Genomic DNA, 143,673 nt, shown 5'->3' on the forward strand with positions numbered 1-143,673 from the left:
CTGGAGGCTTGGGGAACTGAGGGCACTTGGTCACTAGCTGGTGGCAGAGTGGGGACCTGCACCCACTCCTAACTCTACACTGCATATGCGACTCATATCACCTGGCCTCTCCATGTGTTCTGGACCCACCTGCTTCCTGACTGACACATGGGAGAACATTTGCGAGGGGAAGGAGGTGGTGGTGACCCATGCCCAGAATGAATTCTAATTTCTGAATTCATTATCCTTTATGAATTAAAGGTGCCACCTGAGAACGTCGGGAAACACTAAGCCAAGGGGAAAGTCCTGTCATAGAGTGGGAGATGACAAATGCGTCGTTGCTCATTAAGATGCTGTGAGTGCAGCCAGAGGCAGCTCTGTGCGTATGGGGGCTGAAACTGTCACGTGGCCTGGAGCTTGCCAGGCCCCAAGACTCTGCCCACATCATCTCAGCCCCCACTTCCTGGGGCCCTGATTGCATTTCAGACTTGTTTCTGACAGGTGGCAACTGCAGGGGAGAAGGGACCCTGAGGATGTTTCTGAATGTCACTGGACCCATTAATGTCTGTTTCCTGCAAACTGCCCATGTCAATGACCCATCAATGTTGTATGATGGGCCAGGCTGTGCCATGCAAGAGTGTCATGGTCTGTGCCCCTGATTACTCCCCCTCACGGCTCGAAGAGGATAGGAGGAGGGCCGCCGGCCTCATTCCGACAAATCTACAGCACCCAGCACAGCATCTGGCACATGACAGGCTCTCCAGCGTCGCTGAGTGCATAGGTTAATGAAAAGTGTAAAGTGCCTACTAGGCTCCTTCCCCTGCTCTGGTTATTGCATGGGTTCCACCTAGAGGACTTGATTGAAATGTAAAGAATTGCTGAGAAGAAGGAAACTCTAGGTTTAAATCAGATAAAGCTCCATGTACAAACCAGCCAAAAAACAAAATAAAGGCCCTTACAGAGTGTTTTGAGGCTGGGTGAGCAGAATTCATCACAACCCTGCACAGCCCATGACCATCATGTGGACATAAAAACCTCCACAGGATCCCTGCTGTGTGAGCCCAGGAGAGCCCCCCAGAGACGCTCCGAAGCCACGCACGCCCGTGAGCCATCCTTGCGTCCTGAATGTGTATCAATAGGAAGGAACTAACTGGGGAGTGTCGGGGGCTTGTCTGTCTCTGTGCTGCTCCTCAGCAGCTGGAAAAAGGCATAGCCACATGTAGACGTCCCTCAGACACAGCCGCCTGTGAGAAGCCACCAGGACCTGCCTCTGACGTCAACGCTCCCTGGAAAATTCTACCCGCAGGCTTCGGAAGAGTCCAGAGGAACCACGGCCGATTTCCATTTAGAGTTGTGAGGGTCTTTGGCACAAGCCCAGAATGAGGGGAAGTGGAGACCCCAGTGGGCAGGGCGCCTCCATGTAAGAAAACTTCTGGACAAGGGCAGTTCACATGGCCTGCTGCGTGGGCTGCTGCTTGCCATAGTGGAGACTCATCCTGGGTCCTGCCTGCAATGGGCACTCTGTGCCACTCATCCAGGCCAGGGGCCAGTCCACAATCCAGAGAGGGAGAGTGCCCGAGCTCCCCTGTGGCCATCTGTAAAACAGAACTGCAGAGGCACTCCTAGAATCGCAGCATTTTAAGATTCAACAGGGGCTCAGAGGTCTCCTGGAGAAACTTGACACCCATGCTGGAATCCCACCTTGAGTCTTTCCGACAAGTGTCCCAGCTTCTGCTCAAATGCCTCCAGAGACAGGGAGCTCTCTACTTTAAGAGGCAGCGTAGTCCATTACTGACCTCTAGGAACTCTTATTTCTTGAATAAAAGTTATCTCTCTGGCCACAGGTCCACCCTTAAGGCTTACATAAAATAATAAGTACAAAGTGAATATGAATGAAAGGGTGCCTCGGTTTCAATGGCACTGTACACATTTTTCCTAACTTAAAGCTCTTCTCTTCTTGGTAATGAGGAAATTTTTTTTCTAATTTCTGAAAGTAAACAAAACGAGGCATAGCTCAAGCAGTCAGATTTAAGATGTGAGGTTCTCCTCACTCGCATGGCTGTAGGAAGAGCTGGGAAATTGCTTTAACCCAAGAGGTGGAGGTTGCAGTGAGCTGAGATCACGCTACTGCACTCCAGCCTGGGAGACAGAGTGAGACTGTGTCTCAAAGAAAAGGAAGGAAGGAAGGAAGGAAGGAAGGAAGGAAGGAAGGAAGGAAGGAAGGAAGGAAGGAAGGAAGGAAGGAATAAAGGAAGGAAGGAAGGAAAAAGAAAAGAAAAGAAAAGAAAAGAAAAAGAAAGGAAACATATTTTGAGTGACACTTGTATCAGGCTCTAGACTAGGTGTTGGTTTGCTGGGGTTTGCTTTTGTGTTTTGTTTTGTTTTTGTTTTTTTCCTCCCTTTCACAAAAACTGAGTCCTGTCTAGGGCCAGGAGTTAGATTCTAGTTTCTAGGTTTTCATCATTCCACGTTGCGTAAGACAGACAACCAGGGGACCGAGGGATAGATTATTAGCAAGTAAATAAAAGATGACTTAGCTAGAGAAAATGTAGCAGAAAAGGAATCAGGATGAAGGGATTAGGAATGGCAGACAGGGAGCCGGCAGAAAGGGATTTGGGGGTGGGGCTGGGACAAACAGAAAGGAAGTGAAGGAGGGAGCCAGGAAAATCAAGTCACAGAGGTGTGGGAACCAGAAGCCACAGCCTTAGTGGGACCTCAGGAGAGCAGCAAGTTGTGTCTACCTTGGAAAGGTGGAGAGAGGACTGCAGGGAGCTGAGTGGGGAGGAAGGGGGAGATGGCAGGACAGAGGAAGCAGGGGACAGACAGGAGGAAGAGATGGTGCCCTGTGCCAGGTGGTGCAAAGGGGCCCTCAGTTCTTCAGGAGGCTCCAGGCTGTCCTTCAGCTCACCTATAGCTTTGGATAGGCCATTGAAGGCCACAGGGCTGCCAGATGCCCTCTTGACTTTTGAATCCTGTTCATTGACCCTGGCAGCAGCTTGGACACCTGTGTCCTCTGCTGAATGCCTCTGGGCCAGGTGTGTTGGGCACATGACAGCGTCGTCATCTTGCCCAGCTCTCACCCACAGCTGTTGCAAACTACACATGGTCAACCTGTCACAAGGTTTTAAATGTTTTTGAACCTCGGAGCCTTTATTTTCTCCATTCTGAATGCAGGGATATGACATGGACTCTCTCAGGTGTTTTCCGTATGCAATACATTCCCATTGACTCTGGTCAAACTGCTGTGCACTAGATATCAAAACCCCTTCCTCCTTTCCTACTGAGACTGTGGTCTTTTGACCAACAAGCCCCCATTTCTTCCCTCTGCCACCCCTCCACACACTTGCTCCCCAACCCCCGTTCACCATCAATCTACTCGCTACTTCTATGAGGTCAACATTTTTAGATGGAAACTTCAGGGACATCACGTGGAATTTGTCTTTCTGAGGTGATCAGATGCTACGTAGTGTGATTTTGTCATTCCATGGTGCACACATCCATCTAATCCTCACTCTGTATCTCATAAATGAATACAAGCATGATTTGCCAATTGAAATAATATTAAGAAAAACATAATAAATGTAGTAAAATAGAGGAAGTGTAGCTTGACTGCCCTAACCACTTGGTTTTTGTCTTGGCCCAGCTGTCCATTGGGTTCACTAGTGCTGCCTTATCCCTTTGACTTTTTTGTGCTAGTCAGAAACAACATAATTGGAGCATGAAACTGAAGCATCTTTTGCCAATGGCATCCGTGGCTCCTTTTAGTCACAGAGATTGAGGTTACACCATCTGTCTTCTCGAGGGTTCCCTCAGACCAAGTCACCTCTTCTGGGTCTTCCACATGGAGTGAGCCGACTTCCTGGTGGGTTCCCTGAGACAAGGCTCCTTGGGGGTTCCCCCATAGCTGCTGGTGCTCTGTGGAGGGTGAAGCCACAGGCGTATGCTGGGGGGCTTTGCTGGGAATGGCTGGCTTCATCTCCAGGCCAGGTAGGGTGCTGCCCTGACTCCCAAGGATGGTCCTTTTCATGCTTCTGCGATTTAGAAAGTGGGAAAGGTCAGCTGGTTTTGAGTCCTTTTCTGGGTTGGGGAGGGAAGGTTGAATTAACTGTGGCAGATGGGGAAGGACAGGTGGGACTCCCAGGAGGCAGAGATTGTGCTCCGATGTTGGACTCTTTCTCCTCTGCACTTTTCTGAACTCCATGATTAGGTAGGTGGCCATGGGATGATTTTTTATTTTATTTTATTTTTTTAATATTGCTTCCTTGAATCCCATGGCCACTATGAGCTGGGTTGTTGGGGGGCCTGGGAGGTCCAGGAGTGGCTCTCTGTATGGCTAGAACCACGTCTTCTTGTCGCTATTGACCCAGGACTCCCTTAACAGCTGGTCCAGTGGCAGCTGCTCCCTGGGGTTGAGAGTGAAGAATTTTAAAATAATTTTTTCCATTAAAATGAAAAAAAGTAGTAGTACTATTTTAAGTATTTTTTCCTGTATATCCTTACAGTTCTACTCATAAAATGGCAAGGCCCCAGTATATGATGATGCAGATGGAATACTACTCAGCCATAAAATATAGTGAAATAATATATATATATCATCAAATAATATATATATATAATGAACTATATATATATATATCACATTTTCTTTATCCACTTGTTGACTGGGCATTTGGGTTGGTTCCATATTTTTGCAATTGCAAATTGTGCTGCTATGAACATTCATGTGCAAATATCTTTTTCGAATAATGGCTTCTTTTCCTCTGGGTAGATACCCAGGAGTGGATCAAATGGTAGATCTACTTTTAGTTCTTTAAAGAATCTCCACACTGTTTTCCATAGAGGTTGTGCTACTTTACATTCCCACCAACAATGTAAAAGTGTTCCTTGTTCACCGCATCCACGCCAACATCTACTATTTTTTAATTTTTTGATTATGGCCATTCTTACAGGAGTAAGGTGGTATCACATCGTGGTTTTGATTTGCATTTCCTGATCATTACTGATGTTGAGCGTTTTTCCATATGTTTGTTGGCCATTTGTATATCTTCTTTTGAGAATGTTTATTCATGTCCTCAGGCCAGCAAAGTAAACAGACAACCACAGAGTGACAGAAAATCTTCGCAGAGTAAACAGACAACCCACAGAGGGGATAAAATCTTCACAATCTATACTTCTGACAAAGGACCAATATCCAGAATCTACAAGGAACTCAAACAAATCAGCAAGAAAACAAACAATCCCATCAAAAAGTGCCAGCTTAAAAAATAACCAATCTACTAACCACATGTAGCCTAGATGAGGAATGAAAACTGCCTGGGGGACCGATGGCCTAGGCTCACCATGGCGATGGCCCTGGCCTCCTGGCAGGCCACCTTGATGTCATCCGTGGCACTGGTGTTGAGGAAGAAGTAGCCCAAGTCTTTCCTGTCTTGGAGCTCCACCTGCAGGAGGCAGATTAGGGGAGGGCAGGCAGCATGCCAGAGGGTGAGGGGTCCCCCGGTGGGCCTCACCCAGGCAGGAGGTGACAGGGCAAGGGCTAGGTCTGAACGCCAGGGGGGTTGTAGATGGTCACCTCTTCTGGGCTCACTCTCACGTCCTCCACCAGGATGAGCTCTGTAGAGGCTGACACCGGCACCAGAGGGTCGTGCTGAAGGGCAAGGGCAAGGCCATCAGATGTAGGAGGCCACCTGCAGGCCATCTTGGCCACCCAAGAGCCAACATCAGGCCAGCCTGCAGGCTGCCCCTCCAGAAGAGCAGGCCTAAAAGCCCCAGAGCCTGGCCTTGCTCCTAGTCACAAGCCCCAATAAGCCCCTGGTGCTCCTGAGCCCAGTGGAATGGCCACAGCCCCTTTGAGGCCTCCCTTCAGTCCCCAAAGATGGAGCGAGTTGCTGGCTCCTCCACTCCAGACCAACGAGGGGGTTGGCAATAGTCTGTCTTAGACACCACCCCACCCCACCAGTCCCCAGCGGTGTGTGACTCACACGCACGCCCTGCCCTTCAGGGCCTTACAGTAAAGGGCCAGATTCGGAGCGTGTGGCAGACACCACCTCAGGGTGGATGGGAAGGCTGCTGGCCAGTCTGGGCAGTTTGGGGAGGGTACCTTGGAAGAGGGGCCACGGCTGGCTCATGAGAGGACAGGGACAGCCCTCATCGCCTAGGGTGGCACATGACCCACTGAGCTCTGCTTCCCTCCATATGTCACACAAGGGAGCCACCCAGATCTGAGGCATCCAGAGAGTTGTATATTTGAGCACCTCCTTGGGGCCACAGGTGTGCCAGGCACTCAGGGTGCAGCAGCTGACTGTAGGGAGAGGTGACTCCAATGCACGGATGGAAGAGCAAGACTGAGTCAGTGATGGGAAGGTGTGCAGTGTGGGTGACAAGGATAAGGAGGGGGTCTGCAAGGGAGAGCAGCTCTCAGGGGAGCAGAGACCACAAGGGGAGGAAGCTTGAATGCCTCCGCAATCAGGTGGGCGGTGGCGGGGGGTGCGTCAGGGCAGAGGAAGGAAGTACAAAGTTCTAGGGGAACCCGTTGGGGTGTTCAGGCACCAGGCAGGAGGCCATGACGCCCCCCACTCCCAACTAAGGGATTCCTGGTGTCAGCGAGGACTGAGCCATCGGGGACAGGCACAGGTGTGTCCCTTCAGTGCCACCTCCCTCCAGGCCAGCCTCCCTACTGCTGCCCCCATGCAGCCCCAGCCTCTTCCAAAGCTTGCTCCCACGAGGCATTAGGACCTCCTCATCCTGACATTTAGGGACCCTGGGAATCTAATCTCACTTTCCTCTTCCAGCCTGTACCTGCTGCCTCCACCATATTCAAGACTTAAGTTTCCTGGTGGCTGAGTCCACCATGGGGTGGCTGTCATCTAGGCAGGGTTATTCCTGGGGAGCCCTTCCCATCCCCACCTCCAATTCATCCCACCTCCAATGCACCTATACTTTTTTTTTTTTTTTTTTTTTTTGAGACAGAGTCTCACTGTCTTCTAGGCTGGAGTACAATGGGGCGATCTTGGCTCACTGTAACCTCCGCCTCCCGGGTTCAAATGATTCTCCCGCCTCAGACCCCCCAAGTAGCTGGAATTATAGGCACCTGACATCATGCCTGGCTAAGTTTTGTATTTTTGTAGAGACAGGGTTTCACCATGTTGGCCAGGCTGGTATTGAACTCCTGACCTCAGGTGATCTGCCTGCCTTGGCCTCCCAAAGTGCTGGGATTAAAGGCGTGGGCAGTCTAGTGCACCTATACTATTAACAGCAGCGCCTCTGCCTGGGGCCCCTGAGAGAGGCTGGGGTTGGGGAGAGGCAGTCCAGCAGGCAGCTATCCATGTGCCTAGACAGTGGCAAGTGTGTGTGTGAGTACATGTGCGTGTGGGTGTGTGTTCATGTGCATGTGTATGTGTGTATGCATGTGTGTGCGTGCATGTGTGTGTGTGTGGCACGGGGGTAGGGGTTTCTGCATTGTGACAGCAGGAAAGCACAAGCAGTTCTGGGATCTAGGACAGAAGGGGCTCCTCTGTGTCTGGATCTCAGGGATGCTCCCCAGGGTGCTGGATATCTCAGTTGGGACTGGAAGGACAGGTCACCTGGTGCAGGAGAGTAAGGGGCAGATTCCGGGCATAGGGGACTGTGTGCAGGAAATATGGCCAACATGGGCACACTGGGTGGTCTGTAAGGCAGGGCTGTGGGGAGAACAGGCTGCCCAGGTGAGCCCTGGTGGACAAGGAGAAGGGCTTCCCTCCAAAGGTCTCAGGGCCACCGGGTGGGTGGCGGAGGCCAGAGGTGGCTTTCCCTTGGATCCCTCTGGGAGTCAGAATGGAGGGTCATGGGTAGGGGAGGCTGGAGGCAGCAAGGCTGGTGAGGAGGCAAAGTTCAGTTGAGCCCACTCCCAGGTCAGGAGCATAGTCAGGGTTTGAAGGCTGTGGCACAGCAAGGGGGCTCAGAACTATTCCACAGCACCTGCGACCTTCAGAACACAGGCTCAGCTTCTGTCCTGGGACTCGAGCTCTCCCAACCTGGCCCCAGTCACATCTTCAGACTAGCACATCACTCCAGCGAGCCACCCTCAGTCATCCCCGGGCCTTTGCAGAGGCTACCCTCCTGCCCTTGTCCCTAAGTCCCTAAGACCCCTCCTCACACTACAGGGCTCAGCACACTGGCCTGGAGAAAGAGCTGCTTCCTCCCCTACCCAGCGCTGACCTGCAGCCCAGGTCACTCTTCTCCGGCCCCCGCTTCACCTGGTGCTCTTCACCCTGAAGGAGCTTCATGACTGGGGTGTCTCCCTGACTAGGCTATGGGCTTGTGGAGGGTAGGGTGTGTCTGTTTCCTTCCGTGTCCGCAGCATGATCTCAACCACATGAGGAAGGAAAAGACCTACAAGGAAAGGGAAATGTTTCCTCCCTTCTCAATCATGGGGACTAACCGTTCAGAGTTGAAGGAAAAGGAATGGAATATTTTGAGTGTAGACTTTAGGAAATCTTTGAAAACCAAAAGTTATTACAGATTTTCAAACTACAAATGAAAATGCCATTGAAGCATTGTAAAGTTTATATAGCTAAGAAACTAAACATCAATCTCTATAACCCATCTAGACATAAAACACCCTTTACTCAAAAGGGAAAATGTTATTAGGAACAAAAGTGAGAAAACCACTGTGAATGATCCCCAGGCATGGTCCATGTTTAGCTCTGACCTCGCGAACAGCCCCTGTGATGGATTCACATACAGAGACTGTTTTTGGTTTAATTTATCTCTGGAAGCTGCTTTGGTGACTGGAGGACTCTCACTGATTTACTCTGTGTTGTTCTAGTTAGTGTTATTAGTGCAGATATTATAGTATCATTGCTTAGTATTTTAAATGTAGTTAGTATACTCAGTATTGTTGATAGTGTTTTAGTGTAGGCAATTTAGTCAGCATCATGGCTTAGTATTTTAGCACAGTCAGTATAGTCAGTATTGTTACTTAGAATTTTAGTGCAGTTAGTATAGTCAATGTCATTGCTTAGTATTTTAGCACAGTTAGTATAGTTGTATTGTTGCTTAGCATTGTTGGTACAGTCAGTATAGTTAGTAACATTGCTTACTGTTTTAGCACAGTCAGTGTAGTTAGATTAATTGCTTAGTACTTTAGGGTAGTTAGTATAGTCAATATCACTCTTTCGTATTTTGGCATAGTTAATATAGTCAGTATCATTGCTAAGTATTTTCCCACAGTTGGTATAGTCGATATTGTTGCTTAGTATTTTACTGAAGTTAGTATAGTGATTATTATTGCTTAGTATTGTTAATGTAGTTAGTATGCTCAGTATCACTGCTTGGTATTTTAGCATAGTATAGTCAGTATGATTGCTTAGTATTTTAGCATAATCAGTAAAGTCACTCTCATTCCTTAGCATTTTAGCATAGTTAGTATAGTCAGTATCATTGTTTGATATGTTAGCATAGTTAGTAGAATCAACATTGTTGCTTAGAATTTTAGAGTGGGAAATACACTTAGTGTTTTATGGTAGTTAGTATAGTCAGTATGTTTGATCGGGATTTTAGTCCAGTCAGTATAGTCAGTGTGGTTGCATAGCATTTTATCGTACTTAGCATAGTCACTACGGTTCTTTTGTATGTTAGTGTGTTAGCCTAATTAGTCAGTATGGTTTCTTAGTATTTTAGCGTAGTTGGTATAGTCAGTAGAGTTGATTAAAATTTTAGCATAGTCAGCTGAGTCAGTATGATTGCTTAGTATTTTAGCATAGTCTGCATAGTCACTATCGTTGCTTAGTACTTTAGCATAGTATAGTAATATGGCTACTTAGTATTTTAGCATTGTTAATATAGTCAGTATGGTTGCTTAGTATTTTAGCGCAGTAAGTATAGTCAGTAGAGTTGATTAGGATTTTAGTGTAGGCAATAGAGTCGGTATGGTTGCTTAGTATTTTAGCATAGTCTGCATAATCACTATTATTGCCTAGTACTTTAGTGTAGTTAGTATAGTCAGTACAGTTACTTAGTATTTTAGCATCATTAACAGTCAGTATGATTGTTTAGTACTTTAGTGTAGTTAGTATAGTTAGTAGGGTTGCTTAGTGTTTTAGCATAGTCAGTATAGTTAGTATCATTGGTTAGTTTCGTTACAGTAGTCAGTAGAGTCAGTATCATGGTTTAGTGTTTTAGCCTAGTTAGTATAGTCAGTGTGGTTACTTAGCATTTTAGCATAGTCGGTACAGTTAGTATCGGTAGTTAGTATTGTTATGGTAATTAGTATAGCCGGTATTGTGGCTTAGTATGGTTTAGCATAGTTAGTATAGTCAGCATGGTTGCTCAGTATTTTAGGGTAGTTAGTATAGTCTGTATTGTTACTCATTATTTTACCATAATATAGTCAATATTGTTGCTTAGCATATTGGCATAGTCAGCATATTCAGTATCATTGCTTAGTATTTTAGCAGGGTCGGTGTGGTCAGTACTGTTGCTTTTTGTTTTAGTGTAGTTAATACAGTCAGTAGTGTTGCTTAGCATCTTAGCATAAATGTACAGTCAGTATCATTGCTTCGTATTTTAGTATAGTTAGCATGGTCAGTATAGTTGCTTAACCTTTCAGTGTAGTTAATACGGTCAGTATGGTTTCTTAATATTTTAGCATAGTTAGTGTAGGCAGTGTCGATGTTAAGTATTGCTAGCATAGTTGGTGTGGTCAGTATCATGTCTAAGCATGTTAAGAGTTGTTAGTCTAGGCCAGGCACGGTGGCTCATGCCTGTAATCCCAACACTTTGGGAGGCCGAGGTGGGTGGATCACGAGGTCAGGAGATCAAGAGCATCCTGGCTAACACAGTGAAACCCCGTCTCTACTAAAAATACAAAAAATTAGCCAGGCGTGGTGGTGGGCACCTGTAGTCCCAACTACTCGGGAGGCTTAGGCAGGAGAATGGCATGAACCTGGGAGGCGGAGCTTGGAGTGAGCCGAGATTGTGCCACTGCACTCCAGCCTGGGTGAAAGAGCGAGACTCCGTCTCAAAAAAAAAAAAAAAAAGAAAGAAAAAAAAGAGTCTAGTATCATTGCATAATATTTTAGCATAGTCAATACAGTCACTATTATTGCCTTAATAAATTAGCATAGGTGCTATAGTTAATGTACTTCCTTAGTATTATAACATAGTCAGTTTAGTCAGTATTCTAGCACAGATAGTATTCTAGTATAGTAGCAATAGTTACTACGCTAGAACAATAGTATTGTTGCATAGCATCTTTAGTGTAGTCAGTATAGTCACTATCATTGCTTAGTATTCTAGTGTAGTCAGTATCATTATCATCGTTAGTGCAGTCAGTATAGTTAGTATCATTGCTTATTATTTTAGCACAGTCAGTATAGTTAGGATGGTTGGTTATGTATTTCAGTGTAGTCACTATAGTCAGAATCATTGCTTAGTATTCCTGAGTAGTCAGTATAGTCAGTATGGTTGCTTAATATATTAGCAGTGTCAGCATAGTTAGTGTAGTTGCTTAGTATTTCGGCATAGTCAGTATAGTCAGTGTGGTTGCTTATGGCTTTAGCATAGTCAGTACAGGTAGTATTGTTGCTTAGCAGTTCAGTGTGGTTAGCACAGTGAGTATTGTTGCTTATCATCATTAGAGCCATCAATATGGTCAGCATTGTTGTTTAGTATTTTGGTGCAGTCAGTATGGTTGCTTAGTATTTTAGCATAGCCAGTATAGTCGGTGTCATTGCTTAGCATTTTAATGTGGTCAGTACTGCCAGTATAGTTGCTTAGTATTTTAGTGCAGTTAGCAAAGTTATAATCTGTATCAGTTTTTTCTTGCTTTGCTTGAAAGAAAACTCAAGACTGTGTAATTTATAACAAAAAGAGATTTCATTGGTTCATGGTTCCACTGGCTGTACAGGAAGCATGATGCTGTCATTGCCTCAGCTTCTGGGGAGGTCTCAGGAAACTTAAGGCAGAAGGCAAAGGAAAGTCAGCATTTTACACACCTGGAACAGGAGAAAAAGTGGGGGCGGGGAGCCATTACACACTTTTAAACAACTGGATCTCACGACAACTCACTTACTATACAGCACTAAAAGGGAAGAGTCCTAAACTGTTTATGAGAACTCTGCCCCTATGATCCAATCACCTCCAACATTGGGAATTACAATTGGACATGAGATTTGGGTGGGGACAGAGATCTAAATCATGTCTTTCTGTCTTGGGGCCCTCTCAAATCTCATGTCCCTATAACATTTCAAAATACAATCATACCTTCCCCCCAGTCTCCCGAAGTTTTAACTCATTCCAGCATTAACTCAAATGTCCACAGTCCAATGTCTTGTCTGAGACAGGCTAGTCCCTTCTACCTATGAGCTTGTGAAGTGAAAAACAAGTCAGTGATTTCTCAGATACAATGAGGGTACAGGCATTGGGTAAATACTCCCTTACCAAAAGGGAGGAAACTGCCCTAACAAAGGGGCTGCAGGCCCCATGCGATCCTGAAACCCAGCAGGGCAGTCATTAAATCCTAAAGTTCCAAAGTAATCTTCTTTGACTCCATGTCTCACATCCAGGGAACAGTAGTGCAAGGGGTGGGCTCCCAAGGCTTTGGGCAGCTTTGCTTCTAAGGCTTTGCAAGGTACAGCCTCTGTGGCTGCTTTCACAGGCTTGTGTTGAGTGCCTACACCTTTTTCAGGCACAGCGTGCAACTGCCAGTGGATCTATCCTTCTAGGGTCTGGAGGGAAGTGCCCCTCTTTTCACAACTCCATTAGAAAATGATCCAGTGGGGACTCTGTGTGGGGTTCCCACCCCACATTTCCCCTTCCCACTGCCCTAGGAGTTCTCCATGAGGGCTCCACTCCTGCAGCCAGCTTCTGCCTGGACATCTGGGATTTGCATACATCCTTCAGAATCTAGACAGAGGCTCCCAAGCCACCACTTTTGCACTCTATGCCCCTATAAATGATTAATACTACCTGGAAGCCACTAAGCTTGCACCACCTGAAGCAGAGGCATGAGCTGTACCTGGGCCTTTCTTTCCAGCCATGGCTGGAGCTGGAGCAGCTGGAATGCAGGGAACAGTGTCCCAAGGCAACCCAGGGCAGCAGAGCCCTGGGTCTGGCCCACAAAATTATGCTTCATCCCCAGGCTTTTGGGCCTGTGATGGGAGGGGCTGCCACAGAGGTCTCTGAAATGTCTTGGAGGCCTTTCTTCCATTGTCTTGGCTATTAGCCATTGGTTCCTTTTTACTTATGCAAATTTCTGCAGTTTGCTTTAATTCCTCCCCTGAAAATGGGCTTTTCTTTTCTACCATATTGTTGGCCTACAAATTTCTCAAACATTTACACTCTGCTTCCCTTTCAGATATAAAATCCAGTTTTACACCATTCCTTTGCTCATGCATATGAGCATCAGTGGTCATTAGAAGCAACCAGGCCACATCTTGAAACACTCTGCTGCTTAGAAATTTCTTCTGTCAGGTACCTTCAATCATCACTCCCAATTTCAAAGACCAGATCACTAATGCAGGGGCACAATGCCTCCATGGGCTTTGCTAACACATAAAAAAAGTGACCTTTGCTCCAGTTCCCAAAAAGTTCCTCATCTCCAAGACATCATCAGCCTGGACTTTATTGTCCATATCACTATGAGCATTTCAGTCACAACCATTTAACTGGTCTCTAGGAAGTTCCAAACTTTACCTCATCTTCATGTCTTCAGAGCTCTGAACCCCCAACACTCTTCCAACCTCTGTCCATTACCCAGTTCCAAAGTCACTACCACATTTTCAGGTACCTGTAGAGCCATGCCCGACTACTCAGTACCAATTTTCCATATTAGTACATTCTCACATTACCTTATAAGAATGCCTGAGACTGGGTAATTTATAAAGAAAAGGGTTGGGATTGGCTCATGGTTCCACAGGCTGTACAGGAAGCATGTTACTGTCATCTGCTTCCCTTCTACAGGAGATCTCAAGAAACTGACAGTCATGGTGGAAGGTGTTATGGGTGCAGCACTCCCTGGCTTGAGCAAGAGAGGATAGAGAGTGGTGAGTACTTCACCCTGTATAACAAACAGATCTTGTGAGAACTCACATTACCAAGTACTCACTCAGTATATTGCACCAAGGGGAGATGGTACTGAACCATTTATAAGAATTTTGCTCCATGAGTCAATCACTTCCAACCAGACCCCACATCCAACGTTGGGGATTACAATTGGAAATGATATTTGGGTGGAAACATATATCAGTATCATTAATTAGCACTGTTAGTCTAGTGAGTATACTTAGTATAGTTGCTTACTGTTTTAGCACAGTCAATATAGATAGTATAATTTCTTAATATTTAAGCATAGGTAGTATAGTTAGTATCATTGCTTAGCAGTTTAGTGCAGCTAGTACAGTCAATATGGTTAGTTAATATTTTAGTGAAGTTTGTATAGTTAGCATGGTTTCTTTATATTTTAGAATAGTTACTATACTCAGTATTATTTCTTTGTATTACAGCATAGTTATAATAGTCATTATTATTGCCTAGTTTTGTTAGTGTACTTGACATAATCAGCATGGTTGCTTAGTATTTTAGCAAAGTTTTTATGGTTGCTCAATATTTTAGTGTAGTCAGTATCGTTGATATGGTTGCTTAGTATTTTATTGTGATCACTATAGTCTATATTGTTGCTTAGTATTTTGTAGTAGTCAGCACACTCAGTATCATCGTGTAGTACTGTTAGTGTAGTGTAGTCAATATTGTTCCTTAGTTTCTTTGTCTGTAACATCAGCATCTTTGATTATAGTCGGTACAGTAGGTATTGTTACTTAGTCTTTTAGCATAGTCAGTATGGTTTTTAGTATTTTAGCATAGTTTGTATAGTCAATATGGTTGCTTAGTGTTTTAGCATAGTCGGTAAGTCAGTATCATTGCTTAGTATTCTCGTGTAGTGTTTATAGTCCGTTTAGTTGCTTAGTATTTTAGTGTAGTTAGTATATTCAGTATCATTGCTTAGTACTTTAGCACAGTTATTATAGTATTACTAGTGTATTTAGTATAATTAGTGTGGTTTGTTAGTATTGTCAACCTAGGAAGTATAATTAGTGTTTCTCATTAGTTAGAAGAGTTGGTAGAGGTTGATTTGTAGTCAGCATAGTTAGGAGGCACTGTGGAGCTGGGCTTGGCCTCAAACTCACCTGATGAGGAGATCCAAAAGTACAGATTTTTGAGACCATCAGTTGGGGCACATTCAGTGACCTCAAACTGGCCCAGCATATGCTAACTGGGACCCAGGTGGCCATCAAAATCATCTCTAAGAAGCATGGCTGCCCCAGCATCACTCTCCAGAGAGAGAGAAGTATCATGAAGACCCTCAATCACCTGAACATCATTCAACTCTACCAGGTGACTGACACAGCAAACACTGTCCATTTGGCAATGGAGTACACTGGAGGAGGAGAGCTGCACCACCAGATATGCCACCATGGCCACATCGAGGAGGAGGAGGCCTGGACCATGTTCAGGCAGATTCTGTAGGCACTGCAGTACTGCCACCGAAAGAACATCGCACATCGAGAGCTACAGCCGCAAAACATCCTACTGGATGAAGAACACACACAATGTTAATATCACTGACTTTGGCTTCAGCATGACACATAGGGAGGGGGAGAGGCTGAGAACCTTTCATATGACTTACTCTTATGTAGCCCCAGAACTCTTCCTGGGCCATGGGTACCAATGCCCTACCACCAGTATCTGGAGCCTTGGCATCATCCTGTACACTATGTTGGCCAGGGCCCTGCCATTTTACTTGGAGAACTCTAAGGACCTACAGAAAAAAATTACTCAAAGAAAGTGCCACTCACCAACTTTTTTTTACTTCTAATGGAAAGCATCAGAGCATCTAGTGGAAAAACATCAGAGCACAGTCCCTTCCTCCTGTAGGCCCCACCTGAACTTCCCCATCTGCGAAGGTTTCCACCTTCCCTGTGGAGCCAAAGAGGAATCAAAGCCAGCTGGCCTTTCCCATTTTCAGATGCCTGAGGAGGACCAGGAGTCAGGGCAAAAGGCCACTGTTCCTGCCAGTCCCCTACCAGTTCTGCAGATGAAATGAACCATTTCACGCAAAGCACCCCAGCATGGCCCTGTGGCCTTCCTCTTCTCCCAGAGCACCAGCAGCAGTGGGGGAGACCCAGAAGAATCCTTGTCCCAGGGAACATCCCAGGAAGCTAGCTCCCTCCATGCTGGGCAGCCAGATGGTATAACTTCAGCCTCTCTGAATAAAATGAGCCAGGGCTTCCACAGGGCTTCTAGAAGATGTCTCAATTTCATGCTGAAATTGCTTTGTTTCTGCCGAGCCCCAAAACCTCATCTTAATAAGATAGCACTGACAAACCAGGTGGATAGCTATGACCAAGACAAAACCAAGTAGTTTGGGCAGTCAAGCAGCACTGCCTGCATTTGATTATATTTATTATGTTTATAAATACTATTTCAATTGGCAAATCATGTTTATATTCATTCATGGGGTACAGTGTAATGATTAGATAGATGTGTGCACTGGAATGATGAAATCAACCTACTTAGCATATTCATAACCTCAGAAAGACAAATTTCTCATGATGTCATTGAAGTGTTGGTGTAAAAATGTTGATCTCATAGAAGTAGAGAGTAGGTTGATGGTGATCAGAAGCTGGGAGGCAGCAGAGTTAGGGAATGGAGAGTTGTTGGTCAAAGGACCAAAGTCTCAGATGGACAGGAGGAAGAAGTTTTGACATCTAGTACACAGCAGGGTGACCAATGAGAACACATTGCATACTGCAAAAACACCTGAGAGAGTCCACATCAAAGGTCTCCCTGCATTTAGAATGGAGACAATGAAGATTCTTAGGTCCAAGAACATTAAAACCTGACATTGAAACCTCGACAATGTGTGAACAGCTGCAAGTAGGAGCCAGGCAAGATGCCCAGGCTGCCATCTGCCCAGCATGCCTGGCCCAGAGGCCTCATCCAGCAGAGGACAGAAGTGTCCAAACTGCCACAGGGATCTCTCAGGGCCCACCATCAGACACTGATGCCCATTTTACAGATGAGAGAGCCGGCCGCCTGAAGGGCACTCCTAGCCTGTATAATGCCTTTCTGAAAATCCACCCTCCAGATGGATGTAGCCTGGATCAGGGAGCTGGGCCTGGGGTGGGCTGGACTTCAGCCCCCATGTGCTCTCTTGGCTGGGGAGAGGGTGGGAGTGCTGTGGGGCCCCTTGTCTTCCCAGTGTGCTGCTGTCCTTAAAATCCACTTTGGGGGCAAGGATCCCCCAGGTGTCAATACTGAATCTCCCTCCACCCAATGCCATTTTGCCACCCCAGACAGAGGGCCCCTTTGGGTCCCACTTGAGCTCCCCAAGGGTCCCTCAGAGTCTTCCCCACCTTGCTGCCATCCATCCTCTGGAAGTGCCAGCCCCGTGAGAAGAGGCGCCTTCCCCAGATCTGGCCCCCACTTGCATCGGATAAGGCCAGAGTTATTTCTGACCTGTGACCTGTGACCTGTGGTAGAGTTTGACATCTCTTCTCCAGAAGCCAGGGCTCCAGGCTCAGTGAGCTGGGCTTGGTCAAGGGACAATAGGGAAGGGGCTCCAGGAACCTGGGCAAAATCCACAGACGGAAAGCACCCCTAGTGTCCACCCAAGCTGCACCTCGGGATCCATGCAGCCCTCGGTGCGGGCCGGGCTACCTTGTCTTGATCATTTCTTTGCTGCCAGTGGCCTCCATTTGGGGGAACATTCTCGGGAGGAGCTAACAGCCATGGAGCAGGGGAACAGGCCTGAGCAGGGCTGGCTCCCTAGAGGCAACCCAGAGAGCAGGGTCAGGCAGTGCGGGGGGAGGGGAGCTCCAGCTCCACCATCCAGGTGAGGAAACCAAGGCTGTAGAGAGAGCAGGTAGGATCCCCAATAATATCTGGCCAAGAATGGATGGCAAAGCATTGGCTGTTTACCCCATCCCAGGCTGCCCCGTGCCCACCCAGCCACTTCCCAGTACTCTGCTTTGTCCCCCTTCTCAGGTTCTGAAGTTGTCCTGTTTTATGCCCATCACCTGCACTGGAGCAGGGACCTTGACTCCCTCACAGCCGCACAGGCCTCGCACCCAGTATGCCCTCAATCAATATTTGTGGAATCAGTGAGATGGGATTCAAGCCCGAGGTGTGTCTGCAGAGCACTGGAAGTATAGCCCTGCGTCCCCGAAGCCACCTGGCAGAGCAGGCCTGGGGACACACAGGGGCAGTGGATGCCTACTGTGACTTTGGGGAACGTTGGTGGAACTGTCACTCACTAAGCTTATTTGCTCGTCCAATTTGGGGATCCTGAGCTCCCTACTGGGCAAGACTCGTGGGTTCACAGCTGCCCCCAAGTGTTTCCTAGGCAACCTCAAATCAGACTCTGCTCCTTAGTTGCCAGCACCTATTACTAAAGAAGCGGGGTGAAGAATGGGGGCATCAGCCACAGGGGTAAGGAGAAGGCAAAGAGTTTTCCACTTACAGTGATGGTAGCAGTGGCGGCCACCTGGCCCAGGGCATCATCTTTTTTTCCTGTCTGTTCCCTGCTTCCTCTGCCCTGTCACCTCCCCACTACTCCCTGCCCAGCTCACTGCAGTCCTTTCTCCACTTTTCCAAGGTAGACGCAGCTTGCTGCTCTCCTGAGGCCCCACTAAGGCTGTGGCTTCTGGTCCCGCTGACCTCTTGGACTTTACTTCCCTGGCCCCCACACCCACCTCCTTTGTGTTTGTCCCAGCCCCACCCCCAACTCCCTCTCCCCCAGCTCCTCCTTTGCCATTCCTAATCCCCTCATCCTGATTCCTCTTTTAGGTTTTCTCTGGCTAAATTGTCTTTTATATACTTGCTAATATCTGTCTCCTTTCCCCACAGACCTCCTCCTGGGCAACACGGAATGATGAAAATCTAGAACAGGAATCTCACTCCCGGCCCTAGCCAGGACTCAGGTTTTGTGAAGGGGGCTGGTGCAAGGTGAAAAGCAACCCACACCAAACCAACACCTAGTCTGGAGCTTGGGCTAATTGCCACTCAAAACACATTTCCTCCCTTTACTTTCCTATAGCCCAAGAATTCTTTCTGAAAAGGGTGGCCCCTGAGAACCATCTAAAAGCATCACAAGGTGGAGAGGCAAGGGTCCTGAGAGATGCTCTTGCTGTCCTTTGTGCCCAGTTTTCCTGAAGAAGCCAAGCTCCAGAGAAGAGGTGGCTTTTGGGGGGTTTGGATTACATTCCAAATCTAATTCTCAGTCCAGCAATCCTGCTCCCAGAGGCTCCCTTCATCTGTCCACTTGGCCAAGGAAGGGGTGGGTCGGCCCATGCCCCCTTCCTGGCTGTAGACAACCATCGGAAGGCTATCCATGTAGCTGGGGCCCCAGAGCCAAATCCCCATGGAAAGGTCCCAAGGAGCCGGAGCCCTTTAGCCTCAAGAAGAGAGTAGGGGACCCAGCACCCTTCTGAAACCTAAACTGCATTCTAGCCTGAGCTGTTTTGCACTGTCTGTGCCCTAGAAGGTTGTGAAGGCCTCTAAGTGGGTCCTCCTGTTTCCCCATCTTCTGAGGCCCAGGGCTTCCTCAGAGCCTCCATGGGTCCCACAACTGCACCCATCACACAGTGTCTGGGTCCTGCCTGCCTGGCTCACACCCCCACCCCCACCCGCTGCCCTATTTCCATCCCCGGGACAGCCCGCTGGGCACTGCCGTTCCCTCTCTTAGAAGACTTACACAGGCCCTGCCCATCTGTTTTGCCAATCAAGTGAATGTCACCTCCTCAGAGAAGCCCTCCCTGAGCACCCACCTGCAGTAGGGTCACCCCCATCTTCCACCCTCACTTTTCCTGGTGTTTCCTTCCTGGCCCTTGTCCCTATTGGGAATTTTCTGCATTGATAGACTAGTCTGTCTCACCCCTCGGAGGCCAGCGTGCCTGTCTTCTCTGTCCCAGCACACTGCATGATCATTTGTGGGCATGAATTAAACAGGACGGCCCCAAAGTGCTGGGATTGGGAGCCCTTCACCCCAGGGGAGGAAGGAGCCTTGAGGAAGGGGAGAGGACCCGAGTTAGTGCCCTCTCCCCACCTCAAGGGTCAGCTCCGGGCAGGGTGAGCCACTGCGCCTTGGGGCTCCTGTGGCCTGTGCCCTTGACGGGTGGCCTGCAGGGGACGCGGCCGCACTCAGTCAGCTGTGGTCCTGGAGCAGCCGCGTCCGGGCGCGCGGCCCTGAGGAAGTATCAGCTTCACAATCCAGGGCTCCAAAGGACCCATGGGAGGGTCGGGAGGCTTATGGGAGTGACCCCGCTGCTGGGCCAGCGCTTTAAGGTCCCTGGGGACCCAGCGGAGTGGGCCCGGGTGAGGCATCTGGAGGCGCTGAGCGGGGAGTCGCGGGACCCGCAGAGGGCGCCCGTCAGTGTAGGGGCAGCAGCACCTGGAGGCAGGAGGCCCCGGCCGCCGGCAGGGGTCAGCCTCTGCCTGGGGGTCCCTGACTCGGTCTTCCAGGCCAGGCTATGTCTCTTTGCCCAGGCTGGGCGGGGCCGTTGACAGTTGAAAAGCCCCGCCCCAACCCCATCACGGCCGCCTGGCCCCGCCCCCGTCCCCATGGAGACCCGACGCCGCCTGAAGACTTGTCAGCTGCTGTTCCGGAGCCTGGTGCCTGCCTTGTATGCCCTGTGTGCCCCACGCGGGTGGTGCTGCTCAGGCTGGCCCCGACTCGAGACACCGGAATGCCTATCCACCCGTCCACTCCTGGGCCCGTTCCTCGCGGGGCGGGCTGTAGGGCACGGCGGGGTAAGAATCTGTTGTCACCAAGGAAGGGAAATGCCCCCAGGCCCAGAGAGTTTGGAGCCTGGGGTACTATCACCAACAGCCCAGGCCCCTCGCAGCTGGGCCCTGCCCTAGAGTTTTCCTGCAGCAGGGCTCTCCTCCGGAGGGGCTGTGAATGTTTCCCCGGGAGGGGGTTGAAGCCAGAGCCCAGAGGTTTCCTCCCCTGGGGAATCCGTTCCTTTTGCCCCCCTGAGGAATCTGTCAGTCGCCCCCCTCGGGCTGCAGTGAAGGAAGCTCTTAAGGGACAATGGCCAGCTTCTCCCCTGCAAGGATAGGAGCCCCAGGGAAGGCATTCCTGCTCTGGGGACTGCCTCCCTCTCCCACATCAGAGCCAGCGCTTGCAGAAGCTAGGTCAAGCTGGCCACTCTGTCTTTGATCTCTGCCAGGGATCTGAAAGAACATCCAGCCCCACGTGTGTTCCCCTCCTGACTCAGGCTAGATCACATCTAAGCCTGCCAGGGAGGCTGGTCTCAGAAAGCCCCTGCACTGATGTCTAGATGTCCAGAGTCCCAATAGAAGACTGTCTCTTTAAAAATATAAATAAAAATAAAAAGATAAAGGGGACCTCTCTCTTGTTCTCTTTCCTTTCTTCTTCAGTTCTTCCAAACTCTGATTTTTGCTCGGGCTAATAGGAAAGTCATCTTCTTGCTGCCTGAAGTCATTGTCTCATGTTCCTTTTCCTTCCGAGAGATCTTCTAAACAGTGTCAACTAGATCGCAGCCATCTGGCCCCTGCTCACTTCAATGGCATTCATTTCTCCCTCACCTCTGCTCATTTTTGGATCTTTCAGCATTTTCCCCCAATACACCAGCCTTCCCCTGCTTCTGTGGTTCAGCTCGGCTGCCTCCCTCTGATACCCTCTTCCAGTGCTTATTGTCTGGGCCAATGATTCTTCACTTCATCACATCCAGCTCAGGTATTATTCTTCTCTTTAGAACTACTTCCTCATTTGCATTTCTTATTTTTGACATCTCTCCTAGAAGGGCTCTGATCTCCTGAAGACAGGTGCTATCTTCCAAGTGCTTATTCCCTAACACTTAGCACAGACCGAGGTGTTCAGGAAGTGCTTGTGGAGTCAAGGCATGAAATAAGCCATGTGGGCACAGGGCAACAGGAGTGGCATGAGGCAGTCCCTGAACATCATGGTCTGTACTCCACCTCCCAGACTTGTGGCTCCCTGGATGAACAGAGTAGGAAGAAGAGGAATTTGAGATCCCAGCCTGTCATGTGAGGACAAGAGGAGAAGCAAAATATGGTAATATATGTTCTGGTAAGATGTGACATGTATGAATCACTAATTCATTCCTTCAGTAAAACTGTATTCCGTGCCTACTATGAGCCAGGCACTGTGATAAACTCTGGGGCTAGAGTTGTGGGCCAAAGTGATAAGGCCCTTTTCTCACAGAACTCGCATTCCAGTCGAGGTCATGGAGACAGGGCTAGGGCAGACAACAAGCAAGGAAACCAGAAATTATAGGAGGTCGTTGAAAATAATAATAAATGTGTCATGAAGGGACTGGAACATGTGTGAAATGATGGAAATTAGCAGCTACTTCATTTTGGGTACACAGCAAAAGGTTATCTAAGGAGGTAACATTTAAGCCAAGACTTAGTTGGCAATGAGGAGCCAGACTTGCTGGAGCAGGTATTAGTCTGTTGGAGCTGTTAGAACAAAGCACCATAGACGGGGCATCTTATGAACAACAGAATTTTATTTCTTACAGTTCTGGAGCCTGGAAGTCTGAGATGAAGGTGTCAGCACGGTTGCTTCTGATGAGGGCCGACTTGCCCATTCCAGTTGTAAGGTCTCACCGTGTTCTCACATGGTGGAGAGTGAGCTAGCTCTCTGGCCTCTTCTTAGTGATACTAACTACTGGTACTAATCCCACTCTCAAAGATTCCGCCCTCATGACCTAATTACCTCCCAAAGGTCTTAACTTTCAAATATTGTTACATTAGGATGAGAGTTTCAACATATGAAATCTGGGTGATACATTCAGTCCACTGCAGGAGACAACATCCTAGACTGATAAAGCTAAAGGTGCAAAGACCCAAAGGCGAGAATGGTTTTGACGCATCTGAGGCACAGGGAGAAAGCCCGTGTAGCTGAAGCAGAATGAACCGGAGGGACACTGTCAGGGGATGACAGCCTAGAGGTAGGCAGGAACCGGTTCACACCTGCTGGTCCTGCGGTTGATTGTTCTCTTTATTGGGGTTTTATTCACCCATTGTGGTGGAGGGGGCTGTAAGTCATTGCAGGCTAGTTCAGCTCAAAGGTCTTCCATCCACCCCCTGAAATGGACAGAGGATTCCTGTTCTCGCAGTTTCAGAGTTCCTTTGTTAGGGGCGGCTCTGGAATTCTATGTAGAAGGGAACTGACGGGTAGCAACCTACGAAACTCATCTTAAAGTTGCATTGCAATAGCAAACGCAATGTATTTATTTAGCTTGTGTGATCTAAACTTTTAAAAATATCAATCTTTCCAATTCACACTTCTCATAAAAATTGAAGAATGTATATTTTAAGGTGGTTTAAACGGGCTGTTGGGGATTATTAGGAGTAAAAGGCATTGCACAGAGGCCATCTCCAAGCGGCATCGCCAAGATTGGTTGGTCTCGGGACGCGCGCACAGCCTGGAGATAAAGAGGCTCGCGCTTGGTACCCGCCTCTTTGAGAAGGGCAGGTGTACGCCGCGGGCGGGCGGGGGGCCCAGTTCGCATGCGCGGGGCGGTGCTGGGGGTGGGGCGAGCGGCTGCCTGGCGGATTCGCGCGGGTGCTGAGAGTGGCCAGCGAAGGCAGCGTTCGCCGCCCCTCAGCCCGGGTCCCTGCGCCGCCGCCGCCGCCGCCTGCGTTTCGGTTTGTGAGCAGGCCCGGCCCGGCCGGGAGCGAAAGCGAGACCGTGGAGCAGTCGCCGCCACAGTCGCCAGGGCCGGGGAAGGCGGGCGATGCCCCCAACCGCCGCTCGGGCCATGTCCGAGGGGCGCGCGTGTTGTCGCCGCCGGGGCGCCGCGCCCGCCTGTCGTCCCCCGGGCCCAGCAGCTCGTCCGAGGCCCGCGAGGAGCTGCGCCGCCGCCTCCGGGGCCTCATTGAGCGCAGCCGGGTGATGATCTTCAGCAAGAGCTACTGTCCCCACAGTACTCGGGTAGGCGCGGCCCTCGCCGGTTCCACCGCGCGCGACCAGGCCGCCACGCGGACGCCACCCCCGGCAGGGCGGGTCCGGGCTGGGGCGCCCGCCTCACTCCCGGGCTGTGGCAGTGAGGTCAGCCGCCCGTCCTCTCCTCTCCCCGGCCTTCCCCTGAGGTGGGCTTGTGATGGTTTATCAAAACAGAAACACTCCTAATTGCGTGACCTCGACCTGGGTTAGGACCCTGCGCCGAACCTCAGTTTTCCGTCTTGGGAAACGAAGGTACGGGAAGGTTGTGAGGTAATTTCAGCTTCATGCACACTGCCTTAACTTTTCAGCGCAGGCTAGGAATCCGGCATTATTTCTAAGGACAAATGTATTCTGAGTTTAAGAATACTTCACTTAAAAACGAGCCTTTGGGTGATAACCTACGTGTAAGGCAGAGACTTTCAACGTTTAGGAATTTACTTCATTTTACAGAAAGTTGAAAAATGATACGTGGAAGACAGTATGCAAAAGCATAAACTATTAGGTTGAGCTCATGAAATTATAGGCTGTTTTTCAAATATATTTGAAGTTTACATTGATGTGTATAGTTTCTTAAAACATATATTATGCATATACATTTTTAAGAATAATAAAGTGACACTAGTACTGTAGAAGCTTCCTTGGCTGTCTTCTCCCTCCCTCAGGATTAACCACTATGCAAAATTTCTTTTTTTTTTTTTACATTTTTACCAAATATATACATTATTAATCAATATTTGGTTCCTTTTGGCCTGTTTTGGGACTTGATATAAATCGAACCATATATACATCTGCAGTTTTCTTCCTCAACAGTTATGTTTCAGAGATTCATGCATATTAGTATCTGTAGCTGGGGTTCATTAATTTTCATTGCTGACTACTCCCTAGGATGAATCATACCGGAGTTTATCATTTTGCTGTTTCTAGTATTTTGGTCTTAAAAAACAGTACAGCTGTATGCTTATTCTTGCACGTAACTCCCAGCGCACTTACAAGAGACTACTCTAGGATAGATATCATGAAGCTGAGTTGCTGGGTCATAAAGGATGCATGATTTCTACCTTAGCAAGGTAATGCCCAACTGAGTTTCCAAGTAGTTATACCAATTTACTCTCCTCCTAGTTTATAACAATTCATCTTGCTCTACATCCTTGCTAACAGCTGATATTTTTAATTTTTGCCATTCTGGCAATTTTGAAATGGCATTCCATTATGGTTTAATTTTGTATTTCCCAAATGAAGTCCAGTGTATTCATGGGTCACTTGAGCTTCCTCTTCTATGAAATTCTGTAGTGTGCTTTTCATTTTTTTCAGGCCTTTTGCCTATTTTCCTATGCAGCGGATTTTAGTTGTTTGTACTAGACTTGTAGGTGTTCTTTATATATTTAGGATGCTTATCCTTAGGTTATGTATACAGTAAGTGCTCACTCAACATTGGTGATAGGTTCTTGGAAACCAACCTTAAGCGAAATGACATGTAACAAAACCAGTTTTATTGTAGGCTAGAAGTAAGAGTTAAGTTCCTATGGCATATTTCTGACCACAAAAATAAAAAATCACCAAACTTTTAAATAAAGACCCAAAACATGTCTAGTATTAAACATTGAAATAAATGTGAACTATACATACATTTAAGAGAGATTAATGAGAACAAGGAAGAAAAGTATTTACCCAATTTCTGGTGAATCAGGAGAGGTTGGGTTCTAATGGTAGTGGGTGAAATCAAAAAATGTTTGCAAAGCAGGATTTTAAGGAGCACCTTGTGCCACTGGGCAGTTCAAAAACAAAATCAGAAATATGGAGGGTACACTGTTGAGTGCTCTCCTACTGTATTCGTTATTGTTTGCGTCTGTATGATTATTGTCTACTTTATGAAGCTTTATTTGGCAATAATTTATATTTGCTTATTCATTCCTTTTCCAACCCATTTACTCCATTTCAGGATTGCAAGTGCTAGGCGGGATCCAAACCTGGCTGGGACACTGTCCCATTGCAGGTGCACTTGCACACACACCCACACTTTCTGTGACTGGGAAAATGTAGATACACTAATTAGCCTAACATGCACATCTTTGGGATGTGGGAGGAAACTGGAGTACCTGGAGGAAACATGAAGAGAAGGTGCAAACTCCACTTGACAGTGGCTCTGGCTGGGAATAGTTTTTTTAATCACTGTTGTAATGAAATAATGTTATTTGAGGACCTGCTGCTGTAGAAAATCTGTCAGATTTAGCTTCCTTTTTCACTCTTTTTATGGGATTGATATGGTTTGGATCTGTGTCCCCAACCAAATATTGAAATGTAATTCCCAATGCTGGAGGTAAGGCCTGGTGGGAGATGAATGGATCATGGGGGTGAATTTCTCATGAATGGTTTAGTATCATCCCATTGGTACTGTCCTCATGATAGTGAGTTCTCATGAGATCTAGTCATTTAAAAGTGTAGCATCTCCCCACCCAACTCTCTTGCTCCTGCTCTGGCCATGTGAAGTGCTGGCTTTGCCTTTGCCTTTTGCCATCATTGTAAGTTTCCTGAGGCTTCCCAGAAGCCAAGGAGATGCCAGCATCATGCTTCCTGTAGAGTCTACAGAAGCATGAGCCAATTAAACCTCTTTTCTTTATATATAACCCAGTCTCATATTTCTTTATAGCAATGGGAGAACAGACTAATATAAGGATCTTTTCATTAACTGAAGTTTGTAAGTTTAATGTATTTGCTTCTATCATTCTTTTCCTTTTATGGCTTGCTTTTGGTGTCTTATTTAGGAAATCTGTTTCTATTCAGAGATCATAAAGATATTCTGTTTTAGCTCCTGAAAATTGAGTAGTGAGTAGTGTGCTTTTCATACCCACCTTCTTGACATCTACCTGGGATTGATATTGGTAATACGAGTGGGGATCCAATTTGTTTTCTTCTTTGTGACTTACCAGGTGTTCCTGTTTCCTTTTTTTGGAGACCCTATCCTTTCCACACTAGTTTGTATACTCACTCATCATTGATCAGGTTCTCATGTATGTGTTGGACTGTTTCTGGGGTCTGTTTCTATCTATATTTCTTAAGAGTTGTCCTTTGTAGTTTGCATAAATACCAAGAGATCAGAACTGTGTCTGTCTACTGCTGTATTACTGGGGCCTAGACAATAGTGTCAGGCACATAATATAGGGTGAATTATCTTAAATAATTTTAGTCAAACCTTTGCTGATACAGAAAATCTTAGGACAAATGATCTTCTATTCTGTATGTGTTAACATTTTCAGTAATGTGGCCATGATTTTGAGTCCCATTACATATTTGGACAGCTCTGATTATTGGAATTTTTTTAAGTGAAGCGAAGTCTGCCTCTCTGAAATGTTTTTTCATTCTTGGAGGTGAGCATTGCTCCAGTGGGCAGAATTAAGAACTTTGCTTCTGCTTGGAGGGCAGATCTTCCAGTACTTTTGCCAAGTGTTTTTCTTGCTTGACTGAGTAGCCTGCTTTCTTACATGTCTGTCTTTACATGTGGCCACTCACTAACTTGATTGTACAGGTTTTTGTTTTTTTTTTTTTTTTTGCCCATGAACCTCTTAAATGTATCTCCCAAAATTAGACACCATATTCCACATGTGTCCTTATCCTTGCAGAGTCAAGGAGAGAGATTGTTTCTTGATTGGGCTGCTAATGGCATTCAGTAAGCGTCATTGGGTACTTAGTGTTGCAGAGACACAGAAATGAATAAACCTTGGTCTTGCCTTCAGTAAACTCATAGTCTAATTGAGCTGTAATCAACCCGCTTGCATGTGTAGAAAGAAATGCGTAAGACAAACGAGAGTTGTGGGAATAAGAGATAAAACAGTGGCTTCTGTGGAGGATCTGAACAGTCTAAGAAAATGCCACGTAAGTGATCCTTGAGGGATAAGTTAGTCTGTAGGTAAGAAAGAGCATCTAGTTAAGAAACTGGTATCAGCAAAGATAGATAATGATAAAAGGAAAATAGTATGGCTGAGCACAATGTATATGCAAGGGAATCAGGAAGATTCATTGGAAAATGGCTGGAAATTTAGTTTCAAAGGTGATTTAGGGAGGTCTTTGTTTTTTTGAGATGGGGTCTTGCTCTGTTGCCCAGGCTGGAGTGCAGTGGCTTGACTTTGACTCACTGCAACTTCTGCCTCCCAGTCTCAAGTGATCCTCCCACGTAAGCCTTCCAAATAGGTGGGACTGCAGGCGCATGCCACCACACCTGGGTAATTTTTATATTTTTTGTAGAGACAGTGTTTCACCGTGTTGCCCAGGCTGGTCTTGAGCACCTGCACTCAAGTGATGCACCTGCCTGGCCTCCCAAAGAGCTGGGATTACAGGCGTGAGCCATCATGCCTGGCCAAGGAGGTCTTAAAATGCTTGCTAATAAGTGTGAACTTAATGATATGGCAAAGAAAAGTCATCTCACACTTGTGAGCAGCATTTGACCTGTGATTTGAAATCTAGCCATCATATAAAACTAGACTCAGTATAGAGGCAGCTAGACTAGTTGGAAAGTCAATGTTAAAGGACAGATGTAAGATAATAACGCAAACTGAACAGTGAATAAAATGTCCTGACTTTTAGAAGTACTTTCCTCACATTAATTTTAAGCCATGTTTCCCCAGTCCTGTATGAATTCAATACATTTGTGAATTACAAATTTATATTACCACTGCTTCGCTTTTTAAAAAATATTGTGATAAAATACACATAACATAAAACTTACCATTTTAACTATTTTTTAGTGTAGCGTTCAGTGGCACTAAGTACATGCACGTTGTTGTGCAACCATCGCAGCATCCATCCACAGAACTTTTTCATCTTCCCAAACTGAAATTCTATACCCATTAAACACTTACTCTCTTTTCCTCCTTCTCCCAGCCCCTGACAACCACCATCCTACTTTCTGTCTCTATGAATATGACTGCTCTAGGTACCTCATATGAGTTGAGTCATACAGTATTTGTTTTTTTGTGTCTGGTTTATTTCACTTAGAGTAGTGTCCTGAACATTCAACCATGTTGTAGCATGTGTCAGAATTTCCTTTTTTTTTAAAGACTGAATCATATTCCACTGTATGTATATAACACATTTTGTTTATCCATTTATCTGTCAATGGTCACTTGCATTGTTTCCACCTTTTGGCTATTATGAATATTGTTTCTATGAACATGGGTGTACAAATATTTATTTCGGTCTCTGCTTTCAATTCCTTTTGATACATACCTGGAAATGGAATTGCTTGATTATATGCTATTTCTATTTGTAATTTTTAGAGAAACTGTCATTCTGTTTTCCATAGTGGCAACACTATTTTACATTCCCACCAAAGTGCACAAGGTTCCCAGTTTCTCTGCATCCTCACCAACATTTGTTATTTTCTGTGTTTTTAAAAATAATACTTGTCCTAATGCATGTGAAGTGTTATCTCATTGTGGTTTTGATTCACGTTTCACTAAAGATTAGTGATGATGAACAACTTTTCATGTGCTTATTGGCCATTTGTATCTTTTATTTGAAGAAATATCTATTCAACTGCTTTGCCCATTTTTAAGTTGGGGTTTTAACTTTTTGCTCTTGAGTTTTAGGAGTACGCTATATAATCTAGATATTAATCTCTTATCATATATGTGATTTGCAAATATCCTATTCAGTTCCTTGGGTCACCTCCTTACTCAGTTGATAATGTCCTCTTTTCTTTTTAAGAGATGGCATCTTGCTATGTTGCCCAGGCTGGAGTGCCGTGGCTATTCACAGGTGTGATCAAAATGCACTACAGCCCCGAACTCCTGGACTCAATGATCCTCCTACCTCAGCCTCCTGAGTAGATACTGTCCTTTGATGACCAAGAATTTCAGATTTTTGTGAGGTGCTATTTGTCTGTTGTTTCTTTTGTTGCTTGTGCCTTTGAGATCATATCCATAAAATCATTGCCAAAGCCAGTGTCATGACACTTTTGCCTTATGTTTTATTCTAAGAGTTTTATAGTTTTAGCTCTGACTTTTGGGTCTTTGATCCATTTTGAGTTAATTTCTGTACACGGTGTTAGGTAAGGGTCCAGTTTCATTCTTTTGTTAGTGGACAGCCAGTTTTCTCAGCATCATTTGTTGAAAAGACAAATGATGCTTTCCCCATTGAATGTTCTTGGCACCCTTGTTAAAAATCATTTCCCTGTATATGTGAGGCTTTATTTCTGTGCTCCCTGGTCTCTTCCTTGGTCTGTAAGCCTGTCTTTATGCCAGTACGGCACCGTTTTGATTACTGTATCTTTGTAGTAAGATTTGAAGAACTTACTGTATCTGTTGTACAGATTATTTTGTCACCCAGGTGTTAAGCCTAGTACCTATTAGTTATTTTTCCTGATCCTCTCTTTCCTCCCACTCTGCACCCTCAGGTAGGCCCCAGTGTCTGCTGTTCCTATCTATGCATCCATGTGTTCTCATCATTTAGCACCCATTTATAAATGAGAACATGCAGTGTTTGGTTTTTTGTTCCAGAATTAGTCTGTTTAGGATAGTGGCCTCCAGCCCCATCTATGTTCCTGCAAAGGACATGATCTTATTCTTTTCTATGGTTGCATAGTATTCCATGGTATATATGTATAACGTTTTCTTTATCCAGTCTATCATTGATGGGGGTTGGGTTGATTCCATCTCTTTGATATTGTGAAGAATGCTGCAATGAACTTGCACATGCATATGTCTTTATGATAGAATGATTTATATTCCTTTGGGGATATACCCAGTAATGAGATTGTGGGGTTTACCCTTCTATTCAAAATAGTAGTACTGCAGCTGAGAACAGTGGCTCACACCTATAATCCCAGCACTTTGGGAGGCCAAGGCAGGAGGACCGCTTGAGCCCAGGAGTGTGAGACCAGCATTAGCAACTGAGTAAGACCCCATCTCTACAAAAAATAAATAAAAAAAAAATTAGCCAGGCATGATGGCACATGCCTGTAGTCCCACGTACTCTGGAGGCTAAGGTGGGAGGATTGCTGAAGCCAAGGAGTTTGAAGCTGCAGTGAGCCATGATCCACATCACTTCACAACAGCCTGGGTGACACAGCAAGACCCTGTCCCCCTCCAATAAAGTACTATTAGTCCTAGCCAGAGCAATACCACGAGAAAAGGAAATAAAAGGCATCGAAACTGGAAAATAAGTTAAATTATCTCTGTTCACAGACAACATGATCTGATGTGTAGAAAACCTAAAGATTTCACAGATGCACACACACCAAAACCGTTAAAATAAAGAAATTCAGCAAAGTTGCATTGTACAAAATCAACACACAAAAATCAGTTGATTTTCTGTATACCAATAACGAACAATCCAAAATGGAAATTGAGAAAAAATTTTCGTTTATAATAGCAAAAAGAAGAACTAAATACTTAGGAAGAAACTTAACCGAGAAAGCAAAAGACTTGGATGTTGAAAACCACAAATGTTGCTGAAAGGAATTAAATAAGATAGCAACAAATAACAACATCCCATGTTCATGGATTGGAAGATTTTATACTGCAAAGATGTCAGTAGTACTCAAAGCAATCTACAGATTTAATGCAATCCTTATCAAAATCCCAATGATCTTTTTTGCAGAAATAGAAAAATCCATCCTAAAATTCATATGGAATTTCAAAAGACCCTGAATAACCAGAACAGTCTTGTAAAGAAGAACAAAGTGGAAGAACTCATGCTTCCTGAGTTCTTCAAACCTTACTATAAAGATACAGTAATCTTGTATCTTTGAAGCGATCTTGAAGTGATGTGATCATGGCTCACTGCAGCTTCAAACTTCTTGGCTTCAGCAATCCTCCCACCTTAGCCTCCAGAGTACGTGGGACTACAGGCATGTGCCATCATGCCTGGCTAATTTTTTTTTTATTTATTTTTTGTAGAGATGGGGTCTTACTCAGTTGCTAATGCTGGTCTCACACTCCTGGGCTCAAGCGGTCCTCCTGCCTTGGCCTCCCAAAGTGCTGGGATTATAGGTGTGAGCCACTGTTCTCAGCTGCAGTACTACTATTTTGAATAGAAGGGTAAACCCCACAATCTCATTACTGGGTATATCCCCAAAGGAGTATAAATCATTCTATCATAAAGACATATGCATGTGCATGTTCATTGCAGCATTCTTCATAATATCAAAGAGATGGAATCAACCCAACCCCCATCAATGATAGACTGGATAAAGAAAACGTTATACATATATACCATGGAATACTATGCAACCATAGAAAAGAATGAGATCATGTCCTTTGCAGGAACATAGATGGGGCTGGAGGCCACTATCCTAAACAGACTAATTCTGGAACAAAAAACCAAACACTGCATGTTCTCATTTATAAATGGGTGCTAAATGATGAGAACACATGGATGCATAGATAGGAACAGCAGACACTGGGGCCTACCTGAGGGTGCAGAGTGGGAGGAAAGAGAGGATCAGGAAAAATAACTAATAGGTACTAGGCTTAACACCTGGGTGACAAAATAATCTGTACAACAAACCCCTGTGGCATGAGTTTACCTGTATCACAAACCTACACATGTACCCCTGAACTTAAACGTTAAAAAAAAAGAAGAAGTGGTGAAAGCATCACTGTCTTCTTCCTGGTTAGGGCTAGGGAGCCTGGTTTTTTTGGACCACACTCACTTGGAGTGGAGCTCCCATCAGCTGCTCCAGGGCATGGGAGGGAAGGGGTGGATTGGGGTGCAAATGGCATAGCTTCTCCATGTTTTAATTGAGATTTAGTATATTTTCTTGAATAAGTGTTTATTCATTTGCTCAATGCCTATAGGAACTTTCCAGATAGTTTCTAGTGGTTGTTTTAAATAATTTTCCCCAGTTTTCCCCTGTTCACACTTCCATTCTGAAAGTGGAACCTTTAGATCTTACCTTGAGGGCTGAGGACACTGAAGGCTTTTAAGTAAAGTGGTGAAAAGTGGTTTTAAATGACCACTTTGGATGTAATTTTCAGAAGTAGAGAGGACAAAGCTGGTGCAGAAATAACTTGTAGGATATTACTGAGAATTTCCAGTAGTCAATGTTGATGGCTCAGATTAAGATAGCAACTATGGGGAACTAGAAAGATGAACCAGTTCAACAGAGAATTGCTAAAACTTTGTAATGACAGTGAATGGCTGAGGAGTTCATGTGGGATAGGAAGATGTTCCCTGAGAGGGAGGCATAAAAATGATTCCCAGTTAGAGCCCTGCAGTCGTTAAGGTACAGATCCTGCTACAGGTCCTGATTTTGCATGTCTGGTAAGCTCCTGGGGTGATGCTGTCCTTCTGTTCCTCTGCCCTCTGTTTGCATGAGTAGCAAGGCTGTAGTTGCTCTTATTTAATCAACTGGAGACGGTGCTATAAATTGAATTGTCACTTGTCTGTTTCCCCTACTAAAGGGTAGAGATTGTATCTTATTCCTTGTTTTCTTTTGAGTACTTAGAAATGTGGATGAACCATTCAAAGTGTTTGATGTATAAAAATTTGTTGAATGATTTAATGACTGTTGAAAGGAAACACGGGAAGAGGAAAAGGTATGTGGAAGGAAAGGAGTAGTATTGTGGGTATGTTGCCTGTGAAATGCCTGTGGGACACGCAGGTGGAAAATAGATACTACCTATCTTGAGTTCAGAAAAGAGATTTGGGCAAAAGTTGTAGATTTGAAAGTCATAAGAGACAGTAAAAGGAAGGCAAGGGATGGCCTGAGATTATTCTGGGAAAATGTGTAGAGGAAAGGAAAAAAAATCAAAACAAAAACAAAAACCACCCATCAGCTAGAACTGCTATTCCTCCAGAACATTTATTTTTGACATCTCTCATTACTATGTTCATATTTCACAGCTGTTGAATCTTTTGTGAGAGTGAAACTTAGCTAAATTTTTGTTACAGGTGAAAGAACTCTTTTCTTCTTTGGGAGTCGAGTGTAACGTCTTGGAACTTGATCAAGTTGGTAAGTAGACCAGTTACTACACGGTGTTGTTTATAATAAATGCCAACAAGATTGACTGCTTTCCATTTACTTTGTTCGATTCAGATTACTCTTGTCTTCGGGTTGAATGAGGCATTTTTGTCTACATTCAGCCATGCAGAAAATGAACCCTTATGTGGCAGATAAGTTGGTGTAGGTTTTTTATTTATACATTTTCCATATTTGAGGGAAGGGAGTGGGAGGAAGATATATAAGCTGCTCCCTTTGAAGTACTTGAGGCATTTCAGATGTATCTGCCAGCTCTCTAGCAGAATAGATTAAGCTGTAACAAACGAAAAGGATCCGCTCCCATTTCCTGGCTGTGTCATCCACCAGGGAGAGTGCATTAAGTTTTTAGCTTTATACTTTTGAATTCTTGGCATTCATACATCTAATATTAGTTGAGCATTTTACACATAAGGAGCTTTTCAGGGGTGAGGGCATGGTGATGAACTGAACAAGTTTGATTTCTGCCTTCATAGAACCTCACTGACTCATTTTAACCAAGTTGCCTTATTGAGTGAAATGCTCTTGAATCTTGGAGACTTTTCTAAAGGGCATACCAATAAGGTAGTCTTAAGTAGTCATGGACCAGTTTTATTTTTAGGGATGGAAGATAAATATTGGACTATGATCATAAACAGTTTTCAAATGTAATTGTAAGAAGTATTTTCTGAGTTATTGTTACAGCAGATTTTATCTTGATATTTGCTCTTTAAAGAGGCCTCTTGTCTGTTTGTCTTGGCATAGTCACTGAATAATATATCAAAATCTAATTTCGAAGAGTTTATCTTTGTCTTTATTCCTTATCTTTAAAGGAATAAGTAGATCTTTATTTTTTAAGATTTTCTTTAAAAGCATGGATGTTTTCCCCTCGAGTTATCATTTCATAAAGTTATGTAACACACTGACCCGTTATGGGTATGTGCATGTGACCATTTGAGTGTTGTAACACTTTAGTTGAACTCACAAAGATTTGGAACTCTTTTCAGTGTTTTTATGTATAGCTTTTTTCTTCTTTAGATGATGGGGCCAAGGTTCAAGAAGTGCTGTCAGAAATCACTAATCAGAAAACTGTGCCCAATGTTTTTGTGAATAAAGTGCATGTAGGTGGATGTGACCAAACTTTCCAGGTAATAATAGTATTATATGTTCTTCAATGCTGTTTGTTCACATTTTTAAAAAGTATTTAAAGGAGGAGAAAATGGTTTTTAGGAGTCCACTCATCTTTTGGAAGTTATGAAATGAAGCATATAGGATAATTATCAGTCAGATAATATTGATTGCTTTAAGGGAAATTAGCTTTTCTACCAGCCTGAACTTCAGAAGCTAGGATTTTTGTGTGAGGGCACCAGGACAAACCACCCTGGAGACATCCCAGGTCTTTTCCTCCTGATGGGGAGAGATAGCATTACTGTTTGTCCAGTAAAAAGAGGTCAACACTGACATTCTTGTCTAGGGCAATTAGAATTCCTGTTAAGACTGCCAACTTCGTGGTGGTTTCCAAAGGCCTATGGCTTTTGATATTTTGATTCCTAGAATGCTACAAATGAATAGGAGTTGTTAGGTAAGCAGGGATAGATAAAAATTGATGTTTATTAAATAAGGTCCTTATTTTATAATTATTCACTTTTATTAAAATTCTACTCTGTCATATCCTTTATATGTGTATACAATATGAGTAATCAGTGATTGATTAAATAGTTGTATTTGAGGCTTTAATTAAGAATTATATTTTTGTGGAGAAAAACAATTGTCTACGTTGTGTGTTAATCTATGATCAGCATCCTTATGCAGTAACAATCTGCTTTATTAGTCCTAGAATTTATAACCTAGTGCACATAGTGGTTAAGTCCTGTAATTATAGCCACTAAACGCCTTCTGAAGTGCTTGTCTTGCCAATCCTAATTTGGAAAATAATGTCCAAGAATAAATCTATAGATGCAGAGAGAGCAATTCTATTATTTCAAGACAGAAAGATATTTTTTGGATGGTAGATCCTGAGGAGGTGGATTTCCCTAAGGGTACCTAAAAGTAAGGAGGCCAGAGGGGCCCTTTTTAGAATGTCCCCAAAACCTTGTTGGGTACCCATTCTTCATGGGAACACATGGCATCTGGTGAATCCACGTAGTTATGAAGCATCTGTTTAGGAACGGCTAGTTTGATCATGGTGTTTGTCTAAAGCCAAGGTAATGGGAGTGAGCAACTGACGTGGCATAGAGAAAACTGTTGCTAATCACACATCGAACCTCTAACATCATCTAAGCTACTGATCACAAGGAGGGCCAAATGAGCAAGAGGATACGGCCCAGGGCCAGCCTCATGACTGTTGCTGAAAGAAAATGCGAGATGTTGGTGTTGTATAGAAAGCTCACCAGTGTAACTACGAAGGTTAGATCAATTTATGAGAAGCTATGACAAAATTTGCTGATAATGCATAAGAATTGTTCTCAAAATGAAGACTAGCACAAGTGAGCAAGGATCTTAAAAAATGATACTTGGCTATTCCACTGCATTTGACTGTAACATTTTGATAATTAGACCACGGAAAACGACCTCATTTTACATCGATACAGAGCCACAGCCTTCTAGGTTATTTGACACAGGCCTAGCTGTCAGGTGTCAGAAAGGACAAAAACATACGTACTTTGGTATAAGTTTTAACTAGTTGGACCCTATTTTTAAATAGCATCCAGATAAATTTACAGTTCTAACTTAGATTAATTATAGATTGTTCCTAAGATTTTTATAAAAGAAATCCATACTAGTTAAACATAGGGTATACATAAACAGCTGTAAAACTTTAAATTCTGCAGTGTTCTTTCTCCTGTAATTAAACCATAGGCATATCAGAGTGGTTTGTTACAGAAGCTCCTTCAGGAAGATTCAGCATATGATTATGATCTCATCATTGTTGGTGGTGGTTCTGGCGGCCTTTCATGTGCAAAGGTATGAAAGTAGAAGTGAAACTCGTAGACAATCTTCCTGATGATTGCCATAGTCATTTTTTCTGCTACTTAAAAAATTACTGTTACAGTTTAAGCTTTTGTTGTAATAGCTGGTATAATTCAGGTAAAAGATTGTGTGTCACACAAAAACAGTTTTTTAGGGAAGACAAAAATTGAGGGAGTGTCAGGAAAGTGACAAGATCTTTATACGTAATTTTTGTTGTTGTTGTTTGTTTGTAGGAAGCTGCAATTTTGGGAAAGAAAGTTATGGTGCTAGACTTTGTTGTCCCGTCACCTCAGGGCACATCCTGGGGTAAGCTGTTTTTCTCTGTTGTTCCTCTCTGCTCTTTACATATGTTGCTTGCTTTATGTAATCTCATTTAATCCTCACAACAATCTCAAGAGGTATAACTCGCCTGTTTCTTGGATAAGAAAACAGGCAAGTCTAGGCCTGGCCCAGAGTCTCATGCCTGTAATCCCAGCACTTTGAGAGGCCCAGGAGTTCCAGACTAGCCTGGAAATATAGTGAGACTTTGTCTCTATTCAAAAAAATAAAAAATTTTAAAAAAAAATTAAAAAAAAGAAACTGAGTCTTAGTGAGGATATAGTTAACAAGCAGTGATGTTGGAAAGATAGTATAAACATTAATAAGGAAGATTTTACAAAAAGAAAAAAAGATTCCGTGACCCCAGTATTTCAGCACTTCTGCCATAGTATTTTTTTGCATGCATGTCACATAGTTGAGGTCACAGTGTATATACTGTGTCGTGATCACATAAGTTTGCCAGAAACATTTTTCTTTGTTTCTGTGTCGATTTCATAATTGACTATATTAGCTGCACAATAGCTGATGGAGTGAGTGTATATAATAATTACAGTTTAGCTTAACGAGACCAATGACCAGCTCTATGACTGCTGTCTACTGTAGACTAGAGCACTCACCTTTCCATGTTGTTTTTCCACAGTGAAAAGAGCACATAGATTTTGTGCTGGATGTTTTCCATTTATTCTTTAAATGCATTCCCCCTCTGCCTCTGCCCTGCTCTACACCCCATAAGACTGATCTGTTGGCAGCCTTGCCCTCTGGCTTCTGAGGCAGCTTGGCCACTTTGGAGTAATGGAAAGAGGGCAGAGGGAGAGTGGAGTTGGGATTTTACTCCCCTGGCTTCTTCCCTGCTGGGTCCCTGCATCTTCCTGTGGAAGGCCACCCCCTCCATTGGATGGCCGACTCCCTCTGGGTGGTGGCAGTCAGTCTCCTTGCCCCTTCACATGGGGCTGCCAGTGGTACCCTGCTGTCACTAGTTTAGGGAACTATTCTATCCCTTTTTGCTCTTCCTGCTTACACCTTTGTGATAATTTCTCTGTTAATCCTTCAGTTACCCAATTCGAGTGTGTCTTCTCTTTTCTGCTAGAAAAAATTTTCTGGCAGATTTTTTCACATAAAGTGTGAAAATCAATTTTTAAAATTCAAACTTACTCAGAAGGTTATAGCCTAGAATTTTATATACAAAAGCTAATCTACCTTGATTTTTCTCATAATGTTCTTGTGGTGTGTGTACACTTGTTTTTTGTCCCTCAACCTGGCCTCTTTCCTTTATTTCTCCTCCCTTTCTCCCTTTCTTGTCCAGAAATAATCCTACTTACCTGGCATACCAGAAGACACTGTAGTCAGAGAGAATCTGAGACCTGCCCTGCAAAGGGGAACTCCGTTTTGCATAATCCATTTTTTGTTGTTAAGGACTCAGAGTAAATGTGACCAGGAAGCTTGCAGTTGAAGACGTGACTCCAAGGAGTCAGAGTTATGGAGAGTACAGGGCTGGTGTAGTACATATCTGATTAATCTTATATCATTCTGATCTCTGTGGATCAGACTGAAGTGAAAGTTTTGAACTCTGTGCCCAGAAAACTTCTCACGTGCACATCTTTTTTACTCATCCTTGGGTGTCTTCTGTGGATCTGTGGTCGGAAAATTTGGGTTAATCCCTTGTGTCTTATTTTGGGGTAGGGTATCATCCCCCCTACCATTGAGCTTGTCATTTCCACATGTTTTAATATAATATGACTGCAGATGTGTGAAACTAGACACACAAAGAAGCATTAATACTTATTTTCTTTCTCAGGTCTTGGTGGCACTTGTGTAAATGTAGGTTGTATTCCTAAGAAATTGATGCATCAGGCTGCCCTTTTGGGGCAGGCATTGTGTGACTCGAGGAAATTTGGCTGGGAGTATAATCAACAAGGTGAGTAATGGTATATAAAGTATAGATTGAGAGAAAAGAAAAAATGAGTTTTTTAGATAAAGACTTGGTATTCATATTTTTATAGTTGAGTTTGTAATTCATTTAATGAACATTCATTAGGAAGCCACTGTGTCAGCCAGGCATAGAGGATGCAAAAGGGCCTGCTCTTGTGAACCTCACCACCTAGAGAGGGAATTGTCTCAGCTGCAGCAATCCATCCCTCTTAGCAGAATGTAAAAGATTAAATAATCGCCATTTTCAGATTTCTTTGAAGTATAAGAAAAATAGAATAGCAAAGGTTATTGTTTGAATTATATCTGTTATTATAACATTTTTTCTCAATGGTTATATATATCTTTGGTTAATGAAAAGTGGAAAAGAAATTCATCCAGTAAACATGTATTGGCCAAGCTCTGAGGATACAGATGTGAGGAAGACAGAGCTGCCTGTAAGCAGCACATAGTCCATGGGAGAGAGACAAGGAGATCCATTCAGTGCACTCAAATTAGCCGTGCTGTTTTCAGTATTGGCTCCATGTAGCCTTGAGGGTGGTGGGGGAGTGTCAGGGAAAGCTCTTCAGACAATGTGACCCTTGAGCTGCATCAGCAAGGTCACAGAGGAGTAGGACCTTTAACACCGGAAGCAGTTTGATGAACGCTATGGAGATGTGAGGAAGCATGGTGTTTTGGGGGGTTAGTAGCAGCTGGAGTGAAGAGTAGGTGAAGGGAGTTGAAGCAGGAGAGGAGCATGAGCCACGGCTATGATTCCAGGTCCCGCTGTCAAGCTAAGTAGCAAGCAGAAAAAAGCTCCCTAAAGAAAATGATGCTTATTTGGGAATTGGGCACTGCAGCTGGAATATGTGTGCCATAGTAAACTATGTGCATGTTCAGGGACATAAAGGAAGACAAGGGTTTCCTACGCAAAAATGAGGAGGATGATATGATTGTTTTGAAATGATTATCATTGGCTACAAGGATCAATAACTAGGGTGACTCAAGTCCGAGGTTGGACAGGCAGTTGCTGGGCAGGTGTCCTGGAAGATGTATTTTTATGTAAGGTTGTGATGGCCTTTGGTCAAGTTTGTGGTTTTTGTAGTCTTTGTGATGATTTCGTTATCAGGCATAGAAACCAGAAAACCCTTTCTTCATGGCCTTCCCCAGCTCTGTTTGTCAGAGAGTTGGTTTTTTTTTTACACAAGTTCCTCCATTTTGATTCTGACAACTTTCACACCTTTGATGGCACTGAGGAACTTAGAAAAGAGAGGAAAGGATAGGAAAGTGGGGGCAAGAAATGACAGAGGGTTGAGCAAAGACTGAAGTCAGGTTGGAGGGTAGTTGAAGGCATAAAATTGACCAGATGTGGTGGCCAGTTGGATGTAGACTTGGCTGTGTATCAGAATGTCTTGTGGACTTTCAGAAAAATTACAAACCACTTGTCTCTTTCTGTAGAGATTTTGATCTGGTAGATGTGGGCAGTGAATGTGCACATTTAAAGCATCATAGATGATCCTGGTTCTGACCATAGCCAGGTAATTATGACAGGGCATCCAGGTCATGGTAGGATATGGAGTGAGGGAGAGGAAAGAATGCAGGAAGAGAGACTAGGGGGAAATGGAATACCGTTCACTGAGATAGGAAACACAGGCAGCTTTTGTTTATTGGCAGGGTGGGGTTGAGTTCAGGATAATGGGTTGATGCTGGACACATTTCTCCAGTCAACTCAATGGAGAGCTTTAGGTCAAGCTAGGATCAGCTGGTTGTAGATAAAGTGAGGCCTTCCTACTTGGCAGTGTAATTTTGGGGTAGTTTTATTCACTTTCAAGAATCCTTCTTCTGGTTAGGCATAGTGACTCACACCTATAATCCCAGCACTTTGGGAGACTGAGATAAGAGGATTATTCAAGCCCAGGAGATTGAGACCAGCCTGGGCAACATAGTGAGACTCTGTCTCTACAAAAAATAGAAAAATCATCCAGGCATGGTGGCATGCACCTGTAGTCCCAGCTACTTGGGAGGCTGACGTAAGAGGATAGCTTGAGTCCAAGGAGGTCAAGGCTACAGTGAGCTCTGATTGTACCACTGCACTCCAGCCTGGGCAACAGAATGAGACCTTGTCTCGAAAAAGAAAAAATATTTCTTTTCCCTAAATCCTTCATCTTACTTGGACACTGTACTTCAGGTGCCTTGGGAACATCCTGGTAGAGTTTGCTGTATGGGGAGGATTTGTTCCCAAAAGAGAGCTAGGCAAGAACTGAGTGTGAGAGGTACAACACATGGGGGATTGGGGAAGATGAAAAGCATAGAAAACAGAGACAGAACGCTGAGATATTTTAATACCTATAGTAACTGGGTGAGGAAGAGGAGGAAAACCAAGAGAGTTGAATCACAGAAGCCAAGAGGGGTTTGGCTTAAGGGCATGATTGGGGCCTTAGGTAGTCTAAAAAGAGCGCTAACTGAATCAATTGCTGCAGAAAGGCTAATGGAATGGGATTTGAATTATGCACATTTTGACTTGGCAGGTACTTATGAAATCTTTTTAAAATAAATACAGTGTTTTAAAAATAACTGAGTCCAAGAGGGGAGAAGCTCCTAAAACTTCACTGGTAGGGAAGAGGCTGTAAAGGGTGAACCACAGCACTCACTCTGTGTTGGAGACACAGCAGGCAGAGGTGGCTTGTGTGGGTGACATCAAACCTGTGTGGTCTGTGCCAGCTGGGGACCTTTCTATGTGTTACTTGTCTATTCTTCATTGTCTTACAGTCTCAGAGAAGAGATAGCAGGATGTCTGTACACATTGCTTTGCTGCACTCCCTGCCCCTGTGGGGTCAATTGATGTTAATTCTGTTCTAAGTGCTGAATATTTCTAAATACTTTCTAATTTCCTTGAATGGGTAAAATCTTATAATTAGCTTCCTCAAAGTTCCCCCTATACAAAATGCTTTCTTTTTTCTTTTTTCTTTTTTTTTTTTTTTTGAGATAGAGGAGTTTCACTATGTTGTCCAAGCTAGAGTACAGTGGTATGATCTCAGCTCACTACGTTCCTCTACCTCCCGCATTCAAGCGATTCTCCTGCCTCAGCCTCCCGAGTAGCTGTGATTACAGGTGCACACCACTGCACCCGACTGATTTTTATATTTTTAGTGGAGATGGGGTTTCACCATATTGGCCAGGCTGGTCTTGAACTTCTGACCTCAGGTGATCTGCCCACCTCGGCCTCCCAAAGTGCTGGGATTGCAGACATGAGCCACCGTGCCTGGCCAAAATGCTTTCTAAGTCAGCTTTGGGGGGTTGACTAAGAAATATTTAGCTCGCCAACACATGGTGTATTTAGGTATAGACTCAATAAAGGGCCAAGGGAAGTCAACAGATTCTGAGCAGCAAAAGAGAGGAAGGCAAAGGATGCCAAAATTGTGTTCTGGGAGGATGTTCTAGATACTTACGTTCTTGATATTGATAAAGAAATATAGGCTAGGCTGGACACAGTGACTCACGCCTGTAATCTGAGCACTTTGGGAGACTGAGGTGGGCAGATCACCTGAGGTCAGGAGTGTGAGACCAGCCTAGCCAACATGGTAAAACCCGTCTCTACTAAAAATACAAAAATTAGCTGGTCGTGGTAATGCGTGCCCATAATCCCAGCTGCTCAGGAGACTGAGGCAGAAGAATCACTTGAACCAGAGAGGCAGAGGTTACAGTGACCCGAGATTGCACCACTGCACTGTGACCTGAGCGACAGAGGGAGACCTTGCCTCAAAAAACAAAAAAAAAGAGGCGAGGGGCCGGACGCGGTGGTTTATGCCTGTAATCTGAGCACTTTGGGAGACCGAGGCAGGCAGATCACGAGGTCAGGAGATCGAGACCATCCTGGCTAACACGATGAAACCCTGTCTCCACTAAAAATACAAAAAATTAGCCAGGCATGGTGGCATGCGCCTGTCGTCCCAGCTACTCGGGAGGCTGAGGCAAGAGAATCGCTTCAACTCGGGAGGTGGAGGTTGCAGTGAGCCAAGATCATGCCACTGCTCTCCAGCCTGGGTGACAGAGCGAGACTCCATCTCAAAAAAAAAAAAAAAAAAAAAAAAAAAAAAGAGAGAGAGAGAAATATAGGTTAAAATAAGTTTAAAATGTATAGATAATTTCCAGATTAGAAACTGAATGAACTTTCAAGTAAAAGTTTAAAAAGAAGGGAAAGTATACAAAGAGAAGGTAGTAAAGAAAAAATAGAAAGGGAAACAACATGAAACTACAAGTTAAAACAAACAAACAAAAATAGCAACAGAAAATAAGATACCTTACATAAGAGTAGTCATATTACTTATTAGGATAAAGCCGAATGAGTCAGATTTTTGGGTTAGTAGATGGCAAAATTCTTCCATATGCTATGTTTAAGACAAATACCTAAAGCCAAAAGAAATAATTGTTGAAAATATGGAAATTTTATATTTTAAGTAGAAAAGAATTTCCTATTTAAAATTTTAGATGGGAAATTTTTAAACAGGAAACAATATACCAGGAAAATGTAAATAATACCAGTGGTAGTTAGTATCAGATAGGTAGAATATAAACAAAAAGTAAGCAAACAGAAAAACTCAGAAATTAATATTAGCTCCCTTCCCAAATAGAACTGATAAACAAAACCAAGGGTATATTTGAAAATACAAATAAAATAGGCAAATGTTTGACAAATCCAATTAAGGAAATAAGGGGAGAAGCTCATACAGATACGCAGCATCAGACATGAGAAAAGAAGTATAACTACACGTGGGGAGAGATGCCACAAATTGAGTATAAAAATTAGTGGTCATAATGTTAAATATCTTGATGAAAAGGAATATCTTCTACAAAAATATAAATGACCAGAATTGACTTGAATGATCAAAGAAAAAACATTGTGTAAGAATAACCCAGTCCCCAAAAGGTACCATTAGCATTACAGGTAAATTTTTCTGAATCTGCAAGTAACAGACACTTCCTCTATAATTTAAACCAGGGGTGTCCAATCTTTTGACTTCCCTGGGCCACATTGGAAGAAGAATTGTCTTGGGCCACACACAATAGCTGATGAACTAAAAAAAAAAAAATCTCAAAAGAAACCTCATGTTTTAAGAAAATTTACAAATTTGTGTTGGTCTACATTCGAAGCCATCCTGGGCCTCCTGCAGCCTGTGGGCCACAGGTTGGACAAGTTTGATTCACACTGTTCTAGGAAAGCTAGACTTAGAAAAGCCACCTTTTTTTGGATGCTGAAATAACTATAATACAGAAAGATAGTCTAAAAATAGAAAACTATACTCTGTAGAGGTGCCAAAACTCTAGGACAAGCATTGGTAAATCTCTGGTAGTGTCTCGAAGGAACAAACATGACTGGGTAGGGCTCGCCATGGGGTGCAGGACGGGGATCAGCCTAGGATAGCACAGCAGGAGTGCACAGAATCAGCATGAAGGCCAGGATTTCAGCTCTGAGGGCATTTCAAACAAATCTCATACCCATTCCTGCTTTAGAAAACAAAGAGATACCTCTTCTCATGGTGAAGAGTCAGAAGCAAATACTTAAGGGAGAAGAACTTGGGGTATTTGAATTAAGTCAAGAATCGACATTCACTACTGATATCTGCACTGTTTAGAGCTTTGGATTAGTGTGGAAAAGGAGTAATAAAAAGATATTTTAAATATATAATATGAGTTATGTTGTACATTATATACAACATATGTAGAATATATAAGAGATGAAACAAGAAATATTAGAACTAATGAGTTAAGTTGATTGCTTTTGTGAGACTGTGGCAGGAAGATTGCTTGAGATGAGGAGTTCGAGACTAGCCTGGGCAACATAGTGAGACCCCTTCTTTACAAAAATAAAAAACAGAAAAATTAGCTGGGCATGGTGGCTCATGCCTGTAGTCCCAGCTACTTGAGAGGCTGAGGCAGAAGGATTGCTTGGACCTGGGAGGTCAGGGCTGTAGTGAGCCAAGACCATGCATGCCATGGCACTCCAGCTTGGTCAACAGAGTGAGACCCTGTCTCTTAAAATATGTGTGTGTGTGTGTGTATGCTTATGTGTATACAGATATATATACATGTGTATGTGTGTATATATATGTGTGTGATGTGTATAATATACATATATACACATACTCACATGTGTAATGGAAAATTGTAAGAAAAAAGGAAAATAACTTGAAATAAATTCAACCAGGAATATATAGGATATATAAGGAAAGAATATAAAGGCATAATAACAAATTTACTATGATTTTAGAGAGGATGTCTCAATATTGTTAAGACAGTATCTTAAAAATTATTTGTAAATTTTATATGTCCAGTAAGATCTCCATGAGACTTTTTTTTTTGTTTTTGGAGATTGGCTGATTATTTTAAAATTTGTATTGAAAAATACATATGTGAAAATAGCTAAGCAACCTTTGAGAAAGTATAGAGGGTGACCTTTCTCAGTATTTAAAAATGTTATACTGTTGCAGGACTAAACACATCAATAAAACAGTAGAACAGGTGGTTTCAAAGTGCCAGTTCATCGATTTGGCATATCAAAAACTCCAGGAGGAGCTTTTTAGCTGTACAGGTTCTGGGGTCCCACTCCTGATTCCATAGTTTCTGGCAGGTCCTGGGATTTGTATAGGTGAACACGATTCCCATTATGATGTGAGCTGTATTTGAGAGCCTCTAATCTAAGATGCCTTTTGCAACAAGAACAAGAAACAAGGACACATGAACTGTTAGTTGAGCTGACAAGATTCTTAGGATAAATAGTTTAAGGTTTGGAAGAAAAGCTTTTCTGGGGGATGGGGAGGAAGTATCTTTAGGATGTGAGGATATGTGCCATTGTGGCGACGTGGTCACCACTGGGACAGGTTTGGGAATTGTAACCAACATCACAGGGTGTGGGAGGATAAGGTAATGTAGTAACAAAAACGACCATTCTGGGTTACAGAATTTTAGGAGACTGTGGTACACTGGCATTATAGAAAGGGCTGTGTGTGTTGACATTGGCTAAGCCTCTCTGTGCACTGACTGTCTCCTCCAGTCATCTCCCTTTCCTGCATGGTAACATCCCATGTCCCTGGATCAGTAGGGGGACATTTCTTGACAGTGGTAGATGGGGTAAGTTTCCAGATGTGACCCTTGACCTCAGGTTGTTGGTTTGTCTTCGGGGATCTCATCCAGTTATGATGAAAGCCCTGGCTGGGCTGACCCCTGCATCTTATAAACATAGAGCTGCACAGGGTGACCTTCAGGATCTGGCATCTTTAGACAAGGTGAACACTATGCGGTAAATCCCACCTAGAAGATACAGGGATGACGTGGAATTACAACACCCGAATCCTGCCTCACCTTCCAAAGGAATGGGTAAACACTGTAATATAGACAGTTGGCAGTGGTGAGCGTAAACCATATTTGTTGTAAAGACATGTAAGATATTCACTGTCGTGAAACCACTGCCCTGTGAACCAAATGAGAGTGGAACCACACCAGTCTGTTGAGGTGAGTGTACCAAGCTCACTGACTTGAAGCCTTCTTCCCATCCAAGGGCCAAGTAAAGTAGGTCCCATGGAGTGGGAAAGGGTTCTAGGAGGTGCCACCGAGGAGAGGTGAGCCTCCTGCCTTACGTCATGGCAGGCATTACCACATGAGGGCCAGTTTCCCCATTCTCTCCTCTGTGGACTTTTCCCCAGGTTTCTTCTTTTCGGAACTCTGCTTTTTGCACGTTCTTGGTAATATAAAATAGGAAGAGTATAAACTATGACTGGCATACAAAATATTTAAGTTACTAATTTATCTTTTCTACTTCTTGATTTTTAAAGCACTGTTAGTATGGCTCACGTGTAGTTATATATAATTTACCATTAAAGGTAAAATTCACCTAACATCTTCACCCTGATTATTTCTTCTTAGTGAAGCACAACTGGGAGACGATGACAAAAGCGATTCAGAACCACATCAGCTCTCTAAACTGGGGCTACAGGTTGTCTCTGAGGGAAAAGGCTGTGGCCTATGTCAATTCCTATGGAGAATTTGTTGAACATCATAAAATAAAGGTACTGTTTATTTTTTATTTTTAAAAATTTTTTTAAATTATGCTTTAAGTTCTAGGGTACATGTGCACAACATGCAGATTTGTTACATATGTATACATGTGCCATGTTGGTGTGCTGCACCCATTAACTTGTCATTTATATTAGGTATATCTCCTAATGCTATCCCTCCCCCCTCCCCCCTTCCCCCATCCCATGACAGGCCCCAGTGTGTGATGTTCCTCACCCTGTGTCCAAGTGTTCTCATGGTTCAGTTCTCACCTATGAGTGAGAATATGCAGTGTTTGGTTTTTTGTCCTTGCAATAGTTTGCTGAGAATGATGGTTTCCAGCTTCGTCCATGTCCCTGCAAAGGACATGAACTCATCCTTTTTTATGGCTGCATAATATTCCATAGTGTATATGTGCCACATTTTCTTAATCCAGTCTATCATTGATGGACATTTGGGTTGGTTCCAAGTCTTTGCTGTCGTGAGTAGGACTGCAATAAACATACATGTACATGTGTCTTTATAGTAACATGATTTATAATCCTTTGGGTATATACCCAGTAATGGGATCGCTGGGTCAAATGGTATTTCTAGTTCTAGATCAAATAAAGATATTGCTTGAGTTTCTTGTCTTGTTCATCTCCTTTCTTTACAGTTTGTAGTTGCCTTGAACTAGAATTTCATGTTGCATGTTAAGGAGTGTAACAGGCGTGCACACACACACACACGGCCATGCATGTGTGTGTGTGTTTCTCCCCCATTGTTTGTTGATTCTACATGTTTGGTTAACTTGAAGAAATTGTGTTTTAAAGAACTCTTAATTTAAAATTATTTGCCTTTGATTTTATTGCCGTCTTAAAAGAGAACATGTTTAAACTAAGCAGTTCAAAGTTTAAAAGACTAAAAAGATCAAAATTTTATTAGTGGAATCCTGCCTAAAAATGAAACCTTAACTAGAACTCCAATATTATATTATTCATAAAAGCATTGATAAAAGTAGCATTAGAATTAGTGTATTTTATACTTTTATCTTTGTAATATGTATATATTATTAGATTAATACATATGGAAAATGAGATCATTTTGAGGAACACAAACAGTTTACACTGGAATTATGACAGACAATCAGATATTGTCCTCATCTAGTTTATTTTTGTACTTTGTTAGCACAGTGTGAGATAATCTTCACAAGATTTTAGATTATTTTGTATTCAGTTGTTATCTCAGAAACGTGTGAGGTATGGTCCATTTAAAGCTACCCTTCAGTGCTTATTTTCAGCATTTTATTTAAATTTTTTAATTTAACAGGAAATTGGGAGCATAACATAGTAAATATCAAGATATTCAATTCCTAGGTTTAACGATTGTTATCATTTGCCGTATAATCTATATTTTGGATGATGTGTTTTAGTCAGTTAAAAATAATAATAAGATAAAGCCAGCCTTTAAAACCTTATATGGGCCAATTTGAATTATGTTATTTACATGAAACACAGCAGAAATGCATGTTTTATTTCTCAAATTGCCTGGCACAGATGGTTGAATAAGCCCCAACCAAGCCTGCCTATTGTGTGGCTCCTTGTTTACTGATGCTAACACATCCCCTGTCTGCAGACAAGAAACTCCAGAGTCTCCCTTTCACCCCAGAGCCTGTACTTCCTTGTCTGTTTCAGAGCCCTTCTAAGCAAGGCTCTTTTTCCAGGCTCTGTTCTCCATCCCACTCAAGGTGCCAACACACTTCTTTAAATACCTTCATTAGTATTTGAATGTTTTTGTGTTTTTTGGTGTTTTTTTTTGTTTGTTTGTTTTTTGAGACAGTCTTGCTCTGTTACCCAGGATGGAGTGCAGTGGCGTGATCTTGGTTCACTGCAACCTCCGGCTCCCAGGTTCAAGTAATTCTCCCACCGCAGCCTCCCAAATATTTGGGATTGCAGGCGCATACCACCATGCCCAGCTAATTTTTGTATTTTTTAAGTAGAGATGGGGGTGTCACCATGTTGGCCAGGCTGGTCTCGAACTCTTTTTTTTTTTTTTTTTTTTGAGACGGAGTCTCGCTCTGTCGCCCAGGCTGGAGTGCAGTGGCCGGATCTCAGCTCACTGCAAGCTCCGCCTCCCGGGTTCACGCCATTCTCCGGCCTCAGCCTCCCGAGTAGCTGGGACTACAGGCGCCCGCCACCTCGCCCGGCTAGTTTTTTGTATTTCTTAATAGAGACGGGGTTTCACCGTGTTAGTCAGGATGGTTTCGATCTCCTGACCTCGTGATCCGCCCGTCTCGGCCTCCCAAAGTGCTGGGATTACAGGCTTGAGCCACCGCGCCCGGCCTGGTCTCGAACTCTTGACCTTGTGATCTGCCCACCTCGGCCTCCGAAAGTATTTGAATTTTTTTAAATGAAAATGTTTTTATGAATTATTTGTATAATTAAAAATTGTGAGCAACCTTTGTTGGTTCCCCATAGCCTAAGCTGTTAGGATGACATAAGGGCCCTCGCACTTGGCTCTAGTCTGTTTCATGTCACTTCTGACACGACTCTGCTCTCCAGTCTTCAAACACCAATTCCTTTTGGGCCCATGTGCTTTTGTGTGCATTATTCTGTCTTCCAGGTCTCCATTCCTCTCCTATCATTTCACTTTTCTTATCTCTGCTTGAAAATCTCTACTCCTTCTTTAATACATCCTTGATTGGCTTTCTAGTCCACTCCCCTACCCTCACCATGGGGCTTTGGTTAATATTTCATAAAGACTTCCGTTTTCTGTGCTTGTGCTTATCACATTACATTATTACTTTTTCACATGTCTGCTGTTCCTGTTGAATGAGAAGTTCCATGAGGGTAGTAACTATTTTGTCCAGGGTGTCTGGTATTCTGTAGTGTTTGCTGAGTAAGTGAAGTTTACTTCTCTTTTTTCAAGGCAACCAATAAAAAAGGACAGGAGACTTATTATACTGCTGCACAGTTTGTCATAGCAACGGGTGAAAGGCCACGATATTTAGGAATCCAAGGAGATAAAGAATACTGTATTACTAGGTAAGGTTAAATAGACCATTTTAACTTTACTGTTAATAAATTGAATTATGTTGACATGTTTCCAGTTTATTTACTTCCTGTCTTATTCCACAAAAGACTTCAATTAACAAATGAAAATATATACAGTGCAAGAAGCTAAATAGCTAAAAGTAATGAAACAGAGAATATAAGGTCAGGTAAATAAGGCCAGTGGCAAAATTTATGTACAAAAATATGCCATATGTGTCTTGGTGATTGCTACAAGTAGCCTGAGAATTTCGTTCTAAACTTCTTACAGGCCAAAACAAAGAAGTAAATACAGTTAGCTCTAGGGTTTAGTGTTCTCATGATAAAAATGAACCAGCTGGGGAGGAGCAGTACCACTCTTCTTAACACTTAGATTTCATGAGAATTTTCCTTAGTGGTCAAACAGGACACGTATGCAATGACTTGCAAACTTTTTTGAGCCGACTCACACTAAGAAATACATTTTTTTGTTCAGGTAAATAAACACATACCCCTTCACATAGCATATACATACACCTCTGAAACAAACAGGTTTTTTTTTTTTTATTACATATAATATAGTCTGATATTTTCTATAGTCTGATATTTTCTATACTATTTTATTTTATTTTTAAAAATCTTGCTTGTGGTCTGATTTTGAAAAAACTGAAGTATACTTCTTGTATACTTTCCCAGCAGACTTTCCACAGCAGACTCAGTGACAAATTTCAAAAGGCTGTTGCTTCATTCAAGCACCAAATTATAATTCAGTCATCACAAGACCATTATACATTGAAACATGAATAACTCATTTCATTCTTACTGCCTAGGTATTCTTTTTTTAATTTTTATTTTTCAGTGATGACCTTTTTTCTCTGCCTTACTGCCCTGGCAAAACATTAGTGGTGGGTGCCTCTTATGTCGCCCTGGAGTGTGCAGGGTTTCTGGCTGGCTTTGGCCTAGATGTCACAGTTATGGTACGCTCAATCCTTCTCCGTGGCTTCGACCAAGAAATGGCAGAAAAAGTGGGTTCCTACATGGAGCAGCATGGTGTGAAGTTCCTACGGAAATTCATACCTGTGATGGTAAGGCAGCATGGCATTTGCAATTTCTTTTCTCTAACTTTTCACTTTATCCCACCTTATTTCATTTCATTACATAAATTAGTCTGTATTCAAATAATGTTAAAACAGTGTTTCCACTCCCTAGTCTACAGAACCAACCTCATTTGCCCCCTCGTATCCTCTTCTGATATAGGAGGTGTGCTTGCTCTTCTCAGAGGCTGAGTTCCCTCATCTCCCACTTTGTTTCACCTTTTCAAGGATGTTCCATCTTCAGTTAGTAGTTTTCTTTTTCCTTATTCTTATCACTGTTTCTCATCTTGAACAATTAAGCCTTCTCTTACCCTTCCTGCCTTTCTGGCTGGGTCCCTATTTTTCTTTCTCCTTTACAAAAAAACAACAATTCTGCATGCTACTTCTAATTTCTTGCCTCCATTTCACACTTACCTGACTGTCAGCTGCTTCCATCTCCATCACTTCTTTGAAACTGATTGTCAGGCTTTTAGCAAACTTCCTGTCATCAAATCCAGTGGTCATGTCTCTGTCCTTATCTTATTGGGCCTCTTGGCAGCATGCTCTGAAATTGGCCTTTCATTTGAAGCACCTTCCTTTCTGGCTTCTGTGGTCCCAGTCTATAATATTTTCCCATCTACATCTACTCAACCTACAGACTCCAGCACCCATTTGTTTTCCTCCCGGCCCCTCTTCACTTCTGTGCACTTGTATTACCCGGATGATCTTCTCTAGGCCCATAGTTTTAAACATCTAAATGCTAATGATTCTCATATTTATATCTCCTATTTAAGAGTCTCTCCTGAATCCCACACTCATTTATACTCCTGCCTACTGGAAATTGCTACTTGAATCTCTCATAAGCATTTCAAATTTAACAAGACAAAAATGAAACTAGATTTTTTACCTAAATATATTACAGGCGCGGTGGCTCACGCCTGTAATCCCAGCACTTTGGGAGGCTGAGACAGGCGGATCACAAGGTCAGGAGATCGAGACCATCCTGGCTAACACGGTGAAACCCCGTCTCCACTAAAATACAAAAATTTAGCCAGGCGTGGTAGCGGGCACCTGTAGTCCCAGCTACTTGAGAGGCTGAGGCAAGAGAATGGCGTGAACCCGGGAGGCGGAGCTTGCAGTGAGCGGAGATCGCGCCACTGCACTCCACCCTGGGCGACAGAGCGAGACCCCGTCTCAAAAAAAAACAAAAAACAAAAAAGATATATTATCCTGCTAATCTTTCTGGCCCACCTCAGTACTCAGTAAATTAACACAGTGTATTAAGCCAGTATCTAGGAATACCCCTTAATTTCTCTTTTTTTGCTCCCTCCAATCTCAACTAATTCATTAATTCATTTCTACCTCCAAAATGTATCTGTGACAGTCCACTTTTCTCTATTTCTGCCTTGTCCAGAAACCTTAACTATACTAACACCTATTATATGTACCACCACCACACAAATGTGCACAAACATACCAGTGTACACCCTTTTGTGCATTTCTTTTTTGTCATATTTAGATAGCATCATTATACTCTTCATTCTTACTAGATTCAACAGTTGGAGAAAGGTTCACCTGGAAAGCTGAAAGTATTGGCTAAATCCACGGAAGGAACAGAAACAATCGAAGGAGTCTATAACACAGTGAGTTTTTATTTTATCATTACTAAGTTATTGAACATACTCCTAAATTAACAGAAATGAAACTTATGGGAAGATTATACCAGGATTAACTTTTTTTTAACATTTTAAAATTCTTTGTAAGAGCATTATCAGAGAAGATAATTTGGCTGCTGACATTTGAATTTTCAGTAATACATGAGGAATATCATGGTAAAATATATGTGTATGCGACTGTACGTAAAATTTGGAAGCACATATATCCAGATGTTATTTGTGCTTACTTTTGGAGAATTAGATATTTTATACGTTTCTTAATTTGAATATTTTTGCAATAAATGTTGAATATATTTTTTAATGAAAAACAACAACAAAGCTATTTTTCTTTCTCAAAAACAAACAGTACAAAATCTCCAAACAATGGGAAATAACCCATGGAATACTTTGGAGGCCAACAATTCTTTTGTAATTAGTTTATAGTTTTGACAGAAACTATACATTTATGTTTTTATATACTTTTATGTAGATATTTTTTCAGTTAAAAAAATACAACCTAGAGAGCATCAACAAAGCCAGAAAACATGTAGCAAAACCAAAATCCAAAAATCAACCCTATTGAGATTTTGATTAGGATTGGATTGGATATATAGGAAAATTTGGAAACACTTCTTTGCAATATTCAGTCTTCCCACCCATGAACATGGTATATCTATCCATTAATTTAGATCTTCTTTAATGATTCCCAGCAAAGTTAATACATTTCTCCTTAGGGTTCAAGAATATCTGTTAGATTTATTACTAGGTACTTATGTAATTTATATGTAGTTACAAATGGTGTTTTTATGAAAATGTCGCTATCTTTAACTGTTTCTAGTGTATAAAAATGCTGCTTATTTTTGTGCTTTGATTTAGTATTCAGTAATCTTGCTAAAATCTTACTGAAAAATTTATCCTTAGATTATTTCAGATTTCCTATGTACACATTTGTTTATTTGTGAATAATAAGTTTATTTCTTCCTTTTTACTGGTTTTCTCTTTTTTTCTTGTATAAATGCATTAGTTAGGACCTCCAGTACAGTCCTTACAAGAAATGGCAATAGCAAGCAGTCTTGTCTTATTTTCAACATCAAAAGAAAAGATGTTTCACTAAAAACCAATGTTTTCTGTAGGGTTTTGTTATATGCTATTAATCAAGTTAAGGAACTCCTTTTCTGTTTTTTGTTTCCTAAGTGTCTTTTTTGTTTATGTTGTTTTGTATATTTTAAAAGGAATGGATGTTCAGTTATAACAGTGTTTCTTTTGCAGCTGTGGATGATGAATTTTTTCCTTAATCTGTTAATTTGTTGAATTGCATTGATTTTCTAATATTCAACCAACTTTGTATCCTTTGTATAAACCCAACTTGGTAATGTTGGACTTCGTTATTTAGAATTTATAAATTTATATTTATGAATCATATTGGCTTGTAATTTTCCTTTTATATATTAAAGATTTTAATTTTAGGTTTGAGTATCAAGGTATTCCTGCTCATGAAAGAAGTTTGGAGTATGTTTCCTCATTTCCTGTTATCTGACAAAGTTCTTGTAACATTAGAATTGGTTCCTTGTATGTTTGATAGAATTCACTGATACAACTGTCTACCCATACAATTTTCTGTGGAGATATATTTGACCACTGATTAATTTCTTTAATAGTCAAAGGACTTTTAAGTCTTTTTATTTTTTCCTTGATTTACTTTTGATTAGTTATATTTTTTCCAGAAATTAGTCCATTTCATCTGAGTTTTCAAATATATTGGTATGAAGTTGTCCATAATATCTAACTGTAAATTGGTTATTTTTGTAATGAGGTATAATGTTCATGTAGTGAAATGCACAGATCCTAAGTGTACAGTTCAGTCAGTTTTGACAGATGTCCACATTCCATGTAATCCACACTCCTTTAGGTAACAGAACATTTCTGTGAGTCCAGAAAGCACTCTGTGCTTCATCGACCCCCAAGCAACCACTATTCTGATTCTGTCACCATAGACTCATTTTGTTTGGTTTGCCTCTAAATGTCATATAAGTGGAGTTGTACAGTATATATTCCTTGTATCTGGCTTCTTTTATTCAGATTGATGTTTTTAGGAGTCATCCGTGTTGTGTGCATCAGTAGTTCTTTTTATTGTATAGATTTTATTAATGTAGCAGTTTATTCATTTTCCTGTGGATAGATAACCAGGCTCTTTGCAGTTTGGACTATTGTGATTAAAACTGCTGTGAAGATTCTTTGTGGAAAGCTTTTTATGGGGAGATATGTAGAAAGAGATGGTTTCACTCTGTCACCGAGGCTGGAGTACAGTGGTGAGATGAAGGCTCACTGCAGCCTCCAACTCCTTGGCTCAAATGATCCTCCCACCTCAGCTTCCCTAGTTGCTAGGACCACAGGCACATGCCACCATGCCTGGCTAATTTTTTTTTTTTTTTTTTTGAGACCGAGTTTCGCTCTGTCGCCCAGGCTGGAGTGCAGTGGCACAATCTCCACTCACTGCAAGCTCCACCGCCTCCTGGGTTAGCGCTATTCTACTGCCTCAGCCTCCCTAGAAGCTGGGACTACAGGCACCCACCACCACGCTCGGCTAATTTTTTTGTATTTTCAGTAGAGACGTGGTTTCACCATGTTCGCCAGGATGGTCTCGATCTCCTGACCTCGTGAACCACCCGCCTCGGCCTCCCAAAGTGCTGGGATTATAGGTGTGAGCCACCGTGCCCAGCCTTTTTTTTTTTTTTTTTTTTTTTTAACGGATGGGGTCTCACTATATCGTCCAGGCTGATCTTGAACTCCTAGCCTTAAGCAATCCTCCTGTCTTGGCCTCTCAACATGCTGGGATTATAGGCATCAGCCACTGCTCCCAGCCAACATATATTTCAATTTATCTTTGACAAATGCCTAGGAGTGAAATTGCTTGATCATGGGATGGTTTTTGCTTTTTAAGAAACTGCCAAACAGTTTCCAAATGATTATGCCATTTTGTATTTCCATCACCTATATGTGAAGGCCTGGTTGTTCCAGACCCTTAGGACTTTTAGGGGTGTCTGACTTTCCCATTCTAGCCATTCTAGTGGATGTGTAGAGGTATCTTATGGCTTTAATTTGCATCTCCCTGATGACTAATGATGCAGAGCAATTTTTATGTGTTTATTGGCCATTCATGTATCTTTTCTTTGAAGTGTTGGTTCAGGTCTTCAGCCTTTTCTTGTTGGATCGTTTGAATTTTTATTGAATTGCAGGGCTTCTATATATCTTGGGCATATTCCTTTTTCAGATATATGTATTTTGAATATTTTCTTCACATCTGTGACTTGCCTATGTATTTTTTAGTAGTATCTTTGGGTTAACAGTTTTAAATTTTTATGAAGTTCAATTTTATTAGTATTTTACTTTATGGTTCATGCTCTCTGTGTGCTGTAAGAAATCTTTACTAACCCAAAGGTCATGAAAGTATCCCGTTGTTTCCTTCCTGAAGCTTTATAGTTTTAGCTTTTATGTTTAAGTCCGTAATCTACCTTGAATTAATTTTTTTAGTAAACAAATGAATCCTCACTCATTTTTATTAGACTTTAAGCTGCTTTTGGTTTTGGAGGCTTTTGAAAAGAAAACTGAATTAGGTCCATTTCACTGTCCATTAATTCCTTTTCCTGAAAGTTGTGTGATGCTAGCAGATCATCTCGAAGCTCTGCAATAACATCTGTCTTGATTTTGCATTCTGTAGCTTGTTTTTGAACATGTCTTCTAGTTGAAGATTTGGGTAGAGAATATACTGCTGTTCTTGCCATTTCCAAAGTAGTCTTTGGAAAAGCCATATCTGTCCCTTTATTATTTTTGGTCCCAAAAGGAGTATTCAAAATTGTTGTATTAAATGACTTGGACATTCCATTAGATAAGGAGCACACATCACATTGAACCATGCCAACATATGTTAATTCAGACTCTTCCACATTCCTATTAATTATTCCTAGTGCATCTGCATCTATGTCAAATCCAACATGCAACGTGGCTCCTAACATTGCAGTTCCAAGACTAAGCACTCCACAGCCACATCCTAGATCTGCAGCCACTTTATTTTCTACCTCATCACATGTGTTATGGGTTGTATAGAGCATACGTGCTTCACTGTGCAGTTCTTTTTTTTCCATATGGATATCCAGTACCATTTATTGAAAAGACTTCCTGTTGCAGGAAGTCAGGGACCCTGAAAGGAAGGACCGACTGAAGCCATGACAGAAGAACATAAATTGTGAAGATTTCATGTACATTTATTAGTTCCCCAAATTAATACTTTTATAATTTTTTACACCTGTCTTTACTGTAATCTCTGAACATAAATTGTGAAGATTTCATGGACACTTATCACTTCCCCAATGAATATCCTTGTGATTTCCTATGCCTGTATTTAATCTCTTAATTCCCTCGTCTTCTTTGTAAGCTGAGGAGGATGAATAGCGCCTCAGGACCCTGTAATTGTATCAACTGCACAAATTGTTTGTAGAGCATGTGTGTTTGAACAGTATTAAATCTGGGCATCTTAAAAAAAGAACAGGATAACAGCGATGTTCAGGGAACAAGAGAGGTAACTTTGAACCGGCTGCCGGTGAGCCGGACGGAACAGAGCTATATTTCTCCTCTTTCATAAGCAAATAGGAGAAATATCGCTGAATTCTTTTTCTCAGCAAGGAACATCCCTGAGAGAGAGAATGCGCCCTGAAGTTAGGTGTGTGGACGTCCCCTTTTTAAGGCATCCTGTCTTTTATAGTTGAAGCTGAAGGGATGAAATAAGCCCCGGTCTCCTATAGTGCTCCCAGGCTTATTAGGATGAGAAAATTCCCACCTAATAAATTGTGGTCAGACAAGTTATCTGCTCTCAAACCCTGTTTCCTGATAAGATGTTGTCAATGACAATGCCTGCTGAAACTTCATTAGCAATTTTAATTTCACCTCATCCAGTGGTCCTGTGATCTCACCCTGCCTCCATTTGCTTTGTGATATTTTATTACCTTGTGAAGTATGTGATTTCTGTGACCCACACCCTATTCGTGCACTCCCTCCCCTTTTGAAAATCGCTAATAAAAACTTGGTGGTTTTACGGCTCAGGGAACATCACGGATCCTGCCGACATGTGATGTCTCCCCTGGACACCCAGCTTTAAATTTCTCTCTCTTGTGCTCTTTTCCCTTTATTTATCAACCCAGCCAAGACACTTAGGAAATAGAAAAGAACCCATGTTAAACGTCGGTAGTGGGTTCTCCCGATAACTTCCCTTTCTCTATTGAATTGCTTTGGAATCTTCAATGAAAGACCATTTAACTGTGGGCCTATTTCTGTACTCTTCATTCTGTCCCATAGACCATTTGTCCTTTCCCCAGTACCACATTGTTTTGATTACCGAATCTCTGTGGTAAGTCTTAGATCAGGTAGAGTGAGTCCTCTAATTTTGTTTAGATTCTTTGCATTTCTATATAACTTTTAAAGACAGCTTTTTAATTTCTAGAAACAAAAGTCTGCTGGGATTTTGGCTGGAATTGTCTTTTTTCCATAGTCAGTTTGGAAGAGCTGACATTTTAACAATGTTGATTTTTCCAACATACGAACCTTATAAGTTTTTCCATTTATTTGTGTATTCCTTAATTCCTCTAAGCAGTGTTTTATCATTGGACTCTAGAGGTCTTTCACATATTTTGCTAAACATACTTCATGTTTTTAAAGGTAACAAATGGCATTTTTAAGTGGTTGGTTGGTAGTATATAAAAATACAGTTTTTTTTTTTAATATTGACCTTGTAGCTTGTTAGGATTCATATCTACAAATAAAAACAATTTTGTTTCTTCCTTTCCAGTCTGCATGCTTTTAATCTTTTTTTTTTTTTTTTTTTGACTTGTTTCACTGGCTAAGACCTCCAATACAGTATTGATTAGAAATTGTGAGAATGGGCATGCCTGTCTGGTTCCTGGTGTTAGTGGTGAAACATTGAGTCTTGTATCATTGCCAGGATGTGACCTGTAAGTTTACTACACATGCCTTTTATCTGGTGACGGAAATTTTCTTTTCTTTTATTCTGAAGATTTTAATTATGAAAGAGTGTTTAATTTTGTGAAATGCTTTATTGCATCTGTTGAGATGATTGAATTGTTTTCTCTTTATTCTGTTAATATGATGAATTACATTGATGGATTTTTGTATGTTAAACCAGATTTGCTTTCTGGGGACAAACTTACTTGGTCACAAACAATTATCCTTTTTATATATTGCTATATTTGATTTGCTAACATTTCATTAAGGATTTTACATCTATATTCATGAGGAGTGTTGCCTTGTGAATTTCTTTTCTTTTAATGCCCTTGTCTGATTTTGGTGTCAGCTGTTTATACTGGCCTCATAAAAAAGGAGTTGAGAAGTGCTACCTTTTCCTCTTTCTTTCCTGGAAGAGTTTTTATACCATTAGCATTATTTCTTACTGAAGTATTCCATAGACTTTCCTAGAGAAGCTATCTGGGTCTAGAATTAATTTATGAGAAGTTTACAAACTGAGAATTCAGTTTCTTTAACGGTATAGGGCATATTAGTTTGCCAGCTGCCATAGCAAAATACCGCAAACTGGGTGGCTTAACCAACATTTATTTTCTCACAGTTCTGGAAGAGTACCACAGACCGGGGGTCCTAAACAATAGAAATGTATTTCTCACAGTTCTAGAGGCTGAAAGTCTAAGATCAAGGTGTTGACAGGATTGGTTTCTTCTGAGGCCCGTCTCCTAGGCTTGTACATGACTGTCTTCTCCTTGTGTCCTCACGTGGTCGTCCTTTGGTCTGTGTTGCCCATGTCCTCCTCTTCTTATAAGCACACCAGTCATACTGGATTAAGGCACACCCATATGACCTATTTTACCTTAATTACCTCTGTAAAGGCTCTGTCTCCAAATATAGTCACCCTCGGAGGTACTTGCAGATAGGATTTCAGCATATGAATTTTGAAGGTACATAATGTAGTCTGTAGGCTTTTCAGACTTGTGTAAGTTTGGTAAGTTGTGTCTTTTAAGGACTCTATTTTACCTTAAGCTGTCAGATTTATTGGCGTCGATTGTTTGTAATATTCTATTATTACCCTTTTAATGTCTGAAGGATCTATAGTGATGTTCCTTCTTTCATTCCTGATATGGATAATTTGTATTTTTGATTTCTCTCCAAATGCAGGTTTTGTTAGCTATTGGTCGTGACTCCTGTACAAGGAAAATGGGCTTGGAGAAGATTGGTGTCAAAATTAATGAGAAGTAAGTATATTGGGATCATTGCACTGTAGCTGCACAAAGCAACAGGTTTCTGCAGGTCACCTCTAAGAAATTCTCATTTAATTACTGAGATATATCTTAATTTATCTTATAAGTTCAGTACCAGCTCTTTATAATCAATTTCTTCGTCAATCAGTAACTCTTATTGCATGCCTTTAAAAGCTCATATATTGGACGATGACTTTAAGAAATAATTGCAGAGATATATTCACCTAATGTCTGTGATTTAGAATGCATCTTTATGTCCTTGGTCAGGCAAAGAGATAAATTCCAAAGCTCTAAGTAAGTCTGTGGAGGCAGTCTGCAGATATCCTAGGCGTCCGGGAAATGCCCGTGGTTTCACCAGAGATATTTTCTTTTGGAGCTACAGAAACCCTTGTTACCTTAAGTCATTGACCTTATAGATAATTGATATCCTGAGGTGCATGAGTTTTAAGAGAGGTCTTTTCTCTATGTATTTAGTCTTTTGGCTAATAGTGTTAGTCACCTAGAAGTGTAGAGTGAGTTGTAATATATTTTTTTCCCATTTCAAAAACTAATAGGAGTGGAAAAATACCTGTAAATGATGTGGAACAGACCAGTGTGCCATATGTCTATGCTGTTGGGGATGTTTCGGAGGGTAAGCCAGAGCTCACTCCTGTCGCCATACAGTCAGGCAAGCTGCTAGCTCGGAGACTTTTTGGGGCCTCTTTAGAAAAGGTAAGTTTCTGCTGTTTTTGAGATAATATCTTGATCAAGGTCATGATTTTTAAAACTAATACAAGTAAAACTTGTGTGCTTGTTTTCCCAGTGAAGGGTTCCTCAGAGATATAATTTGCAGTAGACTTACTATTTACTAATGGATTAAAATAAATATTTTTGAGTGTCCACTGTATGCAAGATATTGTGCTGGGTGATACACAAAGCACTGGCCATGGTCAGCCCCAGGGGCTTATCATGATCATGAGTCAGGCAGGCACAGACTGAACAGAAGACAGAGTATGGTTGTGTGCCAGAGTGCTGTCTGCAGGTTGCTCTAGGGACACTGAAGGGATTGTTTAATTCTAGCTGCAGGGAGGGGGAAAACCTTCATAAGTGGACTGTTGCGCTGTAATAGCATAGGAGCTCTTGGCATGAGTCAGGATTCTGGTCCTGGCTTCAGTGCCCACTTGGCCTGTAAATATGGTCAGGTTGTTTAACTTCTGAGGACCTTAGTTTCATCATCTGCAAAGCCAAGGTTGTGAATCAGATGATTTCTACAGAGGATTTCCACTTTTCATATTTTTAAATCAAATATTTGGAATGAGCTTTATAGGATGAGTAATTCAAAACTGAGGAAGCAAAGGACTTTTCAGGTGGGCAGATAGCTTGGCTAAAAACACAGAGACCTGTAGTGCTTGGCTTGTGCTAAGGACTATGAGTAGTGTCCCAGGAGCTTTCAGCTGGGGAAGTACTGCTCAGCTCCATCAGGAGCTCTGTCTGTGGCCATGTGGTAGAGTTGGTGGGAGACGGATGACTGGGGAAGGGCCCTGCTGCATTAGTGGGTGAGGTCAGGAATGCTGAGTGTACCATCTCATGCAAAGAAAAATTGTCCCAAACACAGCGCAATAGAACATTTTGGAATGTGTGTAGGCAGAGTAGCTGGTGATAGGGAAGTACAATTGGAAAGGAGGTCAGAAAACTAATTTAGTGCCAGATCATCAAAAATCTTTGCGACAAAGAAGAATTGGTAGGGCCTTCTCTAGGCAGTAGGGATCTGTTGAGACCTTTATGTCCCCCAACTTTTATTTAGAAAGATGTCAAAAGACAGAAAGACTACTAAAACAATCGCCTATATTGAACCTTTCACCCAGATTCCCCAGTTATTCACATCTTGCTGTTTTTGTTCTGTCTCTCCTTTTCTGAATATGTGTATGTGTAGTTAATATTCCTTTTTTCTTTTGCTGAGCTTTTTTGCTGCCACTTTTTGAAATGGCAGACATCAATGACATTTGTCCCTAACTACTTCAGCATATACCTCCTAAGTACAAAGATGTTTACCTCCGTAAATACAGTTCCATTGCCATATCTGAGAAGTTCAATAAAAGTACTATAATACTCATTTCCTCAGTTGTTCCTTAAGAGTGTGTGTGTTTTGGTTCGCACAGTACATGTGGCTCTTATGACGCTTAAGTCTCTTAGTCTGATACAGTCTCCCTGCCTTTATTTGTTTTTTATTTTTTATGACTCTGACTTTTTTCCTTTTATTTTTAGTTGACACATAATGATTGTACATATTTATGGGATACAGAGTGATATTTTGATACACAGATACAATGTGTAATGATCAAATCAGGGTAGTTAGCATATCTATTACCTCAAACATTTGTCATTTATTTGTGTGGGAACATTCTGTTATATCCTCTTTTAACTTTTTGGAAATATGCAATGAATTCTTGTGAATTATGTTCACTCTACAGTGTTGTAAAGCAGTAGGACTTAACTCCTTCTGTTTAGCTGTAATTTTGTGTCTGTTAACCAACCTCTCCAGCTTTTTTAACTCCCACATGTGAGTGACAACATGCAGTATTTGTCTTTCTGTGCCCATCTTATTTCATTAATATAATGTCTTCCAGGCTCATTCATGTTGCTGTGAAGGATCAGATTTTATTCTGTATTGCTGAATAGTATTTCATTGTGTTTATATAGTACGTTTTATTTATCCATTCATCCATTATGGATGCTTAGATTGAGTCCATATTTTTCCTGTTTTGAATAGTGCTGCAGTAAACATGGGTGTGCAGATATCTTTTTGATACACTGATTCTTTCCTTTGGATAAATATTAGTACTGGGATTGCTGGATCCTATGGGGGTTCTATTTTTAGTATTTTGAAGACCCTCCATACTGTGTTCCATAGTGGCTGTGCTAGTTTCCATTCTCACTAACAGTGTGTAAGAGTTCACCTTTTTCTACATCCTCACCAGCCTTTGTTATTTTTTGTCTTTTTGATAATAGCCATTCTAATCAGGATATGGTATCTCATTGTGGCTTTGATTTGCATTTTCCTGATGATTAGTGATACTGAGCATTTTTTCATATACTTGTTGCCCATATGTATGTCTTACGAAAAACATCTATTCAGATCCTTTGCCCATTTTTAAATCAGATTCTTTTTTTTGCTCTGAGTTGTTTGAGTTCCTTGTATAGGGATATTAGTACCTTCTCAGATGGATAGTTTACAAATACTTTCTCCCGTTTTACAGGTTGTCTATTTACTCTGTTGATTGTTTCCTTTACTGATTACAGAAGCTTCTTAGTTTGATACAGTCTCATTTGTCTGTTTTCATTTTGTTGCCTGTGTTTTTGAGGTCTTAGCTATAAAATCTTTGCCTAGACCAGTGTCCAGAAGGATTTCTCCTGTTTTCCTCTAGTAGTTTTATAATTTGGGGCCTTATATTTACGTCTTTAATTCATTTTGAATTGATTTTTCCACGTGGTGAGATACAGAGGTCCAGTTTCATTCTTCTACATATACTGTTTTCCCACTACTATTTACTAAAGATGGTGTCCTTTCTCCAGTGTATGTTCTTGGTGCCTTTGTCAAAAATTAGTTAGCTGCAAATACATGGTTTTATTTCTGAGTTCACTGTTCTGTTCCATAGTCTATGTGTCTGTTTTCGTATTACTGTCATGCTGTTTTGGGTACTATAACTTGTAGTATATTTTGAAATTGGGTAGTGTAATGCCTCCAGCTTGATTCTTTTTGTTCAGTATTACTTTGGCTTTTTGGCATCTTTTGTGGTTTCATGAAAATTTTAAGATTTTTTTTCTACTACTGTGAAGATTGTCATTGGTATTTTGATAGAGATTGGATCAAATCTGTAGATTGCTTTGAGTAGTATGGTCATTTTAACAATGTTAATCCAATCCATGAACATGGGATATCTTTCTATATTTTTGTATCTTCTTCAGTTTCTTTCACCAGTGTTTTGCAGTTTTCATTGTAGAGTGGTTTCACCTACTTGATTCAATTTATTCCTAAATATTTTATTTTATTTTTGTAGCTATTGTAAATAGAATTGCTTTATTGATTTCTTTTTCAGTTTGTTGTTGGTGTATAGAAACACTACTGATTTTTGTATGTTGATTTTTGTATCCTGCAACTTCACTGAATTCATTTATCAGTTCTAAGAGTTTTTGGTGGAATCTTTAGGTTTTTCTACATATGAGATCATATTGTCTGCAAAGAGGGACAATTTCACTTCCTGTTTTCCCAGTTTGGATGCCCGTTCTTTCTTTCTCATACTGACTGCTCTGGCTAGGACTTCTAATACTGTGTTGAATAAGACTGGTGACAGTGGGCATCCTTGTCTTATTCCAGTTCTTAACTCTGACTTTTTGATGAATCCAGGTTACTTTTCTTGTAGAATGTCCCACATTCTGAGTTTCTCCAATTGTTTTTGCATGAGTGTGTTCAGATGAAGAGGTTTGGGCATGGATTCTTCATGAGGAATGCTATGTGCTGCTTTGCTTCATCCCCCAGGTATCTGCCAAGGCCTTGCATGGAGACCTTGTGGGTGGGTGTATTTGGTGCATGAGGCCGGCCACTGGGGAGGGGGCTCTTCTGGCATTAATGGGTGGGGGCCAGGAATGCTAAATGTGCAAGGAATTATCTCAACTGCAAATAACATTTTGGGGTATATGTCGGCAGAGCAGTTGCCTAATGCTGTAAGGAGTTGATCATGGTGACTGTGGGGAGGAGGGATTAGAATATGGAACAATATGTGTAGAGTATAAAGTAAGAGATGAAAGGCACAAGATGGAAAGAAGCCTAGGAAAAGGGTAGCATGAGTCAAGTCCAGGTGGAGGAGATGGTCTAAGATGTGGAGAAGGTTTTTAGGAGAAAGGGGCAAAGTTGAGCCATTTCCTGTTTATTTTTCTTAATTGATGTGAAACAGGAAACAAAGGCATCTGTTAAGAATGAGGCCTCCCATGTAAGCTCTGGAATCTGGGGTCAGTTACCAGTCAATAAATGGATTGGCAACATGTGAGTGCCTCAGAGAAGTCAGAAAATACCCAGGCAGTTCACATAGTTATGTGATTTTCTCAGCCATGTTGGGAAAAGAAAATAAATGCTTGGCTTACCCATGGTTTGCAGGTAGGCAAACATGAAGTGGCATGAGAGCATAAGAATCTAGGCTAATTGGAGAACTTACCTGTGTTGTATGCAAATCCTCTCATTGATTCGGGAGATACCTGGTGGTGTTTTGGTTTTCTTTGGGGTAACAAACAGTAGAAGCTCGCTCAAACTAGGCAAACTGAGGGAGGTTACTGTAAGAATCCTGGGATTAATAGGTAGAATCTCAGAGGAACCTCGAAAGAGAACTATACTAGGGCTGGGCCTGCCTGCATTTGGAGGTGAGGTCCCAGCTGCTCTGGGGCCCAGCACACAGTGTGGGGTTTGTAGAGATGTGCTCTTCCTTGGCCTAACTTGGCGACAACTCTGCAGGTCCATTTCTTCCCATTCCTCTACCACCTGGAAAATTTTCTTTGCCTCTAGTTAATTTTCCTACAAAAGAAAGAATTGGATTGACTCAGCCCACCTTTTTCTGCCATTTCGTAGATTTCTGCCCCAGCTTGTGTTGGCTCTTGTGAGATCAGATGGCTGTCCCTAGTCTGATCACTTGTGGCCACTGGCAGGGGTTGGGGAACATACAGTGCTGTGGATGGTGGTGTCCTTTGAAGGGACTGTGACTGGGCAGGCACTTTCCACCTTTTCTCTGCCACCTACACACAGCTTTCTGTCCATGCACACGGTCTCATGGTTCACCCACCAAAGTATTCCAGGTCCTCTCCACACAGCCAGAGAGACCCTCTCTTCTCCCAAGTTGGGGCCTGTCCTAGGCAGGAGTGCCACATTGTAATGTCCGTTCTTCTCTGACTCAGTCTGATAAAGGCTCTGGAGATAGTTCTTTCTTAACCCCTGGACTACAGAGATGACCTATGGTCATCCTTGTCCCTGCCGTATATTAGCACCCCCCTCCAGACACACTCACACGTGTACCATCCCGCTTTGATGGTCAGGAACACTCAGTCCAGCACCGTTGAGCTGCATACTTGCCTCGCCTCTCAGTGGCATAAGGAATATGAAATGGCAAAGAGGTGGTCTCAGCTTCCAGTGAAGTAGCATAATTCAAGGTTGCTTGGAAGAAGTGCTCCAGGAGAGCAGAGCCCAGAATCATGGGCATGGAAAGAAAACATTTTGGAGAGTGTCTTTAGGGGCAGATGGGTGGCACTACCTCCACCTCCTCCTGGTTTTTAGACCTCTGAGTCTGTGCTCCAGGAGAGCCGGTCCCGTTTGTTGGTGGCTGGCCAGTGTGTGGTCTCTTCCCCTGAGTCAGGGGCCCATCCCAGGTCTCTGTTAAGGTACCTTAGAATTTTCCTGAAGCTGTTGATGTTTTAAGAATCAGTTACACTGAACTGGACTCATTTATTTTCTTTATATAAATATATGTAATACAGATTTTTGCTGTAAAGTTTCACAAAATAAAACAATGTAATTTGTTTATCTTTCAGTGTGATTATATTAATGTTCCGACTACGGTGTTTACTCCTCTGGAGTATGGTTGCTGCGGATTAGCTGAAGAAAAAGCTATTGAAGTATATAAAAAAGAGAATCTAGAAGTAAGATTGTGTTTTATTACTTCCTTAAAAACAATCTCTTTTAATCAACAATTTTTCTTTGCGGTCACTTTTTATTTCAGCAATTTGCAAGTTACTGTGATCGTTATATTGTAGGAAATCATATTCCTATTTTAGGAAAATTAGCAATTAATTTAAACCCTGTCTGTCTAGCAAACAAGAATAATATGGTTGGGAAAGAGGAGAGTGTAATCTGTAAGTCAGGACACTTGAATTACAAGTAACAAAAATCTATTTGAGCAAACTTATACAAGGAAGCTCAAAGTTATTTTAAGATCTTTTGGGAATGCAGGAGTAGGAATGGCTATGGGTGGTAAGGTGGGAAGTTCCAGGGTTGTCTGCCTGTGGGCTCTTCAGATTTCCAAAAGGATGCCCTCTACACACCTTTATTGCTACCTCTCCTTTACACCCTAACCCTGTCCAATTATAGTCTTAAAAATATTTTCTTACATTGTTTCTTGCTGGGAAGTTTGATTGACTTTTTTCTGCCCACTCTTCCAACACAGGCGGGAGAGAGAGAGTTCAAAAGAATTGGAGGGTTATTAATACTTGATATTTCAAGTAAAAGAGAATTGAAATCATAGTCCTTTTCCTTGAAGGCAGTTTAGTTGTATGATTTATTATTGGGAATTTATTTAAATGATAGCACTGATATTCCCTAGTTAAATGGCCTAAGGATTTAAGAAACTCCTATTTAAATTTCTGGTGCTGGGGAAATGTGTAATTAAAACCTTATGTTACTTTAGATAGTTATTTTTGAAATTTACATTTTAGGGAACATTTTATCAGAGTTTTTTAATTAACTCTTTATATAATAATAAGCTATCCTTTTTGCATTGGTCTTGGAAAATCGATGATAATAATTATGGATTTAACATTTAGTTTTAAAAGTTTCTGAAATTAATGAAAAATTAAGGTAGAAAGATGTCAGGCACATGACAGGAAGGATGTAGAAGGCTGTGTCCCAGACAAAGGAATATCTTTATAGGAAACAAGTTCCCCAAGTTTTTGGGATTACTTTAAGGTCTTTTCACCAAGGTTTGCTGCAGATCAACTCACCTGTTTTATTTATTTATTTGTTGCTTTTTGACAGGACTTAAAATGTGATGTTACTATTTTTTTAAAGTTCCCATTATAGAGAAACACAAACACATTGTACAGCTGTACAAAATATTTTCTTTCTTTATATCCTTATTCTATAAGCTTTTTTCTTTTCTTTTCTTTTTTTTTTTTTTTTTACTTCTTGTTTATAAAAAATGAAAACACAAACACACACATTAGCCTAGGCCTACACAGGGTCAGAAACATCAATGTCACCGTCTTCTCCCACCACATCCTGTCCCAGGGCAGTAACACGCGTGGAGCTGTTACCTCCTATGATGACAATGCCTTCTTCTGGATACCTCCTGAAGGACCTGCCTGAGGCAGTTTCACAGTTAATTTAAGAGTTGAAGGAGTACTTTCTAAAATAATAGTAGAATGTGTGGTATAATAAATACATAAATCAGTATCATAGTCATTTCACATTTATTATCTTTATCAAGTATTATGTACTGTACATGATTATATATGCTAGACTGTTGGAGATTGGCAGTGCGGTATCAGCATCACCACAAATAGTGAGTAATGTGCTGCACTATGATGTTGTAATGGCTATAATGTCACTAAGTGGCAGGAATTTTTCAGCTCCATTTTAATGTTATGGGACCACAGTCATATATGCTGTCCATCGTAGACCAGCATTGTTTTGCAACACATGCTGTGCATGACTGGAGATGGGAGGAAGTGTGAGTGCATTTAGGTCTGTGGTCCATTTTGAGTTAGTGTTTGTCAATGTGCAAGCTAAGGGTGCAGCTTCATCCTTTGCTTGTTGCTTTCAAGTTGTCTGTCAATAGCTTTTACATAGTAAAGGAAACACTGGCAACTGTGGTAGCTAAGAGTATATAACTGTATTGGGAAGATGGGGATGGGAAGGGCAGGAAGGAGCTAGAGTGAGTGCTAGGGGCCAGGGAAGAGAGCTCATCTTGCTCTTGCATAGAGCCAAATCAATAAATAAAGCCTAAAATAGGAAAGTCAGGCAGTAGCAATATAAGCATGTTATTTAGAAACATAGAGGTAAATACCCAAATGATTAAATAAAAGAGGTTGAACATGGTGGCCTCTAGGTTCATTGAAATAGGTGGGATCAGAGATCACTGTTTTCCACAGCAGAGCTTTGAAAATTATGTCTGTAATTGTGCATAAGTTGATAAAAAGACTTCAAGAATAATGAGGGGAGCCCTAATTAAATATGAAACTTTACCACATGGCTGCAGTGCTTACAGTTGTGCAGCAGTGGCGCACAGATGGACAGCAAGATCAGTAGAACAGAATGTGAAACCCAGAAATGGATTCAAATGCTCGTAAGAATTAGTATGTGATAAGGTCATATTTTAAATCCATAGTAAAAACACAGGCCATCCATTAAAGGGTGCCAGAATAAGTGGGTAGCTATTAAGGAAAAATATAAAGTTGGAAGTTGGATCCACATTTCACATCCACTTTGAACCAGAAGGGTAAGAAATTTAAATACAGTAAAGTCTTCAAAGTGCTAGAAGGAAAAACCACATTTGACAAAACCAGTGAAAGAATGCAAGGAGATGGGGGGAAGTGTGAGTGTTCACCTCCTTGCTTCATAGCAGAAGTGATAGAACACATCAGAAATAGTAGCTTACTGTTTTAAAAATCATGTTTAAAACCTGGTAAGAGAAATCAGGAGGCGGAGCTTGCAGTGAGCCAAGTTCGTGCCATTGCACTCCAGCCTGGGCGAAAGAGTGAGACTCTGTCTCACAAACAACAACAACAACAACAACAACAACAAAAAACCTGGTAAGAGTTTGTACCATCTCTTTTTAACCTTAGAGGTGTGTTTTTAGGAAAGTATATTCTAAGATAAAGAAACATTTCTGTTTTTAGTAGCTGCAGAGATTAAAAAGTTTGTATTAAAATAGGTAGAAGTGGTGGGAGGTGGTGACTCACACCTGTAATCCTCGCGTTTTGGGAGGCTGAGGCAGGTGGGTCACTTGAGCTCAGGAGTTTGAGACAAGCCTGGGCAACATGGCAACACCCCATCTCTACAAAAAAATACAAAAATTAGCCAGGTGTGGAGACGCGCACCTGTAGTCCCAGCTACTTAGGGACTGAGGCAGGAGGATTGCTCAAACCTCAGCAGTCAAGGCTGCAGTCAGCCAAGATCTCACCACTGTACTCCAGCTTGGGTGACAAAGTGAGACCCTGTCTCAAAACAAACAAACAAAAAATGGGTAGAAGAGTTTTTCTCTTCTGTTAAAAACAAGTTAAATCAATTTTTTTTTAATTTATTTATTATTATTATACTTTAAGTTGTAGGGTACATGTGCATAACATGCAGGTTTGTTACATATGTATACTTGTGCCATGTTGGTGTGCTGCACCCATCAACTCGTCATTTACATCAGGTATAACTCCCAATGCAATCCCTCCCCCCTACCCCCTCCCCATGATAGGCCCCGGTGTGTGATGTTCCCCTTCCTGAGTTTTTTTTTTGGCTACAAGTAACTGTATATTGTGATACCTCCTTAATAAAAATTTTGTTTTAACTCTACATGCACCAGCAATTGATGCTTTTCCCTAACATTCAAAATGATTATTTCTGGGTGGTATTTTAAAATTTAAATCCATCCATTGTGGATTATTGTTCATACTACATTTCCAATTCTGTCACCCAGCATTAACTGCCCGTTTGTGTACAGAGTGATTCAGAACTACAACACTGGGAGACCACAGCAACCCCAAGCTGGAGAGAGGGCACATGGCATTTTATTCTGGTTCTTAGAAGACTGAGCCAGATTGAAGAGGCATAGAGGCACTGGCGTGAGGGCCTGGGGACAGAAATGTGAGAGACATGATTCCCGCTCTCCCATCGCTATGTTCTGGAGCTCTAAATGACTGGAGCTGTTTTATTTCTTCTGCTCCTCCTTAAGTTTGCTGGAACATGAGCCCTGTTATCAGGGTCAGCTTTGACGTCAGGATCTCAGTCTTCAACTCTGCAACCCACACGAGAACCTGTGCCTGGTGCTCTGCCTTGGGTTGCTGGTACTCTCTACATGTTTGAAAACTAGATTTTGTTTGTGGATTTTTGCTTGGACTTACAGCCAAGCAAGTAAAACAACAGCCAACACATGTATGCAGCTAGCATTTCAGGAGGCTTGACCCCGGGGCTCCTAACAGATACATAAAGTTGGGGTCACTGAACTTTAAATTTCTGAAAGCTGCTATGGAGATTATTGCCTTTATAGAATTAAAGAGCCTATCAAAGAATGGTTTCCATATATGTTAATTCTGCCCTTTTTCTCTCTTTTATCTTCCAGATATATCATACTTTGTTCTGGCCTCTTGAATGGACAGTAGCTGGCAGAGAGAACAACACTTGTTACGCGAAGATAATCTGCAATAAATTAGACCATGTATGTAATACCACTAGAAGCCAAAATGCTGTGATATTTAAATGTAGTTTTTATTTCTAGTATTTGGATTTCTATAATTTTTTTTCTTTTTTTTTTTGGAGACGGAATCTTGCCATGTTGCCCAGGCTGGTCTCCAACTCCTGACCTCAAGTGATCCTCCTGCTTCAGCCTTGTGAGCAGCTGGGACTGCTCCGTTTTTATAATCTTTCTAAGTTAGCTTTCAGGACAATTCAGAGCACCTCCTTGTCATTTAGTTAACATGTCACAGAGGCTGAGCAGTGATAGTTTGTGATTGAGCCCTACCAGTGTCCACTCAAAATACATCACTGAAAGCTGCCTTTTCCCAGGGCCATCTTGATAGCCTGATAGTTTAAACTTGATAGTTTAGAACTAGAAGATCTGTGAAAATTTTGGTCATCAAATAGTAAGTTGTATGTATGCATTTTATAAACAGACTGAATGTGTGTCAAAAGTCTTTAGATGGAGATGTTCACACAAAGTGAAACTTGACTTACTGAGCTAATTCCTGATGCTTTCACTAAAGCAGCAGCCCATTACTGGAGGCTTTCCTCCTCCCAGTTACCAGTGGCGAGCATCAAAACGGTTAACAGCCTTCCTCAGTAGCGTAGTTTAAAGCACAGTTTATTTATAATTTGCTTTATAAAGAATTCTGAATGTAGAAAGCAGTGTTAAGACTTGGTTCTTTTCTTGTAGAGTTTATCATCTATCTGGGGAGAGGAAACATACAAATAGATAAATATGAACTGTAACAAGTGACATTTACATAAAAGTTTACTGAACAGCAGTCATTATCTTGTTTAATTCTCACATCTCTGTATTTATCTTATTTTCAGTATAACAGAAAACAGCGTGTCCCAGGCTAGTAGCCCATTAGCATGTGCTCTTTTGCCTGAATGATGAAGTCATCCAGAGCTCTAGGGCTTAGTCTCTTGGTAGTTGCACATGGCTACAGGGCAGTGACAGGGATGGTGATCATAATGGCCCTGAAATGCTCCAGGTTGGGCAAGTTCGCAGCTGTGCTCCTAAGGATGGATGCTTATGTGCTGGGCTACATCCTGATTCTTTGGGACAGAGTTATCTGAGGTCAATTTTTGGCAGTTGTGGGCGGCCTTTCCAAAGGGAGCAGGGAGAGACTACACATTGTTACTCTCCGAAAGTGAGACGGTTGGGGTTTGATGAGAGAGCCGCTGCTGAAGGTGGGACTTGCAGCCGTCATGCTAGTTCTGACCTCCTCATGAGGGTGTGGGCTGCACCTCTGTGGCTGTCAGCCCCGTTTCCCATCTCTGAGCCCCTCTGCTATGTCCCACGCCACCCCTCTGGCTCCCGCCCAGGTCCCCAGGCCACACTCTTGGCCTTGCTCTTTAACCATGGGGATTGTGTCCCTTTCCTTTACCCTGGCCACATGCCTATTTCTTGAGCAGAACCCTCGAACTTATGAAATGGGAATACTTGATTCCAGCTCTAAGGTCAAAATTGTAAGTGAGACTTCCCTCACTCATGACCTTCATTTACAGTTATCAGTGGAGATTCTCACCAAGTGTCCTTACTTTGCTCTGAGCCACCCCACTTTTCTGTTTGCTGAGCAACCCACCAACCACCTCAGGTTCCAATGCAGTAGTCTTCCGTGGGCCCTGGGAACTTACTCTGAAGCCCCAGCCCAGGCAGCTTCTGCCTGCCTCCCCTCTGGAGTGCCCGCTAGCAGATGCAGATGTGTATGACGATTCTGAGCTGTTGCTTTTTTCAGAAACTCAGTAGGCAAGGATTTCTCCTGGCTCTGGCCTCTGTTGCCCTTTTATAGTCTTTCTCTTCATCTCTTGTATGCTTTTACTGTTGAAGATCACAGTGAAGGATAATGCTATGAAGGAACATTGACAAATGGACAGCCTAGAATGCACCATTACTGTGGAAAATGACTGCACATCTTGCTTCCCATCTCGGTGGGTCAGCTCTTTGCCTGCACCCCATACCGCTCAGCACACAGGGTGGCAGCCCTGCACCAGCCTCTCCTTTGTCTCTACTTGATGTTGGGAACAGGGCATCTTGCTTCCTGGGCCAACAACCTCTTATTTCCAGTAAAACCTGCTGCCCCAGAGTTATTCCAGTGTTGGACTTTAATTCAGATTTGTTATGTTGTTGTTGCGCATTGTCTCAGCATAATTTGGAAATTTACATCATACTAATGAAGTCCTTCATGCAGTGGGTAAATTGTTTGTTCTAGTAAATTTGAGTGCAAATTAACTCTGGATGTGCATTTACTGGCTCATTTAACAGACTCTTACAGTGGCTTAGTTTCATGGTAATGTTCTCTGCTCACTTTGACATTGAAGTTCTTTTTCTGTAGTAGATACTGTATATTTTAACTGTGAACTTGCAGTGAATGGATCCGTATTCAGACCATTAACCTACAGGGATTCTCTTTGTTTTGTTTCTGTATTAAAGGATCGGGTGATAGGATTTCATATTCTTGGACCAAATGCCGGTGAGGTTACCCAAGGATTTGCAGCTGCAATGAAATGTGGGCTCACAAAACAGCTACTTGATGACACCATTGGAATTCACCCCACATGTGGGGAGGTAGGAAACAGGAGGTTTTAAAAATTGGCTTCAGTTGATGTAGTTTGAAAAACTATTATAAAGCACTTGTTAGATGTCATATTAGTAACTGATTTGTATATTTTATTTTTAATTTAATTTAATTTTATTTTTTTTCAGACAGGGTCTCACTCTGTCACCCAGGCTGTAGTGCAGTGGCATGATCTTGACTCACTATAACCTCCACCTCCCAGGTTCAAGTGATTCTCCCCCCTCAGCCTCCTGAGTAGCTGGGACTACACTACAAGTGTATACCACCATGCCTGACTAATTTTTCTATTTTTAGTAGAGATGGGGTTTCACCATGTTGGCCAGGCTGGTCTCGAACTTCTGACCTCAAGTGATCCACCCACCTCAGCCTCCCAAAGTACTGGGGTTACAGGCATGAGCCACCATGCCCGGCCAGATTTGTATATTTTAAAGAATAGCATAAATGTAATATTCAGAATGTGTTTTCTTAAAGCAGTGCTAACATCTAAATATGTATTTGTTTTCTTTCTCTTGAACAGGTGTTCACGACTTTGGAAATCACAAAGTCGTCGGGACTAGACATCACTCAGAAAGGTTGCTGAGGCTAGGCCTGCTGCTGTTTAGTTTTCCTTGTCATATTCTCATTTCTCTCAAAGATAAGAACACTCTCGGATAACATGAACCTGTGCTCATGACAGCTGCTCTGTTACTCAGGGACCAGTGCAGGGCTGCCTTACAACACTGAGATGAGAAAGTAGACGAGGAGACAGGACAGCAGTGGGCATCTGCCTTGTAGTCTCGCTGACTGCGAGAAGCAGTGGGACTGCTTCCTTGACGCCTTAGCTTGGAGCCCTGTTGTGAGGTGAGCCAAGGCCGACTCTCGCAAGCCAGGACTGAGCTTCCCTCGGAAAGACCTTTGAGTGGCACCATTCATCTAAGTTAGCTTTTCTGGTCGCCATTGTTTTCATCCCCTTTGCTTTGTTGTTTCTATGAAAATATATTTTCAGTTATGAAACTCTGTAAAGTGGTGGTTTTCTAGTGTGTGGGCCTAGAATTCACACATGCTCGCTGGTGAACAGTGTCTGTGGGCTGCATTTGGATAGCTGTCTGCAGAGGACCATGTGCATTAGCAGGAAGCTGTACACACTATGTAAGGTTAGTCATCTCTTTTCTTTTTTGAGGCACATTTAACCTACTGTTAAAATGCTGACTCGTGCTTCACACTCACACGTATTACTTGGTGGTGATAACCTTGAAGCTTTTCTCCCCTAATTAATATCTCTACACTGAACAAAATATCTCATGTAATATAAAAGGACTTGAATTGCTTTTTCATGTTGATCTTAATAGTAATATTTCCAAAAGTTCTTAATACTGTATTATGTGAAATCTAACTAATTTAACTGTGAAATAATTCTGTCATAGTCTATTTAATGATGGTCAAGTTCCATAAATGAATACAGGTAATATTAAGTGATTGCATGAGAATTTACAGACATGTCAGCATTTCAGAGGTCCTTGAAGACAGAGGCCCATCCAAGGTCCTTTTGGAAAACCTCTGTTTTCTTGAGTATGCCACACAGTAGCCAATGCAAGGCTCTTTTAAGCCACTTGCTCTCATGAGCCACACTAGCTGTTTAGCTTAAGATTGGATAGGCTGGGGTCAGAATTTCTAGCCATTTATCTTAAAAGACAAATGTTAAGCCAACAGTTAGGAACACTGTAGACAGGCATTTTGCTACCCTTTCTGGAGGCAGGGAATGGAGCAGCGGGGTAGTGGGACTGGAAACCCAAAGAAAACTGACATAGGACCTAGTTATAGAGTGGCTTTTTTCTTTGGGAGAAAAAAATACAAATGTATCTAAAAGGTGTAAAGTATGTTGGGGTAATTGCTATCCCTGTGGCAGAAACAGTGCAGCAGGAGGCAGAGGGAGATGTTACTAATTTCTATTGGCTGTGGGGCAGGGGTAGGGTGATTGAACAGAGTTTAATGAAAGTAGCCATATTTGAGCTGAATTGCAGGAGACCAAAGGATTTTAAAGATTAGAAGCAATATGGAGAGGGTGTGATTAATGCTTTCAACAGACTTGATTTAAATACTTGATAAAATATATTTTTAATAATTTTGTTACTGTATTGCTAAGTGCCACACACACACAGAGCCAGCTTTTCCAGAATCCCAAATGAAGCAAAACAAGAACCCTGGAAGCCTTCAACTCCTGCTTTGCACTGAGCATGGGGCAAAAAAAACGAAATCCCAGGTTTGCATGGGTGGAGTTTCTGATAGGAAATCTTTGTGTAAAGCTGGAAGCCCAATGGGCTGCACCCCAGTGGAAAGTTGAGTGGGAAACAGACTGCCTCACAGAGAGAGGCAGCAGAGAAGCCTGTCTTCTCACTGATGTGAGTGGAAAGAAGCAATCCATCTTAAGCATTTGTAACCACTGTCCAGGTTACAGACTATTGGAATGGCTAATAATCTTTCTTTTGCAAGGAGGGGAGGATGCCTACATATAAATCTATCTGTCTTGGCTTCCTCTCACCCTTTTATTTTCCTCTCTGTCTCTTTCTCTTCTCCCTCTTTTTTCCTCTTCTGGGGTAAATATGGTACCTATATATTGGTGAGAGACTAATTTTACCTGGAAGATAAAACTAGTATGCATCTAATAACATACGGATGTGTATAGATCTGCAAGGAATAATTGATACCGTCCATTATAGTAGAGATTTTAACATACTTCAGTAAATTATTAGGTCAAACACACAAAAAAATCAGTAAAGATTTATTTTTGAGTAGCAGAATTAACAAGTTCAACTCAAAGATTGCACCCAATATGAAAGCATACTCATTTCAAGCACGCATAGAATATTTATGGAGTTTGCCTTGTGCTAGGCCATAAAGGCTAGGCTTAAGAAATTTCAAAAGGCTAGTGTCATATAGGCATGGGCAAGAGGATTTCAGCTGTGGAACTAACTAGGAACCCAAAGACCTTAAACTCCATGTAGCATGATGGGAGGTAGAGGGAGGAGCTGGTGTGAGAGAAGTGAGGGGTTAGTGAGAACAAGCTGGAGAGTTAGTAGAACCAGGAGCCGCTTCACAAGAAGAAGAGAGCTGTAGGAAGAGAGCCTTGAAGAATGATAAACTTGGGAATGCCTGGTCTCATGACTTACTAGATGTGTGATAGATTGCTTAACTTTTCCTATTCTTCGTTTATTAAGTATGGACAGTATTGCCTGTCTCACAGACTTAAAGAATTGAGCAACATTTATTAAGTTGTTAATATAGCACATTGGATGGAAAATCTTGACTTCTGTGATAAATAGGGTCCCATTAAGGAAAGCTCTTGTGGACACTCAACAGTACAAGCAGTAGGCAGGCAGACAGGAAGAAGGCGGACAAATTGCTGCTCTTGCAGACTTTCACTGTGCAAGGGGGCCTCCAGGTTGGCCTCTAAATTGGATCTCCACCAATGGGAAATCACACCTTTGTATAGTCCCCGCTTTGTTACACCAGGGCTGGTCTGTGTGGCCAGTAGCATATGGCAGGAGTGATGGTATGTCCCTGCCAAGATTAGGTCATGAAGAGATTGCAGCTTAAGTTTTGGTCACCCTCATTCACTCTCTCAGGTCACTTGTTTTGGGAGAAGGCAGCTGTCATGTTTTGATGACACTCAGGAATCCTATGGAGAGGCCCATATGGTGAAGAACTGAAGTCTCCAACAGTCAGCAAGAAACTGAGGTCTGCCAGTGTCTCTGTGAACGAGTTTGGAAGTGAATGCTACTCCAGTCAAGCCATCCCTGGGCCAGCAGCTTGACAGTAACCTCTCGAGAGGCTTTGAACCAGAACCATTCAGTTGGTTACTCCAAATTCCTGATCCTTAGAAACTGTGAGAGGATAAATATTTGCAATTTAAGCTAATTAAAACATCAGACAAGCGGCCGAGTGCAGTGGCTCATACCTGTAATCCCAGCACTTTGGGGGGCTGAGGCGGGTGGATCACGAGGTCAGGAGATGGAGACCATCCTGGCTAAGATGGTAAAACCCCATTTCTACGAAAAATACAAAAATTAGCCGGACCTGGGTGGTGGGCACCTGTAGTCCCAGCTCCTTGGAAGGCTGAGGCAGGAGAATGATGTGAACCCTCGAGGCAGAGCTTGTAGTGAGCCGAGATTGTGCCACTGCACTCCAGCCTGGGTGACAGAGTGAGACTCCTTCAAAAAAAAAAAGAAAAAAATCAGACAAGTTGCTGTTAAGGTATTCAAAAGTAAGGTATTGTACAAAATACCTCACCAGTACTCTTGAAAGCTGTTAAGGTCATGAAAAATAAGAAAGGTCTAAAAAACTACCATAGTCAAGGGAAGCCTAAGGAGACATGCCAGGCAAATATAATGTAATGTCCTAGATGAGACCCTGGAACAGAAAATAACTAATGTTTTTATCTAATCTGAGTAAACTATTGACTTTAGTTAATAATGTAACATGGTTCATTAATTGTAACATGTACCATACTAATAAGGGAAACTAGGTGGGGTGAGGGGGTGTGTAGGAACTCAGTATTATTTTCTCCATTTTTTGTAAATATAAACTGTCCTAAAATACTCTTTATTTTTTAATGAAAAATCTACAGAAATTAACAAAATAATAGCAACATATTTTAAACAACTCTATCCCACTAAATTAAAAAAAAAAAACTTATGGAAAATGGACAAACACCTGGAGAAACTGACTCAAGAAGAAATAGAAAATTTGAATATTGCTGTATTCATTAAAGAAATAAAATTTATCATTAAAACCTTTCTGCATTGAAAAAGACAAGACTAAATGGCTTTGCTGTCAAATTTTTTCAAACATTTAAGGGGAAAAAGAAGCCAATTCTACACAAATAGAAGGAAAGAACACTTCCCAACTCTTGCATCCAGCAGAACACTGGTACCCAAAAACTGACAAAGATTTTGAGAGAAAATAGCTATAGACCAATACAACATATGAAAGTCAATTCCAATATTCCTAAAAATTCTATCTTCAATCCAACAAATTATATAATGGATAATACATCATGACCAAGTTTATATCCCAGGAATGCAATGAAATAATATGAGAAATGAAAGAAAGCAATATAGTCATCTCAATAGATGTAGAAGACGGGGTTTTTTTTGTTCTTTTTATTATGTTTATCACTTATCCTCAAGTTTGCATTTATGATATAAATTCTAAGCTAACTAGGAATAGAACATCCTCAAACAAGTAAATGGCATCTACAGAAAAAGTACAACTAACATTATACTAAGATGACTGAGCACAGACAAGGACGCTGACTTTACCATTTTTATTTAACGTTGTAATGGAGGTCCTAGTCAGTTAAGTAGTGCAGGAAATATAAATAAAAAGCACACAAATTTGAAAGGGAGACCTAAATGTCCTTATTTGCTGATGACATGATTGTGTACATAGAAAATCCTAAGAAATCTGCCAGAAATAACTACCAGAACTTCCAGATGAATTTAAAAGTTGAAGAATACAAAGTTAACATAAAAAATCAATTGTATTTCCTTCCTTCCTTCCTTCCTTCCTTCCTTCCTTCCTTCCTTCCTTCCTTCCTTCCTTCCTTCCTTCCTTCCTTCCTTCCTTCCCTCCCTCCCTCCCTCCCTCCCTCCCTCCCTCCCTCCCTCCCTCCCTCCCTCCCTCCTTCCTTCCTTCCTTCGTTCTTTCTTTTTTGTTGAGACAGAGTCTTGCTCTGTTGCCCAGGCTGGAGTGCAGTGGCATGATCTCAGCTCACTGCAACCTCCGCCTCCTGGTTTCACACAATTCTTCTGCCTCAGCCTCCTGAGTAGCTGGGACTACAGGCGTGTATCATGAGACGCCTGGCTAATTTTTGTATTTATGGTAGAGATGGGGTTTCACCATGTTGGTCAGGCTGGTCTCAAATTCCTGACCTCATGATCCACCCACCTCAGCCTCCCAAAGTGCTGAGATACAGGCATGAGCCACCACACCTGCCAATCAATTGTATTTCTAAGAACTAACAACAAACCATATTGAATTGAAAATATGATTACAGTATCATGCACAACAGCATATAAATACGAAATACTTAGGGATAGTTTTAACAAAATATGTGCAAGATCTTTATATGAAAAACTATAAAACATTGCTGAGAAATTGTAAAATGAAATAAATGGAAAGATATACCATATTTATGGATTGGGAGAGTCCATATTATTAAGATGTTTCTTTTTGCTCATTGATTTTTGGATTCCGTGCAACCCCAGTGAAAAATCCCAGCATGTTTGATGCCAATAAAAAGAAAAAAAAATTCTCTTAATTTTTTTATATTTGATATATTTTTTAAATTTCACCTTTCCTGATGGATAATTTGCTTGATGTAGAAATCTGGGTTGTTAATAATTATTTTTGAGATGGAGTCTTACTCTGTCACCCAGGCTAGAGTGCAGTGGCATGATCTTGGCTCACTGCAACCTCTGCCTCCTGGGTTCAAGCGATTCTCCTGCCTCAACCTCCTGAGCAAGCTGGGACTACAGGCGTGTGCCACCACACCTGGCTAATTTTTCTATTTTTAGTAGAAATGGGATTTTACCACGTTGGCCAAGCTGGTCTTGAACTCTTGACTTCAGGTAATCCAACTGCCTTGACCTCCCAAAGTGCTGGGATTACAGGTGCAAGCCACTGTGCCTGGCCAATTTTCTTTCAGCAGTTATAAAATGTGGTCCCACTTCCTTTTGGCTTTCATGGTTTCTTATGAGAAATCTGTAATTTGAATTGTCCCTTTATAAGTAAGTGTTGCTTTTCTCTGGTGGCTTTCAAGACTGTATCTTTCATTTGTACGAGTTTTATCATGATGTATTTAGATATAGATTTCTTTGGGTTTATCCTGTTTAGGGTTCACTGAGTTTCTTGCATCCTTAGATTTATGTCTGCGTTGAAATTGGGATATTTTCAGCCATTAGTTCTTCAAATATATTTTTATCCCTGCACCCTTTCTCCTTTTCTTCTGGGACTGTGATGACAAAAAGACTAGATATTATTGTCACATAGTTCCCTGAAACTCAATTAAGTTTAATTTTTTTTCCTGCCAGTTGTTTAGATTGGATGATTTCTGTTGCTCTGTCTTCAGATTCATAGACTTTTTAATCTGTCATCTTCATTCTGCTATTGAGTCTGTCTGATGCTTTTTAAAATATTGGTTATTGCATTTTTCAGTTCTAAATTTTCCATTTTGTTGTTATTTATATCTTTTGTTTTTTTTCCTGAGCCTTTCTATTATTTTATTCATTTCAGGAATATTTTCTATTACTGGTAGGGACATTTTCATAAGAGCCATTTATCAGCTCAGTGCTGGTATCTATTGATTGTCCTTTCTTACACAAATGTAGATTGTCTTGGTTGTCATATGCTGTTATTTTATATTGTATTCCAGACATTTTTAATATTATAAGTCTCTTGGTCTTGTTTAAACCTTACAGCAAAGGTTGACATTTTCATCAGGCAATTGACCTGATTGGATTCAGGCTGCAAGTTCCTATCAGCATTGTATGGGGTTGGTTTCAATGTCAATTCCATTTTCAAAGTGTCCTGCCACCCAGTGTTCTCTCTGTAACTTGAAATGTCCCACAATTCAGTTCTCAAAGCCTATGGTGTGCTGTTTAGGGTCATATCCATAGGTGTGTAGCTTTGAGTGAGATCAGTGATTTATAAACAACTTTGTGGGGTTGCATTCCCAAGTTCCTTCCTCTCTGCAATCTCACTAATATTTTCTAGTTCCCTAGGGATCCCTTTTATTGTTTTTCTAGCCCCAAAACTAGGATTTTATTCACCTCTCTCTGCCACACACTTTATGCATCTGTACATCAAGGGCCCAGTAGCAGGAGGACAGAGAGGAAAAAATGGGGTTGTCCTACATTCCATAGATAAGGTTCCCCTCAGAGTTTTAGGCCTCTGCCATCATTGCTACCAATCTCATTGCCATGGAATTGCTTGGGGGCTGAACATGAGCAGAGAAAAGGTAAAAAATCAAAAAACAAAAACAGAATTTCTCCCACTCTATTTTAGCATCAGGGGGCCCTTTTCCCATTGCTCAAGTCAACAGTAGAAGGGCTTCAACTAGAGCTACCTGTCCTTGCCAATACTCAGTTCAGAGTTTCAGGCTGCACCAACCAGCCGTTCCTCTGTGCCTCTCTATCTCCTCAGGCCTCCTTATTCCCTGAGACACGGCAATATTGAAATTAGGCCAGTTAATAACCCTACAGTGGCCTCTAAGTGTTCAAGTGAAAGGAAAGGAAGAGTTGTACATCTGTCACTTTAAAGCTAGAAATCATTAGGCCCAGTGAGGACAGCATGTCAAAAGCTGAGATAGGCTGAGAGCTAGAACTCTTGTGCCAAAGAGATAGCCAAATTGTGAATACAAAGGAAAAGTTTGTGAAGGAAGTTAAAAATGCTACACAAGTGAACATGTGAATGGTTCACTAAAAGTGAAATAACCTTATTGCCCATATGGAGAAAGTTCTAGTGGTTTGGATAGAAGATTAAACCAGCCACAACATTCCCTCAAACCAAGCCTAATCCAGAGCAAGGCCCAAACTCTTCAATTCTGTGAAGGCTAAGAAAGGTGAGAAAGCTGCAGAAGAAAGATTTAAAGCCAACAGAGTTGGTTCATAAGGTTTAAGTAAAGAAGCTGTCTTAATAACATAAAAGTGCAAGGTAGCCAGGCGTGGTGGTTCACTCCTGTAATCTCAGCACTTTGGGAGGCTGAGGTGGGCAGATCACGAGGTCAGGAGATCGAGACCATCCTGTCTAACATGGCGAAATCCCGTCTCTACTGAGAATACAAAAAATTAGCCGGGCGTGGTGGTGGGCGCTGTAGTCCCAGCTACTTGGGAGGCTGAGGCAGGAGAATGGCTTGAACCCGGGAGGTGGAACTTCCAGTGATCCCAGATTGTGCCACTGCACTCCAGCCTGGGCAACAGAGTGAGACTCCATCTCAAAAAAAAAAAAAAAAAAAAAAGTGCAAGGTGAAGAAGCAGCAAGTGCTGTTGGAGAAACTGCAACAAGTTATCTGGAAGATCTAGCCAAGATTATTGATGAAGGTGGTAAACAGCAGATTTTCAATGTAGGCAAAACAGTCTTATATTGAGAGAAGATGCCATCTAGGACTTTCACAGCTAGAGAGAAGTCGATGCCTGGCTTCAAAGCTTCAAAGCTTCAAAGGGACAGATTGACTCTTGTTAATACAGCTGGCTACTTTAAGTTGAAGTCAGTGCTCGTTTACCATTCTGAAAATCCTACAGCCCTTAAAAATTATGCTAAATCTACTCTGCCAGTACTCTAGAAATATAATAATAAAGCCTGAATGACAGCACATCTGTTTACAACATGCTTTGCTGAATATTTTAAGCCCACTGTTGAGCCCTACTGCTCAGGAGAAAAGACTACTTTCAAAATATTACTGCTCATTGAGGCCAGGCACAGTGGCTTCGGCCTGTAATCCCAGCACTTTGGGAGGCCAAGGTGGGTAGATCATCTGAGGTCAGGAGTTCAAGGCTAGCCTGGCCAACATGGTGAAACCCTGCCTCTACTAAAAATACAAAGATGAGCCGGACATGGTGGCGGGCACTTGTAGTTCCATCTACTCAGGAGGCTGAGGCAGGAGAATTGCTTGAACCCAGGAGGTGGGGTTTCAATGAGCTGAGATCATGCCACTGCACTCCAGCCTGGGTCACAGAGTGGGACTTTGTCTCAAAAAATGTATATATAAAACTGCTCATTGACAATGCACCTGGCCACCCAAAAGTCCTCCTGGAGATATACAAGATGAATGTTGTTGTCATCTCTGCTAACCCAGCATCCATAGATCCCATGGATCAAGGAGTAACTTTGAATTTCAAGTATTACTATTTGAGAAACACATTTAATAAGGTTATAACTGCCATAGATAGTGATCTCTCTGATGGATCTGGGCAAAGTAAATTGAAAGCTTTCTGGAAAGGATTCACAATTCTGACACCATTAAGAACATTCATGATTCATGGGAGGAGATCAGAATAAACATTAACAGGAGTTTGGAAGAAGTTGATTCCAACCCTCTTAGATGACTCTGAAAAGTTCAAGACTTGAGTGGAGGAAGTCACTGCAGATGTGGTGGAAACAGCAAGAGAACTAGAATTAGAAGTGGAGCCTGAAGATGTGACTGAATTGCTGCAATCTCATGATCAATCTTGAATGAACAAAGAATTGCTTCTTATGCATGAACAATGAAAGTGGTTTCTTGAGATGGAATCTACTCCTGGTGAAGATGCTGTGAACATTTTTGAAATGATAACAGAATTTAGAATAGGATCACGAAATTAGTTGATAAAGCAGCAGCAGGGTTTAAGAGGATTGACTCCACTTTTGAAAGAAGTTCTACTGTGGGTAAAATGCTATCAAACAGCATCACATGCTATGGAGAAATCTTTTGTGAAAGAGTCAATCGATGTGGCAACTTTCGTTGTCTTGTTTTAAGAAATTGCCACAGCCCAGGTCCCATGCCCACAGAGCCTTGCTCACTGCTAGCACAGCAGTCCGAGATCAAACTGCGAGGCGGCAGCAAGGCTGGGGGAGGGGCGTCTGCCATTGCTGAGGCTTGACTAGGTAAACAAAGAGGCCAGGAAGCTCGAACTGGGTGGAGACCACCACAGCTTAGGGAGGCCTGCCTGCCTCTGTAGACTCCACCTCTGGGGGCAGGACATAACTGAAAAAAAGGCAGCAGAAACTTCTGCAGACTTAAATGTCCCTGTCTGACAGCTTTGAAGAGAGTAGTAGTTCTCCCAGCACGGAGTTTGAGATCTGAGAATGGACAGACTGCCTCCTCAAGTGGGTCCCTGACCCCTGAGTAGCCTAACTGGGAGATACCTCCCAGTAAGGGCCGACTGACACCTCATACAGCTGGGTGCCCCTCTGGGACAAAGCCTCCAGAGGAAGGATCAGGCAGCAACATTTGCTGTTCTGCAATACTTGCTGTTCTGCAGCCTCCGCTGGTGATACCCAAGCAAACAGGGTCTGGAGTGGACCTGCAGCAAACTCCAACAGACCTGCAGCTGAGGGTCCTGACTGTTAGAAGGAAAACTAATAAACAGAAAGGAATAGCATCAACAAAACAAAAAGAACATCCACACCAAAACCCCATCTGTAGGTCACCATCATCAAAGACCAAAGGTAGATAAAATCACAAAATGGGGAGAAACCAGAGCAGAAAAGCTGAAAATTCTAAAAATCAGAGTGCTCTTCTCCTCTAAAGGATCACAGATCCTCGCCAGCAATGGAAGAAAGCTGGATGGAGAATGACTTTGACGAGTTGACAGAAGTAGGCTTCAAAAGATCGGTAATAACAAACTTCTCCGAGCTAAAGGAGAATGTTCAGACCCATCACAAAGAAACTAAAAACCTTGAAAAAAGATTAGACGAATGGCTAACTAGAATAAACAGCATAGAGAAGACCTTAAATGACCTGATGGAGCTGAAAACCATGGCACGAGAACTACGTGACACATGCACAAGCTTCAGTAGTCAATTCGATCAAGTGGAAGAAAGGGTATCAGTGATTGAAGATCAAATGAATGAAATGAAGTGAGAAGTTTAGAGAAAAAAGAGTAAAAGGAATCAAACAAAGCCTCCAAGAAATATGGAACTATGTGAAAAGACCACGTCTTCATTTGGTTGGTATACCTGAAAGTGATGGGGAGAATGGAACCAAGTTGGAAAACACTCTTCAGGATATTATCCAGGAGAACTTCCCCAACCTAGCAAGGCAGGCCAACATTCAAATTCAGGAAATACAGGGAACACCACGAAGATACTCCTCCAGAAGAGCAACCCCAAGACACATAATTGTCGGATTTACCAAGGTTGAAGTGAAGGAAAAAATTTTAAGGGTAGCCAAAGAGAAAGACTGGGTTACCCACAAAGGGAAGCCCATCAGACTAACAGCGGATCTCTCAGCAGAAACTCTACAAGCCAGAAGAGCGTGGGGACCAATATTCAACATTCTTAAAGAAAAGAATTTTCAACCCAAAATTTCATATCAAGCCAAACTAAGCTTCATAAGTGAAACAGAAATAAAATACAGACAAGCAAATGTTGATAGATTTTGTCACCACCAGGCCTGCCTTACAAGAGCTCCTGAAGGAAGCACTAAATATGGAAAGGAACAACCGGTACCAGCCACTGCAAAAACATGCCAAATTGTAAAGACCATCCATGATAGGAAGAAACTGCATCAACTAATGGGCAAAATAACCAGCTAACATCAAAATGACAAGATCAAATTCACACATAACAATATTAACCTTAAATGTAAATGGGCTAAATGCCCCAGTTAAAAGACACAGACTGGCAAGTTGGATAAAGAGTCAAGACCCATCAGTGTGCTGTATTCAGGACACACATCTGACGTGCAGAGACACATATAGGCTCAAAATAAAGGGATGGAGGAAGATCTACCAAGCAAATGGAAAACAAAAAAAAAGCAGGGGTTGCAATCCTAGTCTCTGATAAAACAGACTTTAAACCAACAAAGATCAAAAGAGACAAAGAAGGCCATTACATAATGGTAAATGTATCAATTCAACAAGAAGAGCTAACTATCCTAAATATATATGCACCCAATACAGCAGCACCCAGATTCATAAAGCAAGTCCTTAGAGACCTACAAAGAGACTTAGACTCCCACACAATAATAATGGGAAACTTTAGCACCCCACTGTCAACATTAGACAGATCAACGAGACAGAAAGTTAACAAGGATATCCAGGACTTGAACTCAGCTCTGCACCAAGCAGACCTAATAGACAGCTACAGAACTCTCCACCCCAAATCAACAGAATATACATTCTTCTCAGCACCACATCACACTTATTCCAAAATTGACCACATAGTTGGAAGTAAAGCACTCCTCAGCAAATGTAAAAGAATAGAAATTATAACAAACTGTCTCTCAGACCACAGTGCAATCAAAGTAGAACTCAGGATTAAGTCACTCAAAACTGCACAACTACATGGAAACTGAACAACCTGCTCCTCAATGACTACTGGGTATATAACGAAATGAAGGCAGAAATAAAGATGTTTTTTGAAACCAATGAGAACAAACACACAACATACCAGAATCTCTGGGACACATTTAAAGCAGTGTGTAGAGGGAAATTTATAGCACTAAATGCCCACAAGAGAAAGCAAGAAAGAATTAAAATTGACACCCTAACATCACAATTAAAAGAACTAGAGAAGCAAGAGCAAACACATTCAAAAGCTAGCAGAAGGTAAGAAATAACTGAGATCAGAGCAGAATTGAAGGAGATAGAGACAAAAAAAACCTTCAAGAAATCAATGAATCCAGTAGCTGGGTTTTTTTTAAAGATCAACAAAATTGATAGACTGCTAGCAAGGCTAATAAAGAAGAAAGAAGTATCACATTGTTGCAATAAAAATGATAAAAGGGATATCACCACTGATCCCACAGAAATACAAACTACCATCAGAGAATACTATAAACACCTCTACACAAATAAGCTAGAAAATCTAGAAGAAATGCATAAATTCCTGGATGCATACACCCTCCCAAGACTAAACCAGGAAGAAGTTGAATCCCTGAATAGACCAATAACAGGCTCTGAAATTGAGGCAACAATTAATACCCTACTAACCAAAAGAAGTCCAGTACCAGACGGATTCATAGCCGAATTCTACCAGAGGTACAAAGAGGAGCTGGTACCATTCCTTCTGAAACTATTCCAATCAACAGAAAAAGAAGGAATCCTCCCTAACTCATTTTATGAGGCCAGCATCATCCTGATACCAAAGCCTGGCAGAGACACAACAAAAAAAGAGAATTTTAGACCAATATCCCTGATGAACATTGATGCAAAAGCCTTCAATAAAATGCTGGCAAACCAAATCCAGCAGCACATCAAAAAGCTTATCCACCACGATCAAGTTGGCTTCATCCATGGGATGCAAGGCTGGTTCAACATACACAAATCAATAATGTCATCCATCATATAAACAGAAGCAAAGACAAAAACCACATGATTATCTCAATAGATGCAGAAAAGGCCTTTGACAAAATTCCACAGCGCTTCATGCTAAAAACGCTCAATAAACTAGGTGTTGATGGGATGTATCTCAAGATAATAAGAGCTATTTATGACAAACCCACAGCCAATATCATTCTGAATGGGCAAAAACTGGAAGCATTCCCTTTGAAAACTGGCAGAAGACAGGGATGCCCTCTCTCACCACTCCTATTCAACATAGTGTTGGAAGTTCTGGCCAGGGCAATCAGGCAGGAGAAAGAAATAAAGGGTATTCAATTAGGAAAAGAGGAAGTCAAATTGTCCTTGTTTGCTGATTGTCTATTTAGAAAACCCCATTGTCTCAACCCAAAATCACCCTTGTTTGTTCAGCCATTGTTGTGACACAAGACCCAGTCCTGCATAGAGGATTATGTGTGGTCTACACCCTCAAAGAGTTTATAATTGGGAATACCAGGCACAGGTAAACAGTCAACTGTACAGATTAGTTTTGTCATTTACAGGGAAAGGAATGAATATTGAATTCTGCAGTAAGCTGGAGTCATACTTGGTTTACACATTCATCTAACCATCTCAACAACACTACAAAATACGGATGAGGAAACTGTCCACAGGGAGAGTGGCCCTCCTTTGGTGCCATGTTTCACACGTCAGCCTGTTGATTTCAAGCTCATTCTTTTTCCACTTTATCAAGGCAGCATGAAATAATGTTAATAAATTAATAGGTAGGACTCAGTTTATATTTCATGTGATCAGAACATTTTACCCTGTTTTTGGATGGGTTTAATTTGTCTGCCATCTTTTGCTCATTAAAATTGCCATAAAAAATAAACACTTAGTTTGAAAGGTATGCATATTTAAAAGCAGAGACCTGTACTCACTTAGTATTTCTTCTACTGATGAAAGTCTCAGAGTGATCAAAGACCATGCTGTGGGTTTTACAGCTGTTCCTACAAAGCCCTTAGGCATAACTTCTCTGCCATCTGTTCTGGTTGTGATCTTCAATATAAAGAGCCAGGACTCAAGTCATTCCCTAGCTGGCACAAATGTCAAGGGAATGCACCTCAGGCTTATTGGGAGAATAGGGGCTTGCCCCATCTGCTCTCAAGTCACTTAATGCTGCAGGTTGCTGCTGGATCTGTCTGCTTTTCTTGGAACTCTCAGACCTCATATTGCTATCCTGATGCCCTCTGCATGACTCTCTGTGCCGCCTAGCCACTCTCCTCATGGCCAAACATCTCTTTCAGCTCAGTGCTAGGACCCATATTTATGTATTTTAATCTCTAGGAAATTAAGCCATTTTCCATCTATTGTATATGTATATTGTGTATTTCCATCTGTTATAAGTCGGGGGAAAAACCCACAAGAAACAAATGAAAAGAAAACACCTCAACTCAGTTTTATCTGTTTTGGGCTTCAGTTAGAAGAACTTGTTTTAGCATTTCTCACAGGTCTGGTAGAGACTGATTTCCTCATCTTTTGTCTATCTGTAAATGTCTTTGTTTCAGTTTCCTTTTTTAAGGTTATTTCTGCTGGATAGAGAAGACTAATTTGACATTTTCCCCCTTTCAGCACTTTAAGGATGCAGTTCCTTCATCTTCTTGTTTCTGTTACTGATGAGACATCAGCTGTCCCCTTACTGTTTTCCTCTTATGTAGTGTATCTTTTTCCCATTCTCTGTCAGCTCTTAAGATTTTTCTTCTTTATTTTTAATTTTCAGCAGTTTGGCTCTTATGTACCTGTAGATGTTTTTCTTTGTACTCATCCTGCTTGAGCTTTATTGAGCTTTTGGATTTGTAGGTTGATGTCTTAGACCGATTTTGGAAAATTCTCAGCTATTACCTCTTCAAATGTTTATTCTGTTCATACTGCCTCTCCTAGAATTCCAACTGCAGATGTTTTAAACTTCTAATGCTCTACATATCTCAGACTTTCAGTTTTTTCCTCTTTGTATTTCTGTTTGGATCGTTGTAATTCAGTTTGGATATACTGACCTGTCTTCAGGTTCACTGATTATTTCTTCTACTATGTCCAATCTTCTGTTAACACTATTAAATGAATTCTTCATTTATGAATTATGTTTTTCCTTTCTAGCATTTCTATAGGTTCTTTTTTATATTTTCATTTATCTGCTCGAATTCCTCCTCTATTCTCTCATAACATCCACCTTTTCCTTTAGACTATTTAACATATTTATCCGAGTTCTATAGCCCCTGTCTGTTCCCAATACCTTGGTCATCCCTGTCTGCTTTTATTGAACATTTTGAATGTTACCTTTTGGTGATGGGTTACATTTTCTTGGTTTTTTTTTTGTTGTTGTTGTTGTTGTTTTAAATGTCTCCTAAGTTTGCACGTCAGGCATTATGTATGAAAGGATAGGCTGAAGAAAGGGCAGGCTCTGCCCTCCACAGGTAAGTTAGGGGAGGGCTATCCAGGACCCTGGGGTTGGCTGCCCATTGAACAGCTTGAAGCCCAGTGCTCAGGGTGTTAGTGATTCTCACTACCTAAAGTAGAGGCTGAATTATTAATAAATAACATTTACCCTCCAGAAAAAGAGTGTTCCTCCTTTTCTGCCCATGTGTTAGTGTGGGTGGCTCAGTCCATCCAAATGTAGCCAAGCTGGGCTGGGCTCTTTTCACAGTTTTAGTCAGACTCTTCTCCACAAAACTCGCATGTCTTGAAGGTGTGATCAGGACTGTCCCATCGTCAGGACTTAGGATCTCAGCACTGGAAAGCAGCCATCTTCATGCTTTCCAGCCTGCACCCAGCATCTGACCACAGGAGACTTTCCTCTGCCTTACTGAGAGCCCTCGGCCCTGCATTGCGAGGGACTGCCCTTTGCCCTGCGTTGCGAGGGACGGCTCAGGCATTCTTGTTGCTCTCCAGCGCTGCCTCTGGGGTCCCCTTGCCCCCTGCACTGTGCCTCCAGCCTTCGCTGGATTGGAGGGATGCCTCTCAGCTCTCCTGTTCTGCCCTGTACGCGGGTGGAGAACCAGGGTGGGGGGGTGCCGACCTGTCCTGGGCTGGGCTCCTGGGGATTGGAATCCACACACCTACTCCCCTTGTGTTCTGCTGTGAGCGTGGCCGGTTTCTCCTCCCCATCCATGGTGGGCTCCTCCACTTCCAGCACTTTACCTGGAGGAAAGCAGCTTCTGGCGCCCTCGTTCTGAGCAGGCTTGTCACTTTTGGGGATCTATTTTAGTCTGCTTTGTTTTTGCTTTTGTTTTTGTTTGCATTCTCAGCTCTCTGATGGGTTACAAACAAACAATTATTTTGTCACTTAAGCAGACTGTCTCATTAAGGCAGGATTGGGGATTTCCCTGTGACTTCCTCCATTCAGCAAATGTTTACTTGCCAGAAATATCATGTTTCACATAAATTGCTCCTTACAGAGCCCTGAGTGTCATAGCAGAATCCTAGCCCTTTGGTTTGCAGCTGTGTGTCAGAAACCATCCTCTCACTTATCTGAGTCCTGTCACCTTTTCTGAGGAGCGTAGGCAATGAGAGTCACCAACACCCTGAGTGCTAGGCTTTGAGCTGTTCAGTGGGCATGAGCAGGGACCTGGCTAGCCCTCCCATACCTTACCTGTGGAGGGCAGAGCCTACATTTTCTTATCATGGGAAATAGCAGAATGGCTCACACTAGTCCATATGTTTTATGGTAAAATACCAGGAAAACTGCTTTTAAAAAACAACAACAATAGCCACGATGTATTGAGCTCTGTGCCAGGCACATTTCCTATGTATCTCATTTAACCTGCACCCCAGCTGTCTGAGGCAGGGGCTATATTTGTCAACTCCATGAGACACACAGGAAGCAGATGCAGATTTGTAAAGCTTGCCCAAGGCCCAGCGTTAGTAAGTGTTGGGACTAGAATTTGAACCCAGGCAGTCTGTCTTCTGAACCCAGGATGCCAGCCTGTGATCAGGGACTGCCCACCTTAGCTCTCGGTTTGCGGGAGGACAGGAGATGGCACCACACGCAAGAGAGGGAGAGGATGGAGAGGAGGGTCCCATGTGACATGCTGCTGATCACAGAGCCAAGCCAATGGGGACCACCAAGGGGAGTGTCGGGGGTGCCACACAAGGCTGCTTCTCTGCTGGAGTTAGTGCAGACTGAGTGTGCAAAGGGGAGGATACGGCGTGGACTAAACCCCAGATCTAGTGGTGGCTGTGTCTGACCTGCAGAGAGGAGCAGGGTGTGTGGGCGGGGCAACAGCTCTCTGTGACCCCCTTCTCCTGTGGCTGGTTCCTGCTCTACATGTTTGTCAGGGTGAAATGTGGTCGTGACTATTGCTAAGATCACAAGGGAGAGACCCTAGAGGAAGCGTTGTGACTGAGCACCTGGAGAAGGTGGCCAGGGCTGGAGCCCATCCCCTGGGAGGACACAGGTGTGCAGGGACTGCTTGAGGGCAGTCTGGGGATCACCAGAGGCCCAGTGAGGGCAGCCCTTCTTCCCCCTTCATCCCTTTGCCCTGCGTTGCAAGGCACTCATCTAGCAGGTGTGTCGTCTTTAACCCCACAACAACGCTGCCAGGAGTCATGGCTTATTCCTGGCCTCCACTTGAGGAGACTGAGGGTCAGGAGGTGAAGGGCCTGCCCAGGGTCACACAGCACGAGGCACAGAGCAGGACCAGGCCCCAGGCAGGGGGGCCAGAGCCCAGGCCTCTCTTCCTCCAGGTGCAGCTCTCCAGGGTCACCCACTCGAGGATCATGTGTCCCTGGCACTAGGTTGTGTGTTGTTTGCTTTTGTGTGTGGATCCCTTAGCCGCTGCCCAGAACCAGGCATGGGAGGCCAGGCTTTGCTCAGAGCAAGGGGCAGGGCACCAGGAGATGAGGTAAGGACATGGGCGTGGGGCTGCCCTCACCCCCACCAGGAGAGCAGTTCCTGGTGCAAAGCAGAAGGCTTAGGGAGCGGGGAGTGTGGAGGTCACTCGGGGCGGGGAAGAGGGTGGTGGGCAGAGCATTATGGGATGGTAGTGTGGGGGCTAGTTGGTGGGCTGGTACTTTGAGGATGGGCTTCTGAAAGCAGAGCCCAGGGGCTGGTGGGTTCAGCCCAGTGTGTTGGGGAGGGCGGGCTTGGAGCGCAGGGCTGCCCTCTGGGTGTTGGGCAGCCTTGAGACCTAGAGCACTGCCTCCCAACTGCAGTTGTGATTCCCCCCAGTCCCCTCCCACCCTGCCACAGCTGGAGAGTGGGGAGCTGCACTGGCATTTGGCTGGGAGAGGTCAGGGATGCTAAACATCTCAGAAGCACGGGCATCCCCACACCAGGAAGGCCAGTAGTGCGTAGGAAGAGACCCCAGCCCCTCCTGCTCCACAGCCCTGGGTCCTCCTCAGGCACTGTTGTACCCTGGCCACACATCTAGGCCACAGCTCCCAGCACGCACCCTGCCTCCCAGCACACACCACATCTACAACCCACATCTCAGCGATTGGCACCTCCATGCTGCCCCAGCAGAGGCTCGTCCTTGACATTTCCTTTGCCTCCCCCCACATCCGACCCTCTCAATTCCATGTTTTAAGTCCCCCTGTCATGTCCATCCCCTCCCATCTGTCCTTCCCATGTCCACAAATCTGATGATGATACTCTCCTGCTTAATACCTTTTAAAGATACCCTGTTTCTTTTGGATTGCGTGAGAATAGCAAACACCCAGCCAGCCTCCCAGTGTGCAAGTACCATCTGAGGACCTCCACAGCCGTTTCATCCTCCCTGCAACTGTGATTGCTCCTATTTAACAGGTGAGGAAACTGAGGTGAGAGAATAAGTAATGCGTCCAAGGCCATGCACTGGTGAGTGGTGGATCTTGACTTTGAGCCTATGTAAATGACCACCAGTACTCTCTGATACCACAGACCAAAGTCACTAGCACGGCTCAAGGCCCTGCCTGGGGGGGGCTGCCCATCTTCTAGCTACCCCCAGCTCCCTGCTCTCCAGCCAGGTGCCCAGCCAGCCAGCTCTGCACTTTCTTGCCCGCAGCCCTTTCCCTTCCCCTTCAATCAACGTGTACTTAGCCCCCACCCACAGAGAATTTCCTTCTTGGTTATTTGGTTCCAGTCTGCCTCCCCAAGGAGACTGCATACTGCATGGGAGGAGGGCCTGTGCCTGGTTTGCTCATCACTGCATTCCCAGCTCCTGATACACTGCCTGATTCCTAGTAGGTGTGCAACAAATATTTGTGGAAAAGAGTTTAATGAATTATGTAGAAAGAACCTCTACATAGGAGAACAGCTGCTGGGCACACACCTGCAGTGGTGTGTGATGAGCGCAGAAGAGGGTGCTTCTTACCCTGGTGACTGCAGCCCTTCCCTTGGAGGGGCTGCTAAGAAGCTTCCCCTGGCTGGACACATCAGTGTTCGTGGACAACATTTAATAACAGGCAGAAAGGCCAGGCGCAGTGGCTCATGCCTGTAATCCCAACACTTTGGGAGGCTGAGGCGGGTGGATCACGAGGTCAGGAGTTCAAGACTAGGTTGGCCAATATGGTGAAACCCTGTCTCTACTAAAAATACAAAAATTAGCTGGATGTGGTGGCACACACCCGTAGTCCTAGCTACTCAGGAGGCTGAGGCAGAAGAACTGCTTAAACTCATTGCACCTGGGAGGTGGAGGTTGCAGTGAGCCGAGATCGCGCCACTGCATTCCTGGGTAACAGAGTGAGATTCCATCTCAAAAAACAACAACAACAACAACAAAAAAAAAAAAAAAAAAAACAGGCAGAAAGAAAGAGTCATTTCCAGTGATAAGTGGAAAAAGCCACCATGACAGCATAATCGCTACTATCACGGGTACATATGAAAAGCTGGAAAGTGAGGTATGAAACACCCCTCACTAACTGCTCCTCCTCCCCATCCTCCTGCTCTCCCTTCTGCCCAGCCCTGTGCCCATGGATTCCTGAGTGGCACTGAGGTCCAGGTGCTGTCTCCTTTGGCCCTCCCAGCTGCCCGTGCTCCTCTTACAGAGGAGCTTGGAGCTTTTCTGACTTCAGGCCTCATGCTTCCCTGCCCAACCAAGATGCTGTGCCCCCTCAGGGTGGTGCGCTAAGATGTTTCAACATATGTACTCTCCAGTGGGTATGTGTGGCTTTAATACAGGATTTTAGTAGAACTGGCGTATGATTTCCTCTGCAGGTGTGAAAGTGCCCAGCCTTCCTCTTCAGCCCCAGGCACCTGCACATGGCTGCCCCTGCTTTGTTAGCTTTTGAATCTAGGCAAAGGGAAATTTATATCCGAACTGATACTTTTGATTGAATAAAAATGTGAATAACTTTGTTGAGGTATAGTTTATATACTATAAAGTTCCCCTTGTTCTCAGTGTATGAGTCAATGATCTTTAAATAAATTTATGGAGTTGTGCCACCATCACCACAGCCCAAATGTTGGAACATTTTCATCATCCCCCGGAAACCCTGTGCCCCTTGCCGGCCAATCCCTGTTCTCACCCCAGCCGCAGGAGGCTAACGGTCTATTTTGTGTCTATGAAAGTTTGCCTATTCTGGACATTTTGTACAAATGCAATCGCACAGCATGCTGATTTTACGCATTTGGCTTTTCCACTGAGTGTAATGTCCTCAGGGTTCGTACACATTGGAGCGTGGATCAGTGCGGAATTCCTTCATGTGGCTGAATAGTATTCCAGCAGGAGGACTACTGAATAGCACACTTGATTTACCCATGCAGCGCTTGGTGGATTGGGCTGTTTCTACTGTTTGGCTGTTACTAAGGCTGCTATGAATATGCCACCAGTAACTGCATCCCTTCCCTACTCGACCTTGGCCAATTGATAAGGCAGTCAGGTGCTGGGACTCACTGCTGGGAAGTGGAAAGGGGAGCTCTGCCCTACAGCAGCTCCCCCACAGGCAGAGCAGACACTGTGGAGTTGCATGGGCAAGGGGAGGAGGCCTGCACAGGGTGGGGCTCAGGCATCACTGGGATGGGACACCTGATGGCCTTGTCTTCCTTTAGGGGCAGGGACTTCAGCATTAGGATGCCTCAGTCAGGACCCTGCTCTGGACTGCATTGGTTTCTGCCCTCTCATCTTCTTCTGGTATTCAAGGAAGGGTCTTGAAGTTCTGGCGACACAGGGCTGTCTGGTTTCTTTAAGCAGCTGTGCCTGTAGATAAAGAGACTACAGAAACCTGTATGTTTTTGTTTTCATTTCTCTTGCAAGAAATACAGGAAGGGCTGTAATCCCAGTGCTTTGGGAGGCTGAGACAGGAGGACAGCTTGAGCCCAGGACTTGGAGACCAGCCTTGGCAATATAGCGAGACCCCTGTCTCTACGAAAAATAAAAGAATATTAGCTGGGCATGGTGGTGTGTGTGCCTGTGGGCCCAGCCACTTGGGAGGCTGAGGTGGGAGGATTGCTTGAGCCTGGGAGGCGGAGGCTGCAGTGAGCTGAGATCATGCCACTGCACTCCAGCCTGGGTGACAGAGTGAGACCCTGACTCATAAATAAATAAATAGGAATGAAGGAAGGGAGAGACTGGGTTGTATGGTCAGTTTATATTTAACTTCTGGAGAAGCTGCTAAACTGTTTTCCAAAGCAGCTAAACCGTTTTATGTTTCCACTAGCTATGTATGAAATTTCTAGTTTTTCTGCATCCTCCACAATAATTCTTTATAATAGGCATTAATGGGTAGAGAGTGGTGTCTCAGTGAGGTTTTAATTTTCATTTCTCTAATGATCAACAATATTGAGGGCCTTTTAGGTACTTCTCAGCCAGTCATATACCTTCTTTGGTGAAATGTCTTTTCAGATCTTTTGTCCATATTTTAACTGGGTTGTTTGTTTTCTTATTTTGGGGTGATAAGAGCTCTTTACATTATTTGGATACCAGTTATTTACCATATATGTGATTTGAAAATATGTCCTCCCCATTTGTGGCTTGTTTCATTTGGTGTCTGTAGAAGCACAAAAATTATAATTTTGATAAAGTCTGTCAGTTTTTCCCTCTTTTGGATTATGATTTTGGTATCTTATTTAAGAACTATGCCTAATGCAGAATCATAAAGTTTTCCTCATTCTTTCTAGAAGTTTTATAGTTTTAGCTCTGATATTTCAGTCTATGATCTATTTTTGGTAATTTTTATGTATGATGTGAGGTAAGCTTTTAAGTTCATTTTTTTGCCTGCATGTATCTAATTGTCCCAGCACCACTGGACAGAGAACCCTTGAAAGATTGCCTTTTCCACATTTAATTGCATGGTACACTTGTCAAAAATCAGTTGGTCATAAATTAAAGAAAAATCCATTGGTCATAAAGAGTCCAGAAGGACTCTTAATTCTGTTCCGTTGGTTATGCCAGTAACACACTGTCTGTCTTCATTACTGTAACCCTGTATTACATTTTGAAAGTGGGAAGTGTGACTCCTTCTATTTCGTCGTTTTCCGAGATTGTTTTGGTTATTTTAGATTCTTTGTATTTCCATATAAATTTTAGGATCAGCTTATCAGTTTCTGGGATTTTGCCTTGAATATATAGATCACTTTGAGAGTATTTTATCTTAATGATGAAGTCTCAGTATGTATGAACATGGAATATCTCCCCATTTTTATAGAGCTTATTGAAGTTTTCTCAGCAATATATTGTAGTTTTCAGGGTACAAGTCTTATACTTCTTTTATTAAACTTAGTCTCAAATATTTTTATTCTTTTTGATGCTTTCGTCAATGAAATTTTCTTAATTTCATTTTTGGATTGCTCATTGCTAGTATATAGAAGTACACTTGATTTTTGTATATTGATCTTACATCTTGCAATCTTGCTGAACTAGTTTTATTAGTTCTAGTAGTTTTTCTAATGGATTCTTTAGAATTTTCTATATACCGGATCCTGTCACCTGCAAATAAAAATAATTGTACTCCTTCCTTTCCAATCTGGACAGGATTGTTTCCTTCTTCCTGGTTGCACAAGCTAGACCCTCCCGTGTAATGTTGAGTGGAAGTGGCCAGAAGAGAACTCCTTGCCTTCCTCCCGATCCCAGGGGAGGCATTCAGTCTTTCATCACTGAATGTTCTATTCCCTGTGGAAGAGAACAGACACCCTTTGTTGAGTTGAGGATGTGCCTTTCTATTCCTAGTTTATTGAGAGTTTTTATCATTTAAAGAGTGTTAGATTTTGTCAAAAGCTTTTCTCAGTCTACTAAGATGATCATGTGGGTATTTCAGATCAAACAAATTTGGAGATTTTGGTATCTTTCTTTACTTTCCTATTGGTTACAAAATCATTACATTTCAGAAATATCTAAGGAACCTTAAAATTCCTTAAGTGCTCTATTTCCCAAACTTCCATCACTCCTGGTTTCTACCAGTCACTTTTTACCTGCACTGTTTACCTAGTAATTTTTTTTTTTTTTTTTTTGAGATGGAATTTTGCTCTTGTTGCCCAGGCTGGAATGCAATGGCACAATCTCAGCTCACCACAACCTCTGCCTCCCAGGTTCAAGCAATTCTCCTGTCTCAGCCTCCTGAGTAGCTGAGATTACAGGCATGCACCACCACGCCCAGCTGGTTTTGTATTTTTAGTAGAGATGGGGTTTCTCCCTGTTGGTCAGGCTGGTCTTGAACTCCCAACCTCAGGTTATCTGCCAGCCTTGGCCTCCCAAAGTGCTGGGATTACAGGTGTGAGCCACTGTGCCTGCCCTACCTAGTAATATTTTTGTAAATCAACTTACATTTTATGAATATGTACTTAAATACGTGTATTTTAAAAGGAAACTTAATATTGCTATGTGAAAGGTGTCAATGAAAGAGTCAAACTGTAAAATATTTGAAGAGATTTGTTCTGAGCCAAGTATGGGTGACCAATGGCCAAAGAGATCCTGAGAACATGTGCCCCAGGTGGTCAGGACACAGCCTGGTTTTATACATTTTAGAGAGACAGGAGGTATCAATCAAAAACATGTAAGATATACAGAGGGGCTTCCAGGTTATAGGTAGATTTTAAACTTTTCTGATTGGTAGTTGTTTGAAAGAGTTAAGTTCGTATCTAAAGACCTGGGATCAATAGATAGGAATATCTGGGTTACGATGATAAGGGGTTGTGGAGACCAAAATTTTAACATGCAGATGAAGCCTCTGGTAGCAGGCTTCAGAGAGAATAGACTATAAATGTTTCTTATCACACTTAAGGTCTGTGTTGATGTTAATGCTGGTCAGCTTTTCCTGAAATCCAAAAGGGAGTGGTAGTCAGACATGAGCAGGGCAGGAGAGGGCCTCCCCACCAGGAATGTCAGGCCACCATCAGGTGATGGTCAGGCAGTCGTTAAACTGTCTCTCTAAAATAATAATTGGTTGCAGCCAGCGCCAGGAAAAGGCAGTCTCCCAATAGATAGATACAATCTGAAACTGGTGATCAGCAGCTTCCCGATAAGGTCTCAGGAGTTGGGCGAGTGGGTTCAAGCATGTGCGCTAAGAGGCAAAACGGTGGAGTTTAAAACGCTTGACTGGTGAGGGAAGAACACCACAAGCGAGCATGCGCACGGTTTCAGTAAACACACCACACCTGTGGCCCCTCCCAAGTTGTGGCAGGCCACGGCGCAGGCAGGCAGCCCGTTCCAAGGGAAGAATCAGGGCAGAAGGGATGCAACCCTCCGGGAGCCTGCCAACATATAAGCCCCAATCAGTGGCCAAACCATGCACTTGATCGCTCAGGACGCCCTCTTGCCCTCTTCCAAGTGTACTTTACTTCCTGTCATTCCCGCTCTAAACCTTTATAAAAAGTATATAAACCTTTTAATGAACTTTCACTCCTGCTCCAAACTGGCCTCTGTCTCTCCCTTTGCCTTATGCCCCTCGGCTGAATTCTTTCCTCTGAGGATCTTGCAAGAACTGAGGTTGCTGCAGACCTGTATTGATTCGCCACCGCTGCTAACAGGAAGATGGTATGATGAAGCATGTTCAACACTCCCTTCCCATCATGGCCTAAACCAGTTTTTCTGCTTAACTTTGGAATGCCCTGGTGGAGAGGAAGGGTTCATTCAAATGGTTGGGGAGCCTTAGAATTTTATTTTATTTTTGGTTTACAAAGGAAAATAAAAACTGGGACCCCAGTTCACTCTGCCGAAAGGAAAAAATTAAGCTGAAAGCTGAGTCGTGCAAGAAGCAGTCTTTCCTTTTGTTCCTGAGCAGACAGTGACAGATAAAAGGTTAAAGATCTTCACTCCATGTTCACCTTATCTTATAGTGAGCACAAGATGAACACATAATTGACCATTCCCTTACCTGTTCCTTTTCTCTTGCCACATGTGGATTCAGTAATGAGACCATACCCTCCCTCTGTCCTCTCCAGCAGGCTTTTCCCCTTTAAATATTGAAGCCATTAAAATCATCTCTGGAGAAAAGCACAGACCTATCTCCCGGGATATGTCCTTAACCTTGGCAAAGTAAACTTCTAAATTGATTGGGACCTGTCTCTGATACTTTTTGGTTTACAACTGCTGTAAAAGGAAACAGTCTCACTGCCTGAAACAGAAAGGAATTATAATAATAATGGCACAGAAGAAAAGATACATAAGATAAAGTCAACCTCTGGGTTAAGAAGGTGGATTGAAAACAAATGTAATAATACTGTCTACTGAAGGTTCTCTCAGATTGCAGCGGGATGTTTCATGAAAGCATAGACCCGGAATGATAGGAGGACAGGAGACTGCAGCAGCTGAGCTCTGGAAGCCAGAGCTGGAGGAGGGACCTGAGTGAGAGGAGGCTTGGGCATCCGGAGCTGAAAGCTGAGCAGCAGACACCACCGGAGCCTGTGAGGGCACGATTGAGCATGGGGCTAGCTTGCTGCTGCTCCCGCACCACTGCAGAGGCGTCCTCTCTGGAACATGGAGACAAGGTTTTTGGACGGGGGTTCCCAGTCCCCTGGAAGAGATTAAGAGACTACTGAAGATCTCCAGGGCACTACAAGCCAGGTCTGGACCCTCCAGGCAGGAGAAGGCAAAAGATCTTTCTGGAGAGCCTGGGCAGCCAGAGGGGAAAGGCCAAGAAACCTATCCTGGCCCTGGGGAAGTGGAGGTTAAGGCAGAGCCAGCCATGAGAAAGGATGATGTTTGCCCAGACATGAAATGTAAGTGATGAGCGCTGATTTAACCAGAAGTTCTCCTGCAATTGCTTTAGGGGATGAGACAGGGCACAGAGGCCAGTTTGTAACAACTAAGCCCTCATCTCCCACAACAGATATCAGCGGATGGTCTCTCATGGAAGAAGCCAGGGCAGCTACACCCAATGACTTAGCAATGAGAAACACCAAACCAGACAGACACCACTGCTGCTGGGAAAGGGACCTGGGGAAAGGGGAAGGTCGTTCAGAGAGCAGAGGTATTTCATGTGAGCCTTTTAGGGCTTCTTGTCTCTTTAGACCATGTGCACATATTACATGTATAAGCTAAGGCACCAAATACAAACAATGAAATGCGAGTGCTGACTTTGATAGACTCATACATCCCCATTTGAGAATAACGCTTCCCTGTGAGGGAGTCGCCATTGGCCAGCTAGCAGGGGGGTGTTGGCCGACGTGGCCTGAGACAGTAGGCACAGAGGGTATGGCCTTTGGTTTTGGAGAGCAGCGGGGGCCCATGGTTTTGGTTTTGGTGAGGAGCAGTGTGTGGTGGGGCAGGGGACAGCATGCCACTTACTCTGCTAAGTTTGAGTCAGAAAAGTTCCTGAAGCAAAGCAGTGTGCTGGAGGTTCTGTTTGCTCCTGCAGACACCCCCCACCGCCCCCACCGCCACCCCTCCTCCACCTGCTTCATGTCCCTGGAGACGACCTCCAGGACTTGTCAGCAGGACTCCAGCCTTGACCTCCACTCAGGTCCAACCCATGGGAGGCACCAGCAGGAGACCAAATGGGGTGGGAGCCCCATAGGCACCCCAGGTGGGCAGAGGCTGTGACCTCCACCCAGGCTATAGCCCTCAGGCAGCTCCTCCCCGATGACATGGGGTGCCAACATCTCCTGCAACTCTCCTGGTGAGTGCACCATCGGGAGTGGGCCGCCTGTCGCCTCCTGCCAGACCTGACAATGGGACCACGGGGGAAGAGCCCCCTGCTCGTGGAGTTTTATTTCAGGAAGGCTTTGTGGCTCTGGGCGCTGCTGCTCTGCTCATGTCAAGTGATTCAGTGAGAGCTGAAGAGTGGCACTGGCTGCTGTTGTCCAGTTAGGAAAGCCAGGGAGGCCCTGTTACCAACCCTCTTGCCTGAGCAGCTGCCTCCAGGAGCCCTGCAGCTGACAGCCACGAGCTCCTTATATTTGAACTGTTTGACTCTTTAAATCCCATGAAATAATGCGACAACACACAGTGACAGACCAGCAGAGAGTAGCGCATAGGGGAGACTTATGAACATTGAAGGGACAGAAGGGTGAGGCAGTTCCAGGGCCCAGTGTACTGTCAGCCACTAAGCAGGGCCCTGAACATAGTTCGTCCTTCTAGTGGCCCCAGTTGACAGGGCCAATGAGCTGCCAAGGAGCCTCCCTGGCCTCTGAGCCCGTGAAATGAGTGCCGCCCTTTCTCCAGACTGCTTTCAAGACCCAGGCCTTGGCTGTGGATGGTTTCCCCGACCGTCCCTGCCAGCCCAGCCCCTTCCAGGAGGCTCTGTGCTGCGTGAGGGGAGGCAGTGAGTGTGTGTGTCTGGCTTCTATTCCTCCCTTGCCCTCCCTTCTGACCCTTGTCGTCCACCCCAGCCACATGTCCTTCCAGTCCTTGTCTGACAGTGTCCAAGAGCCCATGTAGGCCACACACAGGTCTATGAGAGCCAAACCAAGAGCCCAGCGCTGCAGGCTGCTCTCCTGCTCTCTGACCACCCCCGGCGCCCTCTGCAGGCCAGGATGGGCTGCTCTGCTTCCTGTGTCAAGACTGTCCAAATTCCTGCCTGGCTCACACCCCAGCCCGTTGGGCGTTGGGCGGTGAGGTAAACCTTCCAGCTCCCCTCGCCCCAGGAGGAGCTATTTTCTCAGCTTGCTGAGGAAGGGCCTGGCAGGGCACAACCATGGTTGCCTCCTAGGTGGTCACGGGGTGGCGGTGGGTTTGGGCACTGAGAAGGGAGGTGCCTGGACCTGGTATCCAAATGTGATGGGACTAGGCAGGGCACAAGCTGCAGGAGCAGAGCAGGGCTCAGGGCCCATGCCCACCGTGCCAGAGGGTGCAGAGAGGCGGGAGCACCCAGCTTGTGTGCTTCAGGGCGTGGTCCCCCAACTGGCCTGGCTGCAGGACCCGGGACAGTAAGGGCCTGTCCGGAACCAGCTTCTGCTCTGTGTCACGGCACGCTGTGCTCTGCTGGACAGATAGCACCAGCATTGGCGAGGACCCTCGAGCCACCGGTCTGTTGGGAAACTGAAGACCAATCTGCTTAGAGAACAGGCCCCTCATCACTTTAGAAGAGCTTCCTGCCATTTCCTGCTGAAGCCAGTCCCCACTTCTTCCTTTTAGGAGGAAAGTCTCGGCTGGGCATACAGTGCCAACTAGAGACCACACATCCTATGTCCCTTTGCAGCTGGCATGGCTGCCAACCATGTGACTAGGTTTGGAATGTGATATTGCAGCTTCCACTTCAAGTCCTTATATGTGAAGTTTCCTGCCCTCCAGTTCCTCTCCTCTTTCAGCCCACAGGCGGGAGTACAGGCGTGAAAGGAGCCGGCTATGGCCATGCACCTCAGGGAGAGGTAAACCACAAGGAAGGACCAGGGCTACTGAGTGACCTCACTGGGCACAGTCCCACCAACGTAGACCGCTCATCTTTAGAAGGTTAGAAGAGGGAGGTGCCAGCTTCTGTGTTTCGGGCCACTGCATTGGAGGTGTCTTTGTTGCAGCAGGTTAGTGCTGACCAACACGCCATCTCTGTGTGCCAATTTAAAGGGCATTTCCAACTCCAGGCATTTGGAAAACAGACTAGCCTCATAGTCAAGCTGTCTGAATTTCTTCCTGCAGCACCTTGAATGCACCTGTGGGCACTTGGGGCTCTGTTTTCTTATAACCCCTTGGATCACCACCAGCATACCAAGGATGGCCCAGCCAAGTGCAAAGGCAGCCCGGCCGCCCGCACTGGAGAGCTGCTGCCCTGGAGGAACAAACCTGGGCCTCTGCCAGCCCTGTCAAGGCCCCTTCCTCTGGTGTTTGGTGAAAGGGATTGGACTCACATCTTCTTAGATAGCTGCCTGACCCCAGAGCTGGTGCCCTGCTCTCATTCCCTCCATGGAGATGAGGCCAGGACTCAGGACCACCCTCTGCCTCCAGGGGACACAGCTCCCACCGCAGGCTCTGGCACAGGGCTGGTACCTTTTAGGTCACAGAAGGACTTCACACACAAAAGCTGTCAACAATATCAAATGTCCCTGCTCCTGCAGCCATGAATCACGCTCTAGTCTGGGAGGTGCTCCCTCGTTGGTCCCGCCTGCCACCTCTGTGGTCCCCACTAAGTCCCCCACTGTACAACAGCTGTCTACTCCCAAACTTGAATCTGGTCTCTGTATTTAAAAATATGCAATTTGAGGTTTCTCTTTAGTGGACTCACAGGCCCCAGGTAAGACTTAGGGCAGAATTCAAAGCCCAACGATCTGATGTCCCTGACCCCTCCTCCCCAGCAGCCTTGTATGTGGTGAGAGGATGGGATGGAAGAATGACCTCTTGCTGTCCCCAAAGCAAACCCCATTACCCAGGCAAAATCCTGGGTCACAATTGTAATGTGAGAAAAAAAAAGAATGTAAAATAAGAAACATTGAACCGGACAGACAGGGTTTTATGAAGGACACAATCTACACTGGAGTCATAAGCATCCTCAACCTCTTTGTGCCTGTGCCAGGAATGACGCTCCAGAAAATCTGAGGGGAGAGGTGGTTTCAGCCCTCACCCACTCGGTTCATCACTGGACCACACGCATGTCTCATCAGAGAGGCTGGGCAACCCCCTCCCTCTGATATTCAAAATCTCAAGGGCTGCAGTCCCACAGCAGGGTCAGCCAGTCTTCCTGCCACGCCTGGAGCCCATGCATCTGCCTCTGCTGTTTCCTTTTGCCAGCACACTATGGCACCAGGGAGAGCAGAGCCCGTCCTGTGGCTGGGAGGGGCTGGGATTCCTGCAGTGGCCACAGAGGCTTCCAGAGAGAGAAGAGGATACTATTCCTACAGATGCTCGCAGGCCGCCCCCAGCTCAGGCTCCCAGGACACAGCCCTTAACCCCAGTATCACTTCACCCCTTCTCTGTCCTGTAAGCCGTTTAGGAGTCAGACACAATTTCTTTTGGCTCGTACACCCTCGGGGTCCAGTGCTCACACAAATGAGTGAAGCAGCCCAGGCGTCCAGAGAGCACATAGGCCTTGTCAAGGGTCAGTCTCCACTCACCTGGCCCCCTGTAGCTACCTGGGTCATGCAGGCCATGGCAGCTGAGTTCCCTGAATAGTGGAGAAATGTGAAGTCTCTTTCAAACATGGGCAGCTAGTTCTATTTTCTATCCACTTTATTGAGGTAGCCACCGTAATGGTTATATAAAATAATTCTATAATTCCACAAACGTTCCGTAGTGCCTATTTGAAGTCAATCCACTCCCCTTCAGTCCTGACCTCTGCCAACCACTGGTGTGTTTCTGTCACTATAGTTTTGCAAGTAGAATCACATGGTATGTAGTCTGTAGTGGCTCATTTTGTTCATTTAGCAGAAGGCATTTGGGACCAATCTATATTGTTGTGGACATCAGTAGTTTGTTTCTTTTTGTTGCAGAGTTAATAAAATACAGATTGACCCTGATTTGACCAATTCAAGCTGGTTCTGGGTCATTTTGAAGTGTCCTCATCACTCTTTGATCACTGACTTGCTTTCTGGCAAACAAGATGTTCTAGGCTCATCTTTGTGTGGGGGGCAGTGGGTGGAGTTGTGTTTATTGAGATAAATTCACATGAATTAAACCATTTTAAAGTGTGCAATTCAATGGCACACTTTAATTTAGTACATTCACAATATTGTGCAACCACCACCTCTTGTCAAAATATTTCCATCATCTCAAAGGGACACCCCATCCCCATTAAACAATAACTCCCAATGCCCCACCTCCCCAGCTCCTGACAAACTCTATTCTACTTTGTCTCTGTGAATTTGTCTATTCTAGATATTTCACAAAATTGGAATCATATATGACCATTCGTGTCTGGCTTATTTCACTTAGTTTAATGTTTTTGAAGTTTATCCTGTTGTAGCATGAACCAGTACTTCATTCATTTTTATGCTAAATAATATTCCATTGTGTGGCTATACCACATTTTGTTCATACATTCATCTGTTGATGGATACTTGAGTTGTTTCTGCCTTTTAGCTATTATAAATAATTCCGCAATGAATACTAGTGTACAAGAATCTGCCTGAGTCCTTGTTTCAAGCATTTGGTAAATATACCTAGGATTGGAATCACTGGATCTTCTGGTAATCCTATGTTTAACTTTCTGAGGCACTGACAGGCTGTTTTCCACAGCGACTGTACCATTTTACATGCCCACCAGCAGTGTGAGAGGGTTCTGATTTCTCCACATCCTCATCAACAATTGGTTTTTCCTTTTTTTTGGATAATAGCCATCCTAATGGGTGGGGAGTAGTATTTCCCTGTGGTTCGATTTGCATTTTGCTGATGCCTAACTATGTTGAGCATGTTTTCATTTGCTTGTTGGCCGTTTGTATATCTACCTGGGTAAAATGTCTATTTTAGTACTTTGCACCTTTTTAAATTGGTGTTTTGTTTTTTCATTGTTGAATTGTAAGAGTTCTTTATACAATTTGGAATGTTAAACCATGATCATATTTGCAAGCATTTTCTCCCATTATATGGGTTGTCTTTGGCTTTCTTGTTAATATCCTTTGAAGCATGAAAGGTTTTAGTTTTGACAAGGTCCATTTTATCTATTTATTATTTTGTTGCTTACACTATTGATGTTATATTTAAGAAACCCTTGTCCAATGAAAGAATATGGAAATTTAAACCTATACTTCCTTCTAAGACTTCTATAGTTTGGAAGACTCCTTTTAAGAGTCTTATATTCAGACTTTAGATCTGTTTTTAGCTAATGTTTATGTGTAGTGCAATGTAAGGGTCCAATTTAATATTTTTGCATGCAGATATTCGGTTGTCCTAGTGCCATCTGTTAAAGAGACAATTCTTTCCCCATTGAATGGTCCTGGAACCCTAGTAAAAAGACAATTAATGATAGATCTATGGGTTTATTTCTGGACTGTCAATTCTACCCTATTGATCCATGTCTATCCTCATGCTAGTATCACAATGTTTTGATTAGTGTAGATTTGTAGCATGTTTTCTAATTAAGAAGTGTGGGTTTTCCAACTTTGTTTTACTTTTTCAAGATTGTTTTGGCCATTCAGGGTCTCTTGCCTTTCTGTACAAATTTGAAGATCAGCTTTTCCATATCTGCACAAAACCAATGGGATTTTGATAAGTATTGCATTGAATCTATTCTGATAGGGATGGTCTTGAATTGGTAGAACATTTTGGGTAGTATTGCCATCTTAATATTAAATCTTTCAATCCATAAACACAGGTTGTCTTTCCATTTAGTTAGGTATTCTTTAATTTCTTTCAGGATAGGAAAAGAGAGAAATAGTCAAGCAGTGAAACTTTGGAAAGAAAAGCAATAGATGAGTGGAAAATAACCCAGCATATAAAAAAAAGAAAATTCTGAGACAGCATGGGGGAAAGTCAAGAACCCATTCTGACTTTATATCAAAGTAATCAAAATCTCAAATTGCTGACACCATGTGCCTCTGGAAAAGGAAGTGGACAGGTTGGGATGTGGCAGCCGACTGAGATAAAGTAGATTCTTTGAAAGTTTACTTATGAGACAATGGGATTCCCACCTCCCACCACCTTTCAGGGCATTTTCTGCACACTGGCAACTGTCCAAAAGATTATTTTCTGGAGAAGGTTAAAACCAAGGATCTCTTGACTACAAGGCACTAGGCACAAATCGAGACATGGATGCTACACCAGCACAATATTGAGATGAACAAATACTTCCTGAATCCTCAGACCTCTTCTCTCACTCACTTTCCAGAACTCTGGCAATGAGCCCTTTGCCCTTGCTCTAACAAGAGATTGGTAGAGTCTTATAGGCCCCTGAGGGAAGACTTAAAAATACTGAGTAAATGTCCTTAAGTAAACTTATCCAGTTAGATTATCTGACAAGGAAGCTCAAATTCAGTAAGCCATGAACACATGCTTAGAGCCTTCAAGTGCTGGGTTTTCTTAATTTTTAAAAATTAAGGCATAATTTACTTATAATCAAATTCAGTTTTTAGGTGTATAGTTCTATGTGTCCAGAAAACACAGTTGTAAAACTACCATTAGAATAAAGGTAAAGGACAATTCCATGTCCCCCAAATCCAAACATCTTTTTAATCTCCAACATTTAATATGAATAGAGAAATATCATCAGACTTGAAAGAAACAGGGAGTATTGCAGAAATCCTCAGAGAGAATGTATTACAATCATGACCTGAACATAGAATATATCATCAAAAGTAGCATTCAGAGACTCAAAAGATAACTATTAGAAATATTAGAAATGTAAATTTTGTCTATGGCCATACCACCCTCAACATACCTGATCTCATCTGATCTCAGAAGCTAAGCAGGGTCAAGCCTGGTTAGTACTTGGATGGGAAAAATGTCAATTTTGATGGTAGAAATTAAAAACCCAATGGGTGGGCATTTATCCCAGAGAAATGAAGGCTTATGTTCATTTCTGTGTGTACCTGAATGTTTGTAGCAGCCTTACTTATAACAGCCTCAACCTGGAAACAACCAAAATGTCCTTTAACAGGTGAACAGTTAACCAAACTACGGTACATTCATGCCAAGAAATTTACTCAGCAATAAAAATGAATGAACCAAAGTGACATTATGGGAAATGAGGCATATGATACTCCAGGAATCCATCCCTCCACTGAGATAACAGTTGAGCTGTCAGGAAGTTTCCAAAGCAGCTATTTTGGAACTCTGGAGTCTAGTCCAACACTTGCATCCTCCATGGAAGAACCTGATGAAGAAGCTGGTGAATTTCCATGCTTCTAGTAGTGCCTAATATCCTCCATTCCCTAGCAGTGTGGCAGGCAGCTGTGGGATGACAGCTTATGCTCATGGTGGGACCTGCTGGTGCCAGAGAGGGCAATAAGGACCTTGTCCTTCACAAACCAGGGTGTGTGTTTGACTGCCAATGGCTGCATTTGCTTGCTGGGGGGATGGCTCAGAGGCTGGTCATTCTTTCAACTCCCACAATCTGAAGCAGCTTCTCTGCCACAAGGATAATTAGAGAAATAGTAATTTTTAAGAAGAGCTATTTTATTTTTATTTTGCCTTTTTTGGGAGCCAGACATTTAAGGAAATCTTTGTCAAGTCTGACCACAGAGAACAGAAATTCCAGCAACCACACTCCACATTGAATACACATTTTGCAAAAGCTTCAGGAAGTCACAAATGGGTTGCTCCAACCCTCAACAAACAAAAATAATTCCGGAGGAGTGGGAATATGTGATTTCTAGAGTTTTCACATTACGGTACTCAGAATGTACAGTTCTCAGTAAGACAAAACCAAAAACAAAACATAGAATTAGTTTGCTAGGACCACCATAACAAAGTGCCACAAACACATTCAGTAGCTTAAACAGCAGAAATTTATTGGTTCACAGTTCTGGAGACTATATGTCCAAAATGGCAGGGTTGATTCCCTCTGAGAACTGTGAGACAGAACCTGTTCCATCCTTCTCTCTTAGCTTCTGGTGTTTTGCTAGCATTATTTGGCATTCTTTGGCTGGCAGTTCTCTCTCTTTATCTTTAAACGGCCTTCTCCCTAAGTGTGTGTCTACATCCAAAATTTTCCCTTCTTATAAGGACACTAGTCATATTGTATTAGGGGACCATCCTACTCCAGTATGACCTCATTTTAACTAATTTGCAATGATCTTATATCCAAAAAAAGTGATATGGTGAGGTGCTGGGGTTTAGAATTTCAACATATAAGTTGTAGAGGGACACAATTCAACCCATAACTTGAAGATAAGGCAATAAAAATTATTGTTTGAATAATATAAAGAGAAAAACATGAAAAATATGAATAGAGGCTGAGATACCTGTGGGATACCATCAAGCATAACATACACTGCATTGGAATCCCAGAAGGAGAAGAGAGAGAAAGAAAAAGACATAAAAGAATATTTGAAGAAACAAGGGCTGAAAATTTCCCAAATCTGATGAAAGACATAATAATACACATTCAAAAAGCTCAGTTCACGCCAACACACATTATAGTCAAATTGTCAATACTCAAAGACAAATGGAGAATCTTGGAAGCCGCAAGAGAGGAGCTACTCATCATGTACAAGGGATTCTCAATAAGATTAACAGCTGATTTTTCATCAGAAACCGTGAAGGCTACACAGGAAAGGGATGCCATGTTTAAAGTCCTGAAAGAAAAATAAGCTGTCCACCAAGATTTCTATATCTAGCAAAATGATACTTTAAGAATGAAGGAAAACTTTAGACATTTCCAAATAACAAAAGCAAAAAAGGGAGTTTGTTATCAGTAGACTTTCTCTATTAGAAATGCTAAAGGGAAAAGGGAGGGTTTTAACAGAAATGAAAATATGCTAGACAGAAACTTGCAACTATAATACAAAATAAGAACACTGATAATGGTAGCTACACAGCTAAATATAAAAGTCAGTATGATTGTAATTTTAGTATTTAACTCCTTTTGTACCTATATGAATTAAAAGTTAAGTGCATGAAGGAATAATCACAAATCTATGTTAATAAGCACACAAAGTATAAACATGTAATTTATGACAATCACAATATAAAGTGGAGGAATGAAGGGATATAGGAGTAAAGTGTTTATATACAATTTTAACTAAGTTGCTATTCACACTAGGTGGTTATAAGTGTAAAGTGTTGATTGTAACCTCCAAGCTAAACCACTAAGATAGTAACTAAAAAATATACTGAAAAAGACTGAAGACAAGACTCAAAGTAGTACACTATAAAAATCAACTAACTATAAAAATTAGGCAGTAATTGTGAAATCGAGGAGCAAAAAACGCATAAGACATAAAGAAAAGAAATACTAAATGGCAGAGGTAAGTTCCTCCTTCTCAGTAATTAAGTGAAAGTGGATTAAATTATCCAATTAGTAGGCAACGATTAGCAGAATGTATAAAAGGCCCATGTATGTGCTGTCTATAAAGAATCACTTTAGATTCAAAACTCATATAGATTGCAAGTAAAAGGGTGGAAGAAGATATTCCATTAAAGCAGTAATCAAAAGAGAGCTTGGATTGATATGTTATTGTGGGACAAAATAGACTTTAAGCCAAAAAGGTTACAAGAGACAAAGAACATTAAACATTGATAAAAGGGTTGATCCATCAAAAATATATAGCTATCATAAACATATATGCACCTAACAATGGAACCCCCAAAAATATGAAGCAAAAATTGATAAAATTGAAGGAAGAAATAGTTCTGCAATAATAGATGGAGATTTTAATACCCAAATTTCAATAATCAATAGAACCAGACAGAAGAAGATCAATAAAGAAATAGAGGCTGGGTGCGGTGGCTCATGCCTGTAATCCCAGCACTTTGGGAGGCTGAGGTGGGCAGATCACCTGAGGTCAGAAGTTCGAGACCAGCTTGGCCAACATAGTGAAACCCTGTCTCTACTAAAAATACAAAAATTAGCTGGGCATGGTGGTGGATGACTGTAGTCCCAGCTACTTGGAAGCTGAGGCAGGAGAATTGCTTGAACTTGGGAGATGGAGGTTGCAGTGAGCTGAGATCACACCACTGCACTCCAGCTTGGGTGACAGAGTGAGACTCTGTCTCAAAAAAAAAAAAAAAAAAAAAAGAAAGAAAAGAAAAGAAAAAGAAATAGAGCACTTGAACAACACTCTAAACCAATTCGACCTAACAGATTATATTATATATATTAAAACTAAACCCAACAATAGCAAAATATACATTCTTCTTAAATGTACACGGGATGTTCTCCAGGACATATTAGGCCATAAGATAAATCTTAATAAGCCTAAGAAGATTCAAATCATACAAAGTATATTTTTTATCACGATGGAATCACTAGAAATCCATGACAGAAGGAAAACTGGAAAATTTACAGTATTTGCCTATTAAATAACACACTTTATGCAACCAGTAGGTCAAAGAATAAATCCACAAGGGAATTTAGAAAATGCCTTGATATGAATTAGGCCAGGCACGGTGGCTCACTCGTGTAATCCCAGCACTTTGGGAGTCTGAGATGGGTTGATTACTTGATGCCAGGAGTGTGAGACCAGCTTGGCCAGCATGGTGAAACCAAGTCTTTACCAAAAATGCAAAAATTAGCCAGGCGTTGTGGCACCTGCCTGTATTTCTAGCTACTCGGGAGGCTGAGGCATGAGAATCACTTGAACTCAAGAGACAGAGGTTGCAGTGAGCCGAGATTGGGCTACTGCGCTCCATCCTGTGCGAGAGAGTGAGACTGTCTCAAAGAAAAAAAACAAAAAAGAAAAGAAAAGAAAAGAAAGAGAAAGAAAAAAAGAAAATTCTTTGATATGAATTAAAAGAAAAACTCAACATACCAAATGTTATGGTATGAAGGGAAAGCAGTGCTAAAAGGGAAACTTATAGCTATTAATGTACATCTTAAAAATAAGAAGGATCCCAAATTAATGATCTAACTACACAATTTAAGGAATTAGAAAACAAAGAGCAGACTAAATCTAAAGTTAGCAGAAGTAAGGAAATAATAAAAGTTAAAGTAAAGATAAATCAAGTAGAGAATGGAAAAACAATGGAGAAAATCAACAAAACCGAAAGGTGATTTTTGAAGTGATCAAAATTAACAAAACTTTAGCTAGACTGACTAAGGAAAGAAAAAGACTCAAATTAGTAAAATAAGAAAGGAAAGTGGGAGATATTACTACTGACCATACAGAAATTAAAAAGATTATGAGAGAATACTCCAAAAAATGTCATGCCAACAAATTGGATAACCTAGATGAAATGGACAAATTTCTAGAAAAAAAACAAAACAAGACTGAATCATGGAGAAATAGAAAATATGAATAGACTCGTAACTAGTAAAGAGATTGAATCAGTAATGAAGAAAAGCCCTGTGCCACATGATATCACTCATGAATTCTAACAAACACTTACTAAAAAACATATATAAATGTTTTTTAAAGTTTTTCTAAAAGTTAAAGAGGTGGGACCATTTCCTAACTCATTCTGTGAGGCCAGCATTGCCCTAATACCAAAGCCAGACGAAGACACTACCAGAAAAGAAAACTAGGGGCCAATATCCCTTGTGAATAGACATGCAAAAATCCTCAATGAAATATTAGTAAATGAAATTCATCAGTGTATTAGAAGTGTTACACACTATTACCAAGTAAGATTTATCCCTAGAATGTAAGGATTATTGTTACATAATGAAAATATCAATGTACTACACTACGTTTTTAGAATAAGGAGGAAAAGACATGATCATTTCAATTGATGTGGAAAACATGCTTGACAAAATCGAACACTCTTTCATGATAAAAACACTCAACTCCTTAACATGATAAAGGCAATATATACAAAAATCCCACAGCCAACACCGTACTGTATAGTGAAAAACTGGAAACCTTTTCTCTAAGATCAAGAAGGAGACAAGGATGCCCACCTTCCCCAGTTCTATTTAACACAGTACTGAAAGTTCAGGCCAGAGCCATTAAGCAAGAAAAGGAAATATAAAGCACTTGAATTGGAAAGGAAGAAGTGAAATTGCCTCTGCTCACAGATAGCATATAGAAAACCCTAAATAATCCATAAAAACCCTGTTATCACTAATAAGTAAAAAGCCGTAGGGTATAGCAGACAGTGGCACAGGTGAACAGCACTCATAAGTGAAAAGTCATAGGGTACAGTGGACAGTGGCACAGGTGAACAGCCGAGCCACTTCCAGTTCAGCTCCTTCACTGCCTTCTCCTTCCTCAACCCCCTGCAAGCTGGTGTCCACTTCTCCACAGAAACAGCTTTTCTTCAGCCTCAGTGAGTCTTTACCTAATTCTGGGCATCTCTTCTGTTCGCAGAACCTGAACGGGGAGAGGTCTCTGCTATGAAGAGTGCAGATGTGGATGCTTCTGTCTGGGTGCTTGGAGCTGCGAGGCTGGCCAGGCCTGGCCCATGTGCTGCTGACTTTGCAGCCACTCCCTGGGCCAGAGGGGCTTCAGGCTAGAGTCTGAGCCTCATGGGTCAGCAGCTGTGATGTCACCAATTGTGACCTCAAGGACTTAATGACCTCGCAATGGGCTTATAGGCACTGCCTGTCCAGGGGCCCTGGGGCTGCTGTTCCTGTGGTAGGGTGGCAGCTGGGACCATGGCCAGCTTCAGTCCACCTGGCGTCACATAAGCCAGCCCACGGGGTCCTGCAGCTTGTCCTTTCTGGCTGGAAGCTCCGGGCATAACCTGGGACTGGGTCTCCCCAGAGAGGGCTCTAGCCAGGGCCCTGCCAGCCTCGGGGGCCACAGCGGCTCTCACACCAGCATCTTGCTGGGCAGAAGCAGTTCCAGGACGCTCTGATCACACCTCATCATCATCACTGCCAGGATTCAAGGCAGTTGCCTGGTGAGCGCTGGCAGCCTGCGTGGCTGGAAAGGACAGTCCCAAGTCGGTTAGGGACTTGGGAAGCAACAACAGGGTGGTGAAGAGCCTGGGACGGGGTCATGATGGCAGAAGGCAGCCCTGGACTCTGCAGCAGCCCTGCCCCTGGGGGGCAGATTCAGCAGTCAGCTTACAGGGTCATCCCCATGATCTAGGGGTCAGGTGGGAGGGTATGGGATGGGCCTGAGGAGCGCTCCTGCCTCCCTTGATCCCTCAATTCCTGTGGTAATGCTGCTTCCCTGGTCCAGGACTGTCTAAGGCTGCGTGGCCCAGCAGGAGGAGCACAGGCCACCCATCCTGAACCTCTTCCCCTACTCACTGTGTGAATGCAGGCAAATCAGTTAACTTCCCAGAGCCTCAGTTTCCTCACCTGAATTATGGAGGTTAGCATAATATGTTCTCCATCAGGTAGAAAAATAAATGAAGTGAGGTTATGCATAGAATGTAGCAGACACTTAGCAGAGGCCACAGGTACCATTCTGCAGCCTCCCACTGTGGCCCTGCTGCCTGTCCTGGCCCGGGCTTCCCCGTGCCGCGCACTCCTCAGGGTTGAGCCTAGGCTGGAGGTGACTCGCCCAAGTGCACCTAAAAGGAAGGGGCTGAGCTGGGGCCTGGCCCAGGCTGTGGCTGCAGGACTGTGGGCTTAGGCCCAGCGAAGGCATCCCAGAGTCCTCAGGACAGCCAGGGCTGCGGGGCCGGGGCCACCAAGACCCCCTTTAGCCAGCACTGGGGTAGAAAGCTGCACCCTGTACTAGGCTAGTGGACAAGTCAGTGGGGAAGCCCACCCTTCAGGGCCCAGGGACTTCTTGGTGCAGGCAGGGGACAGGTCATGAGCAGGGCTGGCAGTATTTCTGGGCCAGGGCAAAGGCCCTCTGGATGGCTGATCTTCCAGAGTCAGAGACGGGGTGCGGAGGCGGTAGGTGGATGGGTGTGTTCTGGCTCACAGACAGGCTGGTCTCCCATGCCATGGCCATGGTCCTGGTGGCCTGTGTTCAGTGTCCAGTGTGTAGCCTCCTGTCTAGGACCTTGAGCCATTCCACACTTGGCAGCAGGCAGCCTTCTAGCTGGCCCCGTACCCCACCCTCAGAGGGATGGATGAGCAGCATGGCACATTATGGAATCACTGCCAAGCAGGCTTGCCCAAGCCCACCGGCTTTTGGGGGGCCCCAGAATCCCAGATTTGGGAACGGCAGTCAGTGAGGCGAGGTGGGAGACCTGCTTAGCGACCTCCTTCTCAGGGGGGACCCAGCCTGGGTCCTCTGAGGCTGGGGCGTTTGCAGCAGTTGCTGGGCATGGGTGTGTAGATGTGCAGTCCCCAAGCAGGCCCTGGACAGGTGCGAGTGCAGAGCTGCACTTGGGAGCTGCAACCAGGAGGCGCTGAGAGGAAAGTGGGATGTGGGGAGGGAAGGGGAGGAGAGGATGCACTCTGGGGTGTGTCCTCTCCACGGCTGCAGCTCAGCCAACCCCCACAGGCTGCTGTGAGTGACTGTGCAGAGCATAACTCCGAGCTGCCCCCACAGAGGGGCAAGGGAGCTAGGGTATTTATCCAATTCCCTGCCCTCATTGGTGAGGGGCGGCTCTCACTCTCTGTGCATGGCCTAGTGTGTCTCTACAGCCAGAGGGAGTCAAAGGCCTGGCCTCCAGGTATGCAGGTGAGGGCGGAGGGGCTGTGCATGGGTCCCTGACAACATCTGCTGCAAATCTCTGGCTGAAGCCAGGTCCTCACTGGCACGCAGGCTCCCTGCTCCTGAGGCATCCCCACCAAAATAGTACATGGTCCTCTGGGCTGAGGGCCTTCGGTGGAGCACCAGGTAGGATGGGACAGGGTGTGGTGTGGAGGGACCGGCAGGCCTGTGAGCTGGGCTGTCCCAGTGCTGTCCACGGGATGTGGGAGGAGGCAGACATTCCTCAGGGCCACACCCCTGCCCCTGTAAGGCACACTGAATGGCCCTATCCATCAAGGAACCTCCCAGAGGGCAGTGGGGCTGGGGGAGCCTGCGGAGACAAAGCCGGCTCAGCCCTGGAGGGGCAGGGTTGTGGAGCAGGGAGGCAGGGGGTGGCTGGCAAGGGTGTTAGAGGGTCTTTGAGGCCAGGGGTGGCTCTAGAGCAGTGGTCCCTAACCTTTTTGGCACCACGGTTTCATGGAAGATAATATTTCCATGGACACCGTGGTGAGTGGTGGTGGCTGGTTTAGGATGAAAGTGTTCCACCTCAGATCATCAGGGAGGAGCTGGATTCTCATAAGGAGTGTGCAGCCTACGTCCCCCACATGCTCAGTTCACAATGGGGTCTGCACTCCTATGAGAATCTAATGCTGCCGCTGATCTGACAGGAGGTGGAGCTCAGGTGACAATGCTCACTCACCTGCCACCCACCTCCTGCTGTGTGACCCAGTTCCGAACAGGCTGCTGGTACTGGTCCGTGGCCCAGGGGTTGGAGACCCCGGCTGTAGAGCACCCACCATGCTGGAGCAGGGTGTAGCCTGCACCGTGTCAGGTCTCCTGCAACTGCACCGTCCTGGCACAGCGATGGCCCCCACACAGCGATGGCCCCCAAAGGCTGCCCATCTCTCCTCTTCATGGGCAGGCTGCTCTGGTAGGGGTGAAGCCTCCTCAGTGTCATACACATGGGGCTTCAGCACAGCAAGGCCGACTGAGAACCCCCAGCAGCCAGGGAACCACGCATCAGGGGTCACCTTGACCAAAGGGCTGGCCCTCCTGAGAGAGGACAGGAGCCAAACACTCAGGCCTAGGGTTCTGGTGAAGCACAAGCTTGTCACTAGAACCACACCTGGGGAAGCAGCAGACTTCCTCCGAGTGGCCAGAGCTGTGCTGTCCAATGCAGCAGGCACTAGCCACGTGCAGCTAGCTGTTCACAGTTATTAGAATTAAATACAACCGAAAACTCTTCAGTCCCTCAGTCATGCTCAGCCAATGGCCTCATGTAGCCAGCAGCGGCCATCTCAGACAGCATGGACCTAGGGCATTTCCATCATCTCAGAAAGTTCTACTGGACAGTGCTGGTCCCAGAGAAAGGCCACTACCTGGCTGGGCCACAAGGACCCAGCCCCCCAGACCAGGTATCAGCCCCCCTCCCCGATCAGGGCTTTACTCGCCCGCTCAGGGGACCAAATGTGGCGCCTGGGGAAACTGGCAGGCAGTCGGCATTGTCATAGCATGCTTCAGGGTCCGTGTGGTGGCATGCTGGCTGAGGTAGCTACCATGACGACACACCAGTGAGAAGGAGCAGGTGACATGCTGCCACAAAGGACACCAGGGGTCAGACCTTACCCTCCACTAGTCTCAATGCTCACCTAACTCTGCTCACCTAGGGTGCTTTAAAATGTATGTACAGCAAGGCCGGGCACGGTAGCTCACGCCTATAATCCCAACACTTTGGGAGGCCGAGGCGGGTAGATGACCTGAGGTCAGGAGTTCGAGACCAGCCTGCCCAACGTGGTGAAACCCCGTCTCTACTAAAAATACAAAAATTAGCCAGGCATGGTGGCAGGCGCCTGTAATCCCAGCTACTCAAGAGGCTGAGGCAGGAGAATCGTTTGAACCTGGGAGGCGGAGGTTGCGGTAAGCCAAGATCGCACCATTGTACTCCAGCCTGGGGACAAGAGTGAGACTTCGTCTCAAAAAACAAACAAAAACAAACAAACAAAATATATGTACAGGCTGGGAAATATAGTGAGACCCCATTTCTACAAAAATAATTAGTGGGGCATAGTAGCACATGCCTGTGTGCCCAGCTACTCGGGAGGCTGAGGTGGGAGGATCACTTGAGCCCAGGAGGTTGAGGCAGCAGTGAGCCATGATCACACCACTGCACTCCAGCCTGGGCAGCAGATCAAGACCTTGTCTCAAAACAAACAAAAAACTAGACATGGACTTACCATATGACCCAGCAATGCATCTCAGAGAAATGAAGACTTATTTTCATGCAGAAACTTGCATCTGAATATTAATAGTGGCTTTGTAAGTGCCCCAAGCTGGAGGCCTGAGGAGCTGCACAACTGCGCCCTGGAACAGTGCTCAGCAGCAGGAGGGACAGACTGTGGGTGGAGTTTGGGCAGATCTGGAGGAAAGCAGGATGAGAAGGAGCCAGTCTCAGAAAGACACCTCGTGTGCAGTTCCTCTGCATAGCGCTCCTGAAATCACATGGCTGACCCATGATGAGGACAGATGAGTGGCTGCCAGGGTTGGGGAACCGGGCTGTGGACAGGTGTGGCTGTGGAGGGGTAAGCGTGAGAGAGCCTTGGGGAGAGCATCTGGTGAGGACCTTGACTATGGTGGTCACTACACCACCATCATCAGCTACATACAGGAGAAAATTGCACAGAGCAGTGCATGCACAGGGCAGTGATGCAGGTCATTTGGCGGTCCGCAGGCATCCCCAGCCCCGCTGGGCTGCTCTGTCCCTCTGCCTTCTGCCCCCCACCACTCCTGCCCCCTCTGACGTCTCCTCCTGTCTTCCAGCCATGGACGAGAGGTGTGCCACAGCTTAACCTGCTCAGTGATGGACTCCAATGCCCGCAAGAAGTCTCACCTGGGTAAGAAGTGGAGGATCCAGGCCCAGGAGAATTTTGCCAAGAAGTTTCCGTACAGGTGCAGGATGCTCACACCTCTGGAGCCAAGCCTTTCCTCCCCCAGGTCACCCCAGCATCCTGGGAACCCAAATGCATTCTGTAGGGCTGCAGCTGGGAGGGGGTTTATCCACAGGGAGCCCCTCAGCAGCCCTTGCCCAGCTGACAGTCTGGGGTCTGCCTTCATTACCCCCATCACAGCCTAAGCTGAGGGGTCTCTGGGTGGGCTCAGGTCTCCTTGGGTCATCCCAGAGCCCAGGCCAGCTACTTCCCCAAGTCACCCTAGGAGCATGGCCACAGACGACTGCCCCTCCTGAGCTGTGTTGGAATTGGTGTGCTGGGCACCCATTGTTTGTGAGCTCCTGGGACTCGCAACTAGCCAGGATAACAGGTTGCCCGAGGGGGGCCTGGACCAAGTCTCCATGGGGCACTCCACATAAGGACAGAGCCACAGGCCCAACAGGCAAAACAAACACAAGGGAAACCTCGTCAGCAATGCCCAGGGCGCAGGGCAGCTGGCCTCCCACCTGCAGGACAGCAGGCAGCACCTGGCACTGGGGCTCAGCTTGGCACCCTGCAACCTCAAGCTTCCCACTCCATGCTCACCCCCCAGCCCAGAAACAGGTGTTGTGCACCCAGCGGTGGCCCTGGATGCTTGGCAGGGCTGCCCACAGGGACCACTGGATACCACCTGGGCAGCAACGCTGGAGGGAGGTGGGGATGATAAGCTCCATGCTGTGCCCCTGTGCCAGGCCAGCTGAGCACCTGTCCTTGTCCTTGCCCCAGGACACTCTAGCCATAGCCTTGCACCCCATTATGTCCCCTACCGCAGACACTTTCACATGAGGCCCAGGTGGCAAGTACACACCACACAGGGTGGCCTCAGGTTGAAAACAGGGGAGGCCAGCACCCGGGGGCTCAGGTGCCCTGGACCATTTGGCTGCTGTGGCCATGACAAGGCTCTGGAGGTGGCTGCAGCTTAGCTCCCACCTCCTGGCTGTGGAACCTCTGTGCCTCAGTTTCCTTGTCTGTAAAGTGTGAGTAACAACTGCCTCACAGCACGCTTATGAGATGACATATGGGCTAATATTTGTGAAGCACTTAGAACAGTGCCTGGCAGATGGAAAGTTCCAGATGAGTGAGAGCTACTTCAGGAGGCTGGTAGCTGGTGGACATGTTGACACTCCAAGTGCTGTTGCAGGTTCTCGGGGCTGACAGAGCCTGACCCTGAGCCCCTGCATCCCTGGGAGGTCACAAACAACTTGAACACAGTGGAGCTGCCTCTGCAGAAGAGGTTGGTGCCAACGAGGTCCATCCCAGTCCGAGGGTAAGTGCCTGCCCTGATGCCACTGTCCCCACTGGCTGTGTGCATGCTGCCTGGCCTTCTGTCCCCCGGTTTTGCATGCAGAAGTTCACGTCATCCTCCCAGCATGTGCCACTTTAAAGCTGAGGAAACTGAGGCAGAGAAGGGGGACGCTAAAGCCTGGTGATTGTTCCCACAACCAGGCAGCATCCAGACAAGGGCACACAGAACCTTCCCTGGGCAGGGCCCAGGCCAGCGGGGGCAGGCCTAGTTGCACGAGTGGTGGAGAAACTGGCCTCGGTGCAGCAGGAGCTTAGCCAAGTCCTCCACGTGGGAGAGCAGCAAGGGAAGGAGCTGGGAGCTTCTGCGCTCAGTGCAGCTGCACTCGGCCAGCTAATGCTATACTGCAAGGGTAGACGCCCTGGCTGGGACCTCTGCACTGGGAGGCCCTCAGCTGACCATAGCACAAACTCTCATGCCCCTTCGTCACCCCATGCATGGAGCGCTCAAGGAAACCCTGGACACCTTTGGAAAGATCCAGTCACAGAAAAGCAGACCCTCAGGCACACCTACTCCCTCCTAAATAGATGTGGAGAAAGAAACAGAGCTTCTGACCCGGTGGCTCCTCAGTCATACACGGCACGGGGAACAGCTGTGTGGCACTGAAGGGCTTCCTCCTCTAGCGGTGCAGGATCCCTAGCCGCCTGAATGCCCCAGCCCCCAGCCCACTCCAGTTAATGTCAGGGGCAAGGTGGAGTCTGTGTTGACTTTTCTGTGCCCATTGTTTACTATACTGCATGTCAACTCTGGCCAGCCATAAGGACGCACATGAGCTCCCCTGAACGGACACCTGGAGAGACAGTAGCACCACACACACACACACACACACACACACACACACACGAAGAACAGACACACACGCACACTTAGCACACAAACAGAGCAAACGGCCCTGGCCTTTGCCGGGTGTCAGTCACTCTCCGTAGTTTGGCTATAGGCGCATCAGATCCCTAGGCTTTTGCCCCACATCTCCAAGCTGAAGCGATGGGGCTTAGCGGCCAGGGCTGGGTTCTGAGAGCTCAGATGTTCCTGGTCTCAGATTCTACCCATGCAAAATGGAGTGGCTTAGAGTCAGGGGCAGCTGTGGGGTCAGAGCAGAGGCCTGGGGCCGAACGCCTGCTGTTGGGAACATGTCAGGGAGCTGAAGGGGGCAGTGTGCGGAGCAGAGACGGGGGAGAGAGAATTGACCAGGGACTGAGCGGCTCCCAGGGCCCAGTCACAGTGGGGAGTCGGTCCCATGCCAGGGCTGGAGGAGTGCGCATTGGTGAGTTTCCACATCTCTACAGCCAGGCCCATGAGCACAAGAGCCAGGGAAGGGGCTGTGGGTGTCAGCCTTGGTCAAATGGCAGCAAAACAGTGGGGAGCAGGCAGAAGGGAGCTTTCCCACCCGTCCTGTGGGGGAGCTGCGGAGACAGTCAAGCCTGCGGGTGGCATGCTGGGTCCTGCATGTAGCTGCTGGGAGATGGGCTGGAAGGAGTGGGAGAGAGAGGGTGGCCTCACACTCAGGTTGGCGTGGCAGAGAGGTATGCCTCCAGCAGGTGCTAAAAATAAAGCTCTCTTAGTGGATGGGCAGGACTCGAGACCATGTCCCCAGCCACTTATGGGCCAGGGGCCCAGGAGGCACTGGGGGGCTTCTAGATTCTGGCTTGGATGTCGGGCGGCTGGAGGATCCTGCGTGGGTGCGTGAGTGTGCGGTGCCCCCATGGCTTCCTGGGACACCAGGCGGCAGCCGCTCGGTGTGGAGGGGCCAGGCCGAGCCTGGTTGGGAGCAGATGTTGGTTGGAGCCCTCCCAGATGTGGCCCAGACTGACTTCTCTGGGCTGCAATGGCTGCAGCCAGCAGGGATCCTGAAGGCCAGGTGTGGCTCTGTGTGGCTTCTCTAGGCTCGGGGCTTCAGATTTTATATCACCGTCCAGCTCCTGCCCGGCACCACTACCAGCACCACCGCCACCTCCACTGTGCAACCTTTGGGAACTCAAGTTGCTGAGTCGCCGCTTCCCCAGACAACTCGCCTTCCTGCTGTCCGCCCCGCACACTAAGGCTACCGGCCCCCAGACCAGCGAGGCGAAAGGGCCATCCAGGGGCCGCTCCTAGAGCCTGGGCTCTGTGTGGCCTCCTTGTTGGCCACCTTCTCCTTGGCAGGCTCTGGGCAATGGCCACAGAGACTTTAGTGAAGCAATCAGCCTTCATGGCCATCACAGACCAGGAAAACTTTGCGGTCCCCCCAAAAAGCTACGCCAAGCTAATAAACTTCGGGTTCCCACCCCACTTCCAGTTGGAATGATCACTTTGCCTCTCTGAGCCTTCATTTACTCATCTCTAAAATTGTTGTAATAATGTTTAATCTTGCAGAGTTGGTGTCAGAATTAAAGAGTGTGAATGTCACTTCTAGGACTTTATCCCAAATGTACACTCACACAAGTAAGTAAATGCTGTTAACTCCGGTACTGCTGGAAACAGCGAAGGATTGGAAAGCAGCTAAACCATTTCCTAAACACTGACAGGAAGCTGCTAAATTATACAGCTACTCCCAGAAATCTTAGGCAGCCATTCAAATGTAGAGGCAGCTCTTTATAGACTGACCTGAATGATCTACAGGTCTATTACAATTTTTGTTTAAAAGCACAGCAGAAGAGTGTGTCTGATATGCTGCCATCTTGTGTGTACTAAAAACGTGTGTGTGTGTGTGTGTGTGCTGTGGATGAGGAGCAGGCAGCAATCATTACCTTTGAGGAGGAGAATGGGGACCCTGGGGACAGCACCGAGAATGAGGCACACCATTTTATGGGTTGTCATATATAAGCCTAATGCCGTATTCCTGTATTACAACATCAGTAATGTAAGGTGCATGGTGTGGCTACTGGAGGCTGGTGATGCCTTTGGAAAGCAAGACAGCAGCACTGGGAAGCGGGGTGCCTGCTGAAGATTTAAGGGTCCCCCATTGCGTTCTACAGAGAGGGGCTAGAAAGTCACCTTGGAGTCCTTGGGAGGGTAAATAAAATCAGGACACTAATTGCAGCCCTCTCCCTGGAGAGGGAGTGGGGTGGGGGACCCCACTAAGTGGGGTGGGCAAGTGGCTTTATTGTCTCAGAAAGGAGATGGAGTGAGGACCCTTATGATGAAAAGATTGAAGGGGGTTGGCTTCCCAGGCCCTGGGGGCAGGACAGGAATGGGTTCCCAACCTGCAAGAAGCAGACCCTGGAGTCACATCTGTGGTGTTCGGGGAAGGGCAACCAGGCCGCACTGTGCCGCCCCAGCCAAGACTCCAGGCTCCTTCTCCAGGTGGGGCCTCAGGTTCATGCAGGGGGCTCACAGCATTTGCCTGGGGGTGGAGTACAGCTTCCAGCAGCACCCGCAGACCTGCAGGAAGCAGAGACCTCTAGGGTCCCCTCCTGTGGGGATGGGAGCCAGGTTGATCTTCATTTGGACTGTATAAGCCTTGAGGAGGTTGTCTCTTGAGGTGTAATGTATGCGCTGTTTGATATCAGCAAAATACAGCAATGCATGTCTACCATGCAGCATAACCAGGGAAAGAGACCCACCCTTACCCCTGCTGGGTGCTCCTTCCCCCACTTTCCCCCGCTACTGAGTTCCTCCTTCCCTGCCCATCAGGTCACCACATCTTTCTCCCTGCTTTAAAAACGTTATATCTTGGCCAGATGTGGTGGCTCACGCCTATAATCCCAACACTTTGGGAGGCTGAGGGCAGGTGGATCACTTGAGCCCAGGAGTTCGAGACCAGCCTGGGCAACATGGTGAAACCCCGTCTCTACTAAAAATACAAAAATTAGCTGGGCATGGTGGCGCACACCTGTGATCCCAGCTACTCCGGAGGCTGAGGCAAGAGAATGGTTTGAACCCAAGGGGTGGAGTTTGCAGTGAGCTGAGATCACGCCACTGCACTCCTTGAAATAACACATTGTTTGCTTTTTTCAGTTATGTAAGATGGTATCAAACTCCATGCAACTTTTCCCCTCCACAGCAAGTTGCTAAGAGTCATGGGATGATGATGCTACCACTGTAGTTCCTTCATTTTCCACTGTTTCTCATTCCATGATGTGTCCATTCTCTTTTGGGTAGATGTCTGGGTTGTTTCCACTTTGTGGTACTGTGGGTGCTGCTGCTCTAGGTGTTCCTGTCCCCGTCCCCTGGGGTGTACTCTCTCCCCTCCCCCACCCAGGATAGGATTTGCTGGTTGGTTGGTCAGAGGGCTCCTGAGCGCCTCCTTTACCAGCTCGTGCCAGACCATTTTCCAGATAGTTCCCAGCCTCTCCAGGTTCCCTCTGGTCCACATCTACACTACATGCAGGGTCCAGAGTTTTTGGGGCTGGAGCAGGCGGAGGTGCTGGCTGCCTGCTCTTCCACTCGTGATAGCAAAGCTGTTGGCGGTTTGTAGAAAAGGTTGGTAACTCATTACCTGAATCCAGAGTCAATTATAAAAACATACATGGTCTTTAATTCATGCCTCCTCTCCTGGGCGTTTAAAGGAAGAATCTGAGGGCAGCCAGGATGTGTTTGCAGCCCCTGCCTTGTGCACCAAGTTTAGGTTTATGTGCATGTTATTCCTACAAAGAAGAAAATGAGCCCCCAGGAAGCTGCACCACATGGAAGCCCTTGCCGAGGAGCGGGCGACAGCTGAAATGTTTAACAGGAGAGGGATGGTGCAGCAATACTCTCTAAGCACAGCTACTCCATAAACTTTAGAAATGCTCATGCAGCGGCCCAGATAGCAACACAGGCCCTGTGCCCTGCCTCTCAGTGAGGCCATCTGGGTCCCCATGTGCCCTTAGGCTGTGAGCAGTTACAGTCAAACACAGATCCACAGGTGGAAAGGAAAAGGCACGGTGGAGGTGCATTGGGGGGTGTGGACACTCTCCTAGCAGTTTAACCTGCAGTCACACTCACACCCATGCAGGAGGAGGGTATGCAACAACACGTCGGCATTGCCACAGAAAAGAATCCAAACTAACCTAGCATTTAAGACCAGTGGAACAAATCAGCACGTCGTCGTGGAATTATGGTTGATTCCCTCTTTGCCTGAGTCCTGTAGAACCAGCTCTGGAAGCAAGGATGGAGTGTGAGTAGTTTATGTGAGGGACAATCCCAGTTAGCTCATAGAGAAGTAGGGAGGAGACAGGGAAGGGACCGAACCGGACAAGGAATGTGCTCTTGAGCTGGCAACCACAGCTTAGTCTGCTGGGACCATCGTAGCAAACACCATAGGCTGGGGGTAGTTAAACAATGTTTATTTTCTCCCAGTTCCAAGGAAGGCTGGACGTCCAAGGTGAAAGTACTGAATGCCTTGGTTCCCTGATAGGGGCTCTCTTCCAGGCTTGTAGATGGCTGCCTTCTCCCTGTGTGAGAGGGAGAGGCAGGGAGGGAGACAGAGAGGACTCTCCAGTGGCTCTTCTTTTGAGGTGGGATTAGTAATCCCACCATGGAGACCCCACCCTCATGACCTCATCTCAATCTGTTCACCTCCCAAAGGCTCCATTGCCAAATAGCATCACATTGTGGGTGAGGGCTTCCACATAAGACTCGGGAGAACATAATTCACTCCACACCAGCCACTGAGGGCATTTGCTACCCAGTCCCTGCGGGGAAATCTTGGGCACCATGCAGATTGTGTCTCAGTGTCCTTCATGCAGGGATAAAATCTGAAGCATTTATCCCCCGACTTCCATCAGATGTGGGTGAGGACTGCTCCCAGGGGGCACTAACTCCTGCACACCCAACCTTCCTGTGCTCAGGCCAAGAGGCCTGGTGGTCAGAGGGAGCCTGTGGGAGGGTTGCAGATGCCAGGGAGCCCATTGACGCACCCAATCTAAAACTGGCTGTCACTTCCCAGACTCCCTTGCCACTGAGAATGGCAGTGAGGTAGGTTCAGGCCAATGGCATTGCACTGGAAATGGAATGGACCGTCCAATTTGTGTCTTTAAAGCAAACTTGGGTGCCCTTCTTTTCCCTTCGACACTGGGATACTTGAAAAGTGAATGGCTCACTCTCATGGAAAAGGGCCAGGCCCTAGAGACTGGGGAGCAACAGAAGAGAAGGGTCCTGGGCTCCAAGTGGCTCAATGGAGCATCTGTCCCACCAGCCCTGAGCCCCCTTCCTCTAGATAACAGAAAACACCTTAAACGACTGTCATCAAGCCTTTGTCCCAGACAGCCACACCTTTTTCCTCATGCAGGAGCCGCAGCATGATGGGGAAAGGCGGCATCCTGAGATCTGGGCCCACTGACCCCTTGGAGTGTGCTGGTGACACACATTTGGAGCTGCACCCAGCAGCCCTGGGCCTTGCCTTCACCCTGCTGCTGTCGTACTCATTGCTGAAGCCCACAGATGCATTCAGCTGTGCTTCTAAAACAATAATGCATGAAATCTCACTGTTTGTGAGAAACCAGGGATTTATTTTAAATTTTAAGCATTGGAAACATCCCTCTCAGGAAGCTGCCTGGATGATAAAGACACAGAATAAAACTGGAAAAAACAAACAAACAAACCCTACCCCATAACTGCAGAAAATTTTTTGGTTAACATTTTCCTGACGATGAAAGCCAGAAAAAAAGCAAAAGAACACTTACACTTATTTTAAAGAAGTCTGTAACCCAAACCAGCAATGGCATCCCATCCTGGGAAGTGTCCCACCAGCACTGTCCAACTTGAAGAGACTGAAAACCTGGGAAGTAAAAGACAATGTCAAGGAAGTTAAAATGTTGCGTGACCTTGGGTTTGTGCCATCAGCCCTCTGTGGGCACTGGACTATGGTTTTGACAATCACTTGCCTGAAGGAGGTGCCAGATGGAGAACCACCTGGGCACCCCCCTGTGTTGTCCAGCTCTGCACATGTGACTCTGTCTTTCTTGGATCCTCTAGTGATCCAGCTGGGACCCCACAGGGTGGTCATCCTGTGATCTGTGAGGACACAGATGTTCTGGCACCAGCCAGAGAGGAAACAGGCCAGAGCAGGTGGAGTTCCCCAAGAACAGCCTCCAGAGCTGCCCCAACTCCCTCAGTCCTCGAGGGCCTGGGCTGTGGCCCTGCACACACAGCAGAGGGTGCAGGGCTGCATATGGTGGATATGGCACCTGTGTGACACTGGGTGCCTGCAGTGTCTGCACATGGGGACATCAGTGGGGGAGCAGTGGAGTAGCTGCCCATACAAGGGACTGTGAATGTGACAAGTGCCAGCATGTCCAGACGCTGAGGGCATGACAGCAGGAGGTAGGGCACATCTAATTGTGAGATACCTGGGAATGAGACATTCCGATTGGTGTCAGTTTCAGCAAACAGGTCCCATCGGGGGGCTGTGTGGGAGCTGAGTGAGCTGGAAACAAAGGCATGTGTCATCGAAATGGGTGTGCAACAACTGCACACAGTGGCCTAGAACACAGCGTGTGTGGCCTCTAAGGGAGCATGTGAGGGCCAGGGAGCCCCTCACAAAGACAGTGGCCCCAGTGTGGCCAAGGCTCCACCCTTCCCTCCTCAGCCTGTCGCTAAACAGTAGGGCTCTGGCCCAGTATCTTAGTCCCTTTTCTGTTGCTTATAACAGAGCTCCTGAAACTGGGTAATTTATAAAGAAAAGAAATTTACTTCTTACAGTTATGGAGGCTGAAAAGTCCCAGTATTAAGGACTGCATCTTGTGAGGGCCTTCTTGCTGACGGGGGCTCTGGAGAGTCCGGAGGTGGTGCAGAGCATCATGTGGCGAGGGGGCTGAGTACACTACCACGGGTCTCATTTACTCTTCTTATAAAGCTTCTGGTCCCACTCCCATGGTGACTCATTAATCCATCAACTCATCAATCCATTAAACCATCAATCCATTAATCTACCTATGGAATAATTGATCCATGAGGGCAGAACTCTCATGACCCAATTGCCTCTTAATGGTTGGGTCACCTCTCAAGACTGCCACATTGTGGATTAAATTTCAACATGAGTTTTGGAGGGGACAAATATTCAAACCATAGCACCCAGGGAGCCCTGGAAATGGTGCAAGGCCTTGGGCTTTGTGTGTCCCTCCTGTGGGGGAAGGGCCCAGGCCAGGGGAGGCCTCATGGGGAAACCAGTGGCAGCAGCAGCCCCTTCCCAGGTCCACTGGAGTTGGCCACCCCATTCCTGCTGGCAGGGCCTCTGGACACAGCCCTGGGGGAGCTCAGAGACAAATGGCCCAAGACACACCCACTCACACATTCACACACACAACACTCACACACTCATGTACACATGCACACTCTCACACTCATATACGCACACACTCATGCACACTCACAGTCACACACGCACAAAGGTGGGAGGCAGCACAAGGCCCAAGGCCTGGCTGAGCTGGTGTGGGCTTCAGTCTTTGGCCCAGGTCAGGGTGAAAGAGTAGATGTTCTCCAAGTTGTCAGTGCCAGAATTTAGCACCCCCTACACAGTGCACCCTCTTCACCTTACACCCCATGTAGCCCCTCACTCCTATCACCACTGGGAGGTACCCAGGGTCTGTGGGCACTCTCATCTGATCTTCTTATGCCACTTGGCAACAGGGAAACAAAGGCTTGGAGACGGAGTGGTTCGAGATCAGACAGCTGCAGGCTCCCAGAGAAAACGGTCCAATGAAGCAGAGAAACTCCAACAAATCAGAAAGTAACAAAATACATTTATTTCAAAACCATGACTGCCCAGCTCACCAAAGTCCCATAAAACCTGTGACTGCATTGCACCAGGGGCTCTGTTGGCATGGAGCCTGAAGACCCAGCGTCTTGCCAGACTGAGACCGAAGGCGGTGCCTGGGCAGGGCCAGCCGCATGGGAGAGCAGAGGAGGCCCGATGGCAGTGGAAGGCAGCTCCCAGCTGGCTCCCGGGATGGCCCCATCGTGAGGCCAGCCAAGGGAGGGCTTTCGTCCTTGGCCACACCTGTCCTTGCCAGGGTGGGCCAGGTGGGGAGGGCACAGGCTCGGGCCACACCGACACTGGTGTCAGCATTCTGTTCTGATGCACCATGAACAGGTTCAGGGGCAGGGCTGACCCCCCAAAATGGCCTTTAAAAGCCTAAAACCCTGGTTACCAAGTCCTTGCCCATCTACGGGGCCTGGAGAGGTACCTGTCAGCTGGAGCAAGTGAAGGAAGCAGGCCTCAAGCGCCAGGCCGAAGCAGGCACACGCATACAGGGCCACGGGAGATGGGCTGCCCCCAAGCCCGGCCAAGTGTGCCCTGCGCCCGCTGGGCCAGCGGCCAGGTGAGTGCACGCAGTGGCTCTTGAAGAGGGGTCCTGGGGCCAGCAGCACCTGCATTCCCCGGGGTTCCTGTCGGAAAGGCACTTGCCCCGTGTGGCCACAGGCCCTCCAGGACCGCTAGTGCAGCCGCAGGTAGGAAGGGGTGGAGTAGTTGAAGAGCAGGAAGTCCATTTTGTAGAGGTCGAAGAGGCGCCGTTGGTAGAAAGGGCTGATGTCCCGGAAGAGGCGCACTGCCAGGTCGCGGGAGGCGGCGGCTCCCCGGGGCCGCGGTGGTCCGGGGAAGCTCAGGCCGGGTGCGCCCGCCAGGCCCAGCACGAAGGCCGCGTCCTCCGCCAGCGTCTCGAACTTGCCCACGATGTCGTAGCGGAGGCGGCAAGGGTGGCAGAGCGCGTGCGCACGCTCCCAGTGCTCGTTGAAGGGCTCGTCGCGCCGCGTGCGCGGGTCCAGCAGATAAGCCAGGAACTCTGCGAAGCGCACGTCGTGGCCGCGGGCCCGGGCGTCCGGGAGCGCGTGTGGCCGCAGGCGCTGAACGATACGTGTGCCGTAGCGCCTCTGGAAGGCAGCGCTGTAGGGGCGCGCGAGCTTGTTGCGGTAGGCGGACGCCAAGCGCTCGAAGGGCTCTCGCACGAACAGAAAGGCCAAGTAGGCACGTAGGCGCCGGTTGATCTCAGCGGGGCTGAAGTCTGCCAGCGAGGGCAGGCGGCCGGGCGCGTGCGCCTCGTGCGCGGGGATGGCGCGCGGGTCGCCGCGGGTTTGTCCGCTCAGCGCCAGCAGCACGCGCTTCCAGTTGGTGCACGCCACCTTGGGCACGTAGCAGTAGAGCAGGCCATGCGCGTCGTCCACCAGCACGTGCCGCAGGTCCTCTGGCTGCAGCAGGCGCTGCCGGCGTGTGTGGCGGCTACAGGCGCTGCTCAGCAGGTCGCGCCGCTGCCGGTGCACCTCCGCCAGGGTAGAGCGCGGGTCCTGCGGGCGACAGGGGACGAGACAGGGGGACGCGTCAGGGCAGCGCGGGCTCCCTGACTCTGGCTTTGCACCGGCGGGATGCGCCCGAGAATTGGGAGCAGGAGCTGGGCCGGGCACCCAAATTTGAACCCCAGGGCTGCCACTGATCACTGTGTGGTTTAGGGCCCGGGCATCTGTCCTGGGCCCGGATTTGGGAGAAACAGATTCTGACCTTGCTGAGGCTGGGAGAAGGACGCGCTGGGTATGTATGCTGTGGGGCACTCAGAGGAGGAGTGATAAGGAATTGTGGCATCAGAGTGCGCTCCGTGTGAGTACGGGCACACATGGACTCGTCGCTGTTTACTAAAAGCAGGATACTGTGTAAGAAGCAGCGCTGTTTATAATTCCACACCCAACTGAAAACTGCAGCCGCTTGTGGGCTGTCGGGCTGCTTTGTCTCAATAACGAATGGGCTGATTCTGTACTTACCAGTCAGCACTCTCCTTTGCACCTTCACTCCTTTTATTCCCCCAGCAAATTCTTATCTCAGAGCTGGGACAGGAAGCCTGCCCCTTCTGAGCCTGTCCCTCCTATGAAAAGGAACACCGACTGGCTTTAACCTAGCACCTGCTGCGGGCCAGCAGCCTCATCGCTCTCCGAATTAGGTCCGCAGCCCCTCGCAGCCTGAGCCATGCAGAGACCCAGGCCAGCGCGCTTCTATGCTTCCAGCTCCCCTTTCTTCAGATCCCTCCTGCCCCACCCGGGATTCTTACCTCCAAGATTAACACCCCTGCCTATGATTTTTTGTGTAAGAGTTCATAAAAGAAAGTGTTTTAACTTCTTAAAATTACATTAAGAGCCTTCAGGATATAATTAAAAAGACAATAATGAATTGCTGAGGATGTGGAGAAAGTGGAGCTTTCACGCATTGCTGTTGGGAGTGTAAAGGGGTGCCGTTGCTGTGGAAAGCAGTTTGGCAGTTCCTCAAAACCAGTAAACATGTGACTCAGCAATTCTGGTCCTAGGCATATTCTCAAGGGAACTAAAAACATACGTCGTGCAAAAACTCGTACATGAAGTTCATAGCAGCAGTATTCACATTAGCCAGAAAACCCAAGTGTGCAGTGCTGAGTAGGCAAATGTATGCAGCCATCCATGCAATGGAATATGACTCAGCCATGAAAAGGAATGCGGTGCTGACACATGCCGCCACATGGGCTGACCTGGAGGATGTTATGCCAAGCGAATAGGACAATCACAAAAGGACCAGTGCTGAACAGTCCCACTTAGTGAGGTCCCTAGAGCAGTCACATCCAGAGAGAACGAAACTAGAACCTGAGTGAACTGTAGAGGGCTGCTGATAGACACTGGGCTGCTGATAGACACTGGGCTGCTTTTGAGGGTGATCACAATGTTTGAAAATTAGATAACGGTGATAATTACAAAACCTTGTAAAAATGCTGAAAACCAATTGTAGGGTTTGAAAGAGTGAGTTGTATGGTATGTAAGTTCTCAGTTAAGAAAAAAGCCTTCAGGGTGTTTCCGTTTCAGAGGAGGCCAAAGCAGCCTTTGGGGGAACACCAGAGCCAGGGCCTGCTTGGGAGGGTCTGATGCCAGTGGGGTGGGAATGCGCGTCTGTGGTGTGCGTGTGTGGTACACGCGTGTGGTGTGTGCCTGTGGTGCATGATGTCTCTGGTGTGTGGTGTGCATGTGTGGAGTGCATGTGTGGTGTGCATATGTTGTGTGTGTGGCATGCGTGTGTGGCATTTGTGTGTGTGTGTGTGTGTGGTGTGTGTGGTGCATGTATGGTGTGTGTGTGTGGTGTGTGTGGTGCATGTATGGTGTGTGTGTGTGGTGTGTGTGTTGTATGTGTGTGGTTTGTGTTGTATGTGTATGGAGTGTGTGTGGTGTGTTTGTGTGGTGTGTGTTTGTGTGTGGTGTGTGTTGGTATGCATGTGGTGCGTGCATGTGGTGCACACTTTTGGTAGGTGGTGTGTGTGTGTATGTGGTGTGTGTGGTGCACACCTGTGGTGCATGGTGTGTGTGTGTTGTGAGTTGTGTCTGGTGTGTGTAGTGTTTGTGTGTGTGTGGTGTGTGTATGGGGTGTGTGTGTAATGTGAGTTGTGTGTGGCGTATGTGGTGTGTGTGTGTAGTGTGTGTCGTGTGGGTGGTGTGTCTGTGGTTTGTGGGAATGTGTGGCATTTGTGGTGTGTGTGTAGTGTGCTTGTGTGGTATGTGTGGTGTGTGTGTGGTGTGTAGGGGGTGTGGGGGTGCATGGGTGGTTTGGGGTATGTGTGTGTGTGTGGTGTGGCGTGTGTGTGTGGTGTGTCTGTGGTGTGGGTGTTTGTGTGTGATGTGTGTGGGGTGTGTGTGGTATGTGTGTTTGTGGTGTGTGGTGTCTGTGGTGTGTCCGTGGTGTGTGGTGTGTGTGTGCTGTGTAGTGTGGAGTGTGTGTGGTGTGTGTGGTTGGGGGTGTGTGTGTGATGTGTGTGGTGTGTGTGTGGTATGTGTGTTTGTGGTGTGTGGTGTCCGTGGTGTGTGGCATGTGTGTGCTGTGTGGTGTGGAGTGTGTGTGTGTGGTGTGTGTGGTTGGGTGTGTGTGGTGTGTGTGTAGTGTGGGAGGTTGTGTGTGTGGTGTGTGTGTGGTATGTGTGTGGTATGTGTGGTGTATGTGTGTGGTGTGTGGTGTCTGTGGTGTGTGCCATGTGTATGATGTGGGGGGTGTGTGGTGTGTGTGGTGTTATGTGCTGTGGGGTGTGTGTGTGCTGTGTGTGGTGTGGAGTGTGTGTGTGGTGTGTGTGGTTAGGTTTGTGTTGTGTGGGGTGGTGTGTGTCGTTTGGGGGGGGTGTGTGGTATGTGTGCAGTGTGTGTGGTGTATATGTGTGGTGTGTGTGTGATGTCTGTGGTGTGTGTGCAGTGTGTGTGGTGTGTGTATGGTGTGGGGTATGTGGGGTGTGTGTGGTGTGGGGTGCGTATGTGTGTGGTGTGTGTGCAGTGTGTGTGGTGTGTTTGTGGTGTGTGTGTGTGTCCGTGTACACTCCTGCACACATGTGCACACTGTGCTCCTGATGCCTTTAAAACTATCCCACAGACGTCTAAAATACACTAAGTGAGAAAACCAAAGGGCAGAACAGGGCTTCACACTGATGTTGAAAAAGGGAAATATAAACCGTTTCACAAAGGGTGGGTGGGGGAGACTTATTCTTTTAGAGATCTGTTCAGACTTAGTCACAGAATCCACAAGCCTGGGACTGGCTTCACAATCATCCCAGGTGGGAAGGCAGCGCTTCCTTGAACCCTACTTCTTGCATACGTTTGAATTTTTCAAAATGAAAAGAGGCAGACAGACATAGGACAGACATGCCTGTAGGTGAGATTCTGAAGAAGTTACCATAAGCACACGGCAAACCAGTGTACACTACTTACACACCTAGAGCATGTCTGGAAGGACACCCAGGAACCTGGTGGCCTCTGAGGGGACAGGTGCTGGACAAGGAGACCTACTCTTCACTGTACCTAACCTTCTGTAGTGTCAAATGCCATGTCATGTGCTTACATTTAACAAATCTCACCATTTTGAGAAATGGTGAACCCTGAGGACATCATGCTAAGTGAAATAAGACAATCACTTAGCCACCCTCACCATGGGAGGGCTGCCAGGTCCAGCCATGCTGTGGGGGTCTGGGGACACCTGGGAGACCCTGTTTCCACTGTCAGGGCTGACCTCAGAAGCCTAGCTCCACCTGGTGCCAGGAGAGGCTTTCCTCCCGGGGCCCACAGTCAAGGTCTGCTTTCAGCTTTTAGATGACCCAACACATTACTTGTGGCAGGGAATGTTGGCCATCCGGCCACCTGTCAGTCTTCCTCCTTCCTTGCCAGCAGACCCCGGCTGTGTCAGGGCATGAGCCCAGCCTCGGGGAGCCGGATCTTCAGCTTCGTGTGCTGTTGCTGAAGCACTGGGTCCGGGGGTTCCGGGGGGATGTGGCCTGGCTCTGCCTGAGGTGATATCAGGGGAAGTTAGCCAGATGGCTCCCAAGAAAGACTCCCTTAGGGTGAAAAGTCAGGGGAAACCCTTACCCTACCACTCATTTTCTGCCTGGGATGCCCTCCTGTGAGGTGTCTGCAGCCCTGGCAGTCTCTTACAGCCAGGAGGCCAGCTCTGTAACAGAAGTCAACATCCAGAGGACGATGGTGCGCGCTGGCTGCTGCTGAACCGTGGGCTGCCGGTCTCCGAGCAGCTCAAGAGTGAGCACTAACTGTCTTCATGGCTGGAAGCAGCTTGGGCTGCCACTGCTGTTGCTCATAGGTCCATGAATACCTATTTTACAGAAGACGAAACTGAGGCTCAGGGGAAATGAGTTGCCTGAGGTCACACAGCGCTCACTGGGGAAGCCAGGGCTCCAACTCAGGCCCCTTGGGACTCTAAAGCTGGACCTGTGTCCACTGTCCAGGGCTGCACCTACAGCTCCCGTCCTCACTCCTCCCCATGCCTGTTTCCTTGTCTGTAAACAGGGGCAATAACGGCCCCACCTTATGGGTTGCCGTAATGAGTCCACAGAACTAAAGGGCCTGGCACGAGATCAGCACTTGTTGGCCAGATGGTTTTTATTACTTTCTTTCTCCAGCCGCAAGGTGCTAAGCCTCCAGGGACTTGACACCCAATGGTCACAGGGTCCTCAGGCCGTGTAGGGCCATCTGCCCCTCAGAAGCCGCCAGAGCTAGTGGAACCCAGTGCCCTACTGAGTGCCTGTCCTACCGTCAGCCTGCTGTGTGGCCCAGGGCCAGTCAGTCACTCTCTCTGTGAAGGATGGCCTCCCTACCTGCTCGTAGGCTTGGGCCAGATGAGCTCCACAAGCCCCTTCGGCTCAGCCCTCAGGATCTGGTGAGCACCACATACCCAACACCACCCTGATCTTTCTCTACACAGCAGTCCAAGGGATACCCCAAAAGTGAAAATCTGATGCTGTCCTTCCTGGCTTAAAACCTTTCATGGCTCAGCCGGCGCGGTGGCTCACGCCTGTAATCCCAGCACTTTGGGAGGCCGAGGCGGGCAGATCACGAAGTCAGGAAATCGAGACCATCCTGGCTAACACGGTGAAACCCTGTCTCTACCAAAAATACAAAAAATTAGCCGGGCGCGGTGGCGGGCACCTGTAGTCCCAGCTACTCGGGAGGCTGAGGCAGGAGAATGGCTCAAACCCGGGAGGCGGAGCTTGCAGTGAGCTTGCAGATTGCTGCACTCCAGCCTAGGAGACAGAGCAAGACTCTGTCTCCGGGGGAAAAAGAAAATCACCTCCATGACTCCCTGCTACCCTTGCACACATGCAGGGCCTGCGTGCTGCCCCCACTTCTCCAGGCTCCCCTAGTGCTCCCTCTCCTGTCCTCCACTCCCCGCCAGACCTTTGGCACAGCTATTCCCTCTGCCTGTGGTGCTCGGCCCCTCCTGTCTGCCTGTTGACTCTTGCTCTTCAGTCTCAGCTCCAATGTCGCTTCCTTGGAGAGGAGTTCCTCTCCCGCTTCTAAACTAGGACCCTCTCACGAGAGCTCTTGTTGCACCTCGTACTCCCCTTTAGAGCAGAATTAGTTAAGTATTAGTGTGGGTGGTGATCGGATGACATCTTTCCCTGCTGAACTGGTGGCTCCACTAGGGGAGGGACCTGGCTGACCTGCTTGCTGCTGGATCTCAGCATCCTGAACACAGTCTGCATGCAGTGGGTGCTCAATACATGCTGTCTGAATAAGTACTTCTGCGTGTGTGTGTGTGTGTGTGTGTGTGTGTGTGTGTGTGTGTGAGAGAGAGAGAGAGAGAGACAACCAGAGTCTGGGGTTCTTGGTGGTGGGGTACAGTTGTATGTGTGTGTTTGGGATTGTGCATGGTCCCTGCAGGCCCCCAGCTGAAGTTGGGTGTGTGGGCCAGCGAACCGCCTGGTCCATCTGCTTGAGAATCACACCGGGGCTGGGGGTCCCTGCACACCTCCCCACTGCAGCATGCACTGAGATTTGGTCTCCCACTAGACTGTGAACTTCCTGAGGGCAGGTACAGGGTCTGTTTTGACTCTTTTTTATCTGCAACACAAAGAACTGTGCCTGGCCTCAGACTGTTGATGGATGGGAAGATAGGTAGGTAGAGACCCCAGGTCTCTCATCTTACCCCCAAGATTTGCCCTTGTCAATGCTCTCTGACAAAGCCTGGGTTTGGGGAGGACGCCCTTCCATGCCCCAGTGTGGGGTCCAGTCTCATGCCAACAGGTCTGCACTGTTGCTGTCAGGCTCCTGGCTGGGATGGAGGGGGGCATGCCTGGGTTGGGGGTCTGTCCACCTACCTGGTCCAGGTCATAGAGCTTCTGCAGGGGGCTTCTCCTCTCCCCACCAAGCCAGCTGGAGCCCAGGGCTCTGTTTCCAAATACTGTGGGCATAAGGAGAGAGGTGTAGCCACCACATCAGAGGGACTTGCGTGGAACTGGGGGGCTGGCCAACCCATCTAGGCAGATTTGACCCACCTCTGGCACTCAATTTCCTTCCCGGGTCTTGCCTACCTCCTAGGGGCACGGTGGAATGGGGAACGGCAGGGGGTACTAACGGGGCAGAATTACACCAGGGTAGTGTCTTGTGTCATTCCTGCTCCCATGTCCTACCCTCCAAAGTTGGAGGGTACCAAGCAAGAGGGGACAAGTGGGAAGGTGATACCCAGCCCACCAACCCTCTAGGAAAGTCCAGATCACTCAACCTCACCCACTGCCATCTGCCCTGGCCTCATGCCCCACCCCTGTGGGGCTCACCAGGCTGGCTGGCTGCCCAGCACCCCCAGATCCTGTGTATGGGCAGCCAGAAAGGTTTGGGCAACAGTGGAGATGGCACAGTAGGCTGCAGCCTCTCAGTGCCACCTTGCTAGGCTGGGTGACCCACTGTGGATGCCTGTGGCAGCAGTGCTTCCCCATCAGGGAATATGCTGCTTCGCATGGAAGGAGGTTCAGTCATCTCCAGATAAGGAGAGGGATGACATCTGTCTGTCTCCCGACTGAGGAAAGTGATGCTGTCTGTCTGCCTGTCTCCCGACTGAGGAAAGTGATGCTGTCTGTCTGCCTGTCTCCCGGCCGAGGACAGGGATGCCGTCTGTCTAGTGGCTGGGGACAGGGATGCCGTCTGTCTACTGGCTGGGGACAGGGATGCCGTCTGTCTCCCGGCTGAGGACAGGGATGCTGTCTGTCTGTCTGTCTCCCGACTGAGGAAAGTGATGCTGTCTGTCTGCCTGTCTCCCGGCCGAGGACAGGGATGCTGTCTGTCTCCTGGCTGGGGACAGGGATGCTGTCTGTCTACTGGCTGGGGACAGGGATGCTGTCTGTCTGTCTCCTGGCTGGGGACAGGGATGCTGTCTGTCTGTCTCCCGGCTGGGGACAGGGATGCTCTCTGTCTGTCTACTGGCTGGGGACAGGGATGCTGTCTGTCTCCTGGCTGGGGACAGGGATGCTGTCTGTCTACTGGCTGGGGACAGGGATGCTGTCTGTCTACTGGCTGGGGACAGGGATGCTGTCTGTCTGTCCCCTGGCTGGGGACAGGGATGCTCTCTGTCTCCTGGCTGGGGACAGGGATGCTGTCTGTCTGTCTGTCTCCCAGCTGAGGACAGGGATGCTCTCTGTCTGTCTACTGGCTGGGGACAGAGATGCTGTCTGTCTCCTGGCTGGGGACAGGGATGCTCTCTGTCTATCTGTCTCCTTGCTGCAATCCTCAGTTTTCCTAGAACTATTGTAAGTAAAAATCTGTTTACCTATAAGTGTATTCCGTTACTCAAAATCTTTTTAAGGAATATCTTTTTAAGCATAGTCAATTAATATTAATATGTTCTCAGTAATATAGCCAATATATATGATCATATGCTTCTGGATCCCATTTTCATGAATATGATGATGATGCATATTAATAAACTAATAAGGTGTAAGGTGATCTTTGAAAATATCTCAAAAACTGGCGAGGCTTTTGCTAGACTGACCAAGGAGAAAATAGAAAAGACTCAAATTACTAAAAACAGGAAAGAAAGAGGGGATATTACTACTGACTTTAAAGAAACAAGAAAGGATTACAAGAGAACTATGAACACATGTAGCCTAACAAATGAGAAAACATGTAAGAAGTAGACAAATTCCTAGAAAGACAGAAATTCCTGAAATTGACTCAAGAAGAAATATAAAATCTCAGCAGACCCACAAGTCAAGATGTTGAATTACTAATAAAAAAAAAAAATCCCACAAACAAAAGCCCAGGATCAGAGGATTTCACTGGTAAATTTTACTAAATGTTTACAGAATTAACACCAACCTTTCATAAACTCTTCCAAAAAACAGAAGAGGAGAGAACACTTCCTAACTCATTACATGAGGCCAGTATTATCTAGATGCCCAAACCACACAAAGACATCACAAGAAAAGGGAACTACAGAACCATGCCCTTTATGAATATAAGTGCAAAGTTCTCAAGAAATACAGGCAAACCAAAAATAACATCCTGTGAAAAAGTTTATTTTCCATGACCAACTAAGAATGGATCCCAGGAATACAAGATTGGTTAAATATACACAAATCAATCAATGTAATACACTATATTAATAGAATCAAGAAAAAAGCCCACACGCTTATCAAGAAATGCAGAAAAAGCATTGGACAAAATCCAATACCCTTCTTCATCACAAAACACACTGAACAGCTTAAGAATAGAAGGAAACTTTGCCAAACTGGTAAAGGGCATCAAAGAAAAACCCTCAGATAATAGTGAAAGACTGGCAGCTTTCTCCCTAAGATCAAGAGCAAGGAAAGAGTGCCTGCTTTTGCCACTTCTATTAATTGTACGGGAGGTTTTATCCAGGGTAATTGGTCAGGGAAAATAAATGAAAGGCATTCAGGTTGGAAAGTAAGAAGTAAAACTATGTCTATTCATAGATGACATAACCCTATATATATAGAAAACCCTAAAGAATTCACAAACCATAAGAGCTAATAAATGGGTTCAGCAAGGTTACAGGATACAATATTAATATACAAAAGTCAATTACATTTCTATATACTAGCAATGAATAATCAAACAATATCAAAAATAATAAAGTAATAAAGAAGAAGTTGATAACAAAGGAAGTATAAGACCTGTACACTGAAAACTATGAGACACCACTGAAAGAAATTAAAGACCCAAATGAATGGAAAGACATTTCAGGTTCGTGGATTGGAATACTTAATGTTGTAAAGATGGCAATACTCCCCCAAAGTCATTTACAGATTCTTTGCAATTCCTGTCAAAATCCCAGCTGCCTTTTTTGCCAAAATTGACAGCTGATCTTTAAATTCATGTGGAAATTGAAGGGATTCAGAATATCCAAAACAATCTTGAAAAAGAACAAAGTTAGAGGATTCACATTTCCTGATACCACAACTTTACTATATGGCTACAATAATCAAGACTGTGTGGTGCTGGCTAGGAGAGACATATAGATGAATGAAATAGCATTGAAAGTTTAGAAACAAACCCTTACATTTATGGTCAGTTGATTTTTGATGAGAGTGCCAAGACAATGCAATAGGGAAAGGACAGTCTACAATAAGTGGTGCTGAGACAGCTGGATATTCGCATGCAAAAGAATGAAGTTGTACCCCTTCATACCACAAAGAAAAACTAACTCAAAATGGATCATAGTGCTAAACACTGAAGTTAAAACTATGAAACTCTTAAGTGAAAACACTGACATAAATCTCCATGACCTTGGATTAGGTGATGATTTATTAGATACGATGCCAAAAGCACAAAGCAACAAAATTTTAAAAAACAGATAAATTAGACTATATCAATATTAAAAACATTTGTGCTTCAAAGCACACTATCAAGAAGGTGAAATGACAATCCACAGTTGGAAGAAAATATTTGCAAATAATCTCTCTGATAAGGAACTAGTACCCGTAACATATGGAGAACTCTTACAATGGAACAACAAAAGACAGCCCAATTTTTTAAATGGGCAAAGAATCTGAACAGACATTTCTCCAAAGATATACATATGGCAATAAGCACATGAAAAGGTGTGCAACATCACTGGCCATTAGTGAAATAGAAATCAACACCATGAGGATGGTTATTTTAAAAGACAGTAAATAACAAGGATGTGGAGAAATTGGAGCCCTCATATATTGCTGGTGGGGATGTAAAGTGGCGCATCCATGAGGGAAAACAGTTTGGCAGTTTCTTAAAAAGCTAAGCTTAGAATTACCATACAACCCAGCAATTCCTCTCCTAAGTATGTTCCTAGAACTGAAAACTTGTTCACACAAAAACTTATACACAAATGTTCCCATTGGCGTTATTCATGATAGCCCCAAAATGGAAACCACCCAAATCCATCAGCTGATGAATGGATAATGAAAACGCGGTATATCCTTAACATGGGCTATTAATTGACCATAAAAGGAATGAAGGACTGACTCATGCTTCCGTGTGGCTGAACCTTGTAAACGTTATGTTAAGTGAAAGAAGCCAGACATAAAAGGTCACCTAAGACACGATTCCATTTATATGAAATGGCTGTCTTAATATGTCCATAAGAGTTCATAAAAACATTGAATATTCATAAGAAGAATATGTTCAAGAATTCAGGAACATGTGAGAAAAGAAGAATAAATGCTTCTGTGATCCTTGGCCTTCAACCAAATGAAGAGTCTATAAATGTCACTAAGAAGAATCTATTCACTTGAGACAAACTTCTGGCACACCAGTAAACTTGGGAAATCTGAGAAACTGGTCTGTTGGCAAACTGACCTAGAGCAGTGGTTCCCAAACTTCAGCTTGTGTGAGGCCCAATAAACTCAAGAGTCCCTGGCCCCACCTCTGGAGTTTCTGGTCCAGCAGGTTGTGGAGCGGGGCCCAAGAATCTGCATTTCCAGCAACTCCAGGTGAGGCTGCGGCTGCTGGTCTGGGAGCGTGCTTTGAACCGGCTGCGCCAGTGCAGTGCCCAGCAGGCAGAACATGGTCTGTGCTGAATAAACAGAGGTTCATGGAAGGAACAGTTGGCAGCTGGACGGGCCTTGCACTGGCCTCCAGAACCCTGCTGCATGTACCTAAATCCCATCGTCCAGAACCCTGCTGCGTGTACCTGAAGCCCACTGTCCAGGGTCCTGCCGCCCCCTGCCTGCCTCAGGCCCCCTTTGCGCCCCAGGCCATATCCTGTAAGGCCCAGGAACAAGGGCCAGACTCCAGTGACCAGGGCATGCAGAGGAGGCTGAGACCCTCGGAGGTTCAGGACTGCCTGTGTCTCCAGGCCACTGACCAGCCCAGCATTTGACCTTGCGTCTCCAGACAGTCAGGGATCTAAACTGCTGGACATGTCCCAGGAACGACACCGTCATCAGAAAAGGAGCTGACAGGAGAGGGCAGCAATGCTGGCTGGTCATGCAGGTGCGGGGAGACCCAGGCTGGGTCTGGCCTGAGTCTAGCAGCAGCCATGGGGAGCTCCGCTGGTGCCACACCAGGCAGGACAGAGCCAGGCACCCCACGAGAGGAGGCCGGACCTTCTTGCCATGTTGCAGATGAGACGTGTCCCTTTCCTGGGGACTGTGGCTGGGGACTGAGGAAGAACTGGTGTTCAGCAGCCTGTGTTCTGTGGGCAGGGGGTGGAGGGGCAGTCACAGTGACTAACAAGCAGACCCAGGCCTGTCTCCGCCCCAGGGTCCTGCTACTCGGAGGCTCCCAGTCTTCCGGAAACGCCAGCCCTTGCATAAGACCTCTCATTTCCTGGCCAAACCACAGCCTGCAGGAAAGTGGGTACCATAACAGACCCCAGGGGCCAGTGGGTAGAAAGGAAAAGGGAGCAGGCACCAGAGAGAGGCCCAGAATAGCTGCGGCCAGTGATTACAGGGCTGGGCCACCTCCACCCAGCCCCACCCTGCCCCGAGGAGCCTGGGCCCTGCAGACAGGCAGGCTGCCATGGAGGGACAGATGGGCACAGGAGGTCAGAAGGGGGGTATCTTGTGGATCCCTGGGTCCAACCCTGACTTGGCCAGCTGGGGACTGGCCCCAAACAGGGCCACAATGGGGCATCCACCTCCTCCACCCCATCATCCCAAACCCCCTTGCCTGTGTCCTCTGTACCCCAGCCCCTCCACTGGGCCCTAGGTCCCAGGTTCCCTGCCACCCCCTGCCAAGGGGACAGTGGGGCAGACAGGAGAGGGAGAGCCAGGCAGTGTAGCCCAGGAGGGCCAATCCCAGAGCGGCACAGGGAAAGCCACGCGGTGACTGCTTAGAAAAAGGAAACAAAACCAGCAGGAGGTTAGGGAGACAGGGGAGAGAAGGGGGAGAGGACGATGGGAGGGGAGGAGGGACGGGAGGAGGGCCAAAAACAGTAACAGAGACAGGGAAACAGTGATGGACGACAGGGCCTGAGGCTGGGAGAAAGAGGAGGAAGAGACAGAAGGAGACAGAGCGTGGTGGGGGGTGCAGGTGCTTAGTGCACAGTGCCAGGTGCTTAGTGCACACTGACATACTTATCCCTGTCATGTAGAAACCATCATTATCCCACTTGATGGGGGGGAAACTGAGGCAAAGAAATTTGCCCGAGGCCTCACAGCTTCCTTGCTATGCCAGAAATAGAATTTGACCCCAGGCCACCAGTGCCAGCGTCTGCACCCTTAACACCCATGCTGTCCTGCCTCTGGGTGCCCCCTCATCCTGACCTTGACACCTGTCACCCCTCACGGCACCCGTAGGCCAGTGGGCCCCACTTCACTGACCCACGAGGAAATACCAGCCCAGGGAGGGAGAGCAGAGAGAGCTGCTCGAGGCCACATGATTGATGCACAAAGGACACCTGCACACATCATGTTGCAAGGCCTCCTCTGCCAATCAAGATACCGGGCGAAACACCA

The 143,673-nt window shown here is 44.9% G+C and overlaps 3 protein-coding genes and 1 pseudogene across 7 annotated transcripts in view; 2 read left to right on the plus strand and 2 right to left on the minus strand.

The window, feature by feature from the left end:
* Window positions 1-23,531: 23,531 nt before the first annotated feature.
* On the plus strand, window positions 23,532-78,722 carry LOC105470228 (thioredoxin reductase 3). Of its 2 annotated transcripts, none has more exons than XM_071092315.1 (16): window positions 23,532-24,061; window positions 33,845-33,905; window positions 34,947-35,056; window positions 36,768-36,872; window positions 37,112-37,184; window positions 38,992-39,111; window positions 47,022-47,164; window positions 50,058-50,173; window positions 51,018-51,243; window positions 52,782-52,874; window positions 60,078-60,154; window positions 60,715-60,871; window positions 66,710-66,817; window positions 71,224-71,319; window positions 73,780-73,914; window positions 74,442-78,722. In XM_071092315.1, exons 1-16 carry the CDS (start codon window positions 23,906-23,908, stop codon window positions 74,502-74,504), a joined length of 1,839 nt encoding a protein of 612 aa, XP_070948416.1. In that variant the 5' UTR covers window positions 23,532-23,905; the 3' UTR covers window positions 74,505-78,722. The 2 variants fall into 2 exon arrangements, with proteins under 2 accessions (XP_070948416.1, XP_024645025.2); XM_024789257.2 differs by having other exon boundaries at window positions 23,786-23,944.
* On the minus strand, window positions 56,453-56,995 carry LOC105470227 (rRNA N(6)-adenosine-methyltransferase METTL5 pseudogene; annotated as a pseudogene).
* A 35,603-nt stretch (window positions 78,723-114,325) lies between the features above and the next one.
* On the plus strand, window positions 114,326-122,906 carry C2H3orf22 (chromosome 2 C3orf22 homolog). Of its 4 annotated transcripts, none has more exons than XM_011722010.2 (4): window positions 114,326-114,632; window positions 119,150-119,278; window positions 120,458-120,583; window positions 122,503-122,906. In XM_011722010.2, exons 2-4 carry the CDS (start codon window positions 119,190-119,192, stop codon window positions 122,711-122,713), a joined length of 426 nt encoding a protein of 141 aa, XP_011720312.1. In that variant the 5' UTR covers window positions 114,326-114,632; window positions 119,150-119,189; the 3' UTR covers window positions 122,714-122,906. The 4 variants fall into 4 exon arrangements, with proteins under 4 accessions (XP_011720312.1, XP_070948417.1, XP_011720311.1 ...); XM_071092316.1 differs by having other exon boundaries at window positions 122,536-122,906; XM_011722009.2 differs by having other exon boundaries at window positions 114,329-114,632; window positions 119,150-119,323; window positions 122,536-122,906.
* Window positions 122,907-129,241: 6,335 nt separating this feature from the next.
* Window positions 129,242-143,673, minus strand: part of LOC105470230 (carbohydrate sulfotransferase 13) — a 19,890-nt gene continuing 5,458 nt past the window's right edge. The window contains exons 2-3 of the mRNA XM_011722013.2: window positions 137,104-137,186; window positions 129,242-130,801 (exon numbers count right to left, since the gene is read on the minus strand). Of these exons, the coding sequence (XP_011720315.1) occupies window positions 129,956-130,801; window positions 137,104-137,186 (929 nt within the window). The 3' untranslated portion in view covers window positions 129,242-129,955. The remainder of the gene's footprint in view (window positions 130,802-137,103; window positions 137,187-143,673) is intronic.

The sequence above is a fragment of the Macaca nemestrina genome, chromosome 2, assembly GCF_043159975.1.
Source record: "Macaca nemestrina isolate mMacNem1 chromosome 2, mMacNem.hap1, whole genome shotgun sequence".
Lineage (NCBI taxonomy): Eukaryota > Metazoa > Chordata > Mammalia > Primates > Cercopithecidae > Macaca > Macaca nemestrina.

Excerpts from the sequence above, each read along its gene's own strand:
- LOC105470228 (XM_071092315.1), top strand. The coding sequence starts at position 23,906 with ATGATCTTCAGCAAGAGCTACTGTCCCCACAGTACTCGGGTAGGCGCG. Across the intron at positions 52,875-60,077 it reads TCGAAGGAGTCTATAACACA|GTTTTGTTAGCTATTGGTCG; the intron begins GTGAGTTTTTAT and ends CTCCAAATGCAG. Across the intron at positions 71,320-73,779 it reads TCTGCAATAAATTAGACCAT|GATCGGGTGATAGGATTTCA; the intron begins GTATGTAATACC and ends TCTGTATTAAAG.
- C2H3orf22 (XM_011722008.2), top strand. The coding sequence starts at position 119,190 with ATGGACTCCAATGCCCGCAAGAAGTCTCACCTGGGTAAGAAGTGGAGG. Across the intron at positions 119,324-120,457 it reads CCAAGCCTTTCCTCCCCCAG|GTTCTCGGGGCTGACAGAGC; the intron begins GTCACCCCAGCA and ends GTGCTGTTGCAG. Across the intron at positions 120,584-122,502 it reads AGGTCCATCCCAGTCCGAGG|GCTCGGGGCTTCAGATTTTA; the intron begins GTAAGTGCCTGC and ends TGGCTTCTCTAG.